General features: G+C 42.5%; 1 protein-coding gene across 6 annotated transcripts; it reads left to right on the top strand.

The window, feature by feature from the left end:
- Positions 1-44,868: 44,868 nt before the first annotated feature.
- SHB (SH2 domain containing adaptor protein B) lies at positions 44,869-142,041 on the top strand. Of its 6 annotated transcripts, none has more exons than XM_075021552.1 (7): positions 44,872-45,817; positions 65,918-66,035; positions 84,160-84,375; positions 93,753-93,924; positions 98,363-98,482; positions 104,486-104,535; positions 116,008-116,133. In XM_075021552.1, exons 1-6 carry the CDS (start codon positions 45,245-45,247, stop codon positions 104,526-104,528), a joined length of 1,242 nt encoding a protein of 413 aa, XP_074877653.1. In that variant the 5' UTR covers positions 44,872-45,244; the 3' UTR covers positions 104,529-104,535; positions 116,008-116,133. The 6 variants fall into 6 exon arrangements, 4 of the variants coding, with proteins under 4 accessions (XP_074877652.1, XP_074877653.1, XP_074877654.1 ...); XM_075021553.1 differs by lacking the exon at positions 116,008-116,133 and adding an exon at positions 107,169-107,455; XR_012649125.1 differs by lacking the exon at positions 104,486-104,535 and adding an exon at positions 96,056-96,190 and having other exon boundaries at positions 44,876-45,817; positions 116,008-116,123.
- Positions 142,042-144,179: the final 2,138 nt, after the last annotated feature.

The following is a 144,179-nucleotide window of genomic DNA, read 5'->3' as shown; positions in this document are numbered from 1 at the left end:
AGGCAGACTTTTTTTCCCAGCTTATACTTCCCTGCTATTCTGAGAGGAGTAGAAATAAAAAAAAGTTTTCCACATCACATTTTCCTCTCTTACTATATGTGTAGTCTCACTGAAACCTAACTCTCCTTTTTTTTTATCTCCAGTTTTTGCTTTTTAGTTAAGGTGCTTGCTAACTTAAAATGAAGTGAGGTAAAATTTTAAATAACATCACAAAACCAAAGTAATTTTAAATAGTATTTTATGGATACTATGAATATGGAAGAATATGAATAAGGAGAAGTATGAATAGGGAAAAAATTGCTTGCTATATTTCATAGTTAAACACCACCTGGCAACTAAACATCACACAGCTGCTTGCTTACTCCCTCGCCAGCAGGATGGAAGGAAGAGAATTGGAAGGCTAAAAGTGAGAAAACTCCTGGGTTGTTTAATAATTGAATGATGATGATGATGATGATGATGATTATGATGATAATGATGAATGAAAAGAAAAATGACAGAGAGAAATAAAACCCAAGAAAGGCAAGTGATGCAAATGAAAACAATTGCTCACCACCAACCGACCAATGTCCAGCCAGACCCTGAGTAGTGCCCCCACAGCCAAACTTCCTCCTAGATTTACTGCTTGAGCATGATGTCATATGTTATGGAATATCCCTTTGGTCAGTTGGGGTCAGCTGTCCCAGCTGTGTCTCCTCCCAACTTACTTGCTGGCAAGGTGGTATGAGGAGCAGAAAAAGCCTTGACTCTATGTAAGCACTGCTCAGGAATAACTAAAACATCCCTGTATTATCAGCAGTGTTTCCAGCATAAATCTAAAACATAGCCCCATACTAGCTACTATGAAGAAAATTAACTCCACGCCAGCAGACTATATTAAAATTGCTCCACTATAAAAAGGCATCAGAAAGTCTTATTTTACAGTTTTCTGTCAAATGACAAAGGTCAAACTGAAAAAACCTGGAGAACCTGAAGATGAAGATGACAGCAAAAGTGATGTCAAATTCTGTGTCTTCTTGTATTATACAGGTGGGACTGGAAGCTGAATAATACATTTTCTTTCTATATATTTCTTCTTTCCTGTTTGCAAAATAACCTGGATTTGGGTGATAGCTATGGTTTTAAAAGAACAAAACCCCATGTCTCTCTACTGCAAAGCAAAACAAGCAAAACAGAAACTGCCTGGAATTTGTCTCTGATATGGAGACAATTGATACTCTCTAAGCTAAGTATTGACTTAAGCTTGTTGTCTACATTCTTTGTGTAGACACTAAATCTCATCTATTTTAGATTCCAATGTTAAAATGGAGCAAATCTTTGTCTGGAGATGCCTTTTTCTAATTAAGTACAGGAAAAGCTTAGATAAACAAATGCTTAGAATTTAAACGGCTGAAATTAGTCAAAATAAATCCCATTTTCCCTGTTGAAACAGACCCAATAGCATAAGTCATGTGGATGTTTCTGTAATGCTGTACCTAGGGATGAGATAGAAAAATACACATAATTCTACTAAAATATTTTGCAGTAGTTTTTAAGCATTCTGTTCTTTTTGGTATGCAACAACCTGTTGCTTTTTGGTAATCTTCTAATTCAGAATTCACACAGAAATTGAAAGGTAGCTTTATACTCTTTATGAATAATAGTCGTAATCTATTTAAACTTACATCACTATTTTTTTAAAAGACATCCCATCTATCTGCATGTTGTACTTCATGTTGCAGTATATAAGATGATATTCTGCTGATATGAATAAGAGGGTGATTTGAACTTTTTCATGGCCATGTACTCTTAGATACCTTCAGACATGACTACAGTTAGCATTGCTTAGTGGTAAGTATAATGAATCAGAACTCTGGAGATTTGTCTTCAGCTTTCGGTTCAACTCCTTTTGGTTTGCATTCCTTCACTCACCTTCAAAAGGTATAATGATAATACCAGTGTGTGTAAAATTACCCTGAGATTCTTGAATGGAAGTTATGGCTGACATGCTGCTGAACTCTTTGGTGCTGAACTATATATTGAGCCATAATTCAGCACTAAGTATCACCTAAATGTATGTGTATACATCTAGGTGTCTATTTGTCCAGTAGCTGTTCAAGTTTATTATTTTCAGTGGACACTCAGTCAGTAGGTTTACTGACTTTTAACAGCTGCTGACTGTTAACAGCAGCTCAGACACCAAAGATAGATTCACTTTTGTAAGGGTGAATTAGTGTCAGTTGAAATTCTCTAGGATATTTTGCCTACTCTTCAGTTGGAGATACAGAAGAACAATGTCCTGTGTCCTAAGCCAGTTCTGTGAGGATGTCTGTGTAGATGTCCTGTGGAGTTCCTGAGTCTCATGTGTCAAACTTCCGTGGATACCTAAGTTACTGGGGAGCAACTGAATAATGCCTGTGATGAACCTCTGGATGCCTGAAGACATCTAAATTAATATATGTTGAAATGAATCTTATCAAACTGTTAGGAATCTGACATTAGTTTAGTAAGCTAAATGAACTCTCTGATATCTTGCAGTAATAGTTTTTCTTTGCCCCTTCATATAGGGACATCCATCCTCTAATTTATAGATCTTTTGCTGTAAGTGAAGTCTTTTTTGCATTTAAGTCTGGCATGATGACCTGGAAGAACAGAGCTTTGGGCCTAAATCCTGCAGACATCTCTGTGTATGATTAACTTCACACACTGAGCAGCATAATGGAAGCTAGTACATATGTGTATATGTGCATATGCTTGCAAGATCAGGCCTTCAGCTTCTGAAGAACTGTTTGGAACTTTGCTGTTCTATGGATCTGTTAGGCTGTAAGAAGAGTCATCTGTGTTTTAATACAGTCTTCTAATTTTTCCATTTTAGAGTTTTAATATTGCGAACTGAGACACAGTTTACATTAACAAACTTATATTACAGGAGGCTGTGTTCTACACCATCAATGAAAACAGTTTTAAAGAAACAAGCACAAAATTACTCATCTTTCTTGCACAATTCAATATGTAAACCTGAATGAGTGGTTATATGATCTCTGTTCTTTATTGGCACTTACTTTCTCGCTTCCTATTAAGTTTTGGTGGATATATTTGCAAATTAATGTATGTAATTATTTAGCAGCCTGTGTACAGAAGGGTTAAAAGATAGAATTTTGGTCCATGGATGAACACTGAGTAAGAAGTAGATAACTAAAAAATGCAGTCAGCACAAGGAACAGATAGTTTATTGTCTATTGTTTGAAATGCTGACCATGGGGATAAGGAGGTTGAGCAATGTTAGGGGAGGTAGTACATGCAATAATGGAGGAATACAAGGCACCACACATAATTTTGCTTACCTTGCAAAAGTCCTGCTATTGGTTAGAGCATAGTGGACATGACTGATGTATTATGGTAATATGCCACATGTACACAGCCCATGAACCAATAGAAGGGATGGCTATGGCACATGCAGCGTGCCTGGCCAGCAGGCACATGTGCCATAGGCTCCCTATGTTGCAATTGAGATGTGTTTCGGCACTCATTGGCCGTGAGTGTTGACATCCATTCCTCCACAAATGTATAAAATATCAGGGTTTTCTGAAGAGCAGTGGGCTGGTGTACAGCAAGGTCACTGTTGCCTCCATGGGGACACCCATGTAAAGCTGGCACCTACCGGCTGCTGGGCTGAGCTCATGGAGCAGGATGACACAAGAATGTACGGAATGTACGGATAGTTCATCTTCTTCTTCACAGTCCTTGGGTCAGTATGTTAATAGGGTTTTTTTGCTTTGTAAGATACCCGTAGTGTAATGCATGTGTGTAGCTAATAAAAATGCTTGCTTTTCCCCTTATAGTCAGTGTGTGTGTGTTTACCTTCTCAGGAATCTTCAAAACCACCCTAAACCACAGCCACTGAATATTGTCATTTTTACTCTAGATGTTGGTGCTGATTAATTATTTTTCTAATTTTCTGACTAATTATTTCTGTTTCTGCCTAATCAGCAGGCATACTGTGAAATATAATTGCACTTGAAGGAAAATTACAGTCTCATGAGGTGACTAAGTTTGATGCTAAATTACATAAAATATAGTAATATTCACATACCCAAGCAGGATGACATACTCTTCCTTTGTTGTGGTTTGATGACCTTTATAAAAAACAGAGAATCTTTTTAGAAACAATCAAATGTATTTCAAGACAGAACATGTGAAAGGAAATCTAAAGAATCCTAAATAAGTCCTAAATAGTCTCATGGGAAATGTACACATTTCACCTTCTTAAATTAAAAGTATCAGCCTTGATCTAGGTTCAGCACAATGCAAAATCATGTAAGTTGGCAAAAGTTCTTAAAGAAACCATGTTTGCTGCTAAAGTTAGTTACTAGTTTTTATCAGAAATAAGCTTGCAGCCTGGCATTCTTATCAACAGGAATAAGACTTAGTAACGAACAACATGAAATAGCTGGTTTTCATACACACAGAAGCCAAATTCTTTTTACTTACATTTTCCGTAATGATAAACCCCAGTTTTTAGCTGTGTCTTTATATAATGCAGTAATCATGAACTCTAAGCTATTCTTTATTCACACACAAACATGTGATTTAGGACTATCCCATGCATCTGAAGTTAAGAAAAAAAAGTCCACTAGTATTACTCTTTGATTCTATGTAACAAAAGCCCTGGCTTTATACTTAAGCATGTACTTAGGCAGACCTAAGGAGGGAAGTTCCTCATGAGCAGAGCCTCTATATTTAATACTTGCATATTTTATGACTGAATATGTTTTCTGTTTCAAGATGGACTCATGGCCTCTCTCTATCCAAAATTTATGCTGGGGAGGAGAACACATTGATTCTTATGTAAAGAGTTGTGAACTTCTGGGCCTTTATGTCCAAAGGGCCATTCCAAGTTAAGAATAAAGTTTGCAATGTCGAATCATGTTCTTCCAAAAGGGTGGCAGGGGTTGGAAAAAAGGCTTGACCTTGCAGTGATGACCTACTTTGGTATTGTGCACCCCTGGTCTTACACACAAGAAATAAAGAATTTTCTTTCCCTGAATTATGCTACTTAGCAAAAGTTACCCTACTCTCAGTCCCCTACAGAAAGTTGCTACTATGTCTGTCTACAGAGGCAAACAGGCACAAATTGTTCACTTGGGTCTATCCATCTTCATTCTATAGGGAAAAAAAGGAAGACGTTTTTCTGAGAACTTCTCTGGAAGTTAATTATAGTGAAGCAAATGTATACCATATGGACTCCCTTGCTTAAAGTCTGCAGACAGGAAATACAGGTCAGAGGTGGGTAACTGAAAGGACATGTGAAAAAACAGAGTTACTATATCATCTTTGAAGCATACAATAGTCAAAATGGTTTGCTTTTACACTGAAAAAAATATTTTGGGGGGGATGTCATCCCAAAGTGTTCCCAGTAGAAAACAGTGAAATTCATTTGTTTCAGTTGTCTGGTTTTGATGACCTTTTGATTCCTGAGGATTCAGAAACTTTCTGTATGATTTTAAGGGAGCCCTAACCGCTGGTGAGTGGAAAGAAAACATATGACATGCACTTGTCAGTTTCTTACCTGAGACAAAAAACTTAAAAAGCAGACAAACTCTGCTGTCTTCAAATTTGTGTCCATTGCCTCTTGTGCTCAATGTGATTGAAAGAGTCTGGCACTGTTTTTGACATGTACACACACACCCCCTTTCCGATTAGGTATTTATACACATTGATAAGATCCCCTTGACCTTCTTTTCTCTTCTCTAGGCTGAACAGTCCCAATTCATTCAGCCTCTCCCCACATGACACATACTCCAAACCCTTAATCATGTTCATACCCCTCAACAAAACAATTGAGGAAAAAGCAGTATAAGTAACATAGCTAGAGAACAGTGAACAAGCAATCATTCTGTGTAATTTCTGGATAACAATTGTTGGGTTAGGTGATAAGAAGCTCATCTCCACATACACAGAGGAACAGGGGCAGGTGGCAGAATGTGAATAATATCCTGAACATAGCTCCTCCAAAGGCCATCACATGCCATCACAGCAGAGCAATCAGCCCATAAAAGGCTTGTGTCCACACACAGGAAAGATCACAGAGGCACAATGGCACACGAGGGAACCCCAGTAAGCCTGTCAGGAGAATAAACCCCTGACCTGGCTCATCCCAAGGTTGTCAAAGGAGGGCTATTATTCCCATGGGCTAGGGGTGAGACCCATCATCAGCAGAAGTGGTTTTCTGGTTCATATTTTGGACTTGGTGTGAGGAAAGGGGGGGTATTGCCTAGGGGAATGGGACACATGATGGGATGCAGACTAAAAGCATTTCAGGATTGCATAAGACTTACTATGGGAAGTTTAGGTGAGGGATAAAGGTGGTTTGGAGGGGAGCAAACATAGAAAAATAGTGGGATAAGGAGTTAAAATAGGCTGGATGCATGTAAACAAGATGCTGGTCATTATGCTTGTCTGCCCATGGCCTGTGCCTGATCAGTGCAGGCTGCCCTTTCTTCTCATTAAACTCTATTTCAAACTATTTTTCTGGGTGAGGAAATCTATTCTGTGTGCATGTGTCTGTTAAGGTCTGAGCCTTCAGCAACTGGAGTGGGGCCATGAGTCAGAGAGCTTGTGTGTCTATGGTGCCAGCAACTGAAGTGAGTATGTGAGTGTGAGCATGTGAGCATATCAAGCCAGATTAGTCAGCAGGTAGGTGAAGTGACCTGGGACAAAATGTCTGTGTGTGTGTCTAGGGGCAGGCATGTGGAGGAGCTGGCAAGTTTCCACACACACTTTCTATTAGCTGTACTCAGTTCTGATCAGGGCTATAGCTCATTTGGCATTTCTGCTTTAATTGTTTTAAAACTACCCAGGGAGCAGAAGGCAACCTGTGGTGGTCCTGGCCAGAATTGGTAGTATCCAGTTACCCTAATAGAGTCAAAACTGTGTCAATGGCCACTTGTCTGCTTCTTAGAGAAGGAAGTCAATGCCTCATGCTGGTGGGGCAGAGGGGACAGGGAGAATGGGTAATGTAAAGAAACAGCAAGCTCTCTGCATGATGTCTACAAGTAGCCACATCATGACACAGACAAGGATCAAAGGCAAGGGCCTGAGCTGACATGCATCTTCCAAGTGAAGGAGGAGGCCCTCAGAAAGGCTCACCATAGCTCACGCACAGCTTTTCTCACAGCTGCCTGATTCCTGCACTGTGCCAGAGCTGGCCTTGAGCTTGGGCAGCCAGTCCCTTGGGAGAGGAAATAGAGGTTGGTGCAGCCAGGGCCCTGACATTAAGTTTACATGATTCATGCTCTGTAGGATAAAATACCTGAGATGTTCAGGACACATAGAGAAAAAAAAGGAAAGGTGGTAAAACGAGAAATGGATGAAGAAAAGGAAGAGGAGAAATGTCAGCTCTGGAGGTGTTAGGAATTCTGTAGGGATATTGCTAATGACTGAGGAAGTTTATGACTTATAAGCTTATTTATGGTGTTTCTACATGTAAGAAGATACTCCGATGTGTGATCTCAGCTGCCCCTTTGGAAACACTTGTCTAAGAGTAGAAAAATATGTATAATAGCTTGAAATTTCTGCCAAATTCTACTTCTCGAATATCATATGGAACTGACTTCTAGCATATGGAAAATATTGCTTATATAAAACATTATGTAATAATTAATTAATATGTAATAATTTGGCTATTAAATAATTGAGACAGATGTTAAATAATTAAATCAAATTTTAAATAATGTAATTAAAATTAAGATAGTTCCAGTTTTGTAAGTATAAAATTATTCAATAATTATTTGATAAATACAAACGTTTTTATAATTACAAAATAATCATTACTGGCTATTTATAATTAATAAATTATAGAATAAATTATAACCACTCAATTATTAATTATGTGCAATATTTTGAAAATACTGCCTATGTGGAAAATTAAGACATTGCTCTTTCTGCAAGGACACGTTCATCACGGAAGAAAAACTAAGTCAAGATGTGTTAAGGCTTTGCCAATGCATTGCTGGCTGTGGGTGACACTAAGTATTTGTGATATCTTTGCTGGTATAGGAACTGCTCACCAACACAGGTGAGTTATGTCTGCCAGTCTGGGAGAGCAGGAAACATCAGATCTTGCAGGGTGGCACAGCAGCTCAACCAGCCGAAGAAATTCTTGCTCCTGGTGAAAGACTCTACTTCTACCTGAGACGGTGTTTAAGGGAGCTGGCTGCATACACAGCTTTGTAGGTGTATGTAAAGAGGAAATCTACAATTTGGCCACACACAGGGATGAGAAACATTCATATTTTATTAGTGTTCCCAGCCTGAACAAAGAAGACAAAGATTCAACACCAAAGTTTCTAGGCAATCTAAGAACGTCTCCAAACTATCAGACAAACTTCGTTTGTGGAATCTGGAGGTAAAAAAAAGGATAATTGTCATAAAGGAAGCAAAAAAGACATGAACATATAACCATAATAAAAGAGGTTAAGTTAATTCTAAGTCTCGAGGAGCAGTCTCTCAAGCAACATTCAGCTAATAAACTTCACAATGTGTGCTGGTTCAAGAAGGACCTTCAGTAATAGGTAGCTTTTTCTGCACATTCTGGCCTCTTCAAATAACCATTGGAAGCATAAATGTAATGATCAATCCCCAAGACATACAAGTGACACTTCACTTACTTTGTACTCTGGTGGCCAAAAAAGGAATTACATGCAAGGAGGAAAGAGATATGTCATCAAGGGAAACAATAAGGGCAAGATGATGATATGTACTGGGTCTGGCTGGGATGGAATTTATTTTCTTCATAGCAGCCTATGTTACACTGTGTTTTAGATTTGTGATCAAAACAGTTTTCATAACATACTGATGTTTTAGCTGTTGGCAGTACTTGCACAGGCTCAAGGCCTTGTCTGTTTCTTACTCTGCCCACCCCAGAGAATAGGCCAAGGGTGGTATCTTTCTGGAAGGCCTCTCTACCTCCCTCTTGCAGAACCTCCCTCCATTATTTTTCAAAGGTCTTTGGAGTCTAGAGAAGTTCCAGGTGACTGGAAGCTGGCAAATATTGTCCCAATTTTCAAGAAGGGTAAGAAAGAAGACCTTGGTAATTACAGGCCTGTCAGTCTCACTTTGGTGCCCAGTAAAATCATGTAGAAGCTTATTCTGAGAGTTACTGAAAAACACTCGAAAGACAATACAGTCATTGGTCATTGCCAGCACGGGTCCACAAGGGCAAAGTCCTCCTTAATTAACTTAATTTCCTTTTCTGACAAAGTCACCCATATAGTTGACCAAGGGAAGCCAGAAGATGTGGGTTTTGGGGGTTTTAGCAATGCTTTTGGTACTGTCTCTTACAGTGTCCTTCTGGACAAAATGTCCAGCATACAGCTAGACAATTCCATGATGCTTTGGGTGAACCATTGGCTGATGAGTCTGGCTCAAAGAGTTATAGTAAATGGGGTTACATCAGGCTGGTGGCCAGTCACTAGTGGGGCTCCGCAGGGCTCAATTATAGGGCCAGTGCTCTTTAACATTTTTATAAATGATCTGGATACAGGAATCAAATATACATTAAGTAAGTTTGCCTATGATGCTAAATTAGGAGGAACTGTGGGCTCCTTTGAGTGTAGAGAGGCCTTACAGAGAGATCTGGATAGGATAGACAGCTGGGCAATCACCAACTGTATGAAATTTAAGAAGAGCAAGTGCTAGATTCTCCGCCTGGGAAGGGGTAATCCTGGTTATACGTACAGAACAAGAAGCTGGAGAGCAGCCCCATGGAAAGAGATCTGGGGGTTTGGGTTGATGGCAAGTTGAATATGAGCCAACAGTGTGCCCTGGCAGCCAAAAGGACCAACCATGTCCTACGGTGCACCAAGCACAGCATAGCTAACCAGTCGAGGGAGGTGATTGTCCCACTCTACACTGCACTGGTGTGGCTCCACCTTGAGTACTGCATGTAGTTGTGGGCACCTCAATATAAGAACGCTATCAAACTATTAGATTCTGACCAGAGGAGGGTGACCAAGATGGTGAAAGGTCTCAAGGGCAAGACATAGAAGGAGCAGCTAAGGTGACTTGGTTTGTTCAACTTGAAGAAGAGAAGGCTGAGAGGTGCCCTCATTGCAGTCTACGACTTCGTCAAGAGAGGCAGTGGAGGGCAGGTGCTGATCTCCTCTCTCTGGTGACCAGCGATAGCACATGAGGAAGTGGAATGAAGCTGTGCCAGGGGAAGTGCAGATTGGATACTAGGAAAATGGTCTTCACTGAGAGGGTTGTGGGTCACTGGAACAGACTCCGCAAGGAAGTGGTCATAGCACCAAGCCTGTCAGAGTTCAAGGAACATCTGGATGATGCTCTTAGTGATATGATTTAGTTTTAAGTAGTCCTGCAAGGAGCAGGGAGTTGGACTCAATTATTCTTATGGGTCCCTTCCAACTTAAGAAGTTCTATGATTCTGTGATTGTTCACCAAGAGTGAAGTGTTCAGTAGCAAATCTTTCTGGTCAAAATAGTAATTTTTACATCAGTGCAATTACTGTTAGCAACTTGGAATAAAAAGGTCAGAAAAAATTACTTTCTATAATTACCAATTTATCAGAACAGCTCCCAGTAATTTCCAAAATGGAATTTGGAGTTACATCTTTTTCTATCTTCTTAAAGAACCTTCAAGTATTTTGTATTGTATTTCCAAGTGATGTTCACACCTACAGTTTATTCCATCTACTATCATCCCAGAGCACACAAGAAGGTGGTAGAAGTTCGGATGATTATGATGAACTTCTTGTATCCATCATACACATTAACAATGATGTATCTCATAGTCATTCTGTCACTCAAAAAATGTTCTTTCTTATCTCATAATAATACCCACTGTTGTGGTTTTGTCACGTCCCAATTTCTCAGGACAACAACTCAGGTTTGCCGATTCCCAGGTCAGGATTAAGGTGAAACAACACCAGGGATCCTTTAACTCACAAAACTCAATTTCTATTCGCTCACAACAAGAGTTGGCATGAAACTACATCAGTAAACCACGTAACATGTGCTAACCATGTGTCACCAAACATATAGTACGAGCCTTGCTTATTTGGGGATCAGTTCAGGGAAGAAAATAAGGAGATCCCTCCTGTTGAGTCACAAGGTTCAGAGTGGACCCCCTTGCTTTCCAGACTCCCTCTCAGAGAGGAACCTAGGAGTGGCTGGATCCACTTCTAGTCCCAGACTTGGTCAACGGTTTTATGTCTAAAGGGATGAAAAAAAAGAAAAGAGGCAAAGAGAGAGAAAGAGAAAAAGAAAAGACAAAGATTTCGCCAGTCCTGGGTCCAGCATTGGTCCAGCCAGCTGAAGGGTGCACTCATGTCGGGCTTCAGTTCATGACCTTTTATAATCTCCTTGCCCCTCCTTCAGGCAGGCACTTGAACTCATTAGGCAATTAGGTGTCATGCACAGTTTGTGCTTCCAGAACGTTTGGGAAATGGGTCAGTGGGCTTGGGGGTCATTTGGTCTCCCTGCACGTATGACCATTCTTTGACCTTTGGCCATATATGGTGGGCTGCTCCTCTCAGCATATCAGAACACAGAACTGTGGACCCTCCAGCACACCCTTCTCACCTGCAATTCTTGGTTATGCAGGGTTCATTGTTGTGCAGAACTTGCCCCACCACAATATTTGACACATTAACTCTTTCAGTCGCTCACACCACACCATGGCTCAAACATTTGACTGGACCGAGCTGTTGTAGAGTTCTTCTTCTACAATGGTAGTAATCTTCACATATCGGACAGGAGAGAAAAGAGAAGTACGGGAAAGCAAGTGGGTAATCATATTTCGCACAATTGCAGAACCAAGCATTAAGAACAAAAATCCACGTAACAACATGAGTCCAATGTTAACAAGCCATTTTCCACACCCTGTGAATCCCAAGGACATTAGGAGAGAGGTCAGCAACGATCCTCCATTAAACCGGTCTCTTGGCTGCATCACTTGGAGAAGTTCTCCAGTCTTGTCTGTACTTCTGTCATCTTGGCTCAGGCTTCTTCAATTGAAGTGGAGGCATTATGGATGGTGATACCACATTCCCTGTCAGTTAGATTCAGCATCCCACATACCCTATCTTCTTTTAACAATCACATATCCGATGCTAATCTGTTTTGAAGGATCATTTTTGACTCTTGTTGAACTTGGGTGTTAAGTTCTCCAAATGCATAATGTGTCCAGTTGGACAAATCCTGCCACATTATACTTTCAGGACAAACTGGTGTCTCCTAAGGGTAAGGGAAGGTGTAAAGATGGTTTCTAGCATTAGGGATGCCTTCATTCCCAAAGTATAATAATCAGGTGCTGCAAATCCACGTTATCACCCATTCAGGTCACACCTTAGGGCCATCAGCATCCCAGCACTTTCAACTCTATAAGGATGTCAGGTAACTAAACACCTTGTGTAGATACATTGTCAGAATACCAATTGCACACTTTAGAGCATGCCGTTGGATATTTAGATGGGAATACATTTGCCATCTGAACATCCCCAAAGGGTGCCATAAGGGGCTGGGTACTGGGTATTTTGACATGCAGCCTTATCTTCAGGATTATACAGACTGGTGGCTAAACCGGACATGGGATATCTCCAACAGACACACATATCTCAAACCGGACATGGGATATCTCCAATGGACACACATATCTCTCATGAGGGTTCTTATTTCCTGGACAAACCAAGTTTCCAATGGATTAACTGCACCACTGGTGCAATTTAATTGGGTCTTACACTTAAACAGAGGAGATAGACATATCCTGTTTGGGTATCCTTTCAAAATCTTCTTTGTCCCACTGCCATTCCCACACCCACTGGTTGAGGTTGGGGTTTTAGGGATTTTGATACACTGTGAAGGTTTAGATTCTACATGGTAATTAAATTCAAATGGGGTTATTATTGCGGTGGTGATGGCCACTAGGGGACCCAAGCCCACCTGGTACAGTTAGGTACTGTATCCTTTGAACATGTATATTCTTGAGTGGACCATTCTTCATTTATGCCCATGTCCCCTAAAAAATTCCATATGCTTCAAGATTCCTGATAGCATTTTTGCCCAGTAAAATTACAAGCACTACTTGGGTTCCACTCATTTTTCCATTCCCAACATTCACTTTTCCATAAGTCATAAGATTCAAGGTTTCCTCCTCAGGAAAGAAGACAAATCTTCGAATCATCAGAGGGAGTTTTTAAACCCATGAGAGGTCCCCCAGAAACATTGTTCCAGGAGCAATTTGCTTTACATAAAATATTACCAGAGACAAGACTCCTTTTCACAAGACATGTGATCTTTAAATTAATGAGGCCAAATTTAGTTCCTTCATCAACAGATTTTGGTAATGTTATACAAACACTTTGATTGGTATCATTCCAGAGGTGCATAAAACCTTGAAACAAATTCCAAGCTAAATCTGGAGAATCTTTTTCTTGTCCTCTGTGGAAAGGATGAGGATGAGGGAAAAGGCTCTCCAAAGCATCTTTCCCTATAATAACAGAAAAAAATTACAAGTAACATTAAACTGATAACACAAATAACAATTAATACAGTTAGGACTAACATGAGTTCCTCACCACCTTTCTCCACTTTTTTTTGGTTCTACAAAGTACAAACATAAAGCAGTTCATAGATTAAAATGAAGGTATTATCCATTGTGTGGATTTGGTGATCTTTTCCATGTGCATTGGTTGCTATCCATGCATACAAGTTCAAAGGGGTTTTCCATGTCATAGGTACTTCCCCTACAGTAGGGAAATCTACCAGAACAGGTTGTCCAGGTTAGTGGAGCAGGTGTATTGGATCTTTCCTATCTCCCCTTCATGGGAGTAGGGAGGGGGGCTTTGGATAAAATGCTGTCAGTCTAGGACATCTGTTCACCCCCCAGTAGCCATTCACTTTCATGATCGTGTCTGGCACTTGTTGCAGCCATCCTGGTTTGTGGGGGTTTAGGGTTTGTTTTAGAAGTCTATTACCATGCCCCACTACCCCATTTGCTTGAGGGTAGTATGGGGTGTGGAAAATGCACTGTATTCTTTCACTGTGTGCCCACTCTTGGGCCACCCTGGCAGTGAAGTGGCTCTCATTTTCTGATTGGATTGATTTGGGTGTGGGCAAGTAGCTAAACCATAATTTCAGACCTTTTACTGTGTTACCTCCGGTTGCTCACTGGACTGCTACCACTTCAGTTAGTCCCAAAATTATTTTGACTCCTACCAACACATATTGTTTTCCTTCTGAGAGTTGAAAGGGACTGATGTAATCTACTTGCCAAGTATCCCACAGCCCTGTATTATCCCTTAAGTGTAGGGGTTGATCCTTAAGAGGGTTGTGCTGTCCTAATGGAGTGCAGCATAAACCACATCCTGAAATGATGGTGTTGCACAATTCCCTGGTTACAGACCATCCCCTGCTTACCGCTTCTTTAAATAAATTGCTGCTCCCTGAGTGGCCTCACTTCATGTGCAACCATTCTAATAAGTGCTCCCATTTCTCTGCTTCGCCTTCTATGGCTAATTTTGCTAAGTGCGTCATTGAATCCACCTGATTATTTAAAAGGTGAGCTGGATGATTTCCTGCCTGGTGCACAGCCACCCATCCTACTAGAAAGGTTTAGCAATGTTTAAGATTTCCTCCCATTTTTCTCATTGCCATACTGGTATCTGAATGACCTCCCATTGATTTTGTTCCCAAAATGGGAGTCATTCAGTACATCCTTTGAAGAGAACATATGAATCTCTATAAATAAACACTGACTCTTCAGTCCTGGTTTCTTTGGTAAATACACTCCACACAGAGGTCAACTCCCCTACTTGAGTGTTTCCTTCCCCTCTGTCACAATTCGGTCGCCTGAATCAATGTATAGGGCTACTGCTTGATATTTTCACACCTTTCCCTCTCTCCTATAGGATGCGTCAGTGAACCATGTGTTTTTAAGGTGGGGCTCGAATGGAGGAGCAGGCTTTATGCATGGTGGGGGGGGTCTGTATCTGGGTGGTCAGAGGGTGGATCACGTGTTTGGAGTACTTTGAGTGCTCCCTCCTCTATCTGCCACATGTGGCAATAATGATCTAACTGTTCATACATACCACTTTCTCACTGTCTCTTGCTGCATGACTCCCATAGGAGGGGGGGTTCTGCCCAATACTGGTTTCAAGACCTTAAGGAGTCCTCTCAAGATGATTGATTGCTGTCATATGATTCTTTCAGCTTCCTGCAAAGCTAGGCTAACTAGAAAGAGGTCTTTTTCCCAAACTGAATACCGTTTTTCTGCATCTTTGAAACTGCACAAGTAAAATCCGAGAGGTCGGGTTGGACCCTCTGGTCCCCATTGCCACATATGTATGGACAGTCTGTGAATTGCAAAACCCCACTCAATGTGGAGTGGACCTGTCAGGTGTATTGGCCCTAAGGCGTGATATACCCCAGCTTCAAAGATTAACATCTTCAGGGCTTCCTTGTGGATGGGGGTCCACTCCCAAGCAGCTCTTTTGTGTGTTAAGTCATAGAGGGAGCAGGCTATGGTAGAGTAATTAGGAAAGTGTTTCCTCCAGAATACTAGCAAACCTAGGGCATGTTGTAGTTCCCTCTTATTTCCAGGCATTTTAACCTGTTCAAGGGTAATTAAGGTTTCAGGGCGAATGCACACTGTTCCTCCCCTTCACCAGATACTGAGGAACTTCACTTCAGAAATAGGAGTTGTATCTTTTCATCTGGAATTTGGAGTCCTGATGTTTCTAAATGAGTAATTATCTCTGCTTGGATCTGCCCCACTATGATATCAGGGCCGCCAATCAATACATCATCAATATACATGTATACCTGAACCCCTTCTGCAGAAGTGATTTGGCAAGCTCTTGAGCCAATGCATAATGAGCAATTGTTGGCGAGTGCCGATCTCCCTGGGGTAGACGGGTAAAAGTGAATTACACTCCTTCCCATGTAAAAGGAAAGCAATCTCTGTCTGCTTCCTGCAAAGGGACCGTAAAGAACATATCTTTTACATTGACAGTTGCAAAAATTTGATGGGCTTGTTCTTGTATGGTCACAATTAGCAGAGCTGTGTTAGGCACCACAGTTGTCAAGGGGCCCATGTTGGCATTCAGGTGCTGACAGTCAATGGTCAATTGCCACTTTCCATTGGGTTTATGGGCTGGCCACACTGGGGAATTATAAGGTGAGTATGTGGGGACAGCTATTACTTGCTCCCGTAATTCAGCTATCACCAAAGTGATCCCTTCTCTTGCTCCTAAGGGGAGCGGGCAAGGTTTGACATTAACAGTCTTAGAATGGGGTAGTTCAGGTGCGGGCTGTTATAGCTGCACAGACGTGGTAGGGAAGCCAGACACCCACTCTCTTCCTCTCAAGTTTATCCAGCCTCATCCTTTCAGCAAACCTAGTCCCAAAATGTTAGTTGGTAGTGGTCCATACATTGCTACAGTTTCTGTTGCAGTCTCATCATAGCAACCAGCACTTAACTTAAGCTGTTGCCTGGAGCTGAGATTTTCCAAATACATCGGTTATCTGTATCTGTTTCTTGTCAGCAACTATGCTGTTGTGGTCAGCCACATCCTGTTGAAGTGCTGACATTTGAGCCCTGATATCTACTAAGAAGACGACAGGCATTTTAAGGGGACCAAGGGGGAAAGTAACCATTAAATCCCCTCAGCTGTTTTCTGTAACCCTCCTTATATAGGCCCACCCGTTGTCTCCCAGCTGACTTACTGGGGACAGCGTGTCTTGTTTCCCGACTTCAAGTCAATTAGGTCTCCCTCTGGGCCTGAGGGAGTTTGTCTGCAAGCTCACTTTAGGTTTTGCCATAGTAGTATCTCTAGTAGGTGATCCTTCTTTTGGGGTTATTTCCCGTTTGCCCTTCCATGCATGAACAAGCTTCTCCAGTGCCATGGTGGGTATCCCATCCATTAAATCTTGGAGAATTCCCCTCTCAATTCTTTTGGCCCATAATAAATTCCTCCTGACTCCCTGATTTCTCAAGAGGTGGTTGTTCTCTTGATTCTATTCTCCATACCACTGCCTGTTGTTTACCGGTTGTTCCAATTACTCCCATTCTCCTTCCACAGTTAATTAATTGCTGGGCAACCTCCCCCCATGTTAAGGCTCTGCCCATTCTCAGCCTGGCAAGATTTCCTGCTTGCAGAGTCAGGGCGTCCCTTAATTTGTCTTGCAACTGAATTGCATATAATTTTAGGGAGTCTGGCAAGCCCCTTATAAGCAGGGTCATTCGATCAGGATCAGCTACCAATAGCATCGGGGATGGCTGCCTTGAGATTAATTGTCTATGATGCATAAATTGGAGGCAGGCTGGTTTTTGGATGCTTTCAGTTAAGTGATTAATATTGGGGGTATCAATATGGATCAGATCTCCCTTTTCCAGAGGGTCCAAACCTCTTGCCCAATAAGCTGCCCTTTGGGTCAGTAAGCAGCTTCTCTCGGGTCATCTACCGTGAGAAAAAACCCTGGCCCCCAATATCTTTGGGCTTCGTCCTCTGATAGCATGATTCAGTCGCCACCTGTCAGTGACACCCTCCACATGTATTCAGTCTCAGTCTCCTTTGCCAAATGGCTAAACTTTTCCTGGAACTTATACAAGTCTGATGCTGAGTACGGTGTCTGTTTTACCACAGTCTCTTCATCTTCCTCCCCAGCACCTCTTATCTCAGTTTTTATCAAAGGGCACAATACTGCTTTATCTCTCTTAAGAGATAAGATTTTCCTATAATCTTTAAAAAGTTTTCAAGAGTAAAGTGGTTTGGGATTTGGGGAGTCTCTTTCATCTTTCTTTGCTAGGGATGGAAAACCAGCCTTGCTTTTGGAACTGGAGTCACTAGGTCCACTCCAGTCCTTAAGTGCCTCACACAGTATTTTTCTCCCTATCTTGTAAGTCAAACAGGTCGGTATGAAGTTGGTGATTCACCCTGCATTTCACATCTAACAGGGTCTTTTTTCTTTCCCTTCTAGCCCTTTCTTCCACCAACTGATTTTGCAGCTCCCTCACTAAGTCTTGGTGAGATTTTATGCTTTCTTCCTCAGCAGATTTGCTTACACTCTCATACTCTTGGGCTGCCATTAGAGCAGTTCCCAACACTCCACATACCATTGCCTTTCCTTTTCCTGGTCTCCATTTTTGCTCTTTCACTAATACTGTAATCCTTTCTGCCACTGATTTAGGATCATGCCAACTGTTGTGAGCCTATATCATCCTTGGTGAGGTGGAACAAGTTCTATATTCTTTCAATTTTTCAGAAAGGAGAAAATGGTCAAGTTCCAGCATTTCCTGGGCAGCCATGGCTTGCCACTGCTTGGATCTCTCCCAGTCAATAGCTGAGAAGTCACTTCCTGACTCTACCCTCCTGTAAATTGGGTAGAACATCGATATTCCCGTCAGTTTCTCCTCAACTCAGGGAATCCTGTCAGTGATGCCAAGTAAAATGTCACATCCCAATTTCTCAGGATAATGACTCAGGTTCACTGTTCCCTAGGTCAGGATTAAGGTGAAACAACACCAGGGATCCTTTAACTCACAAAACTCAACTTCTATTTGCTCACAACAAGAGTTGGCATGAAACTACATCAGTAAACCACGTAACATGTGCTAACCATGTGTCACCAAACATATACTACAAGCCTTGCTTATTTGGGGATCAGTTCAGGGAAGAAAATAAGGAGATCCCTCCTGTTGAGTCACAAGGTTCAGGGTGGACCCCCTTGCTTTCTAGGCTCCCTCTCAGAGAGGAACCTAGGGGTGGCTGGATCCACTTCTAGTCCCAGACTTGGTCAACGGTTTTGTGTCTAAAGGGATGAGGTGTAGGGATTGTAAAAAAAAAAAAAGGGGGGGGGGGGGGAGATAGAGAGAAAGAGAAAAAGAAAAGGCAAAGATTGCACCAGTCCTGGGTCTAGCATTGGTCCACCCCATCTACAGGTCAGTTCTGGAGGGCGTGCATATGTCGGGCTTCACTTCACAACCTTTTATAATCTCCTTGCCCCTCCTTCAGGCAGGCACTTGAATCCATTAGGCTAATTAAGTGTCATGCACAGTTTGTGCTTCCAGAAAGTTCGGGAAATGGGTCAGTAGGCTTGGGGGTCATTTGGGGAGTAACTTCTCCCTCCCTACACATATGACCGTACTTTGCCCTTGGCCACACATGGTGGTCTTCTCTCAACGTATCAGAACACTGTGCAACCTCCAGGACACACTTGTTCTGTTGCTAAGCTCACCTGTTCCTCACCTGTGGTTTGTTGTTATATGCAGTGTTCATTGTTATGCAGAACTTGCCCCATGACAATGCTTGAGACATTAACTCTCAGTCTCACAGGCTTTCTATTGGGATTATACATCTGCAGAACTACAATTATCTTTTAAACAGTGTAAGTAATTGATTAGTCAACAAGTTTCAGTAATTTCTCATGCATACAGTTATAATAGGTAAGGGAGCTAAAAGAAGTTATACTGTATGTTTTAAAGACAAAAAAACCAGTTGCATGTTGTGCTGGTTTTGGCTGAAATAGAGTTAATTTTATTCACAGTAGCTAGATGGGCCTATGTTTAGGATTTGTGCTGAAAACTGTGTTGATAATACAGGGATGTTTTTGTTTTTACTGAGTAGTGCTTACACAGAGTCAAGGACTTTTCTCCTTCTCACACCAGCCCACCAGCGAGTAGGCTGGAGGTATACAAGAAGTTGGGAGGAGATAGAGCTGGGACAGCTGCCCCCAGCTGACCAAAGGGATATTCCATACCATAAGACATCATGCTCAGCATATAAAGCTGGGGGAAGAAGGAAGGGAAGGACATTCGGAGTGATGGCATTTGTCTTCCCAAGTAACCGCAATGCATGATGGAGCCCTACTTTCCTGGAGATGGCTGAACACCTGCCTGCCTATCGGAAGTGGTGAATCAGTTCCTTATTTTGCTTTGTTTGCATGCACAGCTTTAGCTTTACTTATTAAACTATCTTTATCTCAACCCATGAGTTTTCTCATTTTTACTCTTCCAATTCTCTCCCCCATCCCAGTGGTGTGGATTGAGTGAGCAGCTGTGGTGCTTAGTTGCTGGCTGGTGTTAAACCACAACACATGTATATACTAAAGATCTGCTAGTATATTCCTGCTCCCCAGAACATTCTGCAGATAATGTCAAAGAGTTAGATTTTCCAAAATAGATGTGAATTCATGTGCATGCATATAATCAGCATATTCCTCACAGTCCTCTTAAAAATATGGCATAATCAAAAAGGCAGGCTTTTTTCTCACATTAATCTACACCTAATGCTATATGCAATATCTTTTATTATGCCATATAACATAGGTTTGACATCTACTGTGAATGTTGATAACCCTTGTTATATCCAAAATCTGATCCTTAGCAATTGGCAAGAGCTGTAATAGTGTAGAACTTGTGTGGTCACTTAGTTTAATGAAATATACGATACCTCTCTCTAAATCCTGAATCTGAGAAATAAAAAGAATTTCTGCTTCCTTTTTCTTCTACACTTAGGGATCAGAATAACACCTTAATAGTGGAACATAAAGCTAGAAGGATATAATGGTACCTGTAAAAGACTCGTTTCTGCCCCTCAGTCTTAGGCTCAGTCTGTGCTAGTTCTGTTTTATGTTATGATTTGTGATAACTTGGTCTTGTTTGTAATTCCTGAAGTGTTGCTACAGAAAGTACAGTCTTGAAAGGCACAGGAAAGCTGTTGATGCCTTCCGGGGAAGCAGCAGAGCCTGCCAGGGCTGGCCTTGGCTGTCCCCAGTTTCCCTAGTCCATGCTTGCCTGCCCACTCTGGTGCACATAGCACTTCTCTCATACGTCTACCCTCTCCATTCTGGCTTTCTCTGCAGATCTTCTGTAACACTTTTCCCCTTCCTCCCATCCAGAGTGCAGTTGTGAAAAACATCAACCCAATCTTCCATCCCAGCCCTGAACTTCTTCCTGATCAAGTAATTGACTTTTGCTTGTCTAAACAGGCTTTCCAGTGGAAAGTTTACTGACATTCTTGAAGTGCAGATCTACTACTTAGATCATCTGAAAGTAGAATCAAAGTTTTCCAACTTCAAATCACTGTCTTCTCTGGTGCAACTGATACGAAAGTAGCAATTAAGAAAAAGGTCCCAGGAAGCTTCCTTTTCTAGCAGTTCCATATCTAGTATAATAATGTCCGTTTGTTGCTTTGTACTGACCCAGGATGAGTGAAGAGCACCCACAATTTTGGCATTTCAGTTTTTCTTAGTCATGTACCATGTGTTGTTCATTGTCTTTATAGTCTCAATGAGATAGGTTACCAAACTCCTTGTACTGAAATTTTCCTTGGAGTAATTTGTAATTGAGGTGAGAGGAATGTAGATCTGTGACTTTTACTTTTGGTTGTGCCTACAAAGATAGCTTTATGAAGTGTAATTAAGTCCTTGAATACTGTTGTCCTTTTGGCACTGGTCATCTGGACAAGCTGTTTAAATCAATGTGCAAAAAAACCCCCAATGTGAATAAAAAAATAAAATCAATGTGAATAAATACATGTATGTCTCTTTGTAGTTGAGGAAAACATGCTTCAAAGAAACTTTAAAAAATGTTAACCTATCTGTAGTATGTATTTAGGTTCTTTTATAATTTTGCTCTTAATACTAAACTCAACCCCTCCACAAGTTTTGCTGGAGGACAACATGTATTAAGTTATTCTGGTGCAATCTTGTGATTGGAAAATAGCAAGTACTGAAATCCTTCACATGCCTCCTTTACAGTGAAAAGCAGAAGGGAAGAGCCAGAACAGTCGCAGAGATTTTCTTATAATAACATGACACATAGATACAGTTGCAGTGGCTTTTGTTAACTCTATACTATTAGTTACCATAATATCTTCTCAGAAACATTACCAGCACACATTTCATAATGTTTATTTTCACTGAACTAATGAAGTAAATACATGTTCTTGAACACACAATGAAACATTCATGGCAGTAGCACTTAACTATATACATTTCGGGTCACTGCAACAAACAAATACCTTCCAGATATTAACAAATGTGTCCTTGTAGCATTCTAGAGAAGACAAATTAATAATCCTATTTTTCATAGTGAAAAAAATGAACAGAGAAGCGAAGTGCTCAGAGCTGCACAGGGAGCATTATGCAGAGGTGGGAACAGTTGGCATTTATGCCTCAGGCATTAACTCCCCCCTTACTATCTTAGCTCAGGTTCCTACTTGTAATTAGACACACAGTCCTTCCCACTGTTTCCAGGTTGGCTTCAGCTCTGTCTGGGATCTAAAGAAGGGAGAAACAGCCTTCAGGAAAACGACAGGGCTTAGACTTGAACCTGATCTTGACTTTGCTCTGTAGCCTCTGTAGGCACTGCAGGTAAGCTACGTTACAGCAAAACAGATTTCTGGGGAAGATGCTGAATATTCCCCAGATATCTTACAAAGGAACTGTAAGATTGAGCCTGTGTAGTTAACCTCATGGTTTCACAGTGCCTGGGACACTCTATATGACTCTGAAATAAGATGTGCCCTAGTTTACACTTACTGACATCACTGGTACCAACCTTTTGCTTGTGTTTTATAAGAATTAGAATGATAGAACTTATTTGAGTTTGGGGGGTTGGGAAACTATGCTGAGGCACCTGTGTGTGCAGGTATGTGAATCCATCTGCATTGGTCCATCCACTAGTACCTAGTAGTGAGGCTTTGGGTGTTTCTGCTGCATTTGGTTATGTCACATGTGGTGCTGAAGGAACCTAAAGGACCTGTGCAGGCCTCAGACTAGGCTGTCAGTACTGTACTGTTCCAGTACCTCCCTCTGTGAAATTAATCATCTCTAAATAGGGTAATAATGAAAATGCTTGGGAAATAAAGTGGTCAATCCAGAACACCCCTGGGTGAGAGAGGGAGTGAAACCCAACAATAATCTTTCTTGAATGACAGGAGGGTTCTCTCAAGTTGGGCCTTGACATGCAGCTCATGCACAATTAATACTGTTTCTCATCCTGAGCAGCCACTTTGCTCTGTGATGAGTGGCTTATGCAGGAAAGACACTGCCTTCCCCATCTCAAACTCCCAACACAGCTCAAGCAGATGGGGAATGTTTCAGGACTCAAAAAAGGCCTTGGTGATTCAGCAGTGGCTCAGTGTCTAAGCTCCAGAGAATCCTGGTTCAATCCAGCAGTAGTCTTCTCACTGGCTTATGTATTTTTGTAATATTGGGACACAACATAACTCTTTGTCACAATGAAGTTAAAACCAGAAATTCCCATTCCCATTGCATTGTGTAGGAGAACTCTGTTGGGGGAAGGGAGAAGAAACTTTGACTAATGATAGCCTTCACTGGAAAACACTGAAGTGGGGGCAGTGGAAAGCATGGGAGAAGGAAGAGAAATTGTATCATCTGAGGTCATTGGACAATATATTAATGAAATTCCTGATTACTCTCCACTCCCATAGGGAGGCACTGACAGCAGCAGAATATTTACCCTTTCCCTTTACCTGGATCTATTTCCATTTCCTTGAATGTTTGGTACAACATGACTCATGGGACTAGCAAAGACTGTGGAATGAGAACACTCAAACCTGGCAGCTCTACTCACCCAACTCCATTCAATCAAAAAATGTGACCACTTAATCCATGAAAAGAGATTTCCTGTGGGAGAGAAACTGTGCTACTCTTTCCTGTGCTTCCATACTTGATGCCCAAAAAAAGGAAGGAATTCAGAATTCCTACAGTCCCCAGTGATGGTGGCAGATGGACTTTCTCCAGGATATTAGTTTCCTATTCCACATTGCTGGTACAGATCCTGGGTGGAGCCATTTCTATCTAGTGCTTCAAGTGTAGATCCTTGTGGTGCATGAGGATGATGGTGAAAGCTAGTGACTGGCTCTGATGGTACAGCAGAAAAACCACATAGTTAAAAAGGAAGACCACAGTGTGCACCCAAAATCAATGCTGAGAAATTAGCCCACAGTCCCTTCGGTTGGAGTAGCCTAGCTTTTTTTGATTAGCACCTGTGGTTCATGATCAACATCCAAGAGAGGACTTAGTGATCATGGTAAAAATGGCTTGGGAATTTCTTTCCTCATTCTATTGCTTTGGTGTAGAGTTTTCCTTGGGAGGTTTGTATGAATAAGAGAAATGCCAGGCCCTTATCTGTGGGGTAGCTAAACAGCTGAGGGTGTCAGGACCCGCTGCCTGAGGGATTATCTGATTAGTGAAAATCAGTGTCATGGCTACATTTGCACATGATCAACTGTGGCAGAAAAGACTTAACTGCAAGGTTCAAGCAAATAACTTGAACTTCACTCACAGACTTAACTGCAAGGTTCAAGCAAATGATTTATTTGAACTTCATTTGCAGACTTAACACACCACTATTGCAGGTTTTACAGATACAATGGAGAAATGCACTATTGCAATTTTTAAAGCAAGAGTAGTACACTATTACAATGACAAGCAATTCACAGATAACCACAAGCACACACATGTTTACAAATTTAAAGCATAAACAATATTCAATTACCCTTCCAGGTAAGGGCTCTCAATCCCAGGGAAGCTACCTCAACCAGTGTCCCAATCAAGGTGGGGAAGGGTCTCCTTCACAAGCCAACTATATAGTTGGAGAAGTGAGTCCCCAGTTTCAACCTGAATCTTAGGGCGTTTATCCCCTGACTTGTGGAATGGTGTGTATGACTATGTCTGAGTGGATTATGATATATGCTTAAGTGGATTATGCATATCTGACTGGAGTTTCCCTTTATCTTTCCTTTGCTGGTTTGTGATTTTTTGAATACACAAGGTTGTCATTTGAAACTGAAGCTGAAACCCTCCAGATTTTTTTACTCAGGGCATACTACTTGTTTAGGGATTTCAAAGCTCAGATCAGGTTTTGGTTCTTTGAATGGTGCAGCCACTGCCCTGTTTAGTTTAGGGTTTATCAGACAACCCAGGGCTAAGGTGTCTACACAGCTCCCCAAGAGTCATCTCTGCAGAGAGAGAGGGCCTCAAGGCAATCTAAGACTGGGTCACTTTTGTAACCCCCCATGAATCGCCTGTGTGCACTAGACATGGTGAAATTTGTTTGTGAACTATAAGCTGGACAATCCATACATCAACACAGAATAGTAGTATTCTATCATCTGCCTAGTTTTGAACAAAAGTAATTGGTGTAGCTCTAATGAAGGTGACATACAGAATAGGAAGGCCATCAGCTGAGAGGCTAATGCCTGTAGTCACAGGAAATACCTGCTCTGAAAAGAAACTAAATACTTAAGGAGACAACCAAAATCTTTGATTTGTCATGCAGGAACTTCTCCAGATGAAGGAAAAAAGAAGAGTCAAAAGGGCTCTGCCAGCCTCTTCTGAATCCTGAGACACTAGCAAGCTTTCCTGCCTGACTCACCACAGCGCATTTCAAAGAAAAGTACAAAGTGCAGTAAAAAATAAATTGTTGACTCCCCAATGGGTGACAAAGTGACTCATGACAGCTGAGCTTTTCAACCAGAAGCAATGAGAATTCACTGTTCTATCAAGCAGCCACTGGACCCAAAAGCCATCCCTACCAATGTAAAAAGAACCTTTGCTTCAGGCATTTGGATTTTGATCACTTCTTTGCTAAACTAATATCTTAGCTGAGAAATTCATAACAGTAAAAAAACTTGATGATTTAAAGAAAGGAACAAATATTACTCACAGAATTCCCTTCCTCTACATAGCCTGGAAAGCATAATTCATATCAAAAGTTGCAACGAAACCTTTGTATGATCTATATCATCTACTGTCTTTACTGTTTGTAGCCAAAAGCCTGGTGTATTGCAATGGTGAGTTCCTTTAAAAATCCAAATTGCAAGAAACTACCATTAGTCAAGATATTCAATTTATTTTTTTTAATAAGTTTGAAATTTATCAATCTCTAGCAGGGGATGAAAGGAGATGAAAAAAAAACCTACTTACATTCCGTGTGTTGCTTGTCTCCCAAATTATTAGAACTTTTTTTGAAAACAAAATGTAGGAAAGCCTTAGTGTATTGGGTTTGTGTGGTGGGGTTTTGGTGGCAGGGGAGGGGCTGCAGGGATGGCTCCTGTGAGAAGCTGCTAGAAGCTTCCCTGGCTCCAAATAGGACCCACCTCTGGCCAAGGCCGAACCCATCAGTGATGGTGGTAACACCTCTGGGAGAACAGATTTAAGAGGGGAAACCTGCGGCAGGGGAGGAGGTTGGAATGTGAGAGAAACCCCTCTGCAGACAGCAAGGTCAGTGAAGAAGGAGGGGGAGGAGGTGTGCTGGAGGAGGTGATGCCCCTGCAGCCCATGGTGAGATGGCAGGCTGTCCCCATGCAGCCCATGGAGGTGAACAGTGGAGCAGATGCCCACATGCAGCCTGTGGAGGACCCCATGCCGGAGCAAGTGACTTATGGCTGTGACTCCATGGGAAAGCCCCTGCTGGAGTAGTCTGTGCCTGAAGGACTGCAGCCTGTGGAAAAGGACCCACGCTGGAGCAGCTCATGAAGAACCACAGCCCTTGGGAAGGACTCACCTCGGAGAACTTAATGGAGGACTGTCTCCCTTAGGAGGGACCCCATACTGGCATAGGGGACGAGTGAGAAGTCCTCCCCCTGAGAAGGAAGGAGCGGCAGAGACAATGTGTGATGAACTGCCCTCAATCCCCATTCCCCATCCCCCTGCACCATTGAGGGGGAGGACGTAGAAAAAATTGGGAGTGGAGCTGAGTCCAGGAAGGAGGAAGGGGTGGGGGTGTTTTAAGATTTGGGTTTACTTCTCATTATCCTGTTTTGATTTGATCGGTTGCAAATTAAACTCATTTTTTTTGCCAAGTCAAGTCTGTTTTGCCTGTGACGATAAGTGGTGAGTGATCCCTCCCTGTCTTTGTGTCGACCCACGAGCTTTTCTTTATATTTTCTCCTCCTCATCCCACTGTTGGGGGAGGAGTGAGCAAGTGGTTTTGTGGTGCTTTGTTGCCAGCTGGGCTTAAACCACAATGCTTAAATATGTGTACCTGTTCATCCTGAGTCCATTTCACACCTTCATCTGCATACACAAACAGGAGCTGCCCTTGTGGTGCTGAAGTACAAGTGTATTGCAACCAGCTTGTGGACCCTGTTTGCTGACTGACAGAACAAAAGACTAAGAATAAATACGGAAGATTGGATTTTGGTTTAGAGGGTGTAGCAGTAGAGTGTAGAGAGTATCTCCAATATGAAGAAGTAAACAGCTAAGGATAAAAGTGCTCAAGAGTTCATTTGATGCAATTTCCCTCTGAGGTCACTCTTTTAGTTTAAAAGTGAAATTTTGTCTTCATGAATAACAGTATGCAAGGAAAGATCTCAACAGAAGTGAGATGGATTCGTTCCTTTCTCTGAGCTGTGAATTCTCTACAGGTTGTGAAAGTGCTCCATCTAAATGGTATTGGCTATTTTTACAGCAAGTGCTAAAGGCTCTTAGTGCTTTTTCCTCAGTACTGTGTTTTGTTCCTCCTACCCTGGTCTTTCCAGCACATACAGCCCCACCAGGACTGGGTTCTTGAGCAGCTTTGTAAATTTCAAATGCCTATTTTAGGCACTGTTACAAACCAGTCTGTATGTAGCTGGGAAAAAAATAAAAATAAATTTTAAAAAAGTGAACTGTTCCAGCTAGTTGGAATTCTCCTGCTAGTCTGTGCACCTCTAAGGTGGAGCATAAAAATAATCTGGATGCTAGACTCCGATACTAAATTAGATGTGCAGAATAACCTACAGCCTGGACCATGGGGATCAGCTCTTATAGTCTCTAAGGGAGGATTAAAATCACACAGTACATTTAAAAAGGTTCACACTATGAGTTCTGGACCAGAGTGGGACTAAGGTGTGGCATTTAGTTTTGATGTCTGTCCAAAGTATAAGTGCCAGACATTCTGCAGACAGTACTCAAAGCAAGGGAATAGACTGCAAACCTGTAAAAACTCTGCCCTCCATGAAGATGCATTCCATCTAGTAAGCTGTCTATTGCTTAGATGTCCGAGTTCCTGTTCAGGATAGCCTCCCATGCAAAAATTACAAAGATAAGACTTGGTCTTAGAGCAAATTAATTTGTGCCAGCACACTGAACACTTCCAATTTCCTTTGAGGAAAATGAGTCATCCCCTGTGTTTATGAATAATGGTCATGACCTGGATATTATGTCAGCTATGCTTTAAGGAAGTACCTTTATGCTTGAGTCATCAGAAACTTACCTGTAGTGATTCTATATCTGGGAATCCTCCAAACAGAGTAGAGATACAGTTCTGACAGCTCTGTCCTTATTACTAAGGATGGAATTCAACCCTACCAGGTTTTTAAATGTCAGCATTACTTTTTATCTTGACATAGTCCAATAATGGACCCAACAGACACATCCCTGAGAAATGTGTTACTACACATGTGCTACTACCAGACATTCACTTTTGGAGAAGGAGTAGACAGGTTCACCTAATGTACTAGGTGGACTGTCAGACATGGAGATATCCCTTCTCCTTCAGAAGATCGGTGACAAAGACAGGAAAGGCTGACTTAAGACTGAAAGAATTCCACTGAATTCTTCACTGAATCTCCAACTCTGCTGACCCCCCTGTGATTACAGACCAGAAGGAACAGCTGTGGAAAAATGAAGGTTGAGGAGATGTCAACAGTCAAGCTGGAGAACCATGGTCCTTTTTCTGCCTCCTCACAGTTGCTACAGGACTGTGATTGGGTGGCTGCGTGACCCATGTTCTGACAGGGTACAGCAGCTGCTTGTCACAAATACTTGTTTGGGGTAGGGGCACAGACTCCATTTCTCTTTTTCCAAAATCCAGTAATCTTCAGCTCTGTGCTGTGCCTCTGAGAGATGGAATGAAACTGGCAGGACCTTGTCATAATGAAACTTACAGGATGCTGCCTCTCAAGTCCGAAATCTTGCCTATTGCAGATGACTGTGACATTTCCCTGCAGGGCCAGATCAAGTTCTTATCACTAAGTGTTCAGCAATTCCTAGCCTTGGTTCCGATTAAGTCCAAAAGTTATTCCAGAAGTAATTTCATGCTTCTGAAGGATACATTTCCACATTTGTCTGAGATATGGCAGATTTGATAGTCAGTCTCACTCTGAAATACATCTTCACTACTAGAACTTACTGATAGTGCTCTTACTGTCACCAAAATTCATATATTAATATGAACAATGTCTTGGGACTAACATGGAGCACCCTGGGTAAAAAGTTTTCATTTAAAGGAAAGTAGGATCACTAATGGCTTAGCATAATCTGTATTTCTAATACCATTAAGGACTGTAGAATGATACTAATTTGACTGGCTTGTGACAGTTTTATTCTGTGCAAACTTATGGAAGGTTGTGTACCCATGTAATGGAAATGGGCAAAGCAAATTAGGCACAGAATAATCACAACTGAGATTTCAAGAAATGGAAGAATTAGGAGTTGATGACTACATTGTATAAAATTGATACTCATAGACATTTTACAGGTAGCCCAAACTTTTAGATCTACTATTCAGGGCTTGCCATAGCTCTAGAAACTTGCTTTAAGGCTTGGATATTTCCTATTCTGTGTATGGGGAAAGGGCGACATAGCAGTTCCAATTATGCAGGAGGGTCAAATGTGAGCGTAATCCAGGTTACACCATCGTCTCTGTGGGTATTTAAGCTGAAGTTACTAACCACCCATCTGGCTCTAGAGTGGATTTTGTGGTTCAGGTGGGGTCTTTTTTGCTATTGGTACCTAAGCCTTTTCTAACTTGCCACTACAGTACACTGCAGAAACAGCAGTGATTTCACCCTGTTGACCTTGCTAAATCATTGATGCATTGTCTGCAACCTATTTAAATCTTATAAATTCTCACCCAGGCTTTCCTCAGCATCAATTCAAAGAGGGTTATATTCCTATGAGAGGGAGTCACTACTCTGGTATGCTTGTGAGGATTGGTAGATGATTTTAACTTGAGTCACCTACCTGACATCTGGAATGGGTCCTGGCTTGGGTATCAAAGAGGGTAGACAGAAGTCTTTTCTATATGGGGCTAGACAAGAGGATTTTTCATTCTTTCCTTCGAAGCAGCACACATAAAATACTGGACAAGTAGTTACTACCCACCTCCCTCTCCTAAAGAATCTTCAAACCCTATGATTATTCCTGCTCTTGGCAAAAACTTCTGATCACTGATTTGAGCTAAATGCTGGCCTAACTCATTCAGTGACTTTCCTCCATTGCAGATATGCTTGGGACAGTTGATATATGTGGTGGGAACACATTGTTAACTTAAACTGTGAAAGTCCTCAAGTCATGTTCAGGAAAAACAGGGAGGGGAACAGCTTACTCTTTAGGCCATTTTTCCTTGTTGTAGAGAATAGATTGTACCGTGATGTCAGAGAACAATGATAGTTAGGACAGTACTGTCCAGTGAGAATGGGACTTCTCAGATGACCAACTGGCAGTTAGTGAAGCACTCAGCAGTGTACAGGATCCTTTCCAAGACTGCAACACAGGATGAAGCATAGATGACGATCCCTCCCGCACTGTATGTAAAAACTTGGCTCTGAAAACAGTTGTGCTGACCAGCAGAGGCTGGGCAGCCAGTAAATGTACTGACATGAAGCAGATTAAATTTTAAGCTGTGGCTAAATGAGTTGAAATGTTCTTTGATATGATAAATATGCTCATAACATCCTTTGCTTTTAAAACAGCAAATCCACAGAACATTGAAATGCCTTTTCCTGGGATATAGCAAAAGCAGTATATTTTTGTAGCTGTGGTGGAAGGATTTTATACCAAATGTTAAAGCTGATGATTAAACAGAACTATTTTTATATGTACCCATGCCCAGGATCAATGGATTAATCTAAATTAGAGAAGTATTTTGTTTTGCACATGGAATAGTTGCATTTCCCACAAGTTAACACTATGCTAAAGTAGCTCTTTTTACTCTCAGTAAGCTAGAAAGTTACCTTCACTTTTCTAAGTATTTGCCTCAGGGAAGCCAACTGCACTCTTGAAAATTAGGTTGCCCCTTCTTCTCTATTCTGAGTTGGACAGGGAAAACAGATCTGAGGGAGTCCTGCCTTGGGTCTTTATGAAAATTTGAATTAAAGATCACACAATAGAGTGAAACTTATAGCACAATGTGGCTGAATTTTGTATCTCATATAATAAGTATACTAACTGTCAGGTGTACAAGTTCCTGTTGGCGTTAGAGCTGATTGTTAACCTCTCATGAATCTCTACTGATAATCAATGTCTTTCATGTGAAGGTAGGTGTCTCTACATGATAGCTGTACTACCCCTATTAGCTGTTGCATAGACAGTCGGTCCTCTTCATTCATGAACACCTGGACTCCAAGTGCTGGAGATTTCCAAGCATCCCCATGGGCAAAGTTCTATAACAGTTAGACCTGAATGAGACATAGAAGATGCAGAGACGCCACCTCAAATGGCAAGCACAGGAAATTTTGCAGATAAGTTAGTTAGAAAAATGCTCCTATTTTCACACTCAGGCTATCTGCAGTGGAATCTGTTGATGGTTAGGAAGTACTGTGCAATTCCATTAAAATGGGATGTGTTTTCGGGTAGTAGTGCGGTAAGGAGCAAGAGAAGGCGTGCATGGAATACATGTTTCAGTGAAAATTAGGAAAACACAAGCTGCTAGAGATTCCTGGATTCAGGCCTTTAGGCTATGGAATTTTATGACCAGGCAGTATAACTGCTTGCCTGGACCAGAGACCTGTCCCTTCAGTCAGGTGGTGGTTATGATCTTGTAATGGTTTAACCCTATCTGGCAACTAAGCACCACACAGCTGCTCACCCACTCCTCCCCCATGGGATGTGGGAGAGAATTGGAAGAGTAAAAATGAGAAAACTCATGGGTTGAGATAAAGACAGTTTAAAAGGTAAAACAAAGGCCACGCACCCAAGTGAAGCAAACCAAGCAATTCATTCACTACTTCCCATAGGCAAGCAGGTGTTCAGCCATCTCCAGGAAAGCAGGGCTCCATCATGTGTAATGGTTACTTGGGAAGACAAGTGCCATTACTCTGAACATCCCCCCTTCCTTCTTCTTCCCCCAGCTTTATATACTGAGCATGACATCATATGGTATGGAATATCCTTTTGATCAGCTGGGGGCAGCTGTCCCAGCTGTGTCCCCTCCCAACCTCCTCTGCCTACTCACTGGTGGGGCAGTGTGAGAAGCAAAAAAGGCTTTGAGTCTGTGCAAGCACTGCTCAATAATAATGAAAACATCCCTGTATTATCAATGCTGTTTTCAGCCACATACTAGCTACTATGAAGAAAATTAACTCTATCCAAACCAAAACCAGAACAGATGTGAAAAGTATTTTTCAGAAAGAGCTGCGACCCTGTGTTGGGGTATCTACTGCATCCTTCAGGAATCTCAGTGGCAGCTGATTATTGTCACCAGCAGAAAATAGCCCATTTGTTCTGATGCTAGTTGTTGGATTCTGGTTTTCTTATTGTTTGCTATATTAAGGCTCTCTTTTGTATTAGCTATCAGTCTGCAATAGATAATGACATGGGCTAGTAGTACATCCAGTCATAAATTCCAGTCTGGAATCATGAAACTTTGTTGCATTTCAACCTGTCCTGTATACTCTTGTTAATTAGTCTTTATGTATTGCCTCTTCCATGGGATTCCTCTATTTCTTATTCTTCTCTTGGCATTTCAATCACATGAGCAGCTTCTAATTTATCTAATGCTCCAGGCTACAGACAGCAACAGGGCTTTTCCCCTTGACTAGAAAAATCTGACAATTTTTCAGCGGTTGGTTTAGCAGAATGGACGACGACAGCTAAATGACTCTCTGCCAATTCTCTAAGTTCCAGCAGAAAGTACGATGCAAAATCATTTATTAGAGGCCAAACAGTAACACCTGAAACAAAGCAGGTGGGATATTCAATGCATGGAAAAAGTTGTGCAGCTTTTCCTCATTGTCTTCATTCACTTGCACTACAACTGAGCCTCTGATATTGGAATAAATTACAGAAGAATGGGAATAGCCCAATGATGTGTTTCCTCTGGTAGTGTTTAGCATATCATTCGCAAAGGTCACTGCCATTTTTAAGATACATTAGATAGATAGCCTCTCAAAATCCAGAGGGCTTTGTGTTTTCTACTACAAGTAACCACAAAAACATCTCACCTGAATTGTGCATTTTTCCCCAAAGGAGTTTGAGACTTATTAAGTCTTTTAAAAAATGGCTTTAAAAATGTGAAGGACCTCAAAACACACATGAGCCAAGTACAGCCAACATGCAGAGTATGAACAGGAGTCAGATCCATGCAACAGCTCACACATGCCTCAGCCTCAAACTCTTTATTTGAGTGTAAGCTTCACAGTTCATCCACACAGCCTCTGGAAACAGCCAAGAGAGCTATCCTGCTCCCATGAACAGGCGATAAAGAGAAGCAATGTCTTGAGAGCAATGAAGGTCTCCAAGTTCTTATGAGACCTAAGAGCTCTCCTGAATGAGTGGGATACCAGAGAAAATGACACATATGTGCTAGTCTTAAAGGGATATGCTTTCCTTTAACACATTTAGAAAGGAAATGTTAGGCCAACAGGCAGCATGAGATTTCATCTGCTATTTCAAGCCTTATATTTAGATGAGATCAGGGACTTCTGGCTGTGGAGATGTGTGTGGAATAAATCCCTACAAAAATTGCATGGAAAATAATTTGAGGATTGATTATTCTTTCTCAGACATGGGTTTTTCACTAGCATCAGCCTAGTTGGCCACATTGGCCTACCATTGACATGGTACAGGCAGGTGGGAGACAAAGACATATTTCTGGATGGTCCCAACAGGCAATCAGTTCTCCACACATGCATGTCCAACAACTTTCTTCCTTCTGCTCCCAGCACGTGCAGATTAATGCAGATTAACACACGAGTTCCCTGAGATTCAGTAAATGGAGATTTGCAAGTACAGCAACTCCAGTTATGACTGCTCCATTCCTCTATCCCCCATTTCCCTCAGTTTTCTTTTCTGCAGAGGCAGGATTAATCCTCGGATTAAAAGGACAAGTGTAGGTGGGAAGATAACACCCACTGCCCTGTTAGGACAAGGAAGTGCTCTCATGCTTTAGTTCTCATGCAATTTTTTATGTCATCTAGCCAAGAAAGGAGCAAAGTTCTGAAGGAGGCTTTAAGTGTCTTTTCTCACCCACTGCTCCAAGTGCCTCTATTACTTCCCACATTCCAAGGTATGAGGTATGACTGGTCACCACCTTTCATAGTCATGTCTTCTAGATAAGTCTGGAAGCCACTGGTATAAAATACTGGGTGTGGCAGGCAGAAGGTCAAACAAGGCATCTGTAAATACCACGTGAGTCTCCAACTCTTTGTAAAGGATCCCAGTAAGACTGAGATTAAACAATGATGTGGTGTCTACAAAACAACTTTAGTAAGAAATGTTTTTGTTATCTTAGGCAATGGAGGAGCAGGGCATGCTAGAACTTCTTAGACTTTGTAATTTCTGTCTTTTCACACCTTTGTAATTGTAATCTTTTTACTTTTTTTATCTGGCTTTGACAAGGTCTCGTGGGAGTTTTTCTCTCTTTCAGGTTTATTTCTATAACATTTTCCTGGTAACTTTTGTTGCAATTTGCAGTAGCAAGTGCTTTAGATTAAACTATTGCCAGCATGGATTCCAGTGCATTTTATAGTGCTACTAGTCCTGCTGGAGTGGAGAAACCTCCATAAAATAAAATTTAAAAGCAGCTTCCTTCTATGGCTGTTGAATGTCTAGCAGAGCAGGACATGGCTTTACACTGTTCCATGCACAAGGGGCTCAGACAAGTGCAGCAGGAACAGAGACAATTCAGACACTAGGAGATATTCAAACCCATGAAGCCTGTCATCAGAAGACCAAGAGCTCAGAATCAGTCCAGCAGAATGCCAGCTGAGTAGTTTGAGAATGAACAGAGGATACCTTCAAGAGTCTGTGTGTCACCTAACCTCCAATGTAGGAGATGAGAGCAGCCTTACATTGGTTTTGATTAATCTAATGCTCCTCCCAACAACATTAAATGAATACAAGTAATGTTTAGAGGTTTTCATTCTTACCAGTCTCCCATGAAAGACTGTTGACTAGCTAGATGTGGTATTCAGCCAGATGTATATAAAAATGTAGAACTGTGAGATGTTTCTGGGGTCAGCAACGTCCAGTCCTCAGCTAAAAAAGGCAATCATGTCACTGAATCACTCCCATTTCTATGAAGAAAAATTTTCTGCAGGAAAGTATGGAATAAATCTATTTCTTTTCTCTCTATTTTTCTTCCAATTATTATTATTACATTTAAAAAATAATAATTTTTATACCAACAACCTGTGATGGCATTTATTTACTTAAGTAATTTATTATTTATTTGCAGGTGCTGCAAAATAAATAATCTACCCTTTACCTCTGATATTTCTGGTATGTTTTGGCTTTTCATTATGATTCACACAATAATGCAACTAGGAAATTGCAGCGTTTCCTATGAAAGGAAAATTCTGGTTTTCCACCATTCTTCTATTACTAGAAAGGCAGCAATTAGAGTATTTTGACTGCAGCAACATGTATGCTGTTGTAGTTTTGTAACTATGTAAGGATTGTTCCTTCCTTCTTGACACCACATATCAGTTTGGGAAATGAGCACTCGAATACAAAGGATTACAGTGAAAGAGAATTTTCTTTGGGTTTTGTATTCAGTGAAAACACAAACATTCAGACTCGGTTATCATTAGTGGAAAATTAATGCCAATTAAAGACATAATTGCTATTCCATGAGTCAAGCAAGTTCATGGAACAGACCTCTGTAACTCTCAGTTAATAACCATCTGGACTTAGGGTCAGGAATTCAAAGGATATTAAGCTCTGGTATGCCCAATAATGACGCTTTATTCGAGTCAGTGTAAAAGGCAAAGTGATATTTCATAAGGGACATGTGAAAGGGTGATAAACAAGCTGGTTAACATGTTAAAGGGTCTTCCAAGTTGCAGTCTTGAAAGATAAATTTATCTATCCTTTCCTGTTGATTTTCGTGGCAAGATCTGTCCCTCAAAGCTGGATTCAGTCATTGGAGGCACACATATGATGCTTTTTCTAGGAGTCATAGTAGGGAGGTCTGTGTCAGGAATGTCTGGGGGGTCCAGAATCCAGCCCCACTCTATAATCCTCTCAAAATCTCCTTTGTGACAGATAGCAAGCAGATTCACAAGCCTGGCCACTACTGCTGTGCTATTCGGCATGTGGTCAGTCAGCTTTCCAGTGGCCTGCGGGCAGAAGCCTTGTTGAGAAGGAAGGTGCAGTGTGAATGCAGACCATGCCTTTCCTTTAGCCATGTTGTTTTGCCCTGGTGCTAGAGTACAGATCTACCACCCTGTTCACTTGTTCTTGTTTTTCTCTGACCTGCTACATCTTGGCCTGCTGCAGCTTCTTTGATCAGTGATCAACTCTGGTTTGAGTGAGTGAATGGAACACAGCCAGGACAGCCTTTTTGGTTAGGGGTAAAGGAGAAACCCGAGATGAAATTCATTGCAGGGTTAGGAATGATACTTTATGGATATATTTACAGTTGTATTTTCTTTAAAGACAGCATCAAGTGGCAAACCTGGATAAAGCACTTCAATATGTGTACTTGAATATCATGCACTTGAAATCTGCTGGTCAAGTATGCCAGGCTGTGTAAAGGTATATTCTGTAAAAGACTTGCCTACTAACTAACCGAGTTCAAAACTCCTCAGGTAGCCAAAGCTAAAGTTAGAGCCAGGCCCTCAGATGATGTGCTCTGTTCCCATTCACATTACATCCTTATCTGCTTCACTAGTAGGAAACTTGAGTGACAGTCTTTCCTCAGGAACTGTCTGTCTATCACTGACAGAAAAGGAGGAAACTGTGCTTGCTTAACATGAAAGCAAATTATGCCAACAAGCAATGAAAAATGATGGCCAAGACAATCTGCTTTCTAGGATTTCTGCAGCATTTGACTCCTGGAAGAGATCAGAATGGACAAGAAACAAGAAACCTTCTCTTTTCCCAGTGACTGCCACAGATGGGGCTTTTCTTCACTGTGACTAAGAAATCTTTCACTTCCTTCATGGACTAGAACAGGCCTTTTTTGAACTTATTACTGATGGTTGTATGTGATACTAATGCAGAGCGGGTATATGTCTCCAAGCTATTACTTATCCAGAACTGCCTGCTTGCTTCTGTTTTGTAAACTGCTGTGTTCTTAGTTGTGGTAGATAATGGCCACACACATGGAAAACTAATTCCTCAATAACTGAAAAGCACTTTGTCCCTGTTCAGAGCACTAAATCGATCTCAGCAACAGATAGCAAAGCAGGGAGAAGAGTCAGCAGAAGTCAAAGTATGAGAAGACAAGAATAGGCATGTACATGTGGGAGCACTTTCAGTGTGGAGTTAATACATTCCCAGGTCTTGAAAAACCCACTTCTGGAGCTCTTAAATGCACAATCATTTTCACAGCATCAGTCTTGGCTCTGAACATGTCTTTCCCAGTCTCAAGGGGAAGGTCTTTTAAGGTCTTTGGTAACATGGTGACATGAAGGCCAGGGGTCATCTGTACATAGATTTCAAAAGTCCAGCAGAGCATTACTATCTAGAAAAGAGTGCCAGCTAATAGAATCTATTAGCCCTGCCAACTTCCATGGCAAATGCTAGGTGTTAATTTTTTGTGCTTGGCAACATATTCCTCAATATTTTGAATCTCAGTTTTGAAGTTAAGCTTCTTTTTCCATGCAATGAAATCTGTTTTATATAACAGCAGTCCAGATGCAGTTTATATCAGAAGCAAGATAACCTTCTAATTATGTTCCACCTCACTGACCTGGCAAAATATGCTGATGACTTAGATTTATGTAGATTACCTACAGATAGGGAAGAGTTTGAGGATATCTCAAGAGAACCTAGAAAAACTAGGTAGAGGGAGAAGCACTGACACAGTCAACTGCAAAGCAACACACAATGGGAAGACTGTAAAGTAGTGTGGCTGGTACTTCTTGCTCCTGACACCTGGTAATAAAGTTAGCATAGCTAACACCATTTTATGAGGTAAACAGCCACTCTTTGTGACTGAGCTGGTCACGTATCATGACCCTTTCCCAAATTCTTGAAGGTCTTGAAGGTCCTGTGCACCAGGCAGACTTGTTCTCCACTTCCATATCAGCCTCAAGCTTCCTGTGTGCCAGGCCATATTCTTCCCTCCTTATGACCTTGAAGGTCCAAGGCACCTGGCCAACCAGGTTGTGATGACCCTGTTACAGAAAAATTAAGCATAACAGCACACAGAGCAGTGTCTATAAAATCAAGAAGTTACAAGACCTAAGTGGCACTTGGACCAGAACTGCTGCTGGATGGCAAAACCCGTGATCCCCCAGTGGCCAGGGACACCTCCACTGTTGTCTGCTTCCTCTGAGGATTGAGTCTAGATTACAATTGTTAAATTGATACTGCAAGCCAAGTATTAAGATTTGACCCGACCTGCAGAGGGTCCAAGTGGTTATGAACCATAAGTCAAGGTGTGCTATAAAATTCAGTGCTATGCTACTTGTAAAATTGTGCTACATTCATTCCAATTATAAAAATCCTGTGCTACTGTGATCATAAAATTCTATACTATGCTGATCATAAAATTAAGTTAAAAAACCCACCCTAATTGTAACTACAACTTAGTGCCATCATCATTCTGCTGAGGATCCCCAAAAGAATCTCTGTCCCTGCAGTGGCAGGTGACAAGTAGTACAACAGCTTTCAGTTTAGGATGAATAGTGATATCTCAGTAGGGTAGCCATCAGGCATATCCATCCATCCTGTTGTGTCCATGCAGGTTTTTGGGTCAGACCACGTCCTGCCCTATGCAGCACAGGAACTGTGAAGAACATGGATAGGAGAGCAGCTTCATAGAAGCACAGAACCATTTAGGTTGAACAGAACCTCTAGAAATCTCCGGACCACTGTCCTGCTCAAAGCTGGGCCAGTACAAATACACATATTCAGTGCCTTCTCCATTTGAGGTCTGAATTTCCAACAATGGAGATTTTATTACCTCTCTGGGCCACTGTACCAGTGCCCAACTTTTCATCACTGTGCAGAAGGTCCCATTACTTTCACGAGGTTGTGTGTTGCACTGGAACGCAGAGCAGAGAAGAAGTCAGAAATTCTGAGATCATTGCACATTACAGCACAAAGCAGGGGAAAATGCTTGCATCAAAGGGACAGAGCTCCTGCTTATCCAGCTGAATTCAGGCTGAATCAAGGTCCCAGCCAGATTTTGCAACCCATGAAGAACCCTATGCTGCTGCAGCCACATCAGTGTCAGAATTCATCACTTTCTGGAGGGTAGCTGGGATTGAAGGACACAATTCCAATCATTCCAGACTGTCCATGCCCAAAGCAAATCTATGATGTAGCCCATATTGGTCACCTGGGCCAGAGAATTCCAGAAACAGAGGCACCTAAAGATGTACGCAGATGACAAGCAGGATGCTTGCTAACACCCTATACTCTAATTCCAGCTGCCTTTATGAAGCTACTTTTGCAAATTCTACAGGCCATCTAAAGGTGACAAAACCCTTCAAAATCTGACTTTGAAAACCTCATGCGATACAAGAAAACTAAAGATGATTGAATGTGAACCACACTTTTTACAAAAGTAAAATTCAAGAGGAACATTATCTGTTTCTCTTTTCCTGCAGCATGAAAATATGGGACAAATTGGTTGGACTTAAATAACTAAAATATGACCACAGTATGAGCACTTCTCCTTACTCAGGAATAAACTAGTTGCTGGAAGATGTCATTATGGAAAGTAGAAAAATCAGATCTTCTGAGTAATCCTGCCTTTAGTCATACACATACACCAAAAGGAAAATACTCAGAATTTTGCTAGCTTGTGGGTAACAGAATGATCTGTAATCATTACCTGAATATGATGCAATATACGCAAATAGGAGGACTCCAAATGCATTATGAATGCTACACACCCTTTCTGAACTATCCAACATTAGTCACCAGAAAGAAGTGTATCAAGAAAGAGAACATTTCTGGTTTTTTTCCAGAAAGTTCTTTGCTCTGTATGTCACTTGCTACTTTTTCTTCTTTATCTTAATTTGAAATGCACTGCATGTACTGCAACACTTATTACACAAGGAAACCAGAAGCATGAAAGGTGTCATGGTTTAACCCCAGCCAGCAACTAAGCACCACGCAGCTGCTCACTCACTCCCCCCCCCAATCCAGTGGGATGGGGGAGAAAATCAGGAAAAGAAGTAAAACTCCTGGGTTGAGATAAGAACGGTTTAACAGAACAGAAAAGAAGAAACTAATAATGATAATACTAATAAAATGACAACAGTAAGTAATAAAAGGATTGAAATGTACAAATGATGCACAGGGCAATTGCTCACCACCCGCCGACCAACACCCAGCCAGTCCCCAAGCGGCGAATCCCTGCCCCCCCACCCCTTCCCAGTTCCTGAACTAGATGGGACGTCACATGGTATGGAATACACCGTTGGCCAGTTTGGGTCAGGTGCCCTGGCTGGGCATGAGAAGCTGAAAAATCCTTGACTATAGTCTAAACACTACTGAGCAACAACTGAAAACATCAGTGTTATCAACATTCTTCACATACTGAACTCAAAACATAGCACTGTACCAGCTACTAGGAAGACAGTTAACTCCATCCCGGCTGAAACCAGGACAAAAGGAAACAAATGTCTTGTAAATTCCAGTTGTTTTTTTTGTTTTAAGTTGCTACTTATATTCATTATTTAATTATATTAATATGATTAGGAGTGTGCACACTTATTCAGCACAAATGAATAACTTATGTGCAATAATATACATGTATCAAATGCCAGCTTTTCATTTGGTCTCAGTGGAGATAAAAATCTCTTTATTACTCATTCTCTGACTCGGAACAAATTGCAAAGCCTCTCCTGGTACTTCTACTTCAAGAGATGCAGGGCCAAGCAGAAACAGATATTCAATTCAGATCGTAACATTTTAGGATTTGTTATTTCACAGAGACGTTTTAAGAAAGTTCTCTTTTACCACTAACCCTTCCATCCTTATATTTGGTAAAAAAATATACCAGAAACCTCCTGTCCTGGTTTTGACAGGATGGATAGAGTTAATTTTGTTTCTAGTAGCTGGTATAGTGTTATGTTTTAGACATAGTATGCAAAAAATGTTGATAACACACTGATGGTTTTAGTTGTTGCTACGTAGTCTTACTAAGTCAATGATTTTTCAGCTTCTCATGCCCAGCCAGCAAGAAGGCTAGGAGGGGAGAGACCCAGGACAGTTGACCCAAACTGGCCAAAGGGATATTCCATACTGTGTGACGTCATGCCTAGTATATAAACTGGGGGGAGTTGGCTAGAGCTGCATGGATCACTGCTTGCGGACTAACTGGTCATTGGTTGATGAGTGGTGACAAATCGCATTGTGCATCACTTGTTTTGTATATTCCAATTATTGTCATTATTATTATTATCATTATTATTTTCTTCTTTTCTGTCCTGTTAAACTGTCCTTATCTCAACCCACGAGTTTTGCCTTTTTTTTTTTTTTTTCCTCCCTTTTTTCCTGATTCTCTCCCCCATCCCACTGGGTGGCAGGGAGTAAGCAAGTGGCTGTGTGGTGCTTAGTTGCTGGCTGGGGTTAAACCACAACATCAGCCAACCAGAACTCATGACTCCAGTCAAAGCTCTGAAAAGATGAAGCCTGGCTCCTCCAAAAAGCCGTGTGAAAATGACTCAGAGCAGGGACTAGGAGTGCTGCAGGTGCAATATACCATGCATGAACAGACTGGGGTTGGAAAGCAGACTGTGCACATTCAAGAGTGCTGTGGTCCTTGCAGACTCAAGTTGGAACAATCTCTGAGATTGGCATGCTCCACGGGTGATAGAAATATTAATCTCATTCCTCTGCTATGCCTGTCTTGCAGATTCTTCTATTTTCATTCATAGATATTATCCAGGTTTGGCTTTTTCTGGGGTTATCCAGTATCCCCATCTTTCCTATGCTCCCACATTGCTGAGATTTGATGGTAGGTAAATTAAAAGAACCTCTGAAGTATTAGAGAAGCTGCCTTGCATTGGCATCATTTTGCTCACCTGTCATTCCAAGCTGCCTGTCAATGCAGTGGAGAAAATGTAGTTCCTCATTAAGCCACAAGGCACAGCACTGGTCTGAGTTTGGGGTTACTCCTCGGGCCTTCCTGCCCCTCCCATGCCCCCACGCTGGAGCTAAATTCTTGGTGGAAAGTCTGGCAGAACAAGAATTAGGAAGTTGCTAGACTTCCAGGTAATAAGATCCTTCGAGTTTTAAAGAAATCGAAACTTATCTTGCTTCAGGGCAAAAACTTGCCCTTGTATAAAGGAGCATGCCATTCCTAGAAACAGCAACTGTTGGGAGTCTTGCAACCCCCTGAAAGACCCTGCCACTAGCCAGTCAAGAAACAGGACACTTTTCAGGCTAAGTTGCTCTAAAAAAACCCCTGAAGTCAATCAGGATGAATATGCTGAACAGAGATGGGAGAACAGCACTAAGGATGTAAAACCAGAAATGTTTCCATCTGCCCAAGCCAGTAAAGCAAGCATGTTATCCTCCTTTCCACAAAAGCTGATGGCATTGCTGCAGGCTGTCCTGCTAGGAAGGAATTATAATTGAACGCTGCATTCATAGTGGAGGAGCTCTGTTCTCAGAAGGTCACTACAACTTACAGATATAGTTATCTTGAGCAAGCTGCATGTTAATGACAAAACTCAAGGAATTCCTTTGCACCCAAAAGAGAGAATGAAGCTTCCTATAGAGAATGTGCAGCCAAAAGCAAGGTTAAAATGGTCCATAAAACCAGATAAAAACTTCACATGAAAATCTTTAACTCATAAAGATAATTAACGACTCATGAAGACAACTGACTCCATTCTGTCCTCAGAATTTATGACTGGGTGCGGGTGTGTAAAATATACGACAGGTATGACTCTGATGTTGGGCTTCAACAATGCCAACAGGGCACTATATATATGTTTGCCAAAATGCAACAGGGCACTACACAGGTGACTTGTGATGACAAGTAGATAAAGGCTTCCTCTCCATCCTTCCCCCCAGTGTGAATATAAAAGAGAAGATAGGAAGACGTCCATCTCCCAAATGATTAAAAGTAACAGTGCAAAATGTGACTAGCTCCTGACATCTTCACACCACCATCTGAACTAACATTGCCTTTCCCACCTTCAAAAGGGCCCTACATCTCAATTCTAATTTCAGGCCACAGTTCTGTGCAGAGAGCATGTTAGGACCTCTGCTGTTCATGTTAAGAACATGTCCATGGCTCCTAATGAAACTGGGATGTTCTTGTGCAGAGCTTTGACCTGTGTGAAAAGAACAGAACTCCTGAGCTGCAGGTCCCCAGCTTACTCATCTCTGCACTCATGGGCTTGATAATGCAATGTGGAGGTGATGCTTTACATGAAAGTATAGATCTGGAAAACCCTGTCATAAGTTGGAGTGGTTGGAATTGAAGGGGTGAAAAGGATGATCCCAAAAGGAAAAGAACAACCAACTTCTTATTGCTTGTATTGATGGGTCTGAATTCTTACTGGTAGAAGCCTCCCAAAGAAGTAATTGTGAGGCCTTCTCCACTCTTTTTGAAGCTGAATGCCACCTGTGCAGTATAAACAGAACAAAGCCACAACAAAACCCTCCTGTCCCAGATCAACATGCACAATTGAAACACCACAGGCCAAGCTATCACCTGGGTAGTTCTTTTGTCTGCTTAACTTCTTTCTTGCGGCAAAGGCCATCAATGGGCCTGGATATTACTATCCCCAGCTGAACAACCATTCAATACCTTTGGCCTTCTCTAAGGCCAGACCACATCAGGATGGTGACTAAGAATTCAGGTGAGACTATCACAGCTGGGCAGAAAGAACTTGGGAAAACTTGCTATACTAGATGTTTACCTTTGCACATATGGTGAAAGATAAAAAGAGCAGTACTAACTGGTCACAACCATACTGGCCCAGAACATGACAAACCCACTTGGCAATACGCAAGTTGAGCAGCACGATTCACACAGATATCAACTCTGCATTTGATTTACTGTCATCCTCACCTAGGAACACACGTGGGGAAGGCACCTACCAACAAAATACACAATATCCTGCATGCTTAGCACCAGCACTAGCCGACAACAGGGGTTGGTGCCCTTTGATAGGGCCCAGCTGGGCCCAGTGTAAGAAGCCCTACCCACGGTGGGGAAGGGGGACACACAGGTAGCGGTACTAGTCAGAGCTCAAACTGTGCAGACAGCGGCTGAGACCACATCACCCTGGCTGCAGGTGTCCCAGCCCCTCCAGACGACAAGGCTGGACGACAGACAGCCTGAACCTCAGGCTAGCTAGGAAACGAAAGGCACCCATGCCTCCTGTCTCCTCACTGAGGCAGCTCCGCTCCCCCACCCTTCCACCGACGCAGAGCGGAAGCCTCGGCGGGTCCCACCCGCTGCAGCACCGGCCCGGCGAGTCCTGACACGCCCCCGCCGCGCCCCTTCTGCTGCGGAGCGCAGCAAGCGGCCGTCCCCACTCTCCGCCGCTCCCTAGAGACGCTTCCTTCCGCTGCTGACGGTGGTGATGCGCGTCCGGTCCCTCCCAGGGCTTACGAGGAGACAGCAGTGAGCCCCGGGGCGGACGCCCTTCAGGGGGACGCTTGGCCAGCGCCCTTCCGGCCAGGGCGGAGCGCACCGCACAGCCACCGCCTACCAGCACCTGGCCCGGCCCGGCCCGGCCCCGCCCCGCTCTCCCCGCCCCCGGTCGCGGTGGTGGGCGGGTCCTGGTGGCCGGGCCTGCACGTAGACGCGTCCCCCGCCTCCCCAGTGCGTGCTGAGGTCAGGGCGGGCTGCGCTGCAAGCGCGGAGCAGCGGGGTCTGCGCTCGCGAGAGCCCCGGAGCTTGCGGGGGAGGAGCGCCTGGCTCGGGCCGGGCCGGGAACCGTTCCGTCCCGCCGGGAAGTTGGGGGCCTACGCTGGGCTCTTCCAGTCGTTGGCAGAGGAAGGGCGGCGTGTGCGCGGAGGGGGGGGCGTCTAGCCCGCCCCGCCGCCCCGCTTCTCCATGCGGGCGGCGGCGGTGAGCTGGGCTGGCGCGCGGGGCGCCGCGGGCAGCGCGCGGTGCTGACAGGCCGCGGCCGGGAGAGACGATGGCCAAATGGCTGAATAAGTACTTCAGCCTGGGCAATAGCAAGACCAAGAGTCCCCCGCAGCCTCCGCGGCCCGACTACCGAGAGAAACGCAACGGTGCCGGCAGCGCGCCCCGCCCCGACGAGCCGCCGCACCTCCACCTTCACCACCACACGTCGCCCGGCTTTCCGCATCGCCGCCTGCGCGACGACACCAGTGACCTGCTCCGCGCCTACCGCGCCCAGAAAGAACGCGACTTCGAGGACCCCTACAGCGGACCCGGCTCGTCCCTGAGCAAGTTGCGCGCCATGTGCCGCCTGGACTACTCCACGTCCGAGGACGTGGGTGAGGCGGCCCCCAAGACTTTCTCCTCCTCGTCGTGCTGCGCTGCACCCCCTGCCACCTGTGCAGCCGGCTCCGCACACCTCTTTCGCAGCCACAGCGAGCGCCGCCCGGCGACGCCGCCCAACGTGAAGTACATCTCCCCCAGGCACCGGCTTATCAAGGTCGAGAGTAGCGATGGCGCAGGCGAGAAGCTCAACAAGGGCTCCAAGCAGGTGGCGACCTCTGTCCCCTCTGCCGTGAAAGATAAAGTAAGTGTTGTGCTCCTGTTCCTGCCCCGGTAGACTAGGTAGTAGGGCTGGGGCTATGTCAGCACCTGGAATGATTCGTGGTGAGGGGACTAGCTCCTGTCTGAATGCATCTGGAGTGGCCACTGCACTCCACCATGCATCATGGGGTGGCCTGGCCCTTTTTCATATCTCGGGATAGGCAGGGCGTGTGCAAAGCTGGCACATGAAGTGGTGGTGCCCTGTCCTCTGGGCTTTCAAGCTCACCTCCCTTCTGATAGGGCAGGTTTGCAGGTGTGCCTAGCCCTGCTCTGGGGCACAGTGCACTGCCAACCTCATTGGTATCAAGGCTCTTGGATTGGCATGTTCCTGCAGAAGAGGATGTTGACTCTTTGAGGGGGTGCTTGGGGACCTCTAGAGTCACTTGAGAAGCCCTCTGCTTCTGACTCAAAGTTTTGGCCTCAGCCCCATTGCATGTGGTATGGAGCGGTCATATATAAAAAAACTAAAAAAAAATTCTGATGCCATCCTGAGTCAGACTACCTGTTTTTAAGGAGACAATTTATCATGTGTTCAGTAATAACTTCTTTGCCTCCTACTTCACTGTGAAAGGTGAAGTAGTTCAAAGTCCTGTGTTACAACAGCATCACAACTTCCATGATAGCTGTGTTTCCAACTGGCAGGTACCTGAAGCAAACTCTATAGCTACTGGCTCAGTTGCAATTGTTCTCCTATCTTTCACTGGTCGTTGTCTACAAATATGAACAAAATGCTCTAGCACTGGGAAGTGCTGGGCTCAGGAACTTGGGTTACAGCTGGGAAGCTTTGCAGAGGGAAGTAGCTTTAATTATTTTGTAAGCACAACACATATCCCCCCACATCTGTTGGTCCTGTGAGTATAGTTTAGTTTTTTCATATATTGGATATTAATATTCCTCCATTTTGTAAATTGGCATTACTTCCATGTAACAGTCACATCACAGGAATTCTAAGTATGTGCTGAACGTTATCAATTTAAATGATCTGTGTGTACATGTTTAAATACGTAACATGAGTGCATTGAAGAGTGAGTGACACATTTCCATGAACCTGATAAATTATATCCTGTCCAGGTGGAATTCCAAATAAATCAGCTTGCGATGGTGATGGTACAAGATTAAAAGTCTAGAATTTATTACAATGTCTGTCATTTTACCTGTAGTTCCTGACTGGAAGCAACTTCTTTTGTGGAAGTAGAATCTCACTATGTTACAGTCTCAGTATAGTGAGTCTTCTTTCAATTGCCTGTGTTGATGATACCATTTATCTGCTCTTAAGCAAATAACTTTCAGCAACTTCATATGTCAGAGAAAATAACTGCTTGGGGCAAAATGCTTCCAAGTGCAACTGCTATTCCTTTTTTTTTAATGGGGAATGATTTTATTTTTTTTAATTATCTTTCAGTTTTAGACCCTACTGAAGCAATTGTCAAAGCAGAAACTATATCTGTTGCTGGGTAACCTGCTACCTTGTGTGACCATAAATCTGTGTGCTACTCCCAAGCCCTTGCTGCAGGTTCTAAAACTTGTTTTGAATGAGCAGCATACAATTTTTTTAGAAAAGATGCAGACCACTCGTGTCATAGTCACATTCTTTCTGTTTCTGAGAGAGAGAACTGTTTGTGACAAACAGGCAACCTTTAACATGTCTGAGAAATAAAATTGTCCCTACGCCTAAAAAGTAAATGTGCCTGCCCCATCCATAACAGAATTTGGTTGCAAGGAGCTACATAGCTTGCCTTTTGTTCAATTGTGATATTTCCTCCCACTAATGGAAATGAAATTTCTCTTATTTCACAGCCCTGAAATGTAAAGCCCGACAGGTGAACCTGATAAGCAGTGCTTGTAGTGGGCAGGCAGAGAACTGCTGCTCTCCTACACTTGTCATTCCCTGAGGAGAAAAAATGAGGAATTTAGTTAACAGAGTGTGTCCAGTGGCAAATAAAGCCAGTGGAAATAAACTTCTGTAAGAAGTATATAGTAGAGGGGACAGTAAAGATGGTATTAAAAAAACTAGAGGTCTGACATTCAGAAGAGTTGATAGAGATATTAAAAGCACTGCAGGGAAAAAAATCTGTGGGTAGTATACCTTAAGCTAGTAAGTACCTTAGGAATGAAAAAAGATCTAGTTGCTGTATAGGTCTGTCATTACAGAAGTAAGTTAGTGTTTAACAATCCAACAGTGTGCACTAAATGCTTGTGTTGTGTTCCAGCACCTGTTTTTTTTTCTTTTTCATTTACAAGGATACAGTGCTGTTTTCCTTTATGTGTTAACTGAGAAGTGAGAAGTGTGGTTTTGAACAAATTCAGTGAGCAATTTTATAACTTTTGTGACTGGTCATCAGTGAAGATTTGGCTGGACAGCTCAGTTGTGTGTTAAACTTGAAAGACTTTCTAGAATGGGAAGGACATTCGGGAAGGTGCTTGTTTAGTGTGGTTACTTATAAAGGACAAATGGTAAAGTATGAATAAGGACAGACTAGTTAGTCAAAATTCCCAGGAAAAAAATGACTGGCTGATTCAGGGAGTAAAGGAGATGGAGATTAAAAGCAGTGGCAGGCATGATCGTATTTTGCAAGATTCCAGGCACAGGTTGTAAAAGTAACCACAGAGATCTAATGTACCTGGGGTTCAGGAAGCTTTGATGTGTAGAGGTAGAAGTACTGACTAAAGTTGAAGCAGGCAAACCCAAATTGCCATGCATCTTTAATAGTGAGGTGACTAGCCTCTACAACAGATGCCCAAGGGAGTCACCGTTGCCATATGTCTTTGAATTCGAATTGTTGGGTGGATTTTTTATTTAGATAGTACAATCAGGCAGGTTTGGGGGCTTTAACAGTGATGCTTATCTTCAAACAAGGGAGAGCAGGCTATGTTAGAATTCATGGCAGAAGCAGCTCAGTTCCTCCAGCATGGAGGATAAGAAATTAGTGGCTTCCATCTTTAGTGCTGGCCTGGGAGATGTTAACTTCTTAGCTCTCCTGTGGCAGACAAATGAGTGTAGACAAGCCAGAACAACATAAGAAATTAGTGGCTTCCGTCTTTAGGGCTGGCCTGGGAGATGTTAACTTCTTAGCTCTCCTGTGGCAAATGAATGAGTGTAGGCAAGCTGGAGCAACATGTGGCTGTATGCTGGAACAACCTGGCGGCCACTATATTTGTTTAAGAATAAATGTGAGACTTGGCTTAACATCAGCTCAACAGAAAAACTACTTGGTGAACTGGGGATCTAAAAGAATGACCTGAATTCTTCCTGAGTTGACTGTCCTCTATCTGGCATTGTGTGGTGTGTGTAAATCCATGAAAGTAGTAATAGTTGAGGGGAAAGTGTCTGTGTGAAAGGATGCTTTGTGTATTTTCTCACCTGTTATGCTTTTTGCACCTAAACATTTCTTTGCCTGGCTTTGCTGCCAAAGAACCTGGACCACTATTCAAAGGGCAAGTGTATCATACTCCGTTGCAGGAAGTTCTTAGGATTTAAAAGCTGGGATTGTAGCCTACTTGTTGTTTAAAAGATAATTATTTCATAATGAGCAGCATTTTGCACTTCCTCTGTGCAGTGGAGGCAGAACTGTGCAGCAGTTCCCAATATGGAATGCAGAAGACACTGCAAGTTGCAAGATCCATTTCCACAGGACAGGACATACCTGATGCTGTAGAAAATAGCTCAGTTCTGCACAGGCAGAGCTAGTCCATTGCAAAAGCATGTAAATGTTTTGTGGCAGCAGCAATCAGGCAGGAAACTTCAGGGCAGCATAGTTGCTGACTTGATTTACAAAGGTCTGAAAACAATGTCTATGTGCAAATTCTATACTTGTATAAGGAAAAAAAACCCTTTGTTTCCATGCAATCCAGCTCAGAAGTGTGTGGCACAGAGATTTGGCTGCTAGCTAAGCTAAACAGCTAAAGCTGTTTGTCTTGAAAGCTTTGCCCCCATTATGTAAGAAACAAGTACCTTTCTGACATTGCAATAGACTGTGGAAATGCTGTTTGAACTTTTAAGGTCTTGCATAAAAGTGCTTACGCTTCATGGAACATAATTAATATGTGTATATAATTAAAACCTTTTAGTAAACATTGAGAAGATGTTTGTCTTATTTCTGCATATGGAAGGTCTAATTTTTATTTGATCTTGCAAGTGAGAACAAGTCAGGTGTATTTAAAAGAATCTTGCAGCTGGTATTCTAAGGTGCACTGAGAAAACACTTGAAATGTCTAAGCAGTGCTGGAGTTATTTATATCAAAGTATATAGTTTCTAGAGATCCTAAACTACAAATGTAACTCTGTCTTATTCCGACGTTTAATCCGTTGCAGCCGGGTGTCAGGATGCCACTCTTTACAATTGATTCTACTCTGAGACAGTCTTCCTCTCTGCATGTGGTTCCCATCGACATATGGTTCTGCCTTTGAATCAAAGTTCTCAAGAAAAAGTTACCAGTGGCCACTGGTCTTGTGAACCTGCATGAATGCCTTGGGCAAGGCCACACATAAAGGCAGCAAGCAGCATTTTTTCCAATTATCTCATGTTGCTGTATTGCAGCTAGAAATGCATTTTTCCACATATGCCAGTCTCATGATTAAGGGACTATCACAGTCTTATGAATGGGAAAATATTCAGTTGTTACCTGAGCGTGTGGAGTCTTAGTGACTTTAGGGCTGTTTGAAGTGATGTGGTAAGACTGTTCAGTTACAAGTGTGCCTGGCATCGCACTGTATGGCGTAGCTTGGAACATTCTCAGCTCTGGGAACCATCCAAATTTTCAGACTCTTGGACACAGAGAGATCCAAGCAGAGAAAGGCTATCAGGAAGGAGTATGAAGCAGTTAGACACATGGAGATCGAGAAAGGGAGTGGTAGCCTTCTGGAAGAGTGTATCATGTATACCCTTACAGTAAGCAGATCCAAACCATTGAAAGAAAGTACCTCAGTTACTGGATTCAAGTGAGAAGACTGACTTGCCCCTTCTGAGCTAAGGCATGCTTATTGAACTATTTACTGGGAGACTGTAACTGAACATGTTCCACAGGGCCTTATTCTGAAAAAGGCTAATACCGCAGGAGAAATTCCTATAAGGGAACTGAGCAGGGTGGACCTTACCCTGTTTCCACCCCTTTCCATGCAACCTATGTACCTAATACCTATGAACTGTGCTCACTTGGCCCCCAATGAGCAAGAATAGGTGCTTGTGTCACTCTCTCATATGTACCCTCTCTTGCTTTACCAGAAAGCATTTAAGAAGAATATGTTTCTGTGCTGGGCTATCTTCCCAAATCCAGGAGACCCACACTGCTTCTAGGAACACAGGCTCTGAGCTGTCATGTGCTTAATTTCTGGGCTCATTACATGGTACAAAGTGCTCATTCCTTTTGGAATGAGAGGGTGAGGGGTACAGGATGTTAGGTATGAGGTTAAAAGTTCTAGGCAAAACTCAGAAGGGATATATTTTTCTTTTTAGAAGTGCCTGTGTGTTTTTCTTTACTTGCATTGTCCAGGTGTAATCTATTTGGGTGTATCTGTAATCATAGACACTTCGATCTTGATGTTATCTCCCTGTCCTATTCCTGGACAACAGGAATTAGCATGTATGTTTTTCTGTCTCTTCAACCTGTATTCTGAGCATTCTGTGGTGTGAGAGGTGGCTGGTATGTGTCCTGGAGCAGTTAGCCTGAGCTTGGTGCTTTAACTTTTGTCTCCCCATCTGTATTCACAGTCACATTTTCAAATATTTGCCAAAAGACATTTGGTAATGACTGAAATTGGCATCAAGGGCTTAGGCTTTACTGCAAGGACAGAATCACAAAATTGCAGAATGATTGAGGTTGGAAGGGATCTCTGGAGATTGTCTTGTCCAGCCCTGCCCTGCTCAAGCAGGGCCACATAGATCCAGTTGCCCAGGTCCATATCCAGACAGCTTTTGAATATCTGCAAGGGTGGAGACTCCACAACCTCTCTGGGCAACCTGTGCCGGTGTTCAGTCACCTTCACAATGGAAGGTGTTTCCTGATGCTCAGATGGAAGCTCCTATGTTTAAATCTGTGTCCATTGCTTCTTGTCCTGTCACTATTTACCACTGAAAAGAGTCTGGCTCTGTCCTCTTTGCACCCTCCCTTCAGATATTTATACACATTGATAAGATCACCCCTGAGCTTTCTCTTATCTAGGCTGAACAGTCCTAGCTTACTCAGCCTTTCCTTGTGCATGAGGTGCTCCATTCCCTTCATCATCTTTGTGGCCCTTTGCTGGACTCTCTCCAGTATGTCCATGTCTCTTTTGTACTGGTGATCCCAGAATTGGACCCAGCACTCCAAGTGTGGCCTCACCAGTGCTGATGAGAGGGGAAGGATGACCTCTCTTGACCTGCTGGCAATGCTTTGCCTAATGCAGCTCAGGACACCATTCACTTTCTTTGCAGCAAGGGCACACTGCTTACTCATGTTCAACTTGGTGTCTACCAGGACCCCCAGGTCCTTTTTTTGCCAAGCTGCTTTCCATCTGGTTGGCTCCCAGCATGTTCTGGTGCATGAGGGTAGTCCTCCCCAGGTACAGGACTTTGCACTTCTTGTTGAACTTCATGAGGTTCATGTCAGCCCATTTCTCTAGGCTGTAGAGGTCCCTCTGAATGACAGTATGACTCACTAGTAGCTTATCCACTCCTCCTAGTTTGGTGTTGTCTGGCTGAGGATACACTCTTCCTTCATCATCCAGATCATTAATGAAGATGTTAAACAGGGCTAGACCCAGTATTGACCCATGGCGTACACCACGAGTCACTGGACTCTAGTTAAACTTTGTGCCACTGATCACCACACTCATTGTTCAGTCAGATTTCAATCCACCTCACTGTCTGCTTATCCAGCCTATGCATCAACAGCTTGTATATGAGGATCTTATGGGAGACAGTGTCAAAGGCCTTACTGAAGTCCAGGTAGACAATATCCACTGCTCTCCCCTCATCTACCAGGCCAGTCATTTGGACTTCCTGACCATAGTTTTCAGTTCTAACTGATAAACAAACAGAACCACTCATGGCTGCAGTGGACTGGGGTGTTTTCCACTGGAGGGATGGAAGGCCAGCTTAAAGTTAATTGCATATTAATATTTGACTCTAAAAAATAGCTGCAGTCTGTTTGGTCCAGATTAAAAAAACCTGCAGATCTGCTTTGTTTCTGTTGCTGAATTCCATACATTGATGTCAAACAGTAATACTTGAATTCGTGTGTTGTCTCCGTGTGGCTTTGCAAAAGTACTAGATATTAGATTATCAGTGGCTATATTCCCAAAGGATTTCAAAGCATTTCACAGGCTTTATGTGTGAGAGTGATAGTGACCACTGGGGGACTTCAGCCACTTACAGTTTATAATGTGGTATTTCTTTATGACTGTGGACTAAAGGCTGCTGAAGGGAACTCCAGGAGGAGCATGTGTGAACAGACTACACTCCTGGAATTGAAATCTCTGCTCTTCTGAGATGTTTAAAGATCTACTTTAATCTTGCAAGGTTTAAAAAAAAAAAAACATAAACCCCAAAGCAACAGAAGGTAGTCTTAAATCTTCAAAGAAAAGTCACAAGTGTCCCAAATGTAGTTTTGAAGATCAGTATGTAAAGTCTGAATGAGATAGAAACATCCTAGAGCTGTGCTATGTATTCTGTGGTAGTTTCTGTGTGCAGACCCTACAGAGATTGTTAGATTGTAGCTCAGTAAAGTGCTGTAGAGAAAGTTTGTTATGGAAGGTGTTACTTCCTATGGATTCTCTCCAAGTGAAGTTTTAGGGCAGTCTCTTTCTTTAAAGGAAGTGCTGCTTTTCAGATACAACTTTTCTTCCTTAGTTTCAACTAATATTGTTCCAGCAAACAGATTTGGGTCCTGTCTTAGAATAGAATACAGTGTTTTCAGCTGGAAGGGACATACAACGATCATTTAGTCCAACTGCCTGACCACTTCAGCTGACCAAAAGTTAAAGCATGTTATTAAGGGCATTGTCCAAATGCCTCTTAAACACTGACAGGCATGGGGCATTGACCACCTCTTTAGGAAGCCTGTTCCAGTGTTTGACCACCCTCTCAGTACAGAAGTGTTTTGTAATGTCATGTCTGAACCTCCTCTATGCAGCTTTGTCCTGTCTCTGGATACCAGGGAGAAGAGATCAGCACCTCCCTTTCCATTTCCCGTCCTCAGGAAGCTGCAGAGAGTAATGAGGTCACCCATCAGCCTCCTTTTGTCCAAAGTCCTTAGCCATCTCTCACAGGACATGCCATCCAGCTGTTTCGCCAGCTTTGTTGCCCTCCTCTGGATGCATTCAAGTACCTTAACATCCTTCTTAAATTGTGGGGTCCAGAACTGCACGCAATACTCAAAGTAAGGCCACATCAATGCTGGATAATCACTTTTTTTGACCAGCTGGCTATGCTGTGTTTGATGCACCCCAGAATGTGGTTTGCCCTCTTGGCTGCCAGGGCATTCTTCTGTCATATTGAGCCCGCTGCCAAGCAGCACCCCCAGATCCCTTTCTGCAGGGCTGCTTTCTAGCCACTTTTCTCCCAATATATACTTGTGCTCAGCATTACTCCATCCCAGGCGCAGAATCCAGCATTTGGACTTGTTAAATTTCATGCCAAATTTCATGCTTCTTAGATTTCATGTCTACTGTATTACTCTGCCTGTGGTCGGTATAGAAAGGAGTAAATGCTTGGTTAGTGTTAAACTTGGAGAAGATCCTGCCACTTAATGTGAAAGCATTGGTCCAGCTTGCTGTGGCTTTTGTGATCTGTGACTAATTTCCCTCTGTTTCAGATTAGGGGAACATTATTGCTTTGCCTCCACCTCCAGTGCTCCTCTCTTGTCTCCGATACCCTGACATGTCTACATTAATGAAATAAGCTGGTTAGCCATAGTGATAGGTGTGATTGCCCTGCCAGACATCTGCAGGGGATATTGAAGAATGAAAAGCCACTAGAGGCAGTTTAAAACCTGAAATTAATCTGAGAAGGTCTGCTGTGGCTGACAGACATGTATGTCTGGTAAAGGTAGTGCAAAGTTACTGAAATCACAGCAGCAATGAAGAAGATGAGCTGGATGATTTGGTAATCCTGCGAGTGATTTTCCTACTTCAAGGATTAGAAAAATGACTCAAAGATAGATAAGGATCAGAAGCCTGCAACCTAGGAGAAACTAAAAACTGCCATATGCTCCAAGATTATAATAGGAAGGTTGAGAGCTGCCTAGAATGCTTGTTACATTCTGTTTGGGGAAGAAAAAGTGTCCCTAAGGCTGCAGAAAAATGCCTGCCTTTCCCTGCTCCCGCACTCTTGTTATCAAGTTCACACAGGGAAAGTTCCAGAGAGGTCTTTGGCTGTGGGATGCAGCTCCCAACTGTTAAGTGTAACACTACACTCTGTGAATCAATGGATGGTTGATTTGGCCTGTGCAAGCTATGTATGTTGAAATAAATGACTCATATAGTCTGGATTCACTGAACTGCACAGGTGTTGCTCATGGTTTCCAGCTGGCTTTCAAGGTGATGGAAAGTATTGGAGGGAACACAGGTGCTGTTGAGTTGGGCTTGCTGTCACCATACATCTGAGAGTGCTTGGGTTATATGTGTCTGCTAAATACTGAAGTCATTTTAACTGCTCATCTGGCATGGGCGAAGAGATGGTGAATTGTGGCATACAGTTAGGAGATGTCAAGTCCAGGGGGAATTTCAGTTGAAAGTCCTGACCTGTGATGTTGGGATCCGTCAGGAAGTGAGGTTTGTCTTAGGATTGTTTTTCCCTGGTCCAGTGCGGACTGAGTGCTGAGCTATAATGTCTGTGTGCTCCATGAAACAGGCTTGAGTAAAGCTGAACACCAGACTGGAGAGTGTGGAGTTCCAGGCTGACTTTCCACCCAGGGTAATGCAACTCAGTGAGTCCTGAGCTGTGTAGGGGAACAACCTAATCATACAGAGTTTTCCACCACCATTGTGTTATTAGGAAAATTGTCAGGGAGGCTGTTGTTGGTCACTCTTTGGCACTTCAGTCTAGAGAAGCCTTGTGGTAATAGGGAGCTGTTGCTGCCTTGATATATCCAGGTTGTTGTACTGGTCTTGCAGCTATAGTGTGGTATCATAGAGTGGCTCTCTTGCAGCTGGAAAGCCTGCACAGAGGCGCTCCTACTGCTCTGAAGTTAGAGCATTTAGTGTGCTGGAGGAGTCTACACGCTTCTGTTGCTGAAGCGAAGGTGGAAGGGGGCACAAACAGTTTGCAATGGCAGCTGGAAGTGAGACTGAAACACCCTGACTTCAGAAGTGGTCAGTGTGTGCAGACCTCTGGGCATAACAGCAGGATGCTGGCTGTGTTTCTCTTTACAGGGAGATAGGCTGGAGCTACACAGCTCTGCCTCTCTGAGGTGGCAGAAGGGTGCACCTTTTTCTTTCCTCCCCTCAGCTTTCTGATGCAGAAAGAGGAGCCATGTGGCCCTACTGCTGTTCAGCAGGTTGGTGCCTTATCTTTGAGAGGTCAGGTGGGCTACAGGGATGCCTCTGGAAGTATGTCACTGCATGCAGTAGCCTTCCATGTCCTACCACTGGCATGCCCATTACAAGCTTGCCGTGTGTGTTTCACAGTTGATTTACCTCTTACTGCTTCTGCATAAGTTCACCGCTTAATCTTTCTATCTATTGATTGCTATGAGGATCTATACTCAAAAAAGACAGCTGTGAGAGAGAAGAAAGTAATCCATTGCTTTTACATCTCTTTGCTGATTCAGTAGAGATGACTTTGACATGGTTCCAGCAGCTGACAACTTCATGGAAACAAGAGAAAGCTGCATGGTGTAGATCCAATTCATGATCTTGCAAGATCTGTAGATTGCTATGTCACATATGAAGAACCTGGAGCATTCATTGTAAAAGTTAAATTTGCATTTGTGAATAAGCGTTAGCTTACCAAAAGTATTAGAAGAACAAATAGTGTTAATGGTAATAGTGAGATATGTCCCTATGATTACACTTTCTTTTGTCGTTGTGTTTTCATGTTCAGCCAGCAATTCTAATTAAAGTCTTCAGAATGATAAAGCTAATAAATGTAGGAGACAAGGAGAGGGTATATTGTTTAACCTGAAAAGGTAGTAACAATTGGTACATGGCTAAAAGTTGGATAAGGCTAAATTGGATAGTGAAAGAAAAAAAATCCACCTAAAAATGAATGCAGTTTTGGAGTTTGCATGGGTAACAGAAGAAGGCAGGTGAAAAGAGTCAACATGTCAACAGCAGATTTATTGCCTTACAGGTTCTGACTTTAAATACAAGTGAAAACTACGTGGTGGATACCACATATTGCCTGTGGAAGGATTTTTCTAAACTATTGAACTGAATCCAGAGCAGTCCATCAGAGTAGCACTTGCATGCCTTCCATCTTCCTGGGAACCACAATATCTGTGAATGGAATCCAAATGCCAAATTAATCACATCCTCTGGTCTATGCATCTTCTGTCGCTCTGATCTACACATCTTCTGTCTGATCTCAAACTGTTGCTGTAGTCTACCAGTTTTATTTAAGTAAATTTAGGTTTTCTTTTTATATATGTTGAAATGATTTGTGAAGTTCTGAAATCTGCATTGTATGCATGTACTTACACATACATATACGAAACTATGATAAATATATAAAATATACAGTTATAGTTATTATGTGTTATTTTATGTATATAAACATGCATATTGCTGAGAAAGAGGTTGTGGACCTTCCAACTTTGGAGAATTTCAAAACTTGTGTGGGCAAGACCCTGAGCAACCTGGTTTAGCTTTCATATGACCGCTGCTTTGAGCAGAAGAGTGGTTTAATTGTCTTCAGAGATCTCATGCAACCTAAGCCTTAATGTAACTCTGATGTTCAAAACCTACCCTGGAGCCTGAGTATTGCTGACAGACTTATATTAATATAGTGCATTCCTGTAAGGACAGTAGTGCAGGATGGCCCTAAGGTACAGCTCTGTCAAGCTGGAATGGTTTTCCCCATTCTGCAGATGAATCTGTGCAGTAAGTGAATGTGGAGTTAGTCTGACAATAGTCTCTAAAGCATACAAGCATACCTTCTGCAAAAGCATGAAAGAATGAATACAGCTTTGTTCAGATCAAGTGCATGTATATACAATTGGGCATGGCTGGGTGAGTCAATGGGGGAGAATGATATTGTGAGGACACTAAAGCAGGGCTGAACACTTGTGCTGCTCAGCAAGAAGGAATGAATTGTGCTTGCTTCTATGGATTGTGCTGTGAATTTTCACATGGGTGTGTGCAGGAGCTGGGTTGGTTAAATCTGCATGTGAACACAGAAATACTGAGACACTAAGCATAGCTAAAACAGCATTACACAATTCTGTTTCAACAGTTGGGCCACCATAAACCCAGCTGTCTTACTACTGCATGATAGCACAGATATTACCTGCAGCTTTTCCTTCAAAACTGCTCAGATAAGGAAAGAGGTCTGTATTACACTTTTTTATACATCCAGCTTAAGGCAACCTTGCAAGCAAACTGTTGGCATTAGGACTGTTCTAATATAAGGTATATGTGGAAGTGAAACCTGTAGGCAGAATAAGGTTATGCAGTTTATTCTGATTTAAAGGGCATTTTAACTCTAAATGAGAAATTAGGCACAGTAAGAACATGTATTGGAACTTACGTAAATGGCTTTTTAGCCTGGTTAGTGAGAAGAAAGGATCTAGAAAGGAAAAAGGTGAATCTGATTTTCTCTTTTTAACCATCAAGTTTGCTAGTAAACTTCTGCTTTGCAGTCTGATCTTGCGATGGCCAGTTTGCCATTGTATTTGCTTGGATCAGTGAAGAAATGCCTATTCTATATTTTTTTACAAGCTTCTTTACGCCCCAAGCTCACTGACACAGTTTGGTATAGGAGAGATGTTTGTATCTCTAAACACCTTTTTATATGTCCTTGCCTACCAGCAGTTGGTTATAGTGCCTGATTCTGAGACACTCAGGCAGAGCGCTGCCCCATGGCAAAGAATACAGTTTGACTTCTGATTCCTTTGCTGCCCTGTGTCAGTGGGATTTTATCCTTGACTAACAGTATGCTAGGCACTGTGTTGAAGTGGAGCAAGCGATATGAAACCTGGCAGTTGAAAGAGCATATGGTGATAGATAGGAAAAGGGACTGTGGTACAGATCTTCCTGGATATGTTACTCTTTCTGTAAACGTTACAGTAAAACAGGCCATTGGCAAGGAAAGAGACATAAGGTGTGGTTTTGGAGTAGCTGTGCATTGTGCATGAAGTATAGAAAATTGGTTTACAAAATATGCTCTGCTAATGGCAGTGCATGGGATACAAATATTTTTTTGGACTTTTTTCTTTTTTTTTGACATGGTTTTCTGAAGGGAACAATACCTATATAGCTGCTCTGTCTGTCCTTCCTTCCATAAGTCTTGGATCTATTGGCGGATGTTGGATGGTGTAATTTAAAAAGTCAAGTGGATGGTTCAAGGAATGACCCTTTCCTTACTGAGATGAAAGGTAGAACTCTGTCTTTAAACTATAAACCGCAGCATCTGTGTGGCCTGCATTGCCCTATGCGAAGTAGGAGCACACATGGGATAGCGGGGAACTGCAATTACTGCCTGGGGAATCAAAGCATAGACAAGAGAAATGGGGAGGCAAGATGACAAGAACTGTTGTTTATATATCAGCTTGTTAACAGCTGGGTCCTCTCACTGTGAGCATGTGGACTTGTAGAAACCACAAAGAGCAATCCATCTTCTCTGAAAACTAAGCCTTCTGTTTGGGGGAGTAGCTCTTGAAACCTTGTTATTAAATAGTGGCTTTTTCTTTTTTTCCAACACTTCACTACCAGTCCACATCTGTCTCAGAAATTTAGGAGCTACCTTTCCCAATTTGTGTGTCAGTTACATTTTAGACAAGGAATGTGTCCCTTTCTGGAAATCAAAGGTATGAATGAGGCCTGTGATTTTTTCCGGAGGCAGAGCTGATGCAGGTCTTTCCAACACTCAAATTTAGGAGCAGAAGGAAAGGCTCTATACAACAGCTCCATCTGTAGAGAGTCTTCTAGAATCATGACCTAAATTTCTGACTTATTAGCAAGAAATTAAAAATCCTTCTTTTACTTTTCCTGATCCTGCTGCTGATCCTTTTGGGAATTCAGCCATGCACTGATCACTGTATTTGCAGGTTTCCCAAGGCTGTGAAATTTATTTTGAAAAAAAGGCGGTACTGGGCCTACAGGGAGGATTACCCAACAGGTTCTTGAATTCAGTGTTTCATGGAAGAAAGCGTAAGTGCAAGTATTCATTCATTTGGAAAAGAAATCCAGACAAAACTTTGCAGTCCTTCTGTATGCAGGCTGAGCTTTAAGGAAACATCTACCTAGGGCATGTTTGCAATGTGAAACCTGGAGATCACTTTGGGACAAGGAGAGAAATTTGGTATTTCTCAAAAATTTCACATGGCGGTTGTAAAAAAGTCAAAACAAAAAAAACTTAATATAGAATCACTTCTACTGTAGCTAGTGAGTGGTCTTTTGTGACTATGAATTCTCAGACACAGTGAGGAATTTTCATTACATTGTGTTAAATGTGTTAACCATAGTGTTCTCTGACACAAATTCACAGTTTCTAAGTGCTCTTGTCTAATGTATCTCTGCTGACAGTCACATGTTCTTGTCTATGATAGTGGTGGACTTAATTGCCAGTCACAAAAGCTGAGAGAAGAATACATGGTCTGCCTTTTTTTTTTTTTTTAAAGTACATATTAATAATAAAGTTATAATAGATCATATTTAATAATAAATCTCCCCCCCCCCAAAAGGGTGTCCCATAATAAGTCTCCAAAAGATCTGGCTTGCAGAAGAGGTCTTTTGTTTTTTTGCTTCATGTTATTTATCATAATTCCTCTTGGTTTCCTCCAGAATACTGTGTCCTTAATCACAATAGCCACTAAATCAGTCAAATAACAAACAGTTCTGTGCTGAAGTTGCTGTTTCAAAGATAAATCTTTTGTATTTCCTTTCAGTTCAAAGAGGCGTTATCCCTAAATACTCAGTTTATTTCAGTGTAGTAAGTTCTCATTGGTTTCTTTTTTGTTTGTTCCCTTTAAAAATGTGCTTTTTAGTCAGGTAGAGATATCTGCAAAATTGTGCATTTATATATGTTCCTTGTTTTCCTCCTGTGGCTGCACATGCAAATTATGCTTTTGCATATGCAAATACTCATTTAAACTTGTATTTAATGTAATAATATAGGTAGGTCTTAAATGGTATTTTTTAAGACTGTAGAATAACAAAGACTATGTAACAATAGTGAAGCTTGGACCTTAGTTAATATATATTAGAGGGGTAAACCAGAATCTCAGCTTGTATTTAATTTTTGGGAGGGGGTTGTTGTTTTTTGATCTTGTATCTGCCGACTGACCATTTAGCTAGAGCTATGATTTTGAATTTGTCAACTGGTCTGGTAACTGAGCCATACTCGTTTTCTTTTGCCTTTGCGTTTTAACAGACAACCTGCTAGGAAGAACTGCTGTGAGTGTTCCCTAAATGCTTGTTGATCTCTCTGGTTGTGGAAGCTCAAATACAAGTTTCACTTACTTTTTTGATCAGTGCACTTCTCTTTATGTTTTGGAGTTTCTTTTGCTTGAAGTTACTCATGCCTCAGGTTACTCTTACTAGATCTACATGACAGAAAATAATATATGGGGTGCCATAGAATGGGCTTGTATAGAACATGAATCAGTAGTTGTAGGAGTTTAGAGTCTGCTCTAATAATCTTGCATTCTATTAAGAGGTAAGCCACAGGCCTTTAACAATAGCCCTGACAAATGCAGCCAATTGAGACATGAGTTTGGAATCTGAATAGGTGTCTGAGGCCTTCTGGGGATTCTCTGATAACTGTGATTCATTTTGACAGTTTGGACCCACATGAACGGTGGCTGGATTTGACAGGAGAGGCAAATTAACTGTATCCCACTTCAGAGTTCAGATCCTGTGTGTGAATGCCCTCTCCAGCCTGCATTTACAAAACCTCAGCATGTTGCCAATCCTCTGACTGTGTCTAAAGCAGATGTGGCAGATACAGCATTAGATCCTGGGTAGCCTGACTAGTTGAGACTTCTGGGAGTGATGCATTGGTAGACAGTGGATGGCATCCATTGCCTTCTCTTTCCTGTCCTGTGTTTGTCAGTCACTGACATGAAGGAGCAATTTGGAGACCAGTTGAACAAGTTTAGCCATTTGCCTTGGAAGTGCACTTAACCCAAGATGTGGGAGGGGCACTGCATTCAGGCCCTAAGCTGGGATCTTCTGTGCTGGCCTGGGCCTCTGGACCACAGAAAACAAATGGCTGATTGAGACCAGTTTGCTGGGCAGTGGCTGAAAGGTTGCTGGGAGAAAAAACCTTGTCTGCAACACTGATGAGCCCTGGTGAAAATGAAGGCACTTTGATTATCACACAGAAAGGCCTGTTCCTACATGCCCATGGGGGAGAGGTGTCAGCATGCTGCTCTCACATTGGGTCTTCCCCACATGGCATGGAGGTGACTAAAATCATGATCTGCAGAGCTCCACTGCACATGCAAGGGATGTACCTGGGATACTTAGAGGCTTGTGAACAGAACTGGCATGAAATAAGCAAGCTTGTGCTTTGTGAGGATAGCATGAAGGGGTATGAGGACAATGTATTCATACCCTCTGGCATGAAGCAAATGTTTTGTTTATTATGTGTACCATACTAGAAAACTCTTGTACTCAGAACCTTATCGTTCATCAGAAGACTTTTTCTGCACTTTGTCTGACCTACTGCATATAGGCTTGGAAGATGAGCTTCCTAAGGTAAAAGTTATATCTGGGGAGATGGCACAAAGACTTACGGAATAGGAACCCTTTTTCTCGTTGGGATCTCTGAGAACAGGAGAAATAATCTTCTGTAATGGTGCTGTGAAAAGGAGTTCAGATGTTTATGGTAGGTATGTTGTAATAGAACTAACAAGCATACTCATTCAAGGTTTTCAAGCCTTTTTGAAGGAAGACTTCTTTTTTAAAGAAGTAGAAAAACTTGAGACTTCCTCGAAGTGGAAAATTTATAGCTGTTAGCAAGTATAGAAGAAACCAAATGTTGGCGCTGGCCAGCTGCTGTATTTAGGCTGAAAATTAGGAGAGTTTATTACATATGGAAACAGTAACAGTCATCTGGGGAGCCCTCTGACAGCTTAGAGCTGTAAAGCAACTTCTACTAAGGAAATACAGATACACAGCTCCAGGAAGGTGAAGCAGACTGCTCTCTGCCTTACTGAGTGCTGAAAAGTGGCTTGGGATTTGTTTGGGGGTTTTTGGTTTTGGGTGGGTTTTTTTGGGGGTGGTCATTTGACAGAGCAGGTTTGCCCAATCTGACAAAGTTAATAGGTGACCTGATTGAAAGCATAGTTATGGTGAGCTGTATAGACTCTTATAGTGCTTGTGCCACTATTATGCATCTGAAGGGGAGGAGTTTATACCCACTGTCCAAGCTGGGGAAGTTTTCATGCCAGGGATTACTGTAGTGGAAATATTTCCAGCCTCAGTCTGATTTGGTACAGATTTACAGACAATAAAACGTAGTAATAGTAATAAATACAATAATGAAATAATGTGGGTTTGGATCTTCTTACTTTTTTCTTTTAGTTTCTTGGCTAGAAGCAGCTTTTGCTTTGTTAGATCTCTTCTTAATAACAAGTTAGTTGCTTTAGTCCTTCTGTTGATGTTCAGTACAGTAAGTTCTTGAATATGTTGCCATTATGCTTAAAGCAAATCAGTCTTGACTTTTATCTTGTTTGACAGCATTTTATATATATATAATTTTCCTCCTAGTGTATTTTTTGCAAATGGAGAGGAAGAAATACCAAATAACTGTGTTAGACTGCTTTCTGTTTCATGTTTTAGTACAGTTATGCTAAGGATTGGCATGTATTACTTATCAACATTTGTAATAGGAGAGCAGCACAGAGCCCATGCTACCATCCAGCAGCTCTTGACAGGATTGCACCAGGAGACTGAATGGATGGCATTTCAACTGTAGCACTTTTGGAGATAAACGTGTCCCTGTGATTAGGAAAAATTACTGCTGCATGATACACGTTGTTGTCTTTCTTAAAAGAGTGTGTGCAGCTGCTGTCTCTTGATTTGCTGCTTGGGCATATGTTGCTAGACATAGGGGATGGGACATTTTTCCTTTGGGTTGATGTTTTTCATAATAATGAAGCAGTAATTTTGGACACTAAGTGAGAGAAAGAAATGTTTTTCCCTCCCTCTATTATCCACGTCCATCTGGTGGTTTCTGGTCAAACTTTGAATGGAGGAAAACACAATTAATTTAGAATTAAAACATCCATCCCAGATACTTTGGCATCCCAGCTGTTAACCTGTGACTGTAGGACAGCCAAGTCTTGCACTGACACTCACACCTGTGTGTTCAGTGATAAAAATACATCTTCTAAAATGTCCCTTCTTTGGGATGTGCTTGTGAGGCATCTGTAGTCCAGGGTTTGGGAACTTGTGCTGAAGAATGTGGTGGGGGTTTTTTTGGTTGACTTTTTGTTTTGTTTGGGGGGGGGTGGGGGTGGTAAGCAAAATAAGTAGTGTAAAATCAGTGTGGCAGTATTGCAGAGCCTGAGTAGTGGCTCTAAAGTGTGTTAGGTGTTTTGTTCCCTAATCTTAAAGGAGATCTCTGCCTTTCCTAATACAGTGTTCATTTACTCCGTGGCGGGTGTTTGATCTGGAAATACTTGTGTCCTGTTTTTTGCTCTGTCCGTTGGGGTATGCTGGCAGCAGGAGACAGAAGCAGATGCAGCTTCAGACTCATAGCTAGCAATGTAGTCCTGGTTCTTTGTGGAAAAGACTGAAGCTGTTGGAATAGCAGTCTGCTGTCAGTCTTACTGGTGCTGGTCTTAAAGATGTAAAGTAACTTGTGGGACAGAAAGAATCTTGTTTGGAAAATCTCTCATAAAGAGAGTAGTCCTTCAGTACAGAACCCTTTAGGCTTGCCCTGCTTTGAATGTGGGGTTGGACAGGGTGATCTCCTGGGGTCCTTTCCCACCTGAATTATTTTATGATTCTGTGGGGATTCTGTTGCTGAGGCCTGCCTCTACTTTCTCTGCTTCAGACTCTTGCCTGTCCTATATTACGTGTCTGTGCTCTGCAGTAATTCTCATATGAGGATTTTTTTCTTTGCCCTGGTCCCCTTGCCAGCTTCTAGAAACCAAGATTAACTTTACCCCTTCAACATGGAGGAATGATTCCTGTTACTTTAATCAGCTGATTAAAAAGACTTACACAGCATGCAATGATTTTGCAGGGGTCATGGGAGTGTGGTAATGGAGGGTAAGGGGTGAGATTTTTCTAACCTTCACATTTTTCTAGTCTCCTAATGGGGGAAGGAAACTTGTTTTGAAGATAATTTCTTTTTGCTGCCTTTTTTCCTAGTTCACAAAATATAGGTAAATATAATGTTCCTTTGAGAGAAAGAATGGCACAGATGGGTTCAAGGAACTAAGTTTAAACAAACAGCTTGTTTTGTGTCTTGTTCCTTTTCAACTGAGAACTAAAATCACAAAGCTTCTTATTAATGCAGGAAAAGAATAGCCTTTGAGTATTTCTCTGAAAATTTTTTAGCAATATTTTCAGTTGTAGCTGATAAACCTGAAAAGCAAAAGGGGTGAACTATGTGCAAGTGAAAGCATGCTTTTTTTTCTGAATATTAGCAAAATTCTCTGGTAAGAATTGCACTGGATTGACTGTGCTGACTGATTGGATCTTGCTAATTTGTCCATCCCAGTTATTCCATATCTCGTGCTAGTCAGAAATCTTTTGACAGAGAGTCTGCCTTGTGATGTTTCTGGTATGAACAGGAGCACACTTCTATTTCAGCACCCTTTGGTAACTGATTTGTGGCAATTGTGTATTTGTCCTCTGAACTCAGACTGTACTTTGAAGATGGCATAGGATGCAGCTGTGTGAAACTAGTTTTTTTGCTGGTAGGGTGTTAGTGCCTTCTGGTTTGCACATCTGACTAGAGATTCTAGTAACAGATACTTTCCTGTCTTTCAGGTATTGATAGCTGATGACTACTCAGATCCGTTTGATGCCAAAAGTGAGTTGAACAGAATGGGAAAAGGGGAGAACACTGGCTATATGGAACCGTATGAAGCCCAGAGAATAATGACTGGTAAGAAAAGACAATTGCACATGTGATCTTTAATTGCATGGCAGTTCACATGGATATTACAGCTGCTATGAAACAGAAATGTCCTTTGGCATGAAAAACCATAAGATGCTCAGGTAGGCAACAGTAAATGCCATGACAGCTTTTCAGGTGCCTGCAGATGCCTTGATATCTAAAAATACTGCTCTGGATTTTACTACTGAGTATAGATGGTTTGTAGTGTCATGTGGGAAGATGAAAATGCGAGCAGTGGGAGTTGGAGTGTGTATTGCTCGGCTTGGCAATGTCAAGGCTGTCATCTGCGTGTGTAGTAGGGTTGGCCAAAGCATGACATTGTGTTAGTTCACTTAAAAACAGTTGATCGACTTGCTTATGGCCTTTTTTTCCTCAATTAGATTCAGACTGGTTGGTCTTCCCTCTGTCAGAGGAGGGCTGCAAAGCTACATCTTTATGTAGCTTCCTTCCTTCCTTCCTCACTTCTCTGATTTTTTTTGTACCAATGGTCAAAATGAGACACTTTAGGATGCCTGTGAGCCTTTAACTGCTATTCTTGGTAGCATCCTTCCTCTTCTGTCATGTAGGAAGATGGTTAATTGTGGTATTGTTGTGGGAGTTTGTACTGTTTGAACCCCTTGTCCTGGCATTATGCGACTGTATTGTCCGTGTATTTTTCTCATATTATCTGCATCCATTTCCTACTTGTTGGCTGTGCAGTCTGTAAACTTTTCTGGGGTATGGGACCATATGGTTTTTATTGTACGATGATTTGACTCAGTCAACACGCATTTTTGTGCAGATCAATTGTGCATTTCTCAGAGTTATACAGCAGGTTCTCTTTTTCTCTTAATGAGGTAAAAGTCAATTTTGTGCCCAGTTAAGTTGATTGTATGCTTTCCTTTTCTATTGGCAGCTCCTGTTTTGGGCCCTCAGGAAAGATTAATCAGTGGGGGAAGATGAGGCTGTTGGATGCAAAGATCCTTTTTTCATGCAAGTGTACCTATTTTTCTTTTCTTAAATAGCATTTCTGAAGAGAGACAGAGGAAATGACATGCAGACTACATTGTTTGGAAGTTTTCAGTATCTTATAGTGGGGCTGGGAGCTTTTATTTCTCATTGGTGTAAATCTATTCATTTTAGTCGAGTAATTTCTTTGAAAAACAATTTAGTCCGAATAAGTTCTCGCTCTTTATACAGCAGTGATTAGCATTTGTAATTTTAACTATGAAGTTTGCTGTGCTTTGATTTATTTTTTCCTGAGTTTAGGACAGGAGCTTATTTTATCTCCTTTTCCAGATTAGCCATAATAAATGGGGTGGTTTAGTGGACAATACCGAATGCCTTAGCTAAGTAAGGGACAGAAAACTTGTGTACCCTTGCAGTTGCATGGCACCCTTTTGCCAAACTGGTGTTTGGTGCAGCTGATATATCTGCTCCATATGTTCTTATAAAGCAAACATGAGGAGCTCTCAAAGATGCTAGAGGCACTTCCAAAACTGGGGTTTAATTGAGTATAATGATATAGCAAGTGTTCTGAATACGCATATGATGAAGCCGGTAGAAGACGCTTGATATCTCCCTGAAGATATTTAGTGTTTTGAGATTTGGGTATTTTGTTTCCAGTCATCTTGTCCTAATGCTGGTAGAAATAGAGAAAGTCTTCCCATAAACCTTGGTGAGGTCAGATTATAATCCACTATATTCAAGCATGTGGTTTTATGTTTGGGTTTTTTATTACACAGATGTTGCCTTTGTGTTTTACTTGACAAATGAAAATCCAAAGGCATCTTTTTGGAGAGTTTTTAAAGATTCAGTTTGTATTTTCAAGGTGAGTTCTATTATGTATCTACTACTACTAAAGAAGACCTTTGGACTGCAGTTTGGTTGGCCTCAAAATGTTTACTGTTTTGTTTGTTATGGTTTTTTGTTAGCTGTGCTGTCTCCTGAACAAAAGAACATTATATGGCTATCCATTTAGCTAATTAATCTGGTGAAGTCCTTCTGACTGTATTTAACATGGGTTAATCCCAGAGAGGGGGAACCTGCATACCCCAGCAGGATGCGCTTTAGGAGAGATAGAAGACAAAACAGCTTTTTGCCAGTTATTCCTTGTTTACCGATGTACCCTAACTCTTGATCAAGTCTGGAAACCAGGTGTAAGGGCTAGTTTGAAATAGGAATCTAAAAGTTTTTGTGCATGCTGCATGCTTCTTGAGTTAGTAGAGGATTAGGCAAAAGCAAATGTCCATATGAAATAAGACCCTATTATTTCAATTTGAGAAGCTAAGCTTACAACTGAATAGAAATGTATGATATCTGCAACAACTAATGTGTTCATTCATAATTTATTCTTCTTCCCTGAAAACTCTGTGGGCTTGCAGTTGTGATGGAGTTGGTTCTCATCTGATGTTTCATTTAAGAAAAAAAAAAAAAAAAGCCTTGAAGTTAATGATTTCCATAAACTATTGAATGGTCTGTCTGATTCCATGCTGTCTGTGGTTAGAGTTACGTTTAATCAGGCTTGAAGTTTCTTCTGCTGATAGCGTCCCCAAAAATACTGTCTTCCCAGATTTGTGGTTATGTTGGTTGAAAGAAAGCAACACTTATAGTTTGGAAAGGCTTTTCGAGGAAAGACTTGACCTGAGGCTAAGGTAAAGCATGTTGAGAAAGAATGCATGTTTATAAGAAGCCAAACATACTTGCTGGCCTGTGCTGATATTCATAAGTGTCTGTCCTGTCTTCAGGAAGTCCATGCCAGACGTTCAGAGAAAATCCCTGGGAATCCAGTTCCGGGTGTGCTGTGCAGTGTGAGTCTTGGGTGGGTATGCACCCAAAGCCACAGGAGTAGTGTTGGATCTTTGGCTTATCCCCAATCTGTTTGGGGATTGGATGTCCTAATGTAAATACAGATCTCTATGATCTTAATATCTGCCATACTGTATTCTGGACTATGCATGGAGTGAGATCTTGGCCTGGCTGCTATCATGTATAACAAGTAGAGATAGCTGAGAAGATGCTGATTTCTAAGGATCCTGAGAAGTAGGTGGACCAGAGAGAAAAAGTAACCTGCTAAGAAAATACTGGCATTGCTGATACTGCCTCGATAACCACATCCTAGCAAGAAATAGATGAGGAAGGACTGGAGGCAAAGAGAAGAGGAGAGAAGAAACAATGCAAGATAACATTACTATGACTGGGGTTCTTCATAAAGCTGCAGCCCCATGTGCTGATTTATAACTGCGCTGTCTAACAGCTGAAAGGACTCTATTCTCTCTTGGAACAGTGGTATAAATCCCCATTGTTCCCTTGGAAGGGCTAGACTGTCTATCCAAGTATGTTGTAAGTATGTTGTTTCCACTGCTTTCTTATGCAAGCTTTCAATTCTTATTTTTCTTCTAGCATCAGTCTGTAGCTGCTGCAATAACATATGGCCCATCACAGAAACAGGCCTGTGCTGCCTTACCAAGCCTGTAACCAAGCATCATTGCTTGGATCAGGTGTAGGAGGTACTTCATGCTTGAGAGAGAGTTCCCCAGCAGAGCAGTGGCTGGAGACGCTGCATTTGAACAGAAGTGAATGCTTGAGACACTGTTAGGCCGGAGTGGTGGTGGCCATAACATCCAGGCTGTTCCGTCATCTGTTCTTATCAGGGAATGCTGGGGTAAGAGAAGTTAGGTACTGCCTGAGTATTTACTCCCATCAGCCTGCACTGAATGTCAAATACTAGAGAGGGGTCTGTTTGTTTTCTGTGGTAATCCCTCACCTGAGAGGAGGAAAAGTGCCTTCGATTCATGGATATGTCTATGCTGGTGAAAAATGCCGGTTGTTTTTTTTTTTCCCCTTTAAAATCCCGTTAAAGTCATAAGGCCCTATCCCAGCCATACCCTGTGAGCTGGAAGGGATAGTGCCTTTCTAATTTCTCCTGGCAACTGCACCTGTTGACACAGCTTTTCCAGGTATCTCTGCCTCTCAGAAAGAATTAAGTCCCCAGACTGCATGAAATATTTGCAGTCAAATGCTAAATCAAGGCAGTCTGTACCACAGCCATCTGTGTGCTGGATCATAGAGTGCACCTAACACTCACCTTTGGAGGAGGATCCAATTTTGGATCATCACACAGGTGGAGATACACTGTCAGCCAAGTTGTTGCACAAAGAACTGTATCCTTTTAAGATATGATAAAGAATACTGGCTACAAGAATGAGATAATAGACTGCATCTGTTGCCCTTCTTAACTTGCTGCTTGGCTTTGAAGGGAGCCCCTTACCTCCAACTCACAATTGTTCGAATACAAGGTGCCTAGCATGGTACATGCTATAATATTAAAAGCAGTTTACTTGAACAATAGTAAAATGAAAGTCAGTTCAAGTCTTAAACTAATTTGGAACCACATTATCAAAAATGGGGGGATGGCTCTGTGAGAGGGGAAGTAAAAAGCATTATCTGAGGGGCATGCCTACCTTCAGGGATACATGTTGACAAAAACACTCCTGTCTTTTCCAGATCAGGAGCTGTGTTTTCTGTGCTCTAGGACGGGTAGTGAAGGAGAGTTAGGGCAGCCTAGGCCCTTGAGTTAGGACAATGGTTTGAAAGTTGAGGTAAGCGTACGATACATCAGTGCCTTGATTTCTTAGAGGCCTAGAAGTGCCTCAGAACTGTGCCCTGCCTGGAAGTTCGAATGTACACCATGTTTCTCCTTTGCTTTTTTAGGCATCACCTAGCACTGTGCCAGGGACATCAGCCCCTGCATGGGGTACTGGCCTCCGTCAGGCATCTGCCTCAAGGATATGGCAGACAGGGAGAAACCCCTCTTCTTGTATTTCAGAATTCTGTAGACTTCAATGGGTAGCATTTCTGAAAATAGTTACTTTCCTGAGATGTAACGTGCCATGTGGTATTTCTCACAGAGCAAATGCTGTGTTGTGAAGAGACTTCAGAAGGCTGTCATAACACTATTGATAAAATATATACTGTGCCTCTCTTCTGTTCATGCTAACTTTAGAAGCTACTCGGGGCATAAAAAAAATCTCTGTCTGGACAGTCAAAGGCAGGTATTTGAGGAAGCAGGAATTCAGTTTTGTTATTGATGCATTTCTCACAAGAGGGTAGTCACACAGTCATCCTGGGAACTGGGCATGTTAGATCTTGTAGGTCAGATATGCTGACCCACGAGAATCAGGGAAAGTGTTCGACATGCATTGAGTTAGTCCTGAGTCAACACAGCAGCATGCTGCCAGTACCCCTTGAAGACTGGCAGATGTAAGTTGCAAAAGGGCTTCTGGCCATAAATGGAAAGCTGAATTCAAGTCTCCCAGATGTAGTTAAATCTGAGAAGAACATGTCCTTTCCCATACAAACCTGGTCTGTGTAGGGCAGACTGAACAGATGAGCTCGTGTACATGCTGCAGGGGTGGGTGACTGGTACAGGAGAAGGACCCGTGTGCTGGACCTGAAGAGGTGCAAATTGTTTCTAGGCATACTTTAGAGCATTTAAATCATGGCACAGAAATACCTGTTGTCTTGCCTATGTTGTTCAATGGGTTCATCAACCTGGGTGATGACATATCTGCACTATCAGCAAAGGTGAACATAAAGCAGGGGAAGTGCTTGATGAGGAAGGATAGAGCCTCCATCCAGAGGGGCCTTAACAAATGTGAGGATTCTGTCAACAGGAACTTTTTTGAGGTTAAACAAGGGGGATATTAGAGAGAATTCCAAATGAAAATTCACAGCTTTGTTCATAGGCTCACAACAGTAGCGTCCTCCTTCTTTTCTTCTTTTTCTGTGTATTTATTGTTCTGCCTCTATATACATCATCCTGGCTATGGAGTAGAATAGGAGTGAGCAAGTTTAACTAGCTCATGCCTAGGGATTTTGTGCTATGCCTCCCTCCCTGTGGATGCAGAAAGCTGAGCTTTGTCTCTAGGTGCAGGCAATGCTAGAAGAGCAAATGCCTTCATGCGCTTCCCTGCTTCCTTCTAGGGACTGTGGTAAGAGTCTGTGCCTGAATCACAATGGAATCTCCAATACATGACAGGCAGCCTAGCAAAAGCAGTGCACCTGCCCTAACTGGGAGCTCCCCATGGACATGCTGGGAGCAGTAGCTCTGTTTTGCTGCAAGCTATCACAGAAATGCTGGGAGTGTGGAGAAAACAGTATTCCCATGAATCTGCACCTACTTCAAAAGGTCTTGGACGTCAGTTTCCTTTGTAAGTGGAGAGGCTGTTTTTTTGTTCAGACATGTAACTTCATCTGAATAGCCACTACAGCACATTGGTGGTGAGTCAGTTCTGGTAAAATCCTTTACCAGATGGCCTCTGGCATGTTGCTTGTTGGCTCTGAGTTACCACTGCAAATAATGTAAAAAGCAATGATAATTACTTCGATAAATATTAGGCCGCATAGTTTAGTACGTACAGCATGGGATGTTTAGAGAGAACATTTCTGGCCCATTGAAGGTCACTGAGCCTAGCAAGCCAATCTGAACTTTAAGCACTGTAGTGTCTCTGTTTAAGATTTGCTATCTGCTTGTATTTGAACATGGCAAACAGCTGTAGCCAACACAGAAGAGGAATTGTGTTTGGCCACTAAGGTCAAGAGCTGGCATAGTTTTCAAAAGACTAAGCTTCTTTTCTTGTTCCTACATTGGTGTGTGTTCCAGTTCTAGATTCTGAGTATCTAACACTAGGCTAGCCATAACTAAAAATCAGTCCAAAATGAGAATTTATGCATCATCAATCCATCTCATATGGTATTGTAGTTTCCTCACTAGAACTCTTACATTCGTTGTCCTGTTGCCAGATGGTGTGAATAAGACTACATGCTGGTCATTCTAGCAGAAAAAGTTTTAAGATTTTTTTTCTTTAAATAAGTGTGGGAAGAAGTGCAAGGTAGCTCTTCATTCCTGAAATTTGAAGTGTATGTGCTCTCAACTCATCATTTGCAATGTGGAGAGCCACTGAGTGAGATTTGAAGAAGTTCAACAGCACACAGAAGTAAGCTTGTGACTAGTAACAAGATGGCTTTGTTTACATGTTGGGAGTTTTCTAAAGGGCTGCACTGGAAATCATGGGGAGCTCTTCCTAGAGCTGACAAAGAAGGGGATGTTTGATGTGTCCTGAGCATACCCATCATTTGGAGCACAGTGCTCCACAGTGCATACGGTGTTACTGTGTGTGTTTATAGAGCCTGGTCCTCACCTGCTGCTAGCCTGATTGTAGTGCAGAATTCCCTGCAGCCCAGTAGAAGTGAGGACATATGTTCTGAACAGCTGTGCCTCTTCCTTAAAATATGCTAGAAGTAATGTTAGTTAGAAACCTCCTGGGCTTCAGCATCTATTTCAAGTTGTTTCTTGCTTCATTAGAAATTTTGACAGAGACTTCATTCAGCAATGATTTAAAGGGAAGAAGGTCTCTAGGGACAATTACAGAAGAGGACATCTTCCTTTGCATTAGGTCTGATGTGCATGAGTTGAAGCATGTTTGAAATAATGCTGGATCTGCTTCACACAAGTCCTTAGCTTCTCTCTGAGCAAAGCAATAGACCTCACATGTGCTGTGAAACTGTATCACTTTAGATCCATGTTCAGTTGCCACAATGATCAGTACTCTCTTCCTGTCTTCATGGAGCACTTCACACCCCATCAGGGAGTGTGAGGAAATAAGGGCAGAATGTATACAGTCTTATTCCTCATGTTGGGAGAGACTGTGGTGTGTTGTGGTTGCTATAACTGAATGCATAACTGGGGTGGAAACCAGCGATGCGTAAAATGAATAACATTCCTCTATGTTTAAATCTGTTTCCTTCCCTAAAATAATTTAAGGCATTTTCTCTAATATTTAATATTACAGTGGTGCTTGCTGCTCTCGATAGTGCATACCAGCTTACAAATGCATGAAAATAAAAAACTAACTCTCCTCTACTCTGTACAGCCTGGTAACTGTAAAATTGGCCTTTTCCTGAAGGAGTAAACATCCCCCTACCCCTGAAGGAGTAACCATCCCCCTACCTTGTTCTGGAATAGGAGTTAGAAAGAGAGAGGCCCTGTGTCTTGCCACTCAATGCATCAGTTGCATGCACAGAATTTTGTTCCTTATTTTCAGCATGCAAAGATATTGTCCTGAATGGGTTTAAGCTAAGATTTAAATGTCTTTCCACCCCCCACCCTGCCCCCGTTTTAACACCCTTATCTTGCTCTTATGACTTGTTGTAGGCTGGAAATGGACTAAATGGTGAAATTTGAATCACAAGCCTGAATATAAATTGAGAGGTTTTTCAGTTTCTTGCAACTTCTTTTTATTATGACACAATTTACACCCAAAATAATGGGAATAAGGTATCCAGAACTTTAGAAATGTAGGTCATAACAGACTAGAAAAGGGTGCGTGTGGAAGGAACTTAACTTCATTCATGCAATTTACTTGCTCAGTGTCTGATGAATCTGGCCTGTTCTTCTACAAAAAGTGAAGTGAAGGAATGGATGCTTGGATGGTTGGGAAAGAGAAGCCATTGAGCTCAAAATGCTATAAAACCTTTGCTTGCAGTTTGGAAGACTCCTTGCATCATGTTGATAAAGAAGCAGTAGTTTCAAGCCACTTTGATCAAGAGGGTTACTTAGACAGAACCTATCTGCTTTCCTAATAAAAGCAACATCTGTAACATATGATGCTGCTTATTCTTTGGTGCCTGTGTGTGGTTTGAACGCAGGATTGCCTTTGGCATAAGGAGTTATATTTAAGTTTCTTAAAATGCTGCTTCTCTTCTGTGTGTGTTTTAGCCTGCTGGTTACCACAGATCTTCCCTCTACCCCATCCCCCTCACAACCAGACAAGTTTCAAGTTTTTGGGCTGCTTTTCTTAAGGACAATGGTCCTTTTAATATTGGATGTGAATTGCCTGTCCCGTCGAGACAGGGATGCTACTGCCAGCAGTTTGAGGAGCACTGAGGTCTCTGTGGTCCAAGAGGATCTGTCATTTTAGAACTCTAGCAGCCATCTCCTAAGAAATATGAAAGAGAACTGTGACCCTAAGGTGAGTTTTGTAACCCAAACCAGAGGAGATTTTTCTTATCCTTAAAAGTAAATAAGGGTTGAAGATTCAGCCAGTTCTGTGCCTGCTTGCAACAGAGACTGAGCATCTTGCCACATCAGTTTACCAACATTTTAATGTGGCTTCACAGCAGTGCCATAAAATGAGCTTAAAATTTCAGAGGGAAGTAGTCAGAAACACAACTTCTCTTGTGCTCTGTGCATTTTATGTAGGGTGGCAAAAACGTACAGCTTCTCTCCTTCTCTGTTTTCTGGCTATGAAGAACTCTACTTGAAAGTCCTCTTTTGGAGGGGCTCAAATACCTATGCAAACTCAGCTGTTCATTACCATTCTGGTTGCTACGATTATTAGAGGCTATTGTCTGTCTTTGGGAACAGCCTGCCCTTTCTGGATGAGGTCAGGTAAGCTTTGTCTGGTTTTGGTGTGTGTTGGTGTGCTGATATGTGCATTTCTTTCAGCCACCTGTACCCAAGCAAAGATCTAGGAAGCCTGCAGTGTGTTTCTGCTTGACGTTGGGCTGTGTTGTGCTACTGTGACTGAATTTCTTGAGCAGTATCAATAAGTGCAAAAAGACAATGGAAATATTCAGTCTTCATCTGAGCTTCCTCTTGGTTCTGCCTTGTTCAGTTTCATGTGTTGGTGGCTTGGAGTGGGAGAGTTTGCATACAGCTTGGTTTTATGAAGCAGGATGTAGGTGTGCAAAAGTGATGCTGTTGTAGGTCAGACTAGCAATTAAGAACAAACCAGGCAAACTAGGGGGGAAATGAGGCTTGCCTGGAGGAACTATGGGCTTGCTTTGAATTCTGCATTCATTTTCTGTAGAGTGGGTAATTTGAAAAGCTATGTGAAAAAGTGGTGGTTCTTGTGGCTCTTGTGCTGTTGTAGCTCTCGTATGGCCTGTCAAAGAGTGGCACTTGTCTGGGATGGGCTGCAAGGCAAAAAAGTGTGATGGCATACCTGAGCCTCCTTGAAGTTTTTCTAAGCGAGTCCTGCAGCAGCTGTTATGGCTGTAATGCCATAGGTGGGCTAGAAGATGTCTGTGGTGCTGTCTCAATTGAAACAGAAAGGTAAGAGGGAGACAAAGGGAAAATCTGTGTTGTCTTTCAGATATACCGTTACTTTTTTATGTTAAGCTGAGTAGCACTTATTATTGACCTTTCCTTTGGTTGTGAGATGCACCATCACTGAGAAAACTTGGCATCATGGTAGAATATAGAGCATATCAACAGACAGCCTTTCCTAATCACTGTTTTTAAGGATCTTTTTGTATCTTTCTTTAAAAACAAACAACAGAACACCCAGCAAAAAATCCAGCTTTCTGCAATTGTCTCTTTGGGTGTAGTTTTGTGCACTGATAATGTTTGCACACACATTGGTTAGTGGTTTAGAGATGCATATTGGAAAGTAAGAGTGTAACTGGAAGAATTACCAGAAAGTGTTGTCTCAGTTGTATTCATCAAGATCATGACTGGAATGTATTTTTATAATATGACATTTTCTGACTTGACCAAAGTGGAAAATACCAGATGTTGCTCTTCATGATTTGTGACATTTCTGTTGCAAGAAGAAAACTGATTTATGGTGTTTGCATGACTGTGGTTTGCTTTCCTTAACAGTAGGATCTGTTCTTGATGATGCTATGCTGAATGCTAACCAGATTTATTTGGTCCTTTTAGATATCTGTGTAAACACAAATGCTCTTGAGTGATGATAGCTGTATACTTTAGAGCATTTTATCAATAGCTGCATACATTCAAATACTGCTTCACATTCTGTACTATTATATAAAATGTTGTCCAAGGAGAAAAAAACCACTTCATTACTAACAGATTACTCTGTAACTGGGCTTTCAGCTAAGAATCCGCATCTAGTCAGAATTTGCCTGAGTAGCATAACTACAGCCAAATCTCTAAACAAATGCAAGGTACTGAATATTAGCTGCTGGACAGCTCAGTGTAAGAGTATTTGAGGTCTTTGAAGTGCTAGGTACCAGTTGCTTCTTTCATCACTTACTGAGCTGTCTGGATGAGTAAAGGGATCATAGGCCTGAGGGGATGAGTTGAAACATTTTCCCAGTAATTTCAATGTTCATGTTGCTGTCACTTTTTCTGTGCTAGCAAGTCAGCTGTCTTTTACTGCATGCAAGGCCTTGGATTGTGAAAAACAAAAATCTATGGCTGGATGTGATGACAACTGAGCAGCTCTTTTGGTCTACTCATCTGGAAGTAGAATTCTGAATTAAACCATTCTGTCTCCAGAGCTGAACAGCAAAATGTAGACCATCTTTCATGTCTACATAAATGATCCTTGCTGTATGAATGTGCAGGACTGCGCTGGACTTTGAGTTTACTTTATCTCCCGTCCTAACATTTGGAGTCATATCTGAAGGCTTTTATATCTGACAGGTGGTGATTCATCTTCTTTGGGTGCTTAGGTACTGATCAGAGTTCCTAGGTTGTGCCAGTAGCTCAACTTGAGTGACAAAACAGAAAGATTGCAACTAGGACAACACTACCCTTGGGAAAGCAAGTCAAAGTGGGCAATTTTGCAAATAATCACTGTGGCTGATCACCGTTTCTTGAAACTTGCCATTTGCAAAATTGCAAATGATCCTGCAGCAAGTAATCACTGTGACTGTTCCTTGCAGTGAACAGAAAAAAAACCAGATAGTTTAGTATGCAGATGCTGTGCAGCTTTTAAGTCCTGCCAAAGGACGAAACAGGAGTACTGATAGTGCCTGTTCTTGCTGGAATCCTGGTCAGAGGGAAAGATCTCTCTTGTAGATGCATCAGATACCACTTCCAAAGTTTTGACATGTCTTTGTTTTCATGGCATTTTTCTGAAAAATGACTAAAGATAAAATAATGGGCATTAGTCATCAGGGGAGCTTCAGGCTATGTTTTGAGGTCTCAGTTTTGTTTTGTTTTGTAATCATAGTGACACAATCATTCACAGGCTAGATGTTTCTTTAGAAATAACATGCAATTCACATTTCTCTGTTGCTTTTTGCCATGTAGCCACTATGCCTATGGAATATATCTATTCTAGGAGTTTTTCAGCAGCAGTACTTCTCATTGTCTTGTACTCTCTATGGGGAATGCTAGCATGTGACTAAAAGAAGATAAGAGCACATCTCATCTGTCTAAAAGGACATCTCATCTGGCTTTGTTAAATCATGTATCGCAACTCTTCTGGCTACATGAGTCTGCTCTCTCAGTCTGCCATATATGTTGTTCCTGTAGGCAACTTCTTCCCCACTATGTATCACAGGGCAATTAAGTCTGGAGGGAGGCCTCTATCCACTTTCCCTTCTTCTCTGCCTCCTTCCCCCATCCCAAGTAAGGCCATGTTCGAAGTTAGTTTCATGCAGAGAAGATAACTCCTCTCTGGATAATTCTCACTGAACTTAAACCTCCAGCTACCAGGGAAATAGTTGCATATTTTGTCTTGGTTTTAATAAACTCACTTTTGCTCACATCTAGATATCCCTTGCAATATCATCTTGAATGTATAAATATAGATAAATATTTATACTCACTAAAAATCTTTTTGATCTGTGCTTATCTCATTCAGTGCTTTTGAGTAAGCTTTCATTAAGCAGAGACTCTCACAGGCAGGCAGATTCAAGAAAATATCTTCCTTCTGTGTAAGCGTTGAATGGCATTTACATTATGAATGGGTGGTTCTTCTGCTCCTTTGCCATCTCAAGGTAATTTCTGTGAAGGGGTGAGACTGCATGCCTGAAGAGAGCTGGCAAGGGCATTGTAAGCATCAGTAGCAGCCATGAGTAGCAAGACTGATCTAACTGTAGAAATTAGTAGGAAATAGTAGTAGAAATTAGTAGGAAATAGTAGTAGAAATTAGTAGGAAATAGTAGTCAGATTTGCTACAAGCTTCTCCGTCCTGACACTAGAGAGTGTCAGCTTGTTTAAAATAGCCACCACTTTGGTGTTAGAATGTCTCTCAAGAAGAATTGATTCTGCTTGTGCTAATCTTAGAACAAATCTTTTTGGACACTGTAGCTTGTGTTGTGGGCTGGTGAGAACAATTGTGCTCACAGGTGTACATGAAAATACCTGCACTGCACTCTTTCCAAGATGGCTTCCATTCCCACTTACCACAAGGAATGAATCCTCTTTTACACAGCTTAGAAGCTTCAAAGTATGGAATGAGAATCACAGATTTTGATTGAGCTGAAGTCTCTGCTTTGCATTGTTGCTACTAGTATTGCTCCGTTTAGCCCATGGAACAATGATCTTTGAATCCCAAAGGTCAGTGCTGCTTATCAGAAAGGTCAAGAAAGCCTACAAGCAAACCATGGATTTAGTATTATGATGCAATGGTGGCTGTAACAACATATGTAGTTGGCTATTGGCCAAGCAGCAGTAAATGTACAGAATCTTGTGGAGGTTTTTTGGATTCTTTTTCCCCTCACCTAAATAAAAAGAGAATCCTTACTCCTCTTCTGTCTCTTTCTGAGAAGTGTGTAAGGATTAAGCAGCTAAGCAGCATCAAAACACCTCTGAAGAAGTAAAATCTGCAGAAATTATGAATTTTAAGATGGCAGTTACAATGTTTAATCATGGCTTATTTAACAGAAAATTAGTTTTTGAGGGGGAAGGCTTTGTAGAATAAACGTCTTCCTTCAGAGAACTGAAGAAATTTAATTTTTTGTTTCTTTGGCTCTGCCATAAAAGAAAGACATCTCCAAGGTCAGTTTTCATGTCCTTTGGAAGCAGTACTGCTGTTCTTCCAATCCACTATGATTTAGGTTTTCTTCCCATGTGTTTTGTTTTTTTAATCAGCTTCCCTTGACTCCACCAACACCTACCCCTCCTCTTTGCTGCTCCTCGCCACCCCCAAAGAAAAACGTTTACTTCCTGTCTTCTTCAGCAGGGTACGCTTGCTTGTCTGTTTTATTTCAGTACATATGTTCTGTGGAAGATGTTAATGGGTTTTGTTGCTCATTTATTGATACTTACCATAAACAGACTTCTTCCCTCCTACCCTTGCTCTGACTGGCCTAATACTTTATCAGGATTGTTGGAATGTAAAGGTGCTTTAAGTGCTTCTTCCTGGGGTAATGAGTCATACTTGGACTTCAGTAGGATTTCCATCATGTTGCAGGCTGTTTCAAGACATTGCTTTTCACATCAAGAGGTTGTGCCAAGTTCTCACACCAAGGCAGGGGAACAAATATCTGTTGTTCATTCCTGCAAAGCAGCACACTACTGAGTCACTTGGCTTCTATTCAAAGGAAAATGAGGGAAGATCTTCTCATATCCATCTTTTCCTGCAGCAAAATCTGGAATCATGAGCATTGGGCAGCAGGTGCTGCAGTCTCAAGGCAAAACAGCCCTCCTTCCCATTGGAATGTTATTGGTGTTGTCTTGTGTCCCAGCAGTTGGAGGCATTCAGCTGGACCTGGAAGCAGAGCAGAAAGCAGTTTGACTTCTGGTGACCTGAAGTGAAATTTGAGCAGAGGTAAAACTTAGCTTCTGTGGTGAATAGGCTTGGCACTAATACAATGAGAATTCTGCAGCATGAGTTCTAAAATGTTTCCAGACTAACTTGCCAAGATGAGTGTGAAAAGAAACATTAATGGTGAGACTTGGAATAAGTAAGCAGTTGGCTAAGTATTTCTGACCTGTTTATGGAGAGGGAGAGGAAATGGGTTCAATGGGAGCAAATGTTCTAGTGTCAGGGTGATCTCTGCATTAGCATCTGTCTTATGCCTCTGGCAAACTGGCAAGTTATTGGTTGATGTGTAGCCTACCTATACACTTGGTGCAAACAGCTTACTGCCCTTTAATGCGATTACATGCCAGTTCAGTGGCTCTCCATTGGAAGCCTCAAGAGCAGACCATGTGGAGAGCAGAGGTTTGGGCCAATTCAGCAAGACCTGTTCCCCGATAGAGAGCAAGAAGAACTCCAGATGAGACTTGGCTTTCTGGGTTCAGACCTGGCTCTGATGTGGCCTTCACCTGCGAGAGACAACCAGGCTGCCAGTATAATGTCTGGGGAGCTGCATCATGTATTCACCAGTACCTCTCAATGTGAGCCTGCACCTTCCCAAGTTTCTTTTTACTCCCACTGATAACTTCAGGTTTTCAGTGACAGGTGAGAATACAAGGAATACGACTGGCTGTTGTCCACAAACAAGCCTTGTTCTTGAGTTATGTTCTCAGGTAACTTTTTTTTTTTTAGTATGGTGCTTTTCTAGTTGTCCTAGGCTTATCTATAGAAAGCTAGTGTACTACAGCAAATCCTCCAAAGACTTTGCGGACTGCTGTTCTGGGGCTCTTGAATATAGAATATTTGAATCCACATTTCAGAAGTTGTGCTGCTCATAACTCTGCTCTGACTATCCTAGTTGAAGATAGGTTAGCCTGTTTCCTAACTACTGAAACACTCCCTCTCCCTGCAGGGCATTTTGTTTATACAGGAGAGCCAGATGCAAATAGTGGACTCTAACAAGGGATTGTTGTTTGCCTGCTTGCTTTAATTGAACATCCAGATCTTTCTGATGATAAATGTTTAGTTTGTTTGTGTGCCTTGAAAACTTCATACCAGAAACATCTGTGATTTCCAGATAAAGTTACTTCAATGCTAAGATCCTTGCAGCTGGAATTATCTGGTAGATTTGAGTCATGCAAATATAGTGAGAATAGCATCATAGTAGTATTCACTCCAGGTTGGCTATAGTTTTGTATGTTGTGTAGTTGATAGCAGGTTGCATTTTTTATGTGATTAGCAGGAAACAAAATCCAGGTCACTAGGATTGAAGCTGTTTAAATGCTGATTTCTGGGAAGAGGGCATAAGTGAAACAACCATCTGGAGGAGACCTGTAGACTGAATCCAGAGGTACAGGGGCAGAAATTCTTAAAGCTGACAGCTGTGCTCTGTACACTTCTATTTCAGCACAGTGGTTACCTGTTAATGTGTTAAACGAATGAAGAATCTGCTGGGCTTCCTTCAAATAGCTGTGTATCTGAACAAAGTTAAGTGCACACACGAATGACCTTGAAAAATCATTGTACTTTCATTCATACTTCTATCAACAGCCATTTGTTGGGGTTAAGAGCTTTGCCAAGTATTTTGCCCCATGCTTTAGGAAATAGCATGAAGCTTTATCCACCAGTATGAACAGTTTAAATACTATATTGAGCTCTGTACTGTTGAATGGAGATGGGTGCTGTGTAAAATCCCAGCAGCAGAATTCTGTCATCTAACCTGAGTTCTGCTCTGAGGCTTGTCAGGTACAAAGGGTACCTGATAGCCCTTGTACTTTGCTTAAAAGTCAATTTCAGTGCTAGCTTTTCAAAAGTTGGCCTTGCATGGCAGTACTGTTTCCACATGTTACCTTCATAGTCAGATTTGGCTCAGTAGGATAGGGCTTTGGTGGTAGAGAAAGCAACTGAGGAGCTGGTAGGACTGTCATTTTAAATTCTGCAGCAGTCCTGAAATCTGTAGCTGAAGTTGAGATGGGGTCTGTTTTATCACAGTTGCACCTGATATGTGTGGGTCAGTACACTTTGGAATCCGACATACTGGTGAGTCAAAACAGCTTTGTTGTGCTGCAGTTGATTAGTCTATAAGTTAATGTGTCTGTATCTAGTTACATTATAAATCTCTGTTTCTCAGTGGGACATGCGTAAATTACTGTTTGCTGTCAGAGTGATAAGGAAGCTCATGCCTGTGTTACCATAGGTGCTGTGAACTCCTTGCATGTAAAAAGTTTAACAGCTTTCCCAGTAGAACAATAGAGGTTGAAAAAATCAGGGAATTTATATGACTTGGTGCTTTGTCTCTTGTGGGCTAAGACTCTTTCTGCATGTTGGACGTAGGCAAGCAAGACGTGTTCCTACTGTGATGCAGGAACCTGCCTTTACTTCCCAGCCTTCCCACTGTCTATAGCTCATTCTCTTTCACCAGACAGGAAAACAAAAACTTTCTTACAAGTTCTTAACTTTAGGGAATCTTTCTGTGTCTGACATTCCTTACAGAACTGTTGCAAGAGGACTCTTACATTTTTTCATATTATCATATTTCATCCAAAGAAATGTTGCAAAGGGGCTGTAAAATGGTGTTGAGTTTATTACTGCCTGGTGATGCTTACAGGTGTGCTTGATTTAGGGAAAAAGGGGTTTTTATGTTATCAGAACTTTTTTTTTTTTAAGAGTGCAACTACATTGTTTGACCTCTTGTTACTGCATGCTTTAGTTTGAGATGAAGGAAATACCTATTGGCATCTGTACATTGTAGAAGATTGCATCCTCCTGGAAGGAAAGCTGTAGAAGCTCACATGCTGGGTTCTGTAAGCAAGTAGTACTGTCTTCAAAGTTTCTTTTGTTGGCTTTATAGCTGTTCTGTTTTCTTGATGATATATCCCCTAACTCTCCAAACTCACCTCAGGAATACCATGCATCTAGGAGCAATGCTGTTGAATTATTTAAGACTATTAAGAGGTTTAGTGTGGCTGCTGGAAAGGTTACCATGAGGTATCTGCTTGTCCTGTGGAGCTTTGTCTGTTCTGTATGTGAGTGTTTGTCAGACTTGTTCACTAAATGGGAAGAAGAATATCAAGTTCAGTCTTGTATCTCATAAACTTGTGCTCCCAGGTGTCTCAGTTTCTGTACCTTGCTGGTCAGGTTCTTGGTTTTACATAGGAGTCAAAACTCCTGGAGCCTGATTCTGTTATAACTGCTGATTTGGGAGAATAAGAATTATTTGTGGGGGTCTTCCAGCCTGCTAGCAAAATAAGTTAATTCAAAACTTTGGTTGTTTCGTCTTCCAGTAGCTAATTAATTTAACAAGCATAATTCTATAAAAATGTACTTTTCTTTATCAGCGGTAAGAGTTCAAAGGATAATATTAATAAAACTGAAAAAATCAAAAGAAGTTAAATTAACACAGTTTTGGACTCCCTGGTCATTCCAGTAACTCTTTTAGCACTTAGAGCTGTCATTCGTAGGGGTTGCATGAAAACCATGGATGTTAGTTGAATGCTCTAAAATTATTGACCGTAATGATAAGGCATGGTTAGTAGTGATGCTGATGCAATTTTCTTTCTTGCCAACAGAGTTTCAGAAGCAGGAAGGCATGAAGTCCCATCAGAACAACCTGCAGCTATATGACACACCCTATGAACCAGAAGGCAGTGGTGTGGAATCTGATTCTGAAAGTGTGGCGAGTCACCGTTTACGAGAAAACAAATTGCCTCAGGATGATGACAGGCCTGCAGATGAGTATGATCAGCCATGGGAGTGGAACAAAGTCACCATCCCAGCTCTGGCAGGTAGGATCCCTAGATCGGGACCAGGAAATCCTCTCTCACACTCATTGCATATGTACTTGCCTTTGGGAAAATTCAAGTATTTCTGCTCCTTTGATGTGTGTGTGTGTGGAGAAATCTCTGAAAAGCAAATGTGGGTAGTCTCAAATCTTCACCTACTGCAGAAATGTGGAACGGTGCACTTCTTGTTTGGTGCTTCAGCTGACCTGTTGTCAACCATGTCAGTACTTGGTTTGTGTTAGTAAAACTTCAGTTTCTCCCACTCCTTGCCCCTACCCCCATTTCAATGGTTGTGATGTAGATAGTGTTTATTGTTGAGTGGCTCTATGATGAGGGAGTTGCTTTGCAAGGTCTTTAAATGTAGGGCAATTCTTAAAGGGGCAGGACAAAAAATAGCTGTGTAATGTGCATGCAGTAACATGCTTCTACTCAATGATGAGTTTCTTGGTTTTTGGAGTATTTTCATTATAATTGCAAGCATTTCTATGGATATGTAGAACTTGGTTTTGGATTAATCCTTTTGAACTCCTGAAGTTCTCCCACATCAGAACTTGTCAGTCAGGGAGATCTGATACAAACTGTTTTCTGTCTCTGAATGTCTGTGCTTGGTGTTGGTTACGCTGCTCCTTGTTTTTCCTTTCTGTTGTTTTGTGGAAATGGCTGAGGGGGGCTTCATTCAGTGAGGATGTGATTCTAAAGGCCAAGGCTTTTTCTTTTGTAAAGCTTCTGTGTGCCCACCAGAGCCCAGCTATATCGGCTGGTGCAACCATGTTCCAGAATGCTCTTGTGGGGTGCTAGATTCATATGTGCTCTGTGATTTTCCCCTGAATGACATGTTCTAGTGAAAAGCTGTGTCTAGGAGCAGGGTTGTTCCCCTTTCTTTTTAGGAGTCAGCTTGGAAGAAAGCTTGGAAAGAAGAGTTGTGTGTAGTGATGATTGTGGGAATGATTGTGTGATGTTGTAGGGATGATTGTGTGAAAAAAGATATGGCTCTGGGAGGAAGCATGGTAGAAGCCTGAAAGCAATGATTAGTACTCAGGGTGCATTTACCCTGTGTAAATCCTGCTTGACAAACCTGTTTGCTTTCTGTGTTGAAACTACTAGGTCTGTTAATGGAAGGAGAGCAGTAGGTGTCATCTATTCAGCATGCTGTGCTGTGGCATCAGCTGTGTTACCTGGTTTGGAATGATAGATGTTAGACGGGTGGACTACTAGATTTGTGAAAACCTGTCAGGGTCATTGACCTCAAAGGGTAGCGCTCAGTGATTCATACTCTTCCTGGAGTCTGGTTACAAGTGTGATTCCTCAGAGAATCTGTTCTGGAACCTCTCATGTTTAGCATCTTTATCAGTAATCCAGCAGAGGAGGAGGGGAAATGCATCTCATCAAGTCTGGATTGATATTAAATGGTGGGGAGGGTGTGTGTGTGCAGAGCTGCCATTCAAAGGGACCACCATTCAGAGGGACCTGGACAGGCTGGAGAAATGGGCTGACAACAACCTTACAAAATCCAACCAGGACAAACTCAAAGACCTGTATCTGGAGCAGACTAACCCCCTGCAATGATATGGACTGAGGACTGGCAGACTTGCTGGGTTACAGCTTTGCTGGAAGGGGCTTAAGGAGTCCTGGGGAAAGTGGACTAAATGTGGCGAGCAGTACTTCCCAACATTGATGAAGGCTAGCAGCGTCCTGGCCTGTGTGAACAAGAGCATAGCAGTAGATCAAGCAAAGTGACTGTTCCTCTTTACTTCACATTTCTTGGACAACATGTGTAATGCTGTGTCCAATACTCTGATGCAAGAAGGATGTTGATAAATGTTGCTGTCAGCAAAGAGCCACCAAAATGACAGGAAACTGCAGCACATGACTTGTGAGGAGATGCTGAGAGAACTGGGCTTGCTTTACCTGGAGAAGAGAAAGCTTTGAGGGAGATGTAATAGCAACTTCCCAAAGCCTATGAGGAGATCTTTGAGAAGAGGGAGCCAGGTTCTTCACAAATGAGCAGGTGTGTGATGGGAAGATGAGACATAAGTTGAATCAGGGGAGATTCTGACTCAATATAAGGGAATTTTTTCTCTGCAAGGACAGTCAAGCATTGGAACCAATTGTCCAAGGACCTCTTGCAGTCTCTATCTTTAGATTTTTGTGTGAAGGGATGACGGGATAAAGTTCTGAACAACCTGATCTGATCACATAGCAGACCCTGCCTTGAGCAGGTTGGACTAGACACCTCCCACAGTCCCTTTCCACCTGAATTATTCTGTGATTTTGCAATTCTGTGTGCCATGATATTGCCACGCTACAGAAATGAGAAGTGACTTCTCTCCACAGCTATACAGGGCTACTGTTCTGTAAACAGAGCCTGTTGGGAAAATACCTTTCTTGGGTGTTTCTGACCTGATCCACTAATAGGTAGATGGACATGGGTGACAGAAATGTGTTTCTCTTCTAGCACTGTGGAGTAGAGCAGTGGCGATCTGTTTGAGAGTGATTCTGCCTCTCTGCTTCATTTGTTCTTACATCTTTAGGTTGTGGTTGATTTGGGTTTGTTTCCAAGCCAAGCTGATGTCTGCAGTATCCATTCTGTGACATGTGTCTCTTGCTCCCACCCACATGGATGAATCTGAAGCAGCTGCTTAAAAAGAAACCTCTTGCTTAGCATCCCCTTTCCTTTTGTTGGGCTTCTATGGAACAGAAGAGGAGGTTAAAGAAAACTGATTTCTACTTCAAGCAGCATGATTTGCTCTGGTATGTAAGCTGTTAATAATCTTACAGAGTTCCAGGCTCAGTTGCTTTCCCATTAAGCATATGCTAATAGTTCTTTTGAGCCTGGATCTAAACCAGCATTCAGTTCTGCTGGATGCTGTGCAGGTAAAGTAGTCTTTTTCCCTAAAGAGCATGAACTCCAACATAAAAGTCTAACCTGCTTCTGTGGCTTCTAGTAGGATATACAGTTCGGCTGCTGAGCTCTGCCTGGTGGAAGCAGGCTTTGGTTCAGGCTTGCCTGAGCAGACTCATCCCCTTTTCTGGACCAATTAAAATGCTTGCAAGACTTGTGCTGGGAGATTGCCAGGCTGTGAGATCCTGGCTATGATTTGGGATATCTATTGTGTGTCAAGGTAGGCTAATCAACAGAGATGTGTATCACTAGGTTTCCAGTGCCAAAATGGCTATTCTGCAGATGCTGAATGTCGTTCTGGTATATGTGTGTAAAGCCTTCTGCTTTGGGTTTGTGCTATGGCACTCGTGTCTGCCCCAGTTCAGCAGATATTTCCATGCCTTTTCATGTGTCCTTATGATGGCAGCAATGTTGCCTTTGCGTAGAGCATATGTGCAGCCTCCATCTCCTGACAGGTGAGTCTTATTACACAGCAGCATGGTCCACAGTAACTCTGTTGTAGAGGTGGGGTGCCTGCTACCTGGAAGGATCCACAAGCTACACACAGCACATGTAGGGGCAGCGCAGAGCCACAAGCAGTGAATTTGCAGTGGGTCTTAGGCTGCTCTCTGCATTCTTTTCCAGGGAATTTCTCTATTCTTCATTCTAGATTCTGGAGGGGTTTCCATCGTTTCCCCTCTGCCACCACATCTCCTCCTTGCTTCCTCCTTTCTTTTGTTTGTGGTCATCTTTTCCCCTTTCTTTTGTCCCACAGAGCTGCATCTATGTCTAGACTCTCTCGCTTATCCTCCTACCTGACACCTGGTCCTACTCTGTTACCTTCTTAGATCTCCTTGGGATTTTTCTTCTTCCTCCCTATCACTCAAGACCCTCACCTATTAGCTGTGTGTGCATTTCTACCCATGAGAAAGAAGGATGATGTGCTCCCTCATTCATCCCCATCCTTCTAGCCCTCTGGGCTAGGCCAGATGCCATGGGAATGTCTGGGCTACAGTGACTACAGATTGCTGTTGAAGACCTTCTGCAAGGAAGCTGAACAGTTAATTCTTGCTGACTGTGTTAGCTGAAAGGCTTCCAGTAATTTTTTGCCAACCTGTCCAGGGTTTGCTTGGCTCGAGGCACGTTCAGCCATTCTTACCTGTGTTCTTGGACAGTTTGGGGTCAGAGCTCCTTTTGAGCACAGAATATTTTGTTCAAAGGTGACAGAGAGTAAGTAAAGCCTTTGGACTGCATGAAAGAGCAGGGAGGAACAAATGCTCGAGCAGGTGACACTTAAGTCTTCAAAGGTGGAATTATTTAGAGCTCTTTATTTCTCTGCAGTTTGTTTCTGTTGTTTAGCATAGCAGAGGGATTCTGTGAGTTGAGTTTTTCCTTACATACTAGTTTTGATAATTTTCCAAAGGCTAAGAGTAGTATCAGAGTTACTGTGAGCTTCCCACAGAAGGATGGTGACTGTATGCTACTCAGAAGTAATTTTTCTTTCAAAGTATGCAAAATAACTAAACCAGAAACTTCATCATTTAGCAACACTGAGATACAAGCTGTGGTACCAGTACACGTCTGTCTGCGGTGAGATCACGCTTTACAGATTTCTCAATTAGTACTACAGCAGCCATGAAATGGGATTATTAGTTTTAAAAGTTATTGTCTTAAGAGTCATATGTGTGCATATGGAAATCTTAGACCTTATTCTTCATGTATGGTGCATATTATATGTAGTGGCTGATTTTTAATTCACTGAATCCACAGAACAAATTTATTAGTTTATACTGCATACTACTGCATACGTTTTTGTGCACAGCTCATTTGGTGTTTGTTAAGTCTTTGAGCTCTGTAATCATCTTCCTGCCTACTTTTTTGGTCTTTGTCAGGTAAATTCTGAAACTGTTTTTGAGTGTTGATTTTAAAAAAAAAAGAATCTTATTTTTGTTGATTTTTTTCTTCATCTGTAGTTTTTAGCTTGTCTACATGTAACTAAATTAATAGGGCACAATCCATCCAATATGAGATTTTATGATTGGCCTATGTGTAAATATTCTTCTAAGCATTATGTAGTTAACACTTATGAAAGCACACTAAATGAAAATATTGCTTTACAAAAGTAACAGACTTAAGTTGTTTAACTAAAAAGAGTTATGATATGGTTGAATTTCGTATGGATTCAGCACGCAGAGTTGTGTTGTAAAATGCTAAGAGAGTAAACATTTTTGAGATTGATTAGATTTCTTTGATTGCATCTGTCATTCATTATAACTTTAGTATGTCTTGGGTGCCTGATTATTTGTTACAAAGGAATGCATAAGGATTGGCTGCAAGCATAGATTCAAGCTGCTGTCTCACCTGGTGTCTCTATCCTTAATCTAACTCCTAGGAATTATAAGTGTTTAAATTAAGGAAAGAAAAGGTCCAACTTCTAAGTTTGAAACTGTGGAAAGTTTGCAGTGGAGAAGTACTGACCCTCTGACGAGATATGTGAAGTGCTTTTCTGCCTAATTGTGTACCGTAGTTCTGTAATGTAGCTAGCTAATGTAGCTAGACCAGGTGGGGTTTTTTTTCATTTCTTAGCTGAAGTGGATTTCTCTGAAGAGCACATTGTTGGTCGAAGTGGTATTAGAAATTCTAGCAGTGGGCAAGTTGCACTTTAGAGGCCCACAACTACCATCTCCCAACTACTTGGAGTTGTGGAGGCTGTGAACCTGAAGGGACCCTCTGCTGAAACTTCCCTATTTGAGAAGTTCATCTGAAGGGAACAACAGACTTTTGTGATGTGAAGTACAGACACAAAGACAGTTATGCAGCAAATGTTTTGGTTTGACAGGTGATAGGCCTAGAAAACAAACCAAAATGGCAAGTAACATGTCATCGTGTAACCCCAGCTGGCGATTAAGCACCATACAGGCGCTTGCTCACTCATCCCCACACCACCACTAACCCACCCACGCCCTCCCTGCAAATGGCATGCGGGAGAGAATCAGGAAAAAAGGTAAAACTCATGGGTTGAGATAAAGACAGTTTAATAGGACAGAAAAGGAAGGGAAAATAATAACAACAACAATAACAGAATATACAAAACAAGTGATGCACAATACAATTGCTCACCACCCACTGATCAATGCCTAGCCAGTCCCTGAGCTGTGGTGTCCCCTGGCCAACTCCCCCCAATTTATGTACTGGGCGTGATGTCATATAGTATGGAATACCCCTTTGGCTCCTTCAGGTCAGCTGTCCTTGATGTGTCCCCTCCCAGGTTCTTCTGTACCCCCAGCCTCTGCTGGCAAGGCAGCATGAGAAGCTGAAAAGTCCTTGACTTAGTATAAACACTGCTTAGCAGCAACTAAAACATCAGTCTGTTATCAACATTATTGTCTTCCTGAATCCAAAACACAGCACTATAGCAGGTACTAGGAAGAAAATTAACTTTATGCCAGCCAAAACCAGGACACAACACTAGAATTACCAAGAAGTTATTCATGCAAGTCTTTTAAGGAAAACATTTGTTCTTCTGCCATGATTTCAAGATTAATTGCTGAAGCATGGATAAAACCTGTTTATCTCCAACCTGGAGTTTGAGATGTGCCAGACTGGAAGTGTGCACAAGCTGTGAAGTCTGCTCAGGTTGAGGGGAGCATGTCTGCACTGTGGCTCCCAAGTACAGGACTGGGGCTGGTTCGTACTGATGTTGTAGAGCAAGCTGTGTTTAGCCTTCCCCAGGGACTTCTGCTGTTAACTGCAGTGCTGAAAGATGTGTCTCTGTGTAGCAGAGCTGGAGTGCAGCGTTTTGACTGGTTGCAGCTTGAGTTCTTTGACAAACAAATTTGGGTTTGTTTCATTGGAGGCTGTACAGCTGAAGCTCAAATGAGTTTTTCATGGCTTTTATGGGAAGTGGGCAGGATTTGTTAGACCTTCTGCTGAGCTGGGCAAACTGATTTGCCCAGAAGAGCTGAGGATAGCAAAGTAACAGGAACAAAGTAGCTTGCTGGTACATAAGTCTGGCTAGAAAAGGAGATAGCAACATCAGAGACCCCATTCATGAATGTCAGGCTGACACTGGCTCCTATTTGAGTGTGTGAGAAATCAGACCTTTCCAGGCTGTCATGTGGGCATAGCAAACCTTTGGGTAAAGGAAATGCATGTGAAGTCTGTAGAGCCCATCTTGGTATTGCTTTACAAAATAAGTGGCCCTCTGTTATGAAGAGGGCCATCTGGTAGTAGTTTTCAGCACTGATCATGGACTCCTTGAAGGAGGATCTGTAGATGCCAAACTTAGTCACCTCTGCTGGCTGCAACTGCTGTTGCACAGAAAGCTGGTGCCTAGGACCCTGGGGGACTTGAAGCAGGGGAGTTCTGGCGTGCCACCATCAGAGAGGTATGGCACCAACTACAGGGCAGTGGAAGAGAGGCCACATGCAGAGTGAGGAAGGGTCAGGTATGACATCAGTTCCATAATTTTAATGGCTCTGTAAACAGAAGTACCATAGCAATAAAAAACTTTACACTCCCAGCTGCATGGAATTGAGCTTCTGAACCTTCAGTGTATATACTACAGCTTCGGTTAAGAGGGGCTTTATAGCAACCAAAACTCAGTCCTGATAACAACATTGTGTGGGTTGGTGCCTGATGGGGTATCACTCTTTTCAGTTTAATCTGCCTGGATATCCCTTTCAGACTGATTGTGCCTACCGATTTAATTCACACACACACAAAAAAAAAAAAAAAAAGAAATAGGGCAGGAGTGCAGAGACATGTCTGAAGTTTTCAGACAGAGAAAACATTCAACAAGCATCTGAAATTTAACTTGGTGCTGATTGGAGAACAGATCCTACTTCTAACCATCATGTTGTAAAGATACTGCTGTTTACAATCAGAACTGAGTTTCATGTTTGTTTTGTGAACTGAATTTATTGGTGTTTGCAAGACGTTGCTTGGTCAGAAGCTGACATTAAGTTCACCAGTCTTCAAAGAGTTCCCAAGTTACATCCAGGTGTTTTTCTTACAGTTGAAATAATAGTGCTATTCATATATGTCACTGGCAAGTATACACACGCGATGTTTCTCCTTGTTATGCTAATCAGCTTTCATTATCCAGTAATGAGGTTACATCTGAGTTTCCATTTTAAGAAATAACCAGCATATTTCTGCCATGCATACTTCAGAATATGATTGAATACATTTGCCCAATTTTTGTAATAATTTGTGCCTAATTCCTCTGAGTAAAGGGGGAGTTTGGGAGTGTCCTAAGCCCCATGAGGAAAGCATATTAAAATAACAGAAAAAAATACTCCAAAACATTTTCCATATCCAACACATCTCTATTCTGTATGCACTATTTTTTTGAACGTTACAGCTGTCTTCTTATACAGTATTGCTTTAAAACAGTAAGCACTACGAGCCACATGCCTAACTGGCTGTGTGTTAGAATAAATTGAGTTCTAAATGCATGAGATCTATAACATGCTGTTGTAAGTAGCCCCTTTAATTGTCCTTGTAACATTTTCTCTGATATTGCTGTTGAAACTCACAGAGAAGGTGACTGCACTGTGTATGTTTGTGCACATTGTGATGCCTGCTGATAACAGTGAATTTTTCTGTCTGGTCCCCACTAGGTGACCTTAAAACAATAAGCCATCTGCATCTGGGAGTGTTAATTTTTGATGAAGAAGCAAACCACAGAAGGCAGTGAGATTCAGGAATGTGGTGTGGGTAGCTCCTTTCACTGTTTCTGTCAATATTCTGTCCTTTAATTTTTTTAAATTACAGATATGTACAATCTGTAACTGCAAGTGTAGTGATGCTGATACGCAATATCTGTGCTTTGCTACAGATATTGCAGTGGTCTAAGTAATTACAGCTTTACAAAATAAGTCATCTTGCTTTTCTTGGAATAATATAGTTTGTGAGAGAAAATAACAAATGCCATTTTCCATTTTCATCACTTGTACTCTAATTAGTTTCAAGACAAAAGCTTTGTGCCAGTATTGTATAAGTGGATACACTTTTAATTCATTGCTGCTTGCCAGTATTTCTGACGTGGCTAGATGGGTGTTGGCTGTCTGGATTTGTACCCAGATCACTGTTAGGATAATTCCACATAAACTGAGGCAAGCTGGGTTCTTGATGCTCTCAGTTGTTTGTTATTGTAATTATGGTAGGTGACTGAAAGCCTATCTTTGTTACTGTTACTTGTTTAACAGTATCATCTCTTGGGGAAGAAAGTATCAAAGTTAAGTGCTAGTTATTGTAACAAGGTTTAGAAGAGTGTGGATTTTGTTACCGGAAGAGCAAGAGAGTTTCAGGGCTATTTTGCATAGTTAGAAGCACCTTTACATGACACATACAACTTTGTAGATAAACCACTACATCTTAATGCTAGTGGGTGCATGTTTATTCTCCCTGAGAAGTGTGAAACCTCTCTAAGTCCTACAACTATTTTGGTCGTTGTTAACCTTGCCTGGGGAGGTAATTATTGTGTATCTTGCAGCCCAATTTAATGGAAGTGAGAAACGGCAAGCATCTCCTTCTCCCTCAAATGACCAGCACAGGCGGTTAAGAGCACCTGGAGGAGGCTTTAAACCCATCAAACATGGCAGTCCAGAATTTTGTGAGATCCTGGGAGAGAGAATAGATCCAACTATTCAACTGGAAAAACAGATGTAAGTAAGCAGAGTAATTGCTCTCTAGCAGTTTGCCTCCCCACTTATAGGAGCAGCAAATGTCCCAGATCCTGCTGTCCAGCTCCCACTCCTCAGCATCCCCTGTTAGTGCTCACAAAAAACTTTTCTTATTAATCCTGCAAAGTGTAAGTAACTTTTTTGTGGGTCAAAACACTGTTAAACAGGAAATTCGTCTCAGGAACAGTGAGTTTTATCTGCTGAGTATGTGCAGTTATTCCACTTTCAACCATGTTGATTACATTGCACTATAGAAAACAGGTCTATATCACATATATACAAATTGTGCTTTAAAGCTGCACAAATTCCATATCTTTGTGGCTGCATAGCGTGTTTCCAGTACCTCAGACGTGTCATGCATCTGGCTGTAATACTGCTCCAGGGAGAGACTGATAAGACCACTTACAAAGCTTTCACAAAAGAGACTGTTATTTCTAATCTGTTGGTGTCAAATTTGAGGGTGGTATTTAGAGGCAGTTTTATCAGCTCCAAACTAAAGTTCTGGGGTAATTCCCTGGAGTGAATGTCTGGTATCCACAAGGGTGGCCTCTGTCCTGCCTCGTTACCTTTCCTTGAATCGTTTGGAGGGACTGGCTTATGTGATGGAATGACCCACTGTTTCCTGTATTATACCAAGGGTGCAGCCCCATAGAAGGGGCCAGAATTCCCTGTTACACAAAGAAAGAAAAATCTTCTTGTGGAGCAGTTTACACAGGTAACACTGATATTTGTGAGCACTGAGAAGCCAATGGATTCACACAGTAAAAAGTAAGGAAGCTGTGTATTGAATCCCTGAAAACAGTCCCACTCCAGACACTGTTATTCTAAGTTGGATGCAGAATTTATTTTCACAGGAGAGGGAGGGCATAATTTAGCATGAGTGTGAATGTGCTCTTTGTGAGAATACTTTGTTCCTGAATGGAAGTGGTATTGAAAGGTTAGCAATCCTTTTGCGCTTTGCATCCTCAGTAGGAGAGAATCCCCTCTGTCAATTCTGTCTGAGAGAAGGTAGTTCCTGAAATTCCTTTTTCTTTGACATTCTATTTTTATGTGCAATATTTGGAAACTTAAGCTTGAAACAGAGAATAATATCATTTGCATGGTGTTATAGTCCATCTAATCAACCTTAGTCTTTGAACCATCTGCTCACTGACAGATTATATACTTATCTCCAACAGAGGAAGTAGCAACCACTGTTGTGAAATCACTCACTGATGCTGTTAGGTAAATGCCTAAAAGGCTACAAATTTGACTGTAAAATTTGGTCCTCAGATTTGGGTAGTTCCCAACCCCCCCATTGGGGAGTTGTTCACTATACCCCCAAAAAATATATTTAAAATACTGCGGGGAGTTGAGCATCTGTTAATTAACTTGACTCATAAATATACTCTTTTAGTGTAACTATATAACTACTCTTATAGTGTAACTATATAACTGCAACTGATAATAACAACTGAAAACTGCAGAGCTAGTTTTGCTTCCTTTAGTTATTCAAGTGTTAATCACGAGATTCTTTTTGTTTCTTCATTATGCAGGATCAAACCTGAAATGAATGTACAGTTAACAATAATGTGTCAGCAAATGGAAGAGTTTAGATTGATTGTACCTTAGAATATCCATAGTCATTCAAACTGCTCAATTTTTAGTAGTATGAGACCTCTCCACAGCACATGCCAAAACATTCCATCTTCCTCTACAAAAATGGAGTCTGTTTTTGTAGAAAGGAGTACAAGATCTAGAGGAAAGGAAGCATGCAAGCTGACAAGTGGATAGGTAGGTTAGGAAGTTTCCCAAACAGGCAGACATACCAAGGTGTGATAATATATCAAGAAAATACCTTTAGTTGCTTGTGATTAAGGAGTCTCTAACTATGAACTTAGTGAACTCATGGACTCAGAGGAATTAAATTAATTTGTTCCATTTACTCAGTAATAGTGAAAAGAAGAAAGTATGTTCTGCTGTTTCCATTGTCTTACTGAAAGTGAATCCCTCCCACCCTTGTATACAAGATCTGGTGACTTCCTGTTTTGCTCTGACCAATTCAGAAACAGAGTAGTGTTGTGCATTATATGAGCTGTAATAACTGATTATACTTACTGTATAATTGATGCAGCTGTCCTGTCTTCAGTGGAGCTGTGGCCACTTAGTGGCTGAAACCTGACCATTGAGAAAGTAAGGGACTTCAGGAAGAACATTCTATAAACCACAATCAGGATGCTTTCAATCCTGGGAGGAGATCTCGATAAAGGTCAAAATGTGTGATTATGTTTGAATTTTGCTTTCAGGTTTGGATTGTGTGCTTATGTTTTCCAGGATATCTCAGAAGACATATATGTCTTCAGGTTTTTATGTCCCATGCTTTTGCTTTGGTATCTTTCACAACTTGTCATTTCACTGTTTTGTGGCCACATCATTGACATTTGAATCTTTGACCTTTCTGCACAAATACCTGTATGCTGACATTTCAAAAATAGACACACCCACAGCAAACAGACCCAATACAGTTGAAACAGCAAATTATTCAGGAACTTTAAGCTGATTATGGCACTATGCTTATCTCGCTAACTAGCTGGAATAGGAGCAATCTGAGTGTCCCATTTAAATGGGCATATGATTCACAAGCAATTACACTTTTGGGTACTGCTGTTTACTCTCAGCTGTAACCAAAACAACTTTGAGGCATCACTTCTGAATGAGATGTTCTCCCATCAGCAGTTGTCTTCATACTTCTATGCTTTTCTTCCAACTGTTTTAAAACCAGCTTTTGCTTTCTGGAACCAGCCCTGCATTCTTTTTCCATGAACCTCCCTGCCAACTGGGGAACACCAGATCTGAAGAGTATGTGAAATACCTCCCTCTGAATATCAGAGTCCAGGCTATCTCCCTGGTTTTGGCTAGGTCATATTTTATTTTGATTTTATTTGGCCCTTTGGGGGGAAAAGAATGAAAAAATATTTCTAGCTAATAGGAATAATTTTTAGACTCTCCCAAATCCACTTTTGGATTTACACTTAGTATTAATATTCTTCTCTTACACTCAGAAGACAAGCTAGTCTTTAAATTGCATGTTCAGAAATATCCTTTAGCAGTAAATATCTAATGTGAGATAGGGAGAACACTGCCTGGAAACATTTGCATCTGGGTGTCAATTTTATTTGTGAAGTGATGGAGCTGTCAGGGCCCCCCTTTCTAGCCTGTCTTGAATATACAATAGTATAACATTCTTTTTACCTTTCTGCAGTGCAACTTTGGTTGTAACCAGGCACAACGAATTTTTAATTTGAGCACCAACTTTTGTTTAGCACCTTCGTCAGATTTGATGATGGACCTGACATGAGCACAAGGTAGTTAAGAGCATGACTTCTGTCAAAGGGATCTGTCTGGTCTTTATTCACTTATCTTTTAGCTGGAACATCTCCTTTAGAGTAAGTTCAGCAGAGAAATAAAATGACAACAAAAGGAAGAAAATGTTTTTTGCACAAGGCCAGTGACAGCTGCTGGTAATAACAGACAGAGAGCACTTCTGATGTATGCATTATCCTGCTTAGGCATGTTAGTGTCACATCGTGCTTCAAAGTGCATCTGGTAATTGCAGGAAGAGAGAGATCTTCCTCAGAGATGCGATTGACCCAGTGCAGGGCCAGGCACATTACATCACTCGGGGAAACTTGAGGGAAGGGTCAAAGCATTTACTACTGGACTGCGAGATTTTAATTGCTGATACAGAGCAGCATGTGCTGGGGAGGTTCTTTGTTTGCAGTGGTCAGTTTAGTATAAAGGACCCACCTCTCCTCTCCCCATGTCCTTTCTTCCCTGAATTGATCACACCCACTTCACCAGCAATCCACCAGATATTTACTTAAAGCGCACCAAGTTGTCACAGCTGTGCTTAGAACAAGTGCCTTTGTTATAGATCTTCACACTTTATCACTTTTCTCCTTTCTCCAAGACTTATTTTAGCAAATCTTTTCCACAATTAACTGTTCATATTATTCAGATGTGATTTTCTTTTTGTTTACTTTTGTTTGTTTTCTTTTTGTTCTTTTGTATGTCAGTTGAAATACTGATATATCACAGGGATGAAATAGAGTAAATGTGTATATTGTGGATCCACTGCTTGCAAGATAGAGATTATAATGTGTTGCTCTGAGTGGGAATTTCTTGCATAAATATGTACACCAATCCTGTTGCATGCTCTTCTGATTTGAATTTTTTCCTTCAGCTGACAGGAACTACAGGCCTCCACAGGTTGTAAAGTTAAGTTCAGATAATGGAAGCAATGTGCTTTTTATCCATAATATGTTAGGTCTTAAAGATATCCATGTGATATTAACCATTATTCATACCTTAAAGAAACAAATTAGTGAAAGGAGTATGAGTCGGAGTATATGTGTATATTAATCTCTGTTCTTTTTCCTAGATGGTATCATGGAGCAATCAGTCGGACAGATGCAGAAAACCTGTTACGTTTATGTAAAGAATGTAGCTACCTTGTAAGAAATAGTCAAACAAGCAAGCATGACTATTGTCTTTCACTGAAGTAAGTATTTGTTAGAAAAATGTCATTTATAAGCCATAACTTCTCTAGTGCAAGAAGAGAAAATGATCCAGTCTGTTGCTGAACTGGTTCAGCTCAGAAGGGCATCCGGAGAGTTTGAGACTATCAGTCTGTTATTGTTGGGATGTCCCTGTAATGCAGAGGTCTGCCTTGAACTGGAACACACCTACTTTGGAAATGCAGTTCAGCTCCTGTTGTCCATTTTGTTATTTGATCTGTGTATTCTCTGGTATAGTAATCCTCTAGATATTTTCAAACATTGAAACGTTAATGGCACATGCTTCAGATATGTGTAGGCTTAAGTTTTCCCTTAAATTCTTTTAAGTCTTGGAATACAACTGTAGCGTTCACTGCATATCAAGGTGCCACGATTAGATCACTGGTCAGCCCGGACCATGGAAAGAGACAGATAACACACACAGTGTGAGCGCCAACTTCCACCTTTTATTGCGCAGTTAATTCCTTTTATACTAACAAGGGTAGACGGGATTACAGATACGTCATAGGGCTGCGACTAACCCTCCATCTTTCCGTGACATCGCGAGATCTTCCGAACACCGAACCCTACATACAACTTTTTTTTTTTTACGTATTTCACTTAATTCTTGCATCAGTATAGTGATATTTGTTATTAAACCAGAGCACAACTTCAGGAGGAAAAGGTGACAAAGAAATTTATATTTTGCAATTTTGGACATCCAGATGCCAGCCCTTAATGTCCTTTTTCCAGTTGTAGTCCCTTTCCATGTTGTTACTCCAAAGTTTTCTAAACCGTATTTCCTGGTGGTACTTATTTTAAGTCTCCCCGTAACTTGCACTATGGTAAGGTAGCTAAATGACTGCACTTCTCCAGTCTGTGTTTTCTGGAGCATAAGATTCTTTCAATGCTCTTCTGCCATACATTTGTCAAAACTAGTGCTGACTCTGGCCTCTTGATACAGTCTATTAATTCATCTACCAGCTTTCTGTGATGATGATCGTTCTCCAATGGCTCCTCCAAAGCTCACATAATCTTCTTAAGCCCATGGTATTGCAGTTAGAATTCATGTCCTATCCATTAGCTGGTGATCAATTTTCTTTTTTTCTAGGAGCTCTCCTGACATCCTGCAAATGCAATCAGTGTTTTCTCTCAAAGTATTTAGCTGAATAAATGTTCATGTTTTTTAACCACACTTAAGTTATCATGCAAACCTGCTTCCTTTGCTAGAAACCTACTTCTATTTACTTGCCATCTTGCTGACCATTACCATCTACGAACTATTGACAAAGTTATGTTTCATGCTGTTGTTCACATGTGATTTTTACTCACTGTCATACGGCTCTCTTCCCCTTCTCCCTCTGTTTAGGACACTGAGTTTATAATTCATTATTGTTTTCTAATCCTTTCCTTAATGAAGATGGTTTTCCAATCAAAGTAAGATTTTGAAGAGTTTTGGTAATTGTGGATATCTTGTTCCTTAAGCTCAAAGAGTTAAGTTACTGGACAGTTCTCAGGTTTTACTCACGATCCTTGGTTGAAGCATTTCCTCACAATCAGCCTGGTTTATGACTACTTTTAGCTGTGGAAGCTAGCCCTTCAAAGTGCAAAACACATGATACTATTTTGTGTTCTGATTCCCTTGCCTAGAGGGAGGGTATTTTGCACCTATACATGCTTACCATGAGGTCAGCCTGAAATACATTGCTTCATTTCATTGTTGTGCAGTCTTACCTCCTCATTACTATTTCACTTGCAGGACCTCCTGATGCCTTCATCTTTTGTTGAAATGTGAACACAGGGCGTGCCAGAGCCTTTCTCTCGTAATAGATGGCAGTAGTGGGAACAGCTATGTGAGGTGTGATTAAGTGGATGATCTGCCTAGCCTGGTGGCAGAGCTACAAGAGGAAGTAGAAAGGTTAAAGAGCATCAGGGAGTTTGAGAAAGAGATAGGCTGGTGGAACCACACTCTGCCCTCCCTTAGACAGAAACAGGAACAGCCACCAGAAAAAAAAAAAAGATCAAGGGGATCCTGTATCCTCCCCCTGCCAGGCAGAAGGCAGTAGCTTAAAGGAAAGGAGTGAATGGAGGGAAGTCCATGCTCGGGGTGGCAGACAAGCCACCTCCTTGCCTGCCTTGCCTTGCCAAGTGCCTCTGTACAACAGGTATGAGGCTTTGGATGTGGAAGGTCAGTTAATGATGATGTGAATGATGGTTCTTCTACAGCAGAGGTGTTGCCAAGGTCAGAAAGGCCTAATGCCTGTATCATGACCACCTCCACAAGGAAGAAAAGATGGGTTATAGTTGTAGGTGACTCCCTTCTGAGGGGAACAGAAGGTCCAATATGCCGGACAGGCCCACCTCTTAGGGAAGTCTGCTGCCTCCCTGGGGCCTGGGTTAAGGACATCAGTAGGAAACTTCATAGCCTGGTACAGCCCTCAGACTATTACCTATTATTGCTCTTCCATGTGGGTGGCGATGAAGTCACAACACATAGTCCAAGGGCAATCAAAAGAGACTTCAGGTCCTTGGGATGGTTGGTAAAGGAATCTGGAGCACAGGTAGTTTTTTCCTCTCTCCTTCCAGTTGTGGGCAGCAACACTGGAAGAAACAGATGGACCCAGTCTATTAATACATGGCTCTGTGCCTGGTGTCACTGCCACAATTTCAGGTTTTTTGATAATGAGATTGTCTACAGAGCACCAGGCCTGCTGGCATTGGATGGGATTCACCTTTCTCAAAGGGGCAAGAGGCTCTTAGCTCACAAGCTAGTGGGGCTCACTGGCAGACCTTTAAAGGAGACTTGAAGGGGGAAGGGGATCATATCAGATTTGCCCATGACAAGCTGTGGGACAACACACCAAGGTTAGAGGGACAGGATGCTAGCGAGGGCCCTCAGCCTATTGCTTTGAGACATACTGGGTACACTGGAGCACACCAGAAGTCTTAGAGATGAGCCAGAGGCTCAAGAGCCAACAGGGGAACACTGATGACATACCTCAGAGGAATTAAGGTGTGTTCCTCTAAGAAGGTAACATGGCTGACAGCCCAGCTGAAGTGCCTCTACACCAATGCATGCAGCATGGGCAACAGACAGGAGGAGTTGGAAGCCACAATGCTTCTAGAAAGCTACAACCTTAGTTGCCATTACCAAAACATAGTGGGACGAATCTCATGACTGGAGTGCAGCTGAACAGGCTGTTCAGAAGGGGCAGGAGAGGAAGGGGGTGAAGGGATTGCCCTCTACATCAAGAAATGGATAGATTGTGAAGAGCCTTCTCTGAAGAATAGCCATGAGCAGGTTGAAAACTTATGAGTGAGAATTAGAAACTGGGGAAACAAAGGGAACGTTGTGGATGGTGTTTACTACAGGCCACCCAGTCAAGGGGAACCTATTGTAAGCCTTCTTACTCCAGCTACAGGAGGCATAAGGCACGCAGGTTCTCATTCTGCTGAGTGACTACAACTACCGCAACATATTCTGGAAAAGTAGCACAGCGAGCTGTAGGCAATCCAGGAGACTTCCAGAGTGCATTGAGGTTAACTTCTTACGGCAGGTAATAGACAGCCCTACCAGAGGGAATGCAATACTGGACCTGACAGTCACCAATGCAAGTGAGCTCATCAGAGATGTCAAGATTGGAGGCAGCCCAGGCTGCAGTAATCATGCACTGGTGGACCTCACAGTCCTGAGGGATATGGGTCAGATGAAGAGTAAAGTCAGGACCCTGAATTGTAGGAAAGCAAAATTCCATCTGTTCAATCAGTTAGTCAATAGGACCCCCTGGTAAACTGCCCTCAGGGACAAAGGAACAGAACAGAGCTGGCAAATCTTTAAGGATGCTCTTCACAGAGCATGAGAGTTCTTGCTCCCTAAGTCTAAGAAATCAGGAAAGGAAGGCAAGAGACAGGCATGGATGAGTGGAGACCTGCTGGTCAAACTAAAAAGCAAGAAGGAAATGCACAGGGAAGCAGGACAGGTATCCTGGGAAGAGTATAGGGACGCTGCCTAGTTGTGTAGGGATGGGGTCAGGAAGGCCAAGGAGTAGCTGGAGCTGAATTTGGCAAGGGACATAAAGGGCTTCTATAGGTATGTCTGCTAGAAAAGGAAGGCTAAAGAAAATGTACACCCCAGTGAACACAACTGGCAAACTGGTAACAATGGACGAGCAGAAGGCTGAGGTACTTAACATCTTTTTTGCTTCAGTCTTCACTGGCAATCTCCTCCCACACCTCTTGAGTGGATGGACGTCAAGGGAGGGACTGGGCGAGCAAAGTCCCTCACACTGTAAGAGAAGATCAGGTGTGTGACCACTTGAGGAACCTGAACATACATAAGTCTATGGCACCTGACGAGGTGTATCCCAGAGTCCTGAGGGAATTGACTGATGTAGTTGCAAAGCCACTGTCCATGATATTTGAAAAGTCATGGCAGTCAGGTGAAGTCCAACCATATCCTGGGCTGCACAAGAAGAAGCATGGCCAGCAGGTCGAGGATGGTGATTCTACCCCTCTACTCCGCTCTGGTGAAACCCCACCTGGAGTATTGTGTCCAGCTCTGGAGTCCTCAGTACAAGAAAGACACGGACCTGTTGGAGCAGGTCCAGAGGAGCACCACAAAAGTGATCAGAGGGATGGAACACCTCTCCTATGAGGAAAGGCTGAGAGAGTTGGGGTTGTTCAGCCTGGAGAAGGGTCTGGGGAGACCTTATTGTGGCCTTTCATTGCTTAAAGGGGGCTTATAAGAAAGATGGGGACAGACTTTTTAGTAGGACCTGCTGTGATAGGACACAGGGTAATGGGTTTAAACTAAAAGAGGGTAGATTCAGACTCAATAGAAGGAAGACATTTTTTACAGTGAGGGTGGTGAAACACTGGAACAGGTTGCCCAGAGAAGTGGTAGATAACCCATCCCTGGAAACATTGAAGGTCAGGTTGGATGGGGCTCTGAGCAACCCAATCTAGTTGAAGATGTCCCTGCTTATTGCAGGGGGTGTTGGACTAGATGATCTTTAAAGGTCCCTTCCAACCCAAACTATTCTATCATTCTGTGATCCTATTCTTGACATACTTTGTGTCCCAGTGGGTTTCTAGCTTGAGTAGTCCTATGTCTTCCCCTGTTTCATGGTAAGAGAGATTTCAAGCCTCTGTTCCTTCACAGTTTTGTTGACTTCAGTGAATAAGCTAGGAAGTCTACCAGTGGTGCAGCCAGTGTTCAGGTGGCTTTGTACTCTTCCCAGTGCCTCATCTTTGATTCACGTAAGACACTCTGTTTCACCTCATATTTTCACCAGGACAGATGTATGGCTTGTACAGAAGTGCTCAAACAAGGTGTGCATGGGCTTGTTTGTAGAGTTAACCGTAGACTCAATGGCAACCAGCCATCCCTTCTTCAGATTGTACTGAGGACGTGTATAGCCTAGTTCATGGTGGTGATCCCACTGCTGGAAATAAAATTACTTCTGCTTACAGAAAAGAGCCCCTGAAACATTCAATTGTAGACTTAAGTTGCTGGCTGATGTCACTGACAGGCAGTTAATTTCTGTTATGATCCATCCCTAGGATATGAGTAGGATACGCAACTGGACTTCACTTTTAAAAAAATCATAAAGAAGCTGCAGGCATTGGGCTGCTGGCATGAGCATGCTTGGGGTTGTGTGTAGGTGCCTCACTGCAGTGGTTTTGATAAAGCCAACCAAATAAGAGACTCTTTATAATAATGCACTTGTCCTGCAACTGCTACACAGAACCTGACCATGTGTTGCTGTACCAATCCAGTGCCCCACTTGCCACATGGGACTAGCATCATGATTGGCATCATAGGATAGTATAAAAACAGGCTTTGCTAACTTTTCCTTTAACAGGTAGGCTTGGGGATACTTGAGGTCTTCTGTAGGTATGACATACCTACAAAAGGTGGAGGCTTTTGAAGGTTGCTGTTGAATGTGTGTAGTCAAATAATGTTCGGAACAGACCATTTCAGCATCAAACTCCTGTTTTTATTTTAGTGCTGCATTTATGATGCATGAAATGAAAAGCACTGGCTGCTGAGCATCTGGTAAGACACTATAAAGACACATGGTACTTATGGGAGATATTTGTTAATAAAGCTGTAGCATAAAATGACTGAGCTCTGACCTTGTGAATTGAAATGCCAGAATGATCTCAGCAATGCCTCAAGGCTGCCTGTTATCCCCTGCGACCTAAACGTCTCTAGATCAAGTGCTGTGCAGCCTGATCCACTCCAAATGATAGCAGGGCCTAGCATGCTTATCCAAAGGCTTTCCACACTACTTAGCCAGAGACCACAGTGTGCCACACAGCAGATCTTAAGTAGTCTCAAGAGGCATAAGAGCAGCAGGGACTTTTATGCTCTGACAGAACTGAAGGGCTACTATCCTTAGCTATTTCCAGTTACCCCTCTACTTCAAGCCTGCCTTTCCCTTGCACGTACATGCTTCGTGCTTTCTGTCAGTGCCAGAAGATGTGCTGGTGCAATGGAAACGAGGTGATGTGTTCCCCATGTACTGTTGCACAGTGCTGTGATAGCCCTATAGAGCAAGGTTGTCCTAAACCCCTTTACCTGGGACAAACTTATGTGGGTTCTGTTTGATTTCCATTAAAGAACATAGCTTCTTCTGTTGGCTTGTTGAAACCAAAAGGAGGGGGCTGAGCTTTGGGACCACTGCTGCTGTTTTATGTCCTTGAGCTGTTATGTCTGTTGAAATAGTAAGTTACCTGTGATCCACAAGAGCACATCTTTGGCTGCATTCCTTGCCAGAAGCAAGAGAGAGGAGGATAAAAGAGTCTTCTTAGGAACATCTGAAATAAACAGATTTACTGGATTTCAACCATAACATGTCAGCTTCTCCACCTCTGTCAAATCTCCTTGTGACTTTCTGCTTTTCTTCCAGTGTTGTTCCTAAGAACATTCCCCCTACTCATTAGGTAGGGGAATTGCCAGAGTAGAGCACCAAGTCCTCTGTCAGCTGTGTGGTCTCATGGCAGACTGATTCTTAAGACTCCCCCAAAAAAGAATGTTGTCAAACTTGGAAAAGCAGGTGGAGTTGTCTTGAGCTAAGACCCTCCACATGAAAGGCTGGAAGACTCTTTTATGTATAGGAGAGAAGGGAGTACTACCACACAGCTGGGCACAGTAAACCAAATAAAACCTGTTGTTGTAAGGCAAATGCTCACCAGCCAAACTGAAGGTGTTCAAGTTACAACAGGAGAACTAGGTTATATACTAGATTTGCATCTCCCAGGGTCCAGATTGATTGGATATTTTATTCAGGAACACTAGAGCTGCTTCTGCGTGCCACCTTAAGGCTGTTTCCCAATTCAGCTGTGTTGAAATGGAAACTTGGGCAGCAACAGAGCCCTGAAGGAATGGATATGGGTCTCTGCCGTGACCATACTTCAAAAATGGGAAAGCAGTGCTGAAGATTAAGCTGTGAGGCTACAGCAATGAACTATCCAGCCTTGCTCTGACAGTATATTGAACTAGAGTCCTAAAGTGATTACTGAATTTGTTCTTGGTTATCTAATCAAGCGTGATGTCTTGCTGTTACTTTCTTTGAGTGTAATAAATTTGAGGAGAGATAGCTTTACTGGTTAGACACACTGTTTAAAAGTTATGACTGGCTGCAGAAGCCTTAATGAAATACTTTCAAATGACTGCAGTCACCTTTCACTTGTTGATTAATGTGTTCTGAAAAGCACTTGGCTGTCTGTAGCCTGCATCCTCCTATTAGTCTAAGCATCCTGGCTGTAGGTTTTTTAACTTTTTTACATGGATTTAGCTGTACAAGTATGGCAGGCCTGAGAAGCTGTGTTTAATAACAGCAACTGTGTTGCTTTTGCAGTGTTTTGTGCAGTATACGAGCTTTTCACAACAATTCATGAACAGGGAACACACTAAGCTCACTGGTGGGAAAATTCTAGTGAGTGCAAGCTCCCTGTTTGGTGGGTTTTTTGGGTGGTGGGGTCTGCTCTCTGCCCCTCCCCCCGATAACTGATGAAGCCTGCTGTTTCTGTTGTATCCTTGGATTGATGCTTTTGCATCTTTACCATCATAACATGTAGGCAGGCACAACAGGATCGGTCCAGAAGCCAGATGTGGCCCAGGTGTGTTGTGTGAGCAGGAGGGTGAGGGCAGAGAGGTGATGACCTCTCTGGAATCAGGCAGTAGATCAGCAACAGGAACAGAAGTAATGTGATGTTTTTTATGGATGATCCATGAAACACAAAAAGATAATTAGTCTCCATCTGGCTCTTACAGCAAATGGAATAGTTGACAGATACATCTCAGCCTGTGATAGGGGCAGGCAGAATATCTGTATACCCACATGAGTGACTACCTGAAATAATGGGGCACACATATTGAAGGATCTGTGAGGAAGAGACAACATCTAGGGAAAATATTGTAGAAAAGTTGTACTTACAGAAAACATGTCTTTTATTTTGAGATACCATAGTTTACCCAGGGAAAATTAATTGCATCTGAATTGGCTGCCTCTGGGGGCATCAAAGAAGGTCGTTATGATATACAGATTTATGTGTTGCTCATCTCAGTTAGAAAAAGGAATTGTTAGTTGATGACAAGTGTTTGAGGCAAAAAGCATCTTTCTATGGATTGTGATCCAAAGATCTGGGCCTCCTTGTCAGCATTGTTTGAATTCTCCATAGCAGAAGAGGGAAGGAATATGATCTGCCTTCCCAGAACAAAATGATCCCAAAGGCCTGAGGGGCAGCTGTGCATTCTCTTGTACCTCCTCCAGCAGCTGTGCATTGCTCCTTCTGTTTCCTCTTCTCTGTATTCCTTCAGGATTGTAAGTATTTGGCTCACTCATACCCTCCGACTCTTTCCTTAAACCCAGTTTTAATTGCATAAGGCTGGGTAAAAACTGGAGATCCATACTCTTGGTAACCATGTTGTGCCCAGGGCTCCCAGTTGCTGGCTGCCATTGAACTGCCTAGTTGCAAGCTCCTTATATTAGGTCTGTTCTTTACTAGCAAGCAGGCTGGTGAAAGAAGTGGAAGTAGATGTGGCAACGGTAGAGGAGATCAATCTCACACTTATAAGTGTGTTTTAGATGTTCAGCAATTACCTCACTGCACATCAAGCTAATAGAGATGCCTTCCTAATGTAACAATATAACAACATATCTGGATAGGGTATTATGTTTCAATCTTGCTCAATGAAGACCAGCCACCAGCTGGCCTGTAATAGCTAATTCTTTCAGTCAGGGTTTCTCCTTCCCAAGGCTCTTTGCAGCAGTGTGCACCACGCCTGCATGCCTTCATTTCCTGACTCACATCTAAATTTCGGGAAACATGGCTATTCTTGATTTTAGATTAGGATTATTTCACAAATCAGCTAAATGTGCAAACTGTGAGTAAAAACATTAATGGGCTTTGCTTTCTGCTCTGTCAGATAATTTATGCACAGTCATTGCCACTGGAGGGACAACAGAGCTGAATTCAGAGACAATGGTGTCTGCTGACATCCTGATGCTGTGGACTCATAAACAAGCATGTGGTTTTCCCTAAATAGCAAAGAGGACTGCAGGCAAAGTTTTTCATCATCATGAAAATACAGGATTGATCTGTAGAAGAGGTCCTGTTTTCCAAAGCTGAGAACATAGACTTTGGGTAGTTCTGGGTTTTGGATTAATGCTGGACTTTGCACCTTTTAGTTGATTTAAAACATGTAATATATTCTTGGAAAGTAGCTGTTGTAGTACTGTAGAAAAATACGAGTTTCTTCCTGTCAATATTATTTATAAAGGGGTAGGGGGATTTTTGATGGCTCTCTAAATCAGTAATTGAATAAAAGTATTTAAAAGTGTATTACTAGTCTGCTGTTGGCCTAAACAGTAATGGTAGGGACCTGGCTGTTAGCAGACAGCAAGGATTCCGTCACTTCTACAGAACTCCCAACAAGCTAAACATCCTTACTGCCTTCAAAGCAGCAGATGGGAATTGGTTATAGAGAATGGAGCCTGGTCTTGATAGAGTGGTCTTCACACATGTTGGATGCTGTTACAAATGAACGCTGCTAGCCCTTGCTAGTAGGGCAAGAGACATTGTTTATTGTACCATGGAGACAATGGCTGTCAGATATAGAATGACAGTGTTGTATATCCTGTGCTTGAAGAAACAGAGCTGAGACAGGAAAAGCAGTGGGCAGGTCAGCCTCTGAATGTCTCCAGTAGAGGATTTTTCAAAGTAATCACTCACCTGGAGGAAAAAAAAAGATTTGTTTCTTTTTCAGAGGAGATTTTAATTTATTTCTTTGTTGCTGTACATTGGCATGAAACTTTATAGGTTTTGTTCAAAGTGACAGCATATAATATAAAACAAAATTTTTAAATAGGAAGGCATTTCGTAATGGAAAAACAAAACAACACATGTTTCCTACATTGCTAGAGTGTGTTTTTCTGATGTTACTGCAAAGTTGTTGCTTTTTTCCTTGTCCAAGTGATATTTCATCAAAGTGAATGCGGAAAATCTGTTCAGACAAAACAGCACTTTCTTCAGCGAAACAGTGTTCAAAAGGCTTGGCCAATTTTTCTGATTGAGAACATGAATGATGTTTTAAAGCCATTAACATTTTCTGGAAAAAAATACTAGTTTTAATAACTAATTAATATTTCTTGAACGTTCTTGTATCACACTTCAGGCATAAGATCAAAAAAAGCACAGTCTGATGAGCTGTTTTCACAATTCCTTTCCCATCCTTTGAAAACTGAAGGAAAATTTGTGGGAAAGCTGTAATTCAAAGTCACTTGGTGTTATGGTTGTGTTGCAAAGCATTTTAAACAAGGTGTGACTATTAGTCATATATCAAGTATTGTGTCTGTGTAAACATCTGTGCTTGAGAGTTCCAAAGCAATTTGATGCAGGGATTAGCAACTAGGAATTCTCCTGTTCTGTACTTGAAACTCATGGGAACTGTTGCAATAGGGAAGGAGTGAATATTGTCTGTAGTGGCACTGTTTTGTCACTGTTTTCCCTCAGTTGAACAAAAAACTTGAGAAAGAATTATTGCAACATTTGAGAAATCATAATGACATTCAGAATTCACGTAGTAACAATATCACATGACTTACGTCAGGTCCCAACATCTTCTCTTGCAAAATGTGTATCTCATCTCTTCAAGGCTTTTACCAGTGTTCACATATGTGACTTTGGGATTGCCCTTTAGGTTCTGCTCTTTGAAAACTTTGGGCCTGGCAGGTTCTAACAGTTATTGCTGTTGAAAGAGCTGTGAAACTGGTATTCCAAAACCAGGACTACTCACTATCAGGCACAAGTTCTGCTTGTACTTGTTCAGGTAGGCTCCAACATTGCTTAGAAAACTAAGCAGAAACTGATTCACAAACAGTTCAACCATGAGGTCTTTTTCCTCATCGCTACCTGAAATTTCAGTAATCTCTCTGCATACTAAAATCAGAGCTTAGATCAAAAGGGTTTGGAGGAGAGGAAAAGGGAGGACTACGACTTCCAGGTTCCTTTCTGAGCAGTGTCCCTGTAATCCTAGTTACTGGTCTAGCAGCAATAGTGGTGTTAAACAAGTGTAACGCATTCTGGCCTTGCCAGTTACTAGTAGGCACTGATTTGCTGAGTCCAGGCATACCAGAAGAGGGGAGACTGTAAGACAGACTTCAAGAACAAATGGGGAAGGGGAGACAGCACACAAGGCTCCTTAGTGTAGATGTGAACAGTTTCAAAGCATATACACCTGAAAGTGCTAAATTCAAGGGCATGGTTTCAAGGTAGTAAGCTGACTTTCTTCCAACTTAATTTGTTCTTCATTTCTCATGTCTGGTTTGATATTTCTAGCTGCAACTAGTGACAGCTCAGTTGGTTTACTTGGAACAAGGAAGGCAGATAATGGATTCACAATGTAATTTTTGGAAATTAGAAGGAGACAAGAAAGGAGTTAAGCAGGAAAGTATTTGAAAACATAATCCTTGCTTTCATCCACCAGTAAGCCTGGAATAATGCACAATTTAAAGAGTTCTGGACATCCAGAAAAGTAGCCAGGATAGAAGTTAGAACTCAGCCCATCTTTAACAACGTGATGATGACTATTGTCTGCAAACACTAGCAATCAGTAAAATCAGTTCATTGACTTAATGCTCTTGCCTCTCAGTTCTTCTCCTTTGTGAACAGAAAATTTGCATGCTTGACATTGCAACACTTTGAGGTCAGTTTCACACAGCTCCCAGTTGCCACCTCTACTCTTCCTCAGGCTTCACACAAAATTACATCTGAAATCCATTTCTGAGGGCTTTTTATTCAGACTGGGTTTTACTTAATGAACATAATTCTGGGGTTTTTAGGAGAACCAAAAAGCAGAAATGCATGGGAAGAAATAGATTGGGATGTGGTTTTTGTGGAATTATTTCACAAGAAACCACAATAAAATCCACCTCCATTTCAAAGCAGCCACAGAACACTATTAAGGGGAAGACCTGCAAAAGGGAAACTCCAGGTTTTGACCTCTTCTAATTCTAAAAGCTGAATAAACACAACATTTGCTGAAGAGGAGAAGATACAAAGGAGGAGGGACATGAGATAGTATGGAGGTGGGAAATAACCATTTTTCAAGAGTCAAGATGCTAGGTTAGATGGCCATCCGTTTCCTCCCTGTTTTCCAACATACTGCCTTGAAAAGAATGGGAGCTAGCGCTTGACTGAGGGCTGTTAGAGATGTTACTGAATAATCAGAGGAGATAGCTGAGAATGAAGATGACTGAAGGTTACTGATAACTGAATAAAGATAACCTCACAGGTTTTCATCTGCATAGGGCCAGTTGACAGTTCAATCATCTGGGATGTTCCACAAAGACCCTGGTTAGGAGTTGCTTTTAGCAGAAAAGCTATGTGCAAATAAAATCTCCAGGTTTGTTAGTCTTAGGCAGTCAGCTTTCAATGTCTAAATGAGCCAAATGTCATAGAGGGCTGTGATTATAAAATGATTCAGTGAATGCAAGGAGAGGTCCTTCGTTCATTGAGCTTAATCTAATATTGCACAAGTCAGTTTGCTTTGTTATTGATTTTTACATTGCAGGACTATGCCCTTGAAAAATTGTAATGCAAACTGCCTGAAAAGAAGGGACGTGGGGTGACATCCCATTGCCATGAAATAAGATAGAAATCTCAGGAAATAGTGATGGAGTTTTGGTCCTCGAAATGCAAACTTTATGTGGATTGCATACTACTGTTTATGAGAGATATGACCTCCGGTCATATCAGTTTTGTATGCAAATGTTTTTAAGTCATCTATCATGAAAGGAATTGATTTAGTATAAGTGTTGCCCTATACTTTTCATGAAAAATTCATTGAGCAATTACCAGGAAAAGTAAGAGGTATAAGAGGTGCATGCTAACTGTTGGTAATAAGCACCAGCAGCTACAAAATTATGTAATGTATTATTAAATATCTTGCTTTTTAGGAGTGGGCGATTTTGTTACTGGGGTCAATTTCATTAGCAGTATTTCATAGCCTTCTTGATCAAAAATTTCTTTTTGTTATGATTATGAGTGGTATGTAGCATTGGTGTGAATTGCATTAAAGATTGCATACATTAATGAGATGTGTTACCTGCTGGGGAGATCTCTGTGATTGCAGCTTGCTCTTCAAACATGTCTTATCAAAGGAAGAGAAATTGACAAGATTCTTCTTTTGATAAGAAGTAGGGCTGCTGGGGCTGCCTTGTGTAGCATCACTATGAGGCATAGACGGTGCTTTGGTGAAACAGTACGATCTCAGAACTATTAATCCATGCCATACTTCAGCTGCTTTGCAGTGAAGGGAAAAAACAGCAGCAGAAATATTCCCTTGTTTGTAAGAAAGTGGTCTGAAGCTCTGATTGCCAAGCTAGAGCACTGGTCCAAAAGGAGCTGAAGCAGGGAATGGAATGGAATGGAATGGAATGGAACAGGTTACTTACCCCAAAGGAGCTGGCTTTCAGCTGGCTATGTCTTTAGCTTATTAATGGAGATGGTCTCCACCATATTTGTCTGGCAAGCCCTTTACACTGAAGTGTTTTCATCCTTTCTCCACACAATCAGATTTTGCTTTCCCAGATTTGAGCTGACAATTTGCAGATGGCACCAGTAAAATAAAATACAAATAAAAAAAACCATGAAGACTTTATTATTTTAAAATACACAAGTGCACAGGAAAGTTCCGTGTTCCCTGCTTCCAGGAGTCAATAGTTGTTCTTCTGCACACTTTAGGATAGCTGGCTCCTCAGCGTTTGTGTCAGACTAGGATAGACCTGCATGCAGGACAATAGCTTGTCTACACTCCTGTCTGCATTAACTGAAAGATTTCTCTACAGATAGTTGCAAGGTGATGTCATCCCTGCTAGCTGGTTGGCAAAGGGCAAATCCAAACAGCAGGAGGTGAGCAATCTGCCGTGCAGCCTGCACCTTGTAGTGTCTGCCATCACAATGGAATGACTTCTCACTTTCTTGAACCTCCTGTCAAAACTTGTCCCTTTTGCAGGTCTTCCCCTTAATAGTGTTTTGTGTCTGCCTTGAAATGGAGGTGGATTTTATTGTGCTTTCTTGTGAAATAATTGCACAAAAAACATTTTCAATTTCAGGAAAGTTTTAGTTAGGAGTCCTGAAATAAAATTTCACAGGTTTCTCTTATTCTTTTTTGATCTTTTTTCTTTAATAGTAGATTTTTACAAATGTTTCAAATCAAAATTGTTGAACTAGAAGCTCTACTTAGTGGTTTCTGAAAATATAGAAATGGTAAAGATTAATCATAGACCCCTAGAAAGATCTAGATGGGAATGGAAATCTGGAGGTGTCTAGTCCAACCCCCTGCTTCAAGCAGGACACACTCATCAGGTTGCTGAGTGCTTTGTACAGGCAAATTTGGAAAACTTCTGAGGATGGAGACCCCCTGACCTGTCTAAGCCTGGTCCCAGGACTGCACCAGTCTCATGAGGAAGAAGCTCTTCCCTATGTCCAGCGGGAACTCTCTTTGTTGCCACTTGTACTTGTTGACTCTGAGAAACTTCTGTGTTCTCTGTAACTCTTCCATTTAGGCAATGGATGACTGCAGCCTGACACCCTCCATCTCATCCTTTCTTTTCCAGACTGAACAGACATAGTTCCCTCAGCCTATCCTCGCACATCCCACCCCTAGACCATGTTTAGCGGCCCTGCTCTGGACTTGCTCCAGTACTGGCTTCTTTTCTTTGTGGGGGGCCCTCACACCAGTTACAGTTACAGATACGTATGCTGCCTCACCAGTGCTCTGTAGAGAAAGTAGTCACCTTCTTCCAGCAGCTGGCTACACTTTTGCTCCACAGCCCAGGCTGCAGTAGGCCTTTGTGGGCAGACTGTTGAATCATGTTCTGTGTCCTCTCCACCATAAGTTCCTTTCCTGGCCAGTCATGTCCCAGCTTGCACTGCTGTCTAGGTTTATTCCATCCCAAGGGCAGAAGCTTTCTATTTGCCTTGGTTGAATTCCATTAGGCTATTATCCATATCTTCTAGGTCTCATTCTTTTTTACTCATCTTCACAAACAGTGTGGCTTCCCAAAAGACTGAGCTCTCATGATATAGACGAGATGCTTTTTGTTCATTTGTGGAATTCTGGTAGCCATAGACATCATATACTATAAACTCAATGACTGTGTACTACCCAAACCTGAGTATCTACAAGGTCCTTATCAGGGAAGCAACAGCCGTCTGTCATGAATACATGGCTTGTAGCAGTTTGTTTACATTTTATATGTTTTCTTTTTGTTTCAAAAAGGGCATGTGTCCTTGCCCTTTCTGCATTAGAGTGCACTTGGAAGATTTTTCTCCAGTTCTTGCTATACTACTGAAATTAGCATGCACCTGTGATTCCATTAATTTATCTGCACACTTTCAAGGTATTTTGTAGCAAAACAGATGCATAGTGAACTGAAGGAAGGGAACAATGCATCTGTCCTTATAATAAAGTATTTAAAGATGCCACCCTTGTTTAAAGGAAATAAAGAGCAATTATGATTCGAAAGAGATTCTTTTCTGCTAAGAAATTGATATGTAAAGCAAGATTTTAAGCATGTAGAGCTATAATTACAGTGCCTGCAGTGGTTTCTGCTCACCAGAAGGCATCACTTCGTCACAGAATTGTTGAACACATCTGGAGGATATGTCCTTGATTGTACTACAAGCACTTCTGGAGGGCATGTTGCACCTGCTAAATAGAAAATGGCAGATTTTAGAGAAGCTGCTTTTAGCATGGCATGATTTGTTTTCCTGTTCTTTCTGTGTCATCTTAAACTGAGTTTCCTTGCTGACATAGACTGACTCCAGTTTTAACACTATTGTCTTTTTCCCTGGACACGCTTGGAAGAAACAATGGTTTGGAGCCAGAAAGTTAGGGAGTGGGACACCAAACAAGCTGTAAAAACCCTCTAGTCCTCATTAAATATCTTGAAATGTAGGAGCTGTCCTTTGCTCTTGTTTTGTCCTGGCTAAACTCTACGCTCTTAAAATAGCCTGTATGACATGCTAAAGACAGCAGACACTGAAGGGTCACTGCTGGGAAGAGATGAGGTCGACTCCACCACCTGCTGTACTAAACGGCAGTGTGGGTGCTACCTGACAGAGTGGCATTATGTTTGATGGGTTGCTTTCCAAGAGCAGACAGGGCAGTTACCATGTCACTATTCTCTTCCCTGTGTAATCATGAGCCTTCCCTCAAAGATGCAGCATACTTTGCAGGCAGGCAGGTAGGTCATCTAGGAATTGAATGCTTCAGGTGTTGAAGTCACAGACTGGTTTCTGCCTGCAGAAAGACTACAAGATAGTAGCCTTTGCTCAGTACACTGCAGGTGAAAGTCTTCATGCCATTCACCTTGGGAATGGGCTTATCTGAGGAATTTTTCCCAGCTGAAGCCACCAGGTTCTGCACATAGCCATGTTCTGGGCACTTGCTGCCAGCGTGGGATGACTGTGGTCTGTCCTGAGGTCTCCAGGGCAGAGTGAGGCTCATGGGCTCACTGAGGACCCCAGGGCTGAGATCTCCAGCCTCATCTGAGTGAGGCTCATGGCCTGCCTATGTGTCTATGTGTCTGTGAAGAGAGCCTCAAGCCTCTGACAGGCCAAAACCAATGATACCTTTTGGTCTAGAAGTAATGATTGGCTGTAGTGAAAAGTAAATGTTCACAGGAAAACATTGTGGGGGGACAGGAAAGAGGTTGTTCTCTGGCATACCTCTGGATCAGTTCCAGGGTAAGACAGCCTTGCACCTGGATCCAGACAGCACAGGTGGTGAAAAGAAAATACTAGCTTAGGCTGCCTTTGTGTTGGTCTGTCCATGGGGGTTTGCAGCTAGCAGTCACTGTCTGTCAGAGTCTGGCCACTGTTTTGGCATGTCACCCAACAACTGCTTGCATTTTGTTTTCACACGTTCCCCTACATCCTGAAGGACAGCCTGTCACGGTGCTGCTCCCCTCTTCCCTATGCAGAAGCATGAACTAACGCTTTGCTTTCCTTGCAGGAGCAGTCAAGGTTTTATGCACATGAAACTGATGAAAACCAAAGAGAAATACATCCTGGGTCAGAACAGCCCTCCCTTCGACAGTGTTCCTGAAGTCATCCACTACTACACCACAAAAAAGCTGCCTATCAAAGGAGCTGAACACTTGTCACTGCTCTACCCTGTAGCTGTACGGACCCTTTGATAACCTAGTCTCACCCCTTCCTGTGGATAGGAGGTGAGAGGTAAGCTAGGTTGCACAGGATTTTTGCAGAAATTCAGTGCTTGAGTCTGTGATGGAGAGTGGCAGCCTTTAGTCTTGGGAACATGGGTGCTCTGCAGAGTTGTGTATGGGACTGTGTGTATGGTACTCTTAAGCTGCAACATGCCTCTAGAACAGTGCTTCTACATAAGAGAAAGAAAACTTACTTTAGTGCAAGGATAACAGGTAACCTTCCCAGAGCTTCTCTGTGAATGAAAGTACTTCCCAACAAAGGTTCTTCCTCCATGTTTTGAGAAGAATCAACAAGTTCTTCTCGGCAGTAAAACACCAGCAACTTTTATTCTCTTGCTACCCTGAGAAACTTCTCCATGTGAAAGAGTAACCTACTTCTGAGGGACCCTAGGTTGTTCTTGGTGGGCCTGAGAAGGAGCTGCTTAGCAGCCAAGTCCCTGCAGCTCTGGTCACTTAGCTTGGTGGGGTTTGATTTTTTTAAGGCAATTTCTTGATGTAGTCAAATGTTGAGCTCCTATTAGGCACACAATCTGAAAATAATTTTGTGACAGCAAATCATGGTCAATTATTTATTAATAGGGAATGTAATTAAAAAGTAGTTTGTTATATATTTTTATCCTTTTTGGTACAATAATCTCTTAAGGGTTACTGTCTTCATTTGCAAGTTCCATTCATAGATGCAGGCAGCCAATTCTATTTGGAGCAGTTACACTGTAATGTTTTAAGTAGTTGAGAATGAGTCCTTTTAATATGTATGTTAGTATTTATGCATGAGGGTGATTGAAGGCTTTTATAAAGCTTCAGTGGGCAAAATCTTCACTTGCTCATTCATCTGGATCAGTTGTCCCACTGAGGTAGCAGACTAACAAGTGTGTGTCACACTGCCTTTCCATAAGATGGCTTTTGCAGCTGTATAAATGAGAACTGCTGTATGTAGCAGAGCAGAATTTGTTTTTCTGGTGTACCAAGGCATTCTTAAAACATGGTTCCTTGATACATACCTTCTGACCAGCGTTTATTTTCACCACGAGCAGAAGCCTCCTGCTGTTATTTCAGTCACTGTCAGGCAGAAGCACTGCAGAAGCTGCATTGTACCTTAGTCCTGCCAACTCAGTGCCCATCCACTTGAGAGATATTTTCTACATTCTCTGTGTGCTCATTGGATGGGATAAATGAAAATAATATAATTGTGCAGAAATTGGAACTGGGGAATCAATACCCTGTAGTCCTTACTTTGCCCCTTCTCCCACTTATGTGTAGAATATTCTACATTAACACATCAGCTGTTGTAGTAGCAAACTGGTCATATGCAGTTTATGTATTTTACAGACTGCAATAGGACTGTGAAATTGTGTGTTATTTAATTCAGCTTTCTTACATAGTATTCCCTTTTATGTATGCTTAGAAAGAAGTGCAAATCTGAAAATTGTAATGGAATAACCCTTTACTGCCTGCAAAAGTAGTGCTTCAGTGTATTGTCTAATCTGGTAAGAACCTCGAGGATGTCCCATATAGTGTCATCGATGATGAATGTTGTGCTTCCTTTTAAGCCTGCGTTGTTCTTTATATGACATCCAACACAGTCTGAACAGGAGTGGATCACATGTATGTGAGGAGCCCAGTGTCATTCTGTGCAGCAAGAGTAGTAGGTCAAACTGCCCCCATCTCACCCAGAATTTGAAGCTGCATTGGCATAGGTTCTTACTGGTTTTCTGAGAGCAGGGTGACATGATGGAGTACAAAGAGACAACATTCCTCTCCCAGTGTAACCCAACATCCCCTTTTTCACATACTCGCCTACATGTGCTATTTATTTCCCTAAAGTCTTTGCAGAACTCTTCATTCTCCTCTTAACACCACCCAATTGGCAAAAGCATACAGGCACTTTTAAGATAGCATATTCTTCTCTCACCAGAATAGGAGTTCATGAAGGTGGCAGAGCTCACAGAGATTAGGAATCAGATTGCATCTGCTGCTGTCTGAGTCTTTGCCTGTGGGGTCTCTGGCAACTCCGTCATGCCTCTTGGGACAGAAATATGTCATATTTCTTCTTTTGCATGTTGAAGTGCATTTTTGAAAATCTGGGATTGTTGCTGTTCTATGGTCTGTTTATCTTCTTCAGTAATGGAAAAGTAAGCCCCTACTCTTTCTAACAACAATTACCAGTAGAAACCAACAGCATCATTAACCAAGACCTTGCCAAGCTTTCTTAAGTACATTGTCTTTAGTTCATGGAGATGACTGTTGTACCAAATCTTTCTTGTCATGGGCCTGATCAAAAGTCAGCTGGTACCACTTTATTGCTGTCTGCAGATTTTGGGTTGGGATCCCTTGCTTCATACAAATCAGGTCAAATATGCATCATACAAATGTGTATACAGTTTATTACAGCTTCAAAGATCAGATCAGGGTTCTTGGTTGAGCAAAAGAAAATCATATCAGAAAATGTTGGTTGTCTGTGGGAAGGTTTTTTTGATTATTTTTTAAAAATACTTTTATAAAATACTCAGTAATTGCAGAATAAATAAAACCAGGATTTTGTTTGCACTGTAATGTTGTATTTGTTTATTTAAGTGATTGTATGATATTTTTCCAGTGAAGGAATATTCTTCCCAGACCTTTTAATGTACAGTGAAAATGCAGTGTGTTGCAGTGTGTAGCATTGCGTATAGATGGAAGATCTCGTAGCGATCATGCCTATATAACACATTAAAAGTTTATTGAAAAAGAAATTATAAACCTCTTCCTTTTCTTCCTCTATCAATGTGTACTCAGATTGTCTTGAACAGCTAATAGCTGAAACAGCCTTTCAGAACAATTTGTGTTTGTGTGTCTTAACTGTGTATTGAAAGTAATCATTAGGCTATAATCTGGTCTGGAGTCTGGAAAATAATATGGCTCAGTACTGCCCTGAGTAATTCTTTTGACAATGTACACCTTTGCAAGGGCTGTGCCAGAACAACACCTGTGCATGTGTGAATGACATTGCTGTCCAATTGCTTGAGGTGCTCAAGGAATCCAGTTATTGCTGTTTACAGCATAACACTGATGAATCACTTTTTGCAGACTTTATAAGAAGTGTTAATTAGGCTTCTATTTTGATGAGTATTTCAGTGTGATGAAAGCCCCCAAGGTGTGAACATCTGTATGATAAGTAGGAGATTTTTAGTGGCCAAGATTACATCTCACAGTTCCTTCCATAATTGGAAAAATTGCTGAAGTTTGTGAAGTATAGTCATCACCATGGGTTCTGTACTTGGTAATAGTTTATTCTCTGACTGAAATTAAGTCTTCAGAGCCAGGATGCAAAGCACAGGGATCTAAGTGCAAAGATACAAAACACGCATTTCCAGCTTCTCAAAGAAAATGGCCTGAGTCTGTGCTCTGAGGGAAATCAGTTGCTGCTTGGAGGATGACACATTTATGTGCTGCTTATTATTATGGCTTGTTATTGTGCCTAGTAAGGTTCAGGATTTGCCCTCTGTCTTGCTGTTGTGGCTCAAGTTGGCAACACAAACACTGTGTGGCAATGTTTGTGGAGGCTGCAAATGCCATCTTTCATCCAGACTCTGATTCCATATTCACCCTGCTGCACTGCTAAGCTACACTCTGGGGTACTCAGTCGTCTGCTGCTGTTAGTTATTCATGCTGTCCTCAGGTTGTACCTAGGGTGCCTGAGCAGAACAAGCAAGGTCTTAACACTTGTTTAAATAAATGAATAAATAAATAAATAAATAAATAAAAGCCACCCAACACACTGCTGCACTAGCTTCTTGGAGACAGGGAAAAACAAAACAGAAACGAAACAGACCTGTCTGCACTCTTGGTCTGAGCAAGGGGAGAAGGGAATGAACAGTGGAGAGTCAACTGTTTTTCATGCATTCTTTCCTTTTTAATGATCTGCAATGATCCCATGTAAAACACTGCAAATTACTTTGTTTTATTACTTCTTGCTGGAGTTCCCAGTAAGAAGGGAGGAAGAAATGAAGGAAGAAAATGGCAGCAGCTGAACAAAGTTGTTGGTCTGAAATGAAGCGAATAGAAGTCCTACTGAAAAAGGAAGTTCATAGATTGCAAGGGATGACCGTGTACAACCCATTTTCTGCAGCATGTTATTGCCTGTCTTAGGCCTTGAACTTACTCTGAGAACAATGTACCCACAAATCAGAGTTGCTGTGTTGACCTCAGTGCTCTGGAGCTTGCAGTTAGTTCAGAGACAAGATCAATCCAGACATTGCCCGTGCTTTCTCAAGTGTCTTTCACGGTCCCTGGATTGCATTTATTGCTGTTGACAGTTCCAAGACACAAATACAGTAGCTTAACTGCAGCTTTGCAGGGCCCAGTTTTCTTTCTAAGCTTGGTTTGGAGATTGGTGTTACTGTGACATTACACTGGATGCAGGTAACAGTTGAGTGTTGATACCTGCAGTAGTAGCATAGGAAAAACAAAACATTGCGTTCTATCCCACACTATCAGAGAATTCCTCGGTCCTGGTATTGTCCTGAGTGGTACACAGGGCCATCAATGCCTACCTATAAGCAAAGGTGATGTGGCATTTCTGTCATTGATTTCTATTTCTGGCATCTATGCAATTACTACTGCATAGCCTACAGCACTATCAAGCCAAAGAAAAATCTCAAGGTTCCTACTGCCAGCCACACCACTCAGAGAAGTAACTTTGGGGCACTGATACTGCATCTTCTCTGTTTTGTTTCAAGCCATTTTGCTACCAGACTGTTTACCTGTCAGCTAAAGATCAAAGTGTACAAGGGTTGTAGACCAAGAGTTTATTCAAGAGTAAACCCAATTAGTCTCCTATGTCTGTGTCTTGAACAGACATCCTGGACTGGCTCCATCTGGCAGTCCGTATTTTGGTGATGACCGTTAGCTGTTGATAAACTAGAGGGAAATTCAGAGGGAGCTATACAGAGTGAGCTTGATTGGCAGAAGGAATGGGCCAGCATGAACCTCCTGGAGTTCCATAAAGGCAGTCCTGCATTGGGATGCACTGACGCCTTGCAAAAGGACAGACTGGAGGGTCACCAGTAGGAAAGGAGTAACAAAGAGCTGAACAGAAGTCAGAAGTCCACCTTTGTAGTCATGAAGGCCTACTGTAGTCAGGACTGTGTAGTGGAAGTGTAGCCAGCAGGTGGAAGAAAGTGGTTATTTCCTCTATAGAGCACTGGTGAGGCTGCATCTGGCTTGGGTGCCTCCAGGTACAAGGAGAGATGTCAACAAACTGAAACAAGTCTAGAGCAGAACCTGTAGGATGGTCTGGGGGTTGGAACACATGATGTTATGAGGACCAGCAGTGGGAATCAGGCTGATTTAGGTGGGAGAAGAGAAGGCAAAAGTGGGGGTACCCCAGGGCCTGGGTACCCAGCCTACAAGGAGAGGAATGTTGCTTCTACTTCTAATCTGGTGCTTGCATCACCTCAGGCTGCTGATAGCTTGAGCTCGCCCTTCTGTATTACTCTCTAGTTACCCCACAGGAACTCTGGAAGGTATCATTGGAGTCTGCTGATGGTGTTCTGGTCCTGCAAGCTCAGTGCGGGAGATTGAGTAGTAGGGATTTTAGCAGAGCCTTTCTGCCATCAGTCAATCTGATGGAGGGTGGGAGTTTTCTTAGGCCTCTTCTGCCACTAGCACCTTCCCCATCTTCATCACTACCATTTGGTTTGAAGTGGCAGCAGGCAGCAGCCTGTCAAAGTGGGCTTGGAGCAAGGCACTGCATTTAGCATTGTGGGGCATATGAAACACTACACAGATGGAGCCACAACACAGGTTTGAAAACAAGCTTTGTTTTTTTGGCCAGTGTGGCAGTTGAGCTGGATTGGGCTTGGCTAAACTTTAGTTACAAGGAAGTAGACAAGAATAGGGGAGTAATCTCAGGGTTTAGTTTAAGAGAAGGATCTCCAGCTGCAGTGAGAGTTGGAAGCAGAAGTAGTAAAATGGTAGGCCAGCACTGACAGCCAACACGTTCTTTTCTATTCCCATAATGGAAGGGCATAGACTTCAGTTTGCTTTCACCTGGGAAGGAAACCAGTGCATCTGGAATTGATTACCCCAGGGGTGAAAGCACAGTCTTACCATTTGCTGTGGACTGATTCAAGAAATCTTAAGAGATGGGCACTGCCCTTGAACACCAGCAGTACACTCATGACATCATACTCTGGGGACAAACAAAAGATTAAATACTTGGAAAAAGGTTAAGCTGTCATTAAAATCCTACTGCAGGCAAGGTGTGCCATCAAGAATTCTGAAGTCCAATGTAGAAATACAATTACTAGCGGTAAAATGGATGGATTGAAGTTGGCGTATCCAGTGAAGTGGCAGAAAAAAATAGTATATTTCCCAAAGCTACCAACAAAAAGGAAGCTTAAGCATTCCCTTGGAATGGTAGGATTCTGACAAATGCACATTCCTGGATACAGTCAGCTAGTGAAACCACTATAAAGGGTGGTGTAAGCAAGATTGGGTTATGTGGGGACCCAAGCAACAGCAAGCCTTCCAGTAAGTGAAGCTGGAAGTGGCACAGGAAATAGCTCTGGGCCCTATCCAAACTGGTGATAAGTGCAAGATATCCTATATATCACCTCAGGAGGTATTGTAGTCTCCTGCAGTGTGTGGCAGAGGAGCCCCGGTGAATCTAAGGCTGACCACTGAGATTTTGGAGCTGCAGCTACCAGGGGTCAGAAGCTAATTACACACCTTGAGAGAATAAGACCCTTTCCACCTAACAAAGAGTCCAAGCAGCATCTGAAGTACCAGGAACAGAACAGCTGCTTACATAAGTGCTCCAATTTGCTTGTACTGCACTGGATGTTCAAAGAAGGAGTGGCACCTATCCGTAATGCTACTGCCCATACTTGGAACAAGTGGACTGCCCTGATGACCCAGTGACCACATCTGGGAAATAAAGAACACCTTGCACAGAAAGCAGTAGTATGGAGTACACTCACCCATTATGTGGCTGCATGGAGTGGAACAGGACAATCCAGTCAATTTCGGAAGCCAAGGCTATGCAATTAGCCCTAGAAATACCTAACAGGAAAAGTGTCCCACAGTGTATGTTTACACTGACTATTTGTTGGTGGCCAATGCTGAGTAGGGATGGATAGAACCATAGGAAAAAAACAGGGATGGGAAGGCTGAGTTAAACTCATTTGGGCCACCAAAATGTGGCAACAAATTGCCTGTAGCAATGATGAGTATTCATCATGTAAGTGCACAGATCACAAACAACTAGGCCACAGAAGAGTGCCAAAATACTAAAGCTAACCAATGTACAAAGGGGGACATCACAGCCCTGGCTGCAACAAAGAACCTAGACTGACAACACAAAGGAGAATCAGTCATGGCCCAATGGGCCCATGAGATGGCAAGCCATAGAGGCCAAGATGATACCTGCCACTGGGCCAGAGAATGAGGGACAGATCTTCCACTAGCAATGACTACCCAGGTCATTCAGGACTGTGAAGTATGTGCTGTAGTAGAGAAGCCTGGCAGAGGAAATTACCTGTTGCCTACACCTGAATGAATACATGGAAATTTGGTGAAGCTTGTTGGCAAGTTGACTATATTAACCCACTCCCCAAGTCTGCTTCCAAGGAACAATGGTCTTAGCCATGGTATAAATATTGACAGGATGGTTGGAAACCTGTTTAGTTGCACAAGCCATGGGAATGTCTGGAACATGCTGATGATTACATGGAATGAATCTGTAGGAAGAGTTACAGGATTGTGTATAGAATAAGGGCTAGAATATGTGGCAGGTGGTATGGGTTGGGCCTGGCTGAAATTTAGCTATAAATGAATAGAGAAGAATAAGCAAACAATTTAAGAGTAAACAACCTGTTAATTGCTATGAAAGTTGGAAATGTGTCATGAGGGAAGTGTGGAGATACTTTTAGAAAGGACAGACTGTGACTGCCAGGGAGGCAAGAGCCAAGTGTGAGACACGGAGAGAATTTGGATGAGCCAATCGGGAATCAGACATTTTCTACCAGTCTGTAACTGGTATTGTCCAGAGTCACTCAAGAGAGACCTGGAAGAGAGAGCCCAGTGAGAGAGAGTATGTGGAGAGACTAGAGAAACCTGGGGAGAGTCCAGAGACTCAGAAGAGACCTCAATCAAAATCCTGGAGAGAAAATGGGGAGATTACGGGAATACCTTGGGAGAAACAGAGAGGACCCCACATCATTACCCCCAGCCTACACACAGTAGGGCTAGAAATGCTACACTGACCCACCTAACTTCTCTCCCAGACCATGTGGTCTCCCACGCAGGGCAAGGAAGTTATGTCAGGAACCACTACAGTGACAAACCCAGCTTCTCTCCTGGACTGCACAAACTGTCCTGCAGAACAGGGAGATCATGTTACTCGTTGTTAACATCACACATATCTATGACTAGAGTGCACACATATCCATGATTAGAGTGTTTTGGTATCCGACTCCATTTAGTCTCTGCACTGTCAATTTGGTCTTAAACTGCAACAACCAGCCCTAAGCTCCCTGTTCCTTATTAATTTATTATGGTCATTATTGTTAATTATTTCCAAATACAAATGTATGTGATATAATTGTATAAAATCATTACAATAAAAAAGATTCCAGATAGTGACTTCATATGGCCAGGATGGACTCAGACTTGAAGCTCTGAAAGAAGCTCCCTATTCTGCTGCTGCTGTATTTCAACCTGGGTGTCGTAAGTTCTGTGAAAATAAGGGACATTTAAACAACGTCTTTGATTTTTGCTGTTCATTCATAACCTCCTTTCAACACAAATGAAGTAAACTTTCCTCTGAAATCATCTTATTGATTAGCTCCCTTAATTAGATCCATTAGTGGAGAGGATGGCCTATAAGCTTTTGCCATCTGTTTATTGTGTCCATACATGGAGAATATTCTTGTTTTCATAGAAACATAAAATCATTTAGGTTGGAAAAGACCCTTAGGATCATGGAGTCCAACTGTTAACCTAACACTGCCAAGTCCACCACTAAACCATGTCCCTAAGCACCACATCTACATGTCTTTTAAATGCCTCCAGATATGGTGACTCAACCACTTCCCTAGACAGCCTGTTGCAGCACTTGATAACCCTTTTCGGTAAAGAAATATTTCCTAATAAACCTCCCCTGGTGCAACTTGAGGCTGTTTCCTTTTGTCCTGACACCTATTACTTGGGAAAAGAGATGGACACCCGCCTCGCTACAACATCCTTTCAGGTAGTTGTAGAGAGAGATAAGGTCTCCCCTCAGCCTTCTTTTCTCCAGGCTAAACAACCCCAGTTCCCTCAGCTGCTCTTCATAGTGCTTGTTCTCTGGACCCTTCACCAGCTTCATTGCTCTTCTTTGGACATGCTCCAGCACCTCAATGTCTTTCTTCTAGTGAGGGGCCCAAAACTGAACACAGAATTCAAGATGCAGTCTCACCAGTACCAAGTACAGGGGCACAAACACTTCCCTAGTCCTACTGGCCACACTGTTTCTGATACCAGCTAGGATCGTTGGCCTTCTTGGCCACCTGGGCCCACTGCTGGCTTATATTCGGCTGGCTGTCAACCATTAGCCCCAGGTCTTTTTCTGCTGGGCAGCTTTCCAGCCACTCTTCCCCAAGCCTGTATCATTGCATGGGGTTGTTGTGACCCAGGTGCAGGACCAAACACTTAACCTTGTTGAATCTCATGCAGTTGGCCTCAGCCTGTAAATCCAGACTGTCCAGATCCCTCTGCAGAGCCTTCCTTCCCTCAATCAGAGCAACACTCCAGGCCAACCTGGTGTCATCTGCAAACTTACTGAAGGTGCATTCAATCCCCTTATCCAGATCATTGATAAAGATATTAAACAGAACTGGCCCCAGTACTGAACCCTAGCGAACATCTCTTGTGACTGGCCACCAACTGGATTTAACTCCATTCACCACAACTCTTTGGGCTCAGACATCCAGCCAGTTTTTTACCCAGCAAAGAGTACACCCGTGCAAGCCACAAGCAGCTAGTTCCTCTAGGACAATGCTGTGGCAAATAGTGTCAAAGGCTTTACTGAAGTCCACGCAAACAACATCCACAGCCTTTCCCTCATCCACGAAGTGGGTCATCTTATCATAGAAGGAGATCAGGTTAGTCAAGCAGGACCTGCCTTTCATAAACCTATGCTGACTGGACCTGATGACCTGGTTGTCCTGTACATGCCCCATGACGGCACTCAAGACAATCTGCTCCATAACCTTCCACACACCTAGGTCAGACTGACAGGCCTGTAGTTCCCTGGATCCTTCTTCTGGCCCTTCCTGCACATGAGCATCACCTTTCCCAACCTCCAGTTAGCTGGGACCTCCCTGGTTAGCTAGGACTGCTGGTAAGTGATGGAAAGTGTCCTGGTGAGCACTTCTGTGACCTCCCTCTGTACCCTTGGGTGGATCCCATCCAGCCCCATAGACTTGTATATATCTAAGTGGGGTGGCAAATCACTAACCTTTTCCTGTTGGATTATGAAGGCATCACTCTGCTCCCGTCGTGGTTTAACCCCAGCGAGCAACTAAGCACCATGCAGCTGCTCACTCACCATTCCCTCCCCACCCCGGCAATGGGATAGGGGAGAAAATCAGGAAAAGAAGTAAAACTTGTGGGTTGAGATAAGAATGGTTTAATAGAACAGAAAAGAAGAAACTAATAATGATAATGATAATGATAACACTAATAAAGTGACAATAGTAATAATAAATGGATTGGAATATACCAGTGATGCACAATGCAATTGCTCACCACCCACCAACCGACACCCAGTTAGTCCCCGAGCGGCAATTCCCCCACCCCTACTCCCCCCAGTTTATATACTAGATGTGATGTTACATGTTATGGAATACCCCGTTGGCCACTTTGGGTCAGCTGCCCTGGCTGTGTCCCCTCCCAACTTCTTGTGCCCCTCCAGCTTTCTCGCTGGCTGGGCATGAGAAACTGAAAAATCCTTGACTTTAGTCTAAATATTACTTAGCAACAACTGAAAACATCAGTGTTATCAACATTGTTCTCCTACCTAACTCAAAAACATAGCACTATACCAGCTACTAGGAAGACAATTAACTCTATCCCAGTTGAAACCAGGACACCCCCATCTCAGTCTTCTAGTTCAGCAGATGTATTTATAGAAACATTTTTTATTGTCTTTTATTACAGGAGCCAAATTAAATTCTAGTTGGGCTTTGACCCTTCTAATTTTCTCCCTGTATAACCTCACAACATCTTTGTAGTCCTCCTGAGTTGCCTGCCCCTTCTTCCAAAGGTCATAAACTCTCTTCTTTTTCCTGAGTTCCAGCCAAAGCTTTCTGTTCACCCAGGCCAGCCTTCTTCTCCACGGGTTCCTCTTTTGGCACATAGGGTTCGCCTGTTCCTGCACGTTTAAGATTTTGCTCTTGAAGAATTTCCAGACTTCCTGGACAACTTTGCCCTTCAGGACTGCTTCCCAAGGGACTCTGTCAACCAGGCCAAAGTCTTCCCTCCAGAATTCCAAGGTAACAGTTCTACTAACCACATTCCCTAATTCTCTGAGAATTGAAAACTATCAGTTCATGATTGCTATGCCTCAGATGTCCTCCAACCATGAGTTGCACCAGTTTTGCTGCTATTAAGGCTGTTCTTCACCTCTGTTAATCAAATTAAGCAGCTACTTCCCTTACTTGTCTTTTATGCTCTCACCACATTACTGCCTGAATTACTCTGATTTCAAGGTGCTGAGTACAGGCTGAGCTAAAGAGTTTGACTTGCAGAGTCCAGGGTCTGCTCTTTCGCTGATAGGAGCTGTTGTGAAGAAAGCTAGAAGTGAGTTCGTGCCCCTCTTTCACTTTGTCGTGGTTTAAGCCCAGCCAGTAACAAAGCACAAAGCACCACGAAGCCACTTGCTCACTTCCCTGCCTCCCCCACCCCCACCCAGCCACAGTGGGATGAGGAGAAAATACAAAGGCAGGCTCGTGGATAGAGATAAGGACTGGGAGGAATCACTCCGCACGTATGGTCATGGGCAAAAGACAGGCTCAACTTGGCGAAGAAACAAAATCAATTTAATTTGCTACAAATCAAAACAAGTATACTGAGAAGTAAACCCAAATCTTAGAACACCTTCCCCCCACCCCTCCCTTCTTCCCAGCTCAACTCCACTCCCGGTTCTCTCCACCTCTTCCCCCCAATAGCGCAGGGGAACAAGGGATGGGGGTTGGGGTCAGCTCGACACAACTTGTCTCTGCTGCTCCTTCCTCCTCAGGGGGAGGAGGAGTCTCACGCTTCCCCTGCTCCACCGTGGGGTCCCTCCCACAGGAGACAGTCCGTCACAAACTTCTCCAATGTGAGTCCTTTCTGTAGGCTACAGTTCCTCACAAACTTCCCTGGCATGGGTCCTTTCCACGGGCCGATCTTCAGTCACACACTGCTCTAGCGTAGGCTTTCCCATGGAGTCACGGCCATCTTCGGGAGCCTCCGCTCCCCTGCTCCCCTCCATGGGCTGCAGGGGGACAGCCATCTCACCATGGGCTGTGGGGGCATCCACCTCCTTTGGCACCCCTCTTCCCTCTCCTTCCTCACTGACCTTGTATCTGCATAGGTGTTCCTCTCACATTCCAATCCCCTTTACTCACTACTGGTTCCCCTTCCTAAATCTGTTCTCCCAGAGGCACTACCACCAACACTGATGGGCTCAGCCTGGGCCAGAGGCAGGTCTGACTTGGAGCCAGGGAAGCTTCTAGCAGCTTCTCACGGGAGCCACCCCTGCAGCCCCTCCCCCGCTACCAAAAAAAAAAACAAACAAAAAAAAACCAAAACATGCCACACAAACCAATAACACACTTGGAAGCCACTTTTAAGCTGAGACTTTACTGCTAGCCCCCACCTGTGCTACATATCACAGCTTTGTAGTACCTACACCTACGTAAATCCTTCCCTTGTACTTCCTTGATTCTGACCCTAATGCTGACCTATTGCCTTGGCTTCCTTGCTTAATTTCTGGCCTGCCATGTCACTACGGACCTGCTGTTTTACCATGGGACTGAGACTGACTTGCTGACTCAGAATCATGCCTGAAAAAAGACCTGCTGCATCCTGTTTTCAGCCATAGGCTCTGTTTCTGTAGAGGTCATGTGAAAATGATGGGGTCAGAGCTTGTCAGCAATGGTGTCCTTCCTTGGGAGAAGACTCAAGTTTTACTGGCCATTCTAATGCCCTGGGAGAGGATAGCAGAGCTGCTTTGTACGAGACACCACTGCTCAACACTGCTCTGGTTGTTCTCCATACTTCACGTAAAGGGTGACCCTAAGCATGTTCACCACACTGGGCACAGTGACCTTCACTTTATGGCTGCATTGTAAAGCATGTTGCTAACACTCACTAGTGTGCTCAACACATTCTGAGCACCCAAAAAAAGTCCTGAGGAGGCGTGGATAAAGCAAAGAACTATCAGCTATCCCTGGCAGGAGGAGGGTGCACTCAAGACAGGGAAATTATAAGAGGAAGAGCTAGGCCCCATCCCAGCAGTGCTGTCTTCTTGACCCCCACCAGATGAAGGAGCAGTATACAGAACTATTCCTGCCCTGAGCCCTGCTGGAAGGTGCAGGGGGACCTTTTCCACAGAAGCAGGGCAGAGCACATTTGCCCTTCTCTGGCAGCTGCCTGCATTAAGGGGCTTTGGGGTCTCGTGCTCAGGCAGACTAGGAAAGAGCTGCACAGCTAAGAAGCACCTGCTGAAAGCCCCTGCTTTCCTGAGGTGGAGTGACAGGTGAGCACTAACATCTAAGCAACCCTCGGTTTGAGTATGTTTTTATCTTCTGTCTTAGGCAGAGGCACTAGTTTTACCTTAGCAGGGCAGATGTTTGAGATCATTCTTACCTGGGTCCTGGGCTTCCCCAGTACACCTGGGCCTGCTTTGCTGGAGATAACTTGATTTCCATTTCTTGGCCACTCTTTCTACCACCCATATGCAAAGAGTGTGAGCTGGGAGATGGAAGACTTGTCCAATGGTAGCAGTGAAAGAAAAGCTGTAAAGAGCTGAGCTGTGACACCTTATGTGATGGAGTATCCTTCAGCTCAGAGCTAGGCACACCCCTTTCTGGAAGCGTAAGTTGTCTCACCACTCTGGAACAATCTTTTAGGCCAGTGTTGCCTCCGTACTCAACATGCTGTAGGTGGGAGATCTGCATTTGGCCAAGTCCTGGGGAAGAGAAATGCTGAAGTATGGAACTGTGTCCTTGTGTTCTAAGTTCCAGGAGACCATTATGGGAGGTGTAGTCTATTCAGGGCCCATCCCCATGGAGCCTAGAGGTTACAAATAGTCTACAGAGGAGGTTGCTGAAATAACACTGTTGTAGTTGGATACATGTGGATTTTCCACAAGGATGTATGAGAAGGGGACATGGGGAAGGGCAAAAGGGGCATCAAAACTCTTCCACCAAGGAGCGTTTTTGGTAGAAAAACAAAAATTATCCTACACTTGGAAAAGACAAAGCCCTAGCTGAATATTTCAGGAAAACTTTCACTGTAAAAAAAGAAAAAAATCTTTTGAACTGCAATTGTGAGTTCTAAAGAAGAAGAAAGAGTCTGCTTTCCAAAAGGCAATTAGCATCCTCATAGGACTTAGGGTAGGATGGATGGAATGTCCTCTGAGCCCCAAAGAGTCAGGGATAAATCCTTCCCATTTGTCTAGGCTGACGGAACCTCCCTTCCGTCAACCAAATATTGCAGTAAAATCCCAAGGAAAGCATAATTTATTCTGAACAATAAAGACAACTCAGAACCAGGCACCCCGCTACATCCTGAATGAGTGGCCATGTGAGGAGCTATGCTGCTGTGACCAGGCAGTCACCTCTCTGATAGGTGTGGAGTCAGCTAGGCATCACTCCTATCCAGGCCCAGAGAGAAGCTATAATATGGCATTCCCACTCTACTGCATAGGGTGGTTGTCCTGGTTTCAGCTGGGATAGAGTTAACTGTCTTCCTAGTAGCTGGTACAGTGCTATGTTTTGAGTTCAGTATGCGAAGAATGTTGATAACACACTGATGTTTTCAGTTGTTGCTCAGTAGTGTTTAGACTATAGTCAAGGATTTTTCAGCTTCTCATGCCCAGCCAAGGCACAAGAAGTTGGCACAGGACACAGCCAGGGCACCTGACCCAAACTGGCCAACGGTGTATTCCATACCATGGGATGTCCCATCTAGTATAGGAACTGGAAGTGGGGGCAGGGAATCGCCACTCGGGGACTAGCTGGGTGTCGGTCGGCGGGTGGTGAGCAATTGCCCTGCACATCATTTGTACATTCCAATCCTTTTATTACTACTGTTCTCATTTTATTAGTGTTATCATTGTCATTATTAGTTTCTTCTTTTCTGTTCTGTTAAACCGTTCTTATCTCAAGCCACGAGTTTTACTTCTTTTTCCCGATTTTCTCCCCCATCCCACTGGGTGGGGGGAGTGAGTGAGCGGCTGCGTGGTGCTTAGTTGCTGTCTGGGGTTAAACCATGACAGTGGTAGACCCATCTCTACCACCTCCTTTGGCTGCATCTTGCATTGCCATGTCCTCTCTCAAAGCAGTGCTGCCTAAGGAAGGGGTGGGAAGAAGGACCAAGTTCTTTCTGTGTAGAGGAGAGCCAGAGTCTTGGCCTTTGTGACTAGGATCTAGGTGCTTAGGAGGTGTCTGAGAAGGAAGGCTGTGCTGCAACTGTGGGATCTTCCCCACAACAGGGAGCTGCAGCACCAGAGACCAGCAGTGGGAGAGACAGTTGCCCATGAGCCAAGTGGGACATGGTAGGTAGCCAAGAGCCCCACCACCATTTGCAGTGGAGTTGCTGAAACTCGTCCTCTCTTCTTGATCTTGTCAGCACTTGGACTGCCACAGAGGTCCTATCAGCATTCCCCCCAGTCACCCTCTGCTGCATATTATGGCTGCCTGGATGTTTCAGGAGGAAGAACTATCTGAGGTCAGATACTTTATGATGAGCATTCTTTCAAAGGTCTCAACAGGTGGCAGTGCTTCACTTCCCATAAGTGAAAATACAGCTCCAGAGCAGCTGAGACAAACTCCAGAGGCAGAAGAACCTCAGATCTGAGTACCAGAAAAAGGACTCCCCCTTGGCTAAACTGAGAGGCAAGTACCCACCTGGATGGCTGTTCTCAGGGCAGGTGGGAAAACTCTCCTGAACAGCAACAGCTGAGCCTTTCCAATCTATGGGTGTGTCAAGGCCTGAAAGGAGTCATTTAGGATAACCTCTCTCCCCTTGGGACCAATGACCAAGTTTGTGAACCCCTTGGACTGAATTAAGGTGAAATGGCACCTGCCAGCCAGTTCAACAATTTATTAATACAAAATGCAAGGCATGAGTTTAGATGCAATAACTCAATGGCAACAACTTAACTGGGCAACTCAACTAGACAAACAAATCCTGTGCCACATGTATAAGGAGAGGGGGAGAGAGAGAGAGAGAGAGAGAGAGAGAGAGAAGATATCACCACCCGTGGATCCAGTGGTGTCCCATCAGTCCTTTTTATTGTTGGTGTCTTGGTGGTGGGGGTCCTGCCCCTAGCTCCTGATGGCACCATTTTATGCAGCCCCAGTCCCAAAATCTCCCAAAATCTCCACCCAGTTCCAAGAAGTAGTCAAGGCAACAGCACGTTTGCCACACAGATTTTGGTACCCATGTGATGATCGTGTGGTGTCTCCAGTCCACTGCACATGCAGACGTATTCATAGGGGGTCATTGGTTGTGGGGTGCCCCCACAAAGTGTCATGATAACCAGTCGACCTTTTGTTGTGCCTGCGCCGTAGCTTGTTGACAGTTATTGCACCAGGCTGCGGGTTCTTGTGCAGGGCTCTGCCCTGTAAACTGGCGCCATGTGGTTTCCTTTGTGCCAAGAAATGTGTAAGACAAATGTCTATCCCCTACAGGGTGGCAACAAGCACTGCTGTTATACCTCCTGCCATCTGTGGTTCTCAAGATAGGGTGAAACAGGACACTTCATCTCCTGCTAAGGCAGCAAGCACCGCCCTGGGCTGCACAGAAATGAAGCAGGAGTAAGAGACATCACTGAGATACAGTATTTACAATGCCAGGGAAGACATTGCTTACATTGGGAGGTTCAAGGGAGCGATGCTTGTCACACAGAGCCTATTCCATAGTTTCCTTATGGGAACAGAGTCCTGCATGTCACTAATCTCCAGAGGGTGGGAGAAGGTGTACAGAAACAGAGCAAGTACCATCCAAAGGCATTTGCAAGTAGGCTAACCTGGGAAGTGAGCTAATGAGGGACAATCAGCCTCGTGGGCACAATGTTCATATATGGTGTCACAAGGGCTGAGTAGAGAGGAAGAATCACCTAATTCTGAAAATTTATTCTGGAATGAATCTTCTGGCTATACTCTTGCGAAGAGATCCCAGGGTGCAGTTGCCTTTCATTGCTGCCAGGTGTGCACTGCTGTCTTATGTACAATTGTGTGTCCCACAGAACTCCTTGGTTCTTTTCTGCAAAGCTGCATTCTGTCCATTCAGTGTCAATTCTATGCTGATACAGGGCCTCAATTCATTGTGTGTCAGGAAAAATGGCCGTAGTCAAGAATCACACTCAATATGAGTTAACATCTTGCTCATTTACTGTTCAGACATTCTGACATTTATACAAAACTGACTTGTCCACGCACCTTATACAATACTGTAATTGGTACAATACCCCGTTTCACGTGACACTATCTTATTCTCTATTGGCTGTGCAAGCTTCTTCACGAGGCGTCCAGCAGTTACTTATCTCATTCTTCAGCATCCAGGTGTTGTTTGTCAGGCTCTTCTTATCTTCCTTTTTCCCAGCGTACAAGGACACAGCATCCTTGTCTGCTCCAGTATTTTGTAAACTTATGCTTCGTTCCCACATAATGGCTGGATTGCTCACATGCCTTTGCCCAGCCAAGAAATCCTCAACAATTGTGTGTGCATGACTTCACAACTCCGGTTGTTCACCCCTGGCCCATTACTCCAGCTTGTTGAGGTCTCTCTTGAATAGCAGCCCTGCCCTCCACACCTACTCCTCCCCACCCCCAGGTTTGGTACTTTCTGTGAATTGGCTGCAAGGCCACTGTGCCTATCACCCTGGACATTCATAAAGACATTAAAAGGTGTTGGCCTAATAATCAATCCCTAAAGGCTTGCCATTCATTCCCAGGTGCCAGTTGGACTTCGTACCACACAACACAGTGTTTTGTACCCAGTGGTCCAGCCAGTTTGCTATCCCCCTTACAGGTCACTTGCCAATCCCTGCTTTACCCATTAGGCTACAAGGATACTATGGGAGGCAATGTCAAAGGCCTTGCTAAAGTATGCAACATCCACTGCTATCCCCCTATCTGGTCAGCCAATCATCTCATCACAGAGTAGTCTCCAAGGAAGACATCCTCCATAAGCTTCCTGGAGACTGAAATGAGACTAACTGACCTGTAGTTCCCCAGACCACACTCCTTGCCTTCTTGAAGGTGAGTGTGAGGCTCACCTTTTTCCAGTCATCAGGATCCTACCTTGATTGTGTCTTCCTACAACCCTTGATATAGCTTATTAAGTCAAGCTGAAGAAAAAGTCCATGAAATTCTGTAACAGGGTAAAAGTTTAGGTATCTTAATATATATGCCTGTGAAATTCTGTTCAACAGTGTGCTAAAATTAATCTGGAATTTCAAACAGCAGTTCTATGACTATAAATATTCTGTATGTAAAGCAAAGAAACATTTTAATATTTAAGGGAGGAAGTAGTACACATAAGATCCAACCTTTTTATGATATAAAGTATTAAATTTATATGAAAATCAGTTTACAATGGCTGAAGACTGGACCATATCTACTTCTTTGGTAGGAGTTAAGATTTCAGCCTCTTGCTCCTTAGTTTAACTTAGTTAAATCCAGCATCCAAAGAAAACACAAAGTCAGCATCTTTTCTTTCCTCAGGTGTTCAGGTGTGTATCTGCTATACACAGTCAATTTTTCCATTATTTGACTGCATCCCCAAGAGTCCTGTTGCCAGAAGGTCCATTCTGCTATTGCAGTTGTTAATGCAGGAGGTGGCTCCGTGGTAGAAATCAACAATCAGACCTAGACCTAGTGTGACCCTGTGGTCCTTCATACCTCATTTGCCTGAGCTGACCCTTCCTGAACAGGGCACTAGCACTGATCTGATCAAGGACTGAGCTGCCTCAGGAAGGCAATTCGACCAAAAAATTCATCACTGTTTTGCTGATGAGCTTTCAGCAAGGAGAGTTGTCACAACTGGTTCCCCTTGCACCAGCAGACCAAGAGAGGAGTGGGAACACGTGACGGGTTTGAGACGTAACTCTTTCAGTCTGTCACAGGAAGGCAGGAGTGGGCCCTTACACCTAGGGAAGGCAGAGGAAGACACCTACAACTTTGAGCAGATTAATTTGCTATGGAGCCTTTCCACAGAAAAACATCAAGCATAAAGACATGGGAGAAGCTCTTCTCCTGCCTGTGCAGTGTGGTATACTCAGACTTTGAAGTATGTATAGTAACACCTGCACAGATTAGTTAGGACTTGTCCAGGCTTATTGCACAAAAAGTGTACCAAATAAGGTACAACAGTGGCAACGATGTAATTTGGAGCCAGCTTTTCTTTCTGTTCCCTTATTCTAAATATGTGGGCATTTTTTCGTGGTATTCAGTTGGCACACAAGCAATTCACTTCATCCTGATTTTTGTTTGGGAGTTTATGTTATAATATATATTTCCATTTACTGATATGATGTAGTGGGTTGACCTTGGCTAGCTGCCAGGTGCTTACCAAGCCACTCTATCACTCCCACTCCTCAACTAGACAAGGGAGAGAAAAGGCCTGTGCATCAAGATAAGGACAGGGAAATCCCTCAGCAATTACTGTCACAGGCAAAACAGACTCAACTCAGGGGAATTAATTTCATTTCTTGCCAATCTAAATCAGAGTAGGATAAAGAGAAATAAGAACAATCATAAAACAACTTTCCCCCACCTCTCCCTTCTTCCCGGGCTTCACTTTACTCCTGATTTTGTCAAACTCCTCCTCCCCAGTGGCACAAGGGGATGGGTAATGGGAGTTGTGGTCAATTCACTACATGTTGTCTCTGCTGCTCCTTCCTCCTCATACTCTTCCTCCACTCCAGCACAGGGTCCCTCCCATCGGAGACCATACTCCATGAACTGCTCCAGCATGAGTCCTTTCCACAGGGTGCAGTCGTTCACGAACAGACTGCTCCAGCATGGTCCTGCCAGCACACCTGCTCCAGTGTGGGCTCCTCTCTCCATGGGGTACACAGGTCTCGCCAGGAGCCCGCTCCAGCACAGGCTTCCCACAGGGTCACAGCCTCCTTTGGGCACATCCACCTGCTCTGGCACGGGGTTCGCCATGGGCTGCAGGTGGTTATCTGCCCCGCCATTAACTTCCCTGGACTGCAGGGGGACAGCCTGCCTCACCATGGTCTTCACCACAGGCTGCAGGGGAATCTCTGCTCCTGCACCTGGAGCACCTCCTCCCCTCCTTCCTCACTGACCTGGGGGTCTCCAGAGTTGTTTCTGTCACATATTCTCACTCCTCTCTCCCACTGCAGCTGCTGTAGTGCAGCAACTTTTCCCCCTTCTTAAATATGTTATCACAGAGGTGCTACCACCGTTGCTGACTGGCTCAGCCTTGGTCGGCAGTGGGTCTGTTTTGGAGCTGGCTGACATTGGCTCTATCAGACACAGGAGATGATTCTAGCATCACAGAAGCCACCCCTGTAGCCCCCCTGCTACCAAAGCCTTGCCGCGTAAACCCAATACATATGATCATCTTTCTTTCTTTCTGTACATTAACTCCCAAATATTTGGTTCTTAAACTGACTGCATACAAATTTCATGTTTTCTTCATTCTTGTCCATGAACTGGATATATAGTATATCTGAAAAAGTATCCACAGTCTAAGAGGCTGAAACAAAAATTTGCATGAATAATTGCTGTGGAGAATGAGGCAGATTTTATCTTCTGCCTACCCTCTCCCACTCCCATCTGGATTTGAGACCACATCCCAAACAGTGAGAACAGGGCAGGACTGTAATAATGATCCAATTCAAGAATATCCTTACATCTTCTAGTGAAGTAATTGAGAATATTCTCTGCTGAGAAAATTGTTGGTGCTTTTTAGATTAAAGTTTTTCAAAGGAAAATGTATTCCAAATGTGTCTAGGCTCAACACCACAATATTTCTTTATGCGAGTATTCTGACTATCCTAGACTCTCCCTTACTGTTTCCTGTCTGTGGAACACCCATAGACTGGAATGATTAAGTCTGAATCTTTGAGCTGACATCAGATCAAAATGGCGTTTTACTGTTATGTTATTGTGTGGGAGAGGTGTTGATTGTTCACCTTTTCTGCTGCAGAGGTCTCTGTAATTACCAAGCTCAGACCCATGAGGTGTGGAATTCCTTTTGACTTCAGCTGTAGTTAAAAGCAGTCAAGAGTTATGCAGCTCCCACTAATCACTAGACAATGAAGAGAGCCATGCAAATACTATTAATTCTAGTTGGTTGATCACCATTGTTTTACTGAGTGTTCAGGCTTTGCACTCTGAAGGATTCCTGTTACATCCACCTTAAGTTTCTTGAGTTTAAAAAAAATCACCTCAGTATATACTGATTTATGAACAAGGCCAAGCAGTAAATAATATTTTTGTAAATGAGTACAACTATACCAAGATACATATATATGATGTTGTGGAGAAGCCACACAGCACACTGGATGGTAGAACAGCTAAGTAGTACCTAACCAGATCAACAGCAAGCTTTCCATAAAACATTTATGTCCTATTTACATGGCATTAAACACATATTTATATAAACCTAAATTTACAGTTCAGTTGCAGAATTAAATATTTTGCACTAAACCTGACCCTCTTTGGAAAAGCAAATTGGAGTAAATATAGTTAAAGTTTTATTTAAGCTTTGCTTCCCCAAAACAAACCAGAAACACAGATCTAAGGCTGACATTTTTGTCTTTTCACAAGGAGGGAAGGAAGAACTTTATCCCATGTTGAGTGTCCCCAAAAAATCTGGTCCACAGCAACTTCTGGATTTTGGCTGTATTGAAGGATTTGTTCTCTGCAAACAAGACAAAATGGTTGTCTTTCTTGGTCTTAGTCCAAAAGACTTTAATTCTGCCATAGTTCTTCCCCCACTTTTTTCCTGGTAGCACTTGAAGAGTTTATCTAGCCATAAAAGAAAGAAGAACTTTTGATGGAAAATCTCATTGTTAATTCCACACAATGCCCTATCTTCCATCCATGTTCAACAAAGGGTTCTTTGTGCACTGACAGAGAAGATTTTAACACTATTGAAAGTGTTGAAGCCCTCCCCATTGCACTGGTTCCTAATCCTTACCCTTTTTGTGCAGTGAGAAAGGAATAATTTGGCATAGTTGGCACAGTCAGTGTTTATTATGCTGGCTTGAATGATAATGATAAATAAACCAATAATGATAACAATAATAATGATAACAATGATAATGATTATTATAATAATACGATAATAATAATAAAATAATTGGAATATATAAAACAAGCCATGCACAATGCAATTGCTCGCCATTCGCTGACCAATGCCCAGTTAGTTCCTGAGCAGGAATCTGCCCCTCCCCACCCTGCCTCGGTCAGCTCCCCCCAGTTTATATACTGGTCATGACATCACATGGTATGGAATATCTCTTCAGCGAGTTTGGGTCAGCTGTCCTGGCTGTGTCCCCTCCCAACTTCTCGTGCCCCTCCAGCCTTCTTGCTGGCTGGACATAAGAAGCTGAAAAATCCTTGACTTAGTATAAACACTACTTAGCAACAACTGAAAACATCAGTGTGTTACCAACATTACTCTCATACTAAATCCAAAACATAACACTATACCAGCTACTAGAAAGAAAATTAACCAGGACAGTAACATATTTTCAAGATAAAGTGGCACTACCATGTTCTGGTACACCTAAGAAGATCTCAGAATTCAGGGCACGAGACCGTCAGTACAGCCCTCCACATCCATATCACCCTCTATATTTCCACTGAGATACCTCTACACGTGCTTGGCTACAGAGCTGTAGGCAAGCCTATGACACCACTTGTGATAAGACAAAGCTGAAAGGTATGTTCTGCAGGAACTACAGATTCATGCCTTATCAAGGTGAACATATTCTCCTCCTAATTACACCCAAACTTTATGTTTAACTGAGGAGCAGCTGTTAGAAGAGATTCTTATGCATGCTTTTGCTACTTTGCAGAACACTAAGGCAAGCAGAGCAAAATAGCTCTAGCTTAATAGACCAAAGCAGCAAAGCAAAGGAGCCAGAGGGTTAAACAAGGGTTAAAAATCTCGAAGTCCTTGTCTTTGCTACAGGAAGGCTTGTAGCCCTACAGCCACAGTCACTTGTTGCCAGTTTGTGGCCCATGTGAATGCCCTTGTAATTAAATTGAACTTAAGCGGTTTTCCAAACACATTTCTGGTAAAGATCTGATTTACAAACTTTCTAACAATAACAATGTTACCAGAAGATCTAAGATTATAGGTTTCGCTACCTGTAAGGTTTTGTGAGTAAGATTTTGCCATCTGTCTGTTGTGTCCACACATGGAGAATATTCTTGTTTTGCTGCTATTAATTTGCTGCTTATCACAGCAGTGTGACATGTGACACACATCATGTGTTGCTGTAGCAGAGGTGGGAGCAAGAGTGATGTGAAAGAGCAAGAGAAATGACAGACCTGTGCATGTTCCCTGTCTTGGTCACTGCAATCCTCTGCCATGGTGGGGTGGCAAGGCTGCCCTCAGCCATGAAAACAGGAAATCTTGTTTAAAAGGGCAACTGTGGGAGCAGGAAAATATGTCACAAGTTTCAACACACTATTGGAAACCTGAATTGCAGTAAGCGCACTCTGCTGAGCAGGAAAGAGGTATTCAGACAGTCCTCATTACCGTTTACCTAGTTCAGCGGTTGTCTATTTTTTTTTCCTTTTTCTCCTGCCAGCTATTTTTCTTCTCTGTTTTCAATGGTTTGAGCCCATCTACACTCACAGAATCTACAGTGCTGGAACTTGTAGTTCCAGAGCTGGATCCAGTTCAACTTCACCAACTCAGAAACTCACTGTTCATTTACAGGACTGTAACTGTGGTCTGAACAAGGTCACTTGCAGAGGTGCTTTTCCCATATTTCATTAAAGCATTTCAGGAAGTAATAATACACTTCTTTGAAATAGCCTTTTAACATGCAGCTGCATGTTAAAGGTAGAAGCATCCTTCCAACTTTGCCTTGTTCTTCCTTCCAGTTTGCAGGTAAGTCTTGATGAAAGCTACTGTAACGTTTCGGGTGACACCAGAAGCAATATTTTTGTGTGTCCTCAATTAATCTAGAATAATTCTAGTAAACTGGTGTCTTTGATCTGTTTGACCTGTTTGTTTGGAGGGTTTTTTTTACATCGCTGAGCCTGGGGAGGTGGAAAACTAGGCAGGGAGAAATTCTGCTCAAGAGGGACTACGTGCAGTGTTATTCTTCCTGGTATAATATTTCCTAACTTTAATTTTATGAGATTGAGAAAAATAATTACAATGATAAAAGTTGTTTTGGGTGGTTAGTTGGGTTTTGTATGCTTGCTTGTTTGTTTGCTTGTTAAAAGAGAGCTTCCCTGTGCAGTTATATCAAATGGCTATCTATATTCTGTCAGTGTCTGTCTGTACATGGAGGTTGTTTCAGGTCAAATTCCAAATGCAGAAGAAAGTATTCAGCAGATGAGAGGCTCAACGGAAAACTGTTGACCTTGAAACTTGAACTTCGGCTCCTTCCCTGTCTGCTGAGTCTCTGTTGAGTTGTGCTTGTCCCTTTTCATTTCACTGCATTAGCTTCAATTTCTCCTGATTCAACTGCGTGCAAATGAGAGTGGAATCATAACTTTGGTTATTTTAAAAATGTGAGACTGAACTGAAACCATGCAAATTAGGGTCGACTGCTTTTTGCCTTGTTTCTTCGGAGGTTTTTTTGTTTGATTGTTGCTGTTTCCAGAACTATGTAGCACTGAAGGTGTTATCAGAGAGCTGGAACACACAGAACAACCAACACAGCATCAGTCACCATCTCGGCTGCAGGACAGACCCTTTCCCCGCACCACCAGATGTGCTGCAAACTGATTCGCGGAGTTCTTAGACGCAGTTCTAGTTCCTTTCATTTTCTCAACGTTCTGCAAAGCCCAAAGCCTTCCGGAAAACGCACGCTGTGACATTATTCTGGGATCATCAAAGCTGCAGAGCTGCCGAGTTTTTTCAACGTGGAGCCGCTAGCTGCTCATGCGTGCATCCTTCCTTCACAGTTTGCATTTCTGCAATTTACAGCCGTGTGCCACCCAGCGGCTGAAGAGGGAGGCTGGTCCGTGTGCAAAACGAAGTTTTCCTGCTTTTAAAGAAACGACGCACTAACCAAGCCCAGAGCAATCATAATGGGGACAGCTGCGATTTTTTTTTTCTTTAAGCTTAATGTTAACTTAATGTTCATCATATTCGAGTTTTCTCTTCATATTGGGTTGTCTTCTTACTAGATCCTAGCATTTTGGTTATTTCAACAACAGCAAGATGGAAAACAGAAACTGGTTTTAGCCTGCTTGTGGTCGTTTCAGTTTTTAAGTTTGTCTCTCCAGCTGCATTTCTCCTTTCCTTCATCTTAATTTCTCATTCCTCCTCCTTTTGCCACCAACTGGAAAAGCTCAAGTATAAATGCCAAATAATTTGGTTTCAGTTTTGGAAAATTAAAAAAATATACATATTTTGATGCAAGAATGAAAATGTTGGCTTTTAATTTATTTCATCTTCTCCAGACCAGCCTGGCCTGGTGTGGCCACTCCCAGCCCATCTGGTCATGCTGGGGCAGTTGGACAGTGCAGCCCCCCAGGACTCTGGGGCTGCATGCTCTGCCCAGAATCGCTGACACTCTCCAAGCTGGGATGGGCCTGGACACTGCTGGGCTGCAGGGGAAGGGGCTGAAGAGAATACAGTCTTAGCCGACCTTGTGAGGACTGAACTTCCCCCAGCTTGGGCCATGGTGGGGCCCTGTTTGAAATAAAGGCAGAGCATGAGGGAACTCCACCAGAAGGGGAGCCCGTCCCACAGGCAGTGACCCTTGTTACCCTATTCTCACATCTCCCTGTCCTGTCCCCCATAGCTCTAAATCTTCATGTTCCCTGCCCCTATGTCTCTATGTGGCACAACTGGGGGCTGTGTGGAGACACCCTGTGGGCAGGGAGTGCAGGAAGAGGGAAGGGTGATTTTCCCCCAGCCTTATCTAGGTCTCTAGAGCTGATATACTGGGGGATCACGCCACTCAGAATCTCTTTGTCCTGGGGACACAGCTGCCTCATAGGGCAGAGCTCAGCAGGCCCATTTGAGGCTCCAGGTTCAGATGAGTGATGGGATGTAGATGCAAAACTACCTGCAACAGCAGGGAAGCAAACATAACCCTCGATAATCAGCATGGGTATGACTGGGAGGAGATTCCCATCTCATGAGAGGAGGGGCTAGGGAGAGGAGCACTAGGTCCTATTGCTTTTCAGGAAGCCCAGCTGCCCTGCTGCTCACTACACTTGCTCTGCTCTAATTGCTAGCCCCAGCTGTTTTCTTAACACCAAAAGAACTCAGGCATCTTGGCTTCTTCACCAGTCCCTAGAGACCCTGCTACTCCATTCTGTAGACACCATATCCCAGACTCCCACCCCTAGACCCTTTTGCCCACCTAGCACTGCTTTGTTGCCCCACATGATAATGTCATTGATGTATGGTAGATGTACAGGGGGATCACCCTGATCCAGAGCTGCTTGGATTAGTCCATGACAAATGGTAGGACTGTGCTTCCACCCCCGGGGCCATCGATTCCAGGTGTATTGAACACCCCTTTCACATGAAAGCAAACTGTTGCACACTGCTGCCAAAGGAATTGAGAAAAACACATTGGCAATATAAGTAGTAGCACACTGCTTGTCTGCCTTTGACTCCAGTTTGCATTGGAGCTCTAGCACATCAAGTACAGCAGCACTCAGCAGTGGCGTGACAGTATAAACACTACTTAGCAACAACTAAAAACATCAGTGTGTTATCAACATTATTCTCACTCTAAATCCAAAACATAGGAGTATACCAGCTACTAGAAAGAAAATTAACTCTGTCCCAGCCAAAACCAGGACAGTTGTGTAAAAAGGTAAAAGTTGAAATTTTTTTATTGAAATACAAAGAAAGCAAGACAAGTACCTGCCCATTGTGGTGGCAGACTTTTATAGGCACTTGTGCCACAGACCCAGAACCATCCAGCTGTCAAAATGGTACATCACCAGTTTTGCCAGCAGTTTTTGCAATATTGGCAAAGTGACCACTGTGGACAGGAAGGACAATCAAATTTCATGAAGAGTGTTTGTCTTAATAGGATTATCCAAAAGGGTTAGTGACCTAAACAGCCAGATGTCCAACCTGGACCACATGTTTAATTAGAACCACTGAAACTGTAGAATCTGTCACAATTTTTATTGTTAATATTCTATGTAAGATTCCAGAGTTTTAGACCACCGAAATTATGATCATTTGTTACTGCTGACTTGTTATTGCAGTTCTATGAGAATTTCACATCAGAACCAACACAAGCTTATACTATGTTACATTTAAATTGAAACTGTGTTTGGCTTTGACTGTAATCACATTTGCTTGCTTTTCTCACCCAGGCTGAATTTGTGCTCAGGGCATTCTGAACGCACCATGGGGCTCTATCATAAGAATGTGCCCTAAAAGACTGGTGTAGATAATTTGGAGTGTTGGGGAATAAGGGTGCCAAATTAGGTTGATACCAAGATGCTTTGGAATAGGTTCAGCTAATCACCAAAAAAATGATTGAGGGTGGTGTAGGTAATGCCAACAATCTGGT

This window comes from Buteo buteo, chromosome Z, assembly GCF_964188355.1.
Source record: "Buteo buteo chromosome Z, bButBut1.hap1.1, whole genome shotgun sequence".
Lineage (NCBI taxonomy): Eukaryota > Metazoa > Chordata > Aves > Accipitriformes > Accipitridae > Buteo > Buteo buteo.
Note: the sequence above shows the minus strand (reverse complement) of the source record. Positions and strands in the feature narration are given on the sequence as shown.

What these genes read in the sequence shown, in the direction of transcription:
- SHB (XM_075021550.1), top strand. Translation starts at nt 45,245, where the DNA reads ATGGCCAAATGGCTGAATAAGTACTTCAGCCTGGGCAATAGCAAGACC. An exon ending in CCTCTGCCGTGAAAGATAAA is followed by an intron (nt 45,818 to 65,917) that starts GTAAGTGTTGTG and finishes CCTGTCTTTCAG; the next exon opens with GTATTGATAGCTGATGACTA. An exon ending in ATTCAACTGGAAAAACAGAT is followed by an intron (nt 93,925 to 98,362) that starts GTAAGTAAGCAG and finishes TCTTTTTCCTAG; the next exon opens with ATGGTATCATGGAGCAATCA.